This window comes from Perognathus longimembris, chromosome 3 (genome assembly GCF_023159225.1).
Source record: "Perognathus longimembris pacificus isolate PPM17 chromosome 3, ASM2315922v1, whole genome shotgun sequence".
Classification (NCBI taxonomy): Eukaryota; Metazoa; Chordata; class Mammalia; order Rodentia; family Heteromyidae; genus Perognathus; species Perognathus longimembris.
In genome coordinates, this window is record NC_063163.1 from 74786150 (window position 1) to 74910069 (window position 123920).

At 51.7% G+C, this 123920-nt stretch overlaps 6 protein-coding genes across 8 annotated transcripts; 2 read left to right on the top strand and 4 right to left on the bottom strand.

The window, feature by feature from the left end:
- Positions 1–2397: 2397 nt before the first annotated feature.
- On the top strand, positions 2398–8125 carry LOC125347707 (caspase-14-like). Its single transcript, XM_048340684.1, is given in 8 exon segments — positions 2398–2436; positions 3414–3476; positions 3478–3553; positions 3668–3904; positions 4555–4671; positions 4798–4901; positions 6044–6183; positions 8116–8125. Coding segments are annotated over 8 exon segments (786 nt in total).
- A 14604-nt stretch (positions 8126–22729) lies between these two features.
- Syde1 (synapse defective Rho GTPase homolog 1) lies at positions 22730–29515 on the top strand. 2 transcript variants are annotated; one of them, XM_048342458.1, is made up of 8 exons: positions 22730–22845; positions 24255–24599; positions 24707–25342; positions 25459–25673; positions 26355–26481; positions 26595–26755; positions 27527–27767; positions 28003–29515. In XM_048342458.1, exons 1-8 carry the CDS (start codon positions 22758–22760, stop codon positions 28410–28412), a joined length of 2223 nt encoding a protein of 740 aa, XP_048198415.1. In that variant the 5' UTR covers positions 22730–22757; the 3' UTR covers positions 28413–29515. The 2 variants fall into 2 exon arrangements, with proteins under 2 accessions (XP_048198415.1, XP_048198416.1); XM_048342459.1 differs by having other exon boundaries at positions 24255–24589; positions 24676–25342.
- A 3-nt stretch (positions 29516–29518) lies between these two features.
- Ilvbl (ilvB acetolactate synthase like) lies at positions 29519–39935 on the bottom strand. Its single transcript, XM_048342461.1, has 15 exons — positions 39685–39935; positions 37154–37355; positions 36928–37055; positions 36717–36855; positions 36519–36630; positions 33958–34057; positions 33648–33745; positions 33416–33552; positions 32551–32685; positions 30885–30999; positions 30616–30785; positions 30456–30526; positions 30308–30379; positions 30088–30193; positions 29519–29952 (listed from the first exon to the last, which is right to left on the bottom strand). Exons 1-15 carry the CDS (start codon positions 39817–39819, stop codon positions 29774–29776), a joined length of 1899 nt encoding a protein of 632 aa, XP_048198418.1. The 5' UTR covers positions 39820–39935; the 3' UTR covers positions 29519–29773.
- A 20393-nt stretch (positions 39936–60328) lies between these two features.
- LOC125347708 (olfactory receptor 10T2-like) lies at positions 60329–66305 on the bottom strand. The gene is made up of 2 exons (XM_048340685.1): positions 66288–66305; positions 60329–61285 (listed from the first exon to the last, which is right to left on the bottom strand). Exons 1-2 carry the CDS (start codon positions 66303–66305, stop codon positions 60329–60331), a joined length of 975 nt encoding a protein of 324 aa, XP_048196642.1.
- Positions 66306–71728: 5423 nt separating this feature from the next.
- Positions 71729–107595, bottom strand: Notch3 (notch receptor 3). Its single transcript, XM_048342462.1, has 33 exons — positions 107408–107595; positions 104644–104722; positions 99659–99801; positions 99224–99562; positions 99006–99128; positions 98637–98870; positions 96472–96627; positions 96201–96386; positions 94585–94698; positions 93969–94082; positions 93267–93500; positions 93032–93142; positions 92218–92410; positions 91985–92136; positions 91457–91570; positions 90221–90376; positions 88619–88844; positions 88055–88256; positions 87564–87711; positions 87017–87201; positions 86109–86241; positions 85763–86020; positions 85557–85675; positions 84582–85156; positions 83075–83407; positions 80425–80579; positions 79670–79892; positions 78605–78689; positions 78027–78189; positions 77313–77617; positions 75962–76109; positions 74823–74920; positions 71729–73234 (listed from the first exon to the last, which is right to left on the bottom strand). Exons 1-33 carry the CDS (start codon positions 107481–107483, stop codon positions 72185–72187), a joined length of 6930 nt encoding a protein of 2309 aa, XP_048198419.1. The 5' UTR covers positions 107484–107595; the 3' UTR covers positions 71729–72184.
- Positions 107596–118301: 10706 nt separating this feature from the next.
- Positions 118302–121579, bottom strand: Ephx3 (epoxide hydrolase 3). 2 transcript variants are annotated; one of them, XM_048342468.1, is made up of 7 exons: positions 121337–121579; positions 120519–120604; positions 120121–120278; positions 119863–119991; positions 119067–119170; positions 118840–118976; positions 118302–118724 (listed from the first exon to the last, which is right to left on the bottom strand). In XM_048342468.1, exons 1-7 carry the CDS (start codon positions 121577–121579, stop codon positions 118499–118501), a joined length of 1083 nt encoding a protein of 360 aa, XP_048198425.1. In that variant the 3' UTR covers positions 118302–118498. The 2 variants fall into 2 exon arrangements, with proteins under 2 accessions (XP_048198425.1, XP_048198424.1); XM_048342467.1 differs by having other exon boundaries at positions 120519–120623; positions 121320–121579.
- Between the last annotated feature and the right edge of the window lie 2341 nt (positions 121580–123920).

Sequence of the window (123920 nt, forward strand, 5' to 3'; positions counted from 1 at the left end):
TGCAGGCACAAACAGATGGGGCCGTGGGAATCCTAAAAACCTACTTTGATTCACCACTGCACTTAAACACAGAGTGCACCCCCCTCTCCTCCAGATCCTTTGTTTTCAGGAAGGAAAACCAAGATTCAGAGAGGGGACAGAGAGGCTGAAGGTCACACAGCTGGGAGGAGCCAGGGCAGGACATGATTCTGGTTTATCTGGTTCTAGAGCCTACTTCCACTTCTCCCCTCACAACACACAGCTCACCTTCACCTTCCCCATGTGTGTCTGTGCACATGTGTGTGTGCATGCATGTGTGTTCACATGTCTGTTTGTGTGTGTGAGAAATAGTTGTTCAGTTTTTGTCCCAGACTAGAGCTACCTAAGGACAAGAAGAATGTCTGATTTGTATAATATAGTCCCAGTACTTAACACATAATACTCAGAAAATGTATGCTGGGTGGATGGATGGGTGGGTAGATGAATGGATGCTAGATGGATAGATAAAAAGATGCATAGGGCTAGGCACTGGTGGCTCATGCCTGTAATCCTAACTACTTAAGAGGCTGAAATCTGAGGATTGTGGTTCAAAAGCCAGCCCCGGCAGGAAAGTCCATGAGACTCTTATCTCCAATTAACCACCAGGAAACCGGAAGTGACACTGTGGCTCAAGTAGTAGAATACTAGCTGAAGAGCTCAGGGACTGTGCCCAGGCCCAGAGTTCAAGCCCCACAACCGCAAAAAAAAAAAAAAGGATGTATAGGTGGGAGGGTTAGTGGATGAAAAATATATAGATGGATAAATGAGTAAGTAAGGTGAATGATGAGTGGATCGATGAATGGGATAGTTGAATAGTTGGATGGTGGATAGATGGATGAGTAGGTGAGTAGACAGATGCATGGATAGATGGATGGATGGATGGAAAAATGTATTGGATGGGTTGATGGTTGAGTACATGACAGGTGATTAGACAAGTGACTGATAAGGGTGGATGATGGGGGAAGATGAGGCAGGCATTATGCCACCAAAAGCATCAAGGAACTCTCCACTAGTAAAGAAGTACCCAGGCTAACAATAAATAATATAAAACATAACATAATATAATGCAAAGTGATAGGAAAACACCAAAAACATGCCTGAAGTCTCTCTGTCCAGCCATAGAGCACCACAGGACTGAGAGAATGACACGCTCTGATAGAACTTTGATAGAACTTTCTCAAGGCTGAAAGAGGAAAGGCAGACAAACTTCTTCACATTGCAGAACAGCTGCAGGGCAGCTTCAAAGGACTATTCCTAGCTGGGCACAGTGGCTCACGCCTATAATCCTAGTCACTCAGGAGACTGAGATCTGCAGATTGAGGTTTAGGCAGAAAAATCAATGGAACTCTTGTCTCCAATAAATCACACACACAAAAAAGCTAGCAGTAGCACTGTGGCTCAAGTAGTAGAACACCAGCCTTGAGAAAAAAATATCTCAGGGACAGCACCCAGGCCCTCAGTTTAAGACTCAGGAGTGCACCAAAAACAAAAATAGAGCTGGGAATATGGTTTAGTGGTAGAGTGCTTGCCTTGCATGCATGAAGCCCTGGGTTCAATTCCTCAGCACCACAAATATAGAAAAAGCCAGAAGTGGTGCTGTGGCTCAAGTGGCAAAATGCTGGCCTTGAGCAAAAAGCCAGGGGACAGTGCCCAGGCCCTGAGTTCAAGCCCCAGGACTGGCAAATGATCATCATCATCATCATCATCATCACCATCATCACCATCATCATCATCATCATCACCATCAATTCATGGAATCCTCATCTTAAACCCACGCCTTGAAGCCCCTGCTACGGACGCCTCTCCAGCTGGTCAGCTCTGGGTAGACAAGGAGAGGACCCTGGCCCTAGGCTGCAGTTGTCCACCCTGGAGAGGCCAGGCCCATGGCGGGCTGGCAAGGGTCTAGGCAGGGAGCCACGTCTCCACAGAGACACAAGACTTCCAAGGGGGGCTGGGAATATGGCCTAGTGGCAAGAGTGCTCGCCTCTTATACATGAAGTCCTGGGTTCAATTCCCCAGCACCACATATACAGAAAACGGCCAGAAGTGGCGCTGTGGCTCAAGTGACAGAGTGCTAGCCTTGAGCAAAGAGAAGCCAGGGACAGTGCTCAGGCCCTGAGTTCAAGGCCCAGGACTGGCAAAAAAAAAAAAAAGAAAGAAAAGACTTCCAAGGGCATGGGGGTGGAAGGCTTCACCAGAGCGTCACTCAGAGGGGACGTGTGCCGTGGATGGCCACCCTATGACCGGGTCTGACCACGGAACAAGTTCCCACCACTGGCATCCTAAAAGCCGGGACAGACACACCAATCCATGCCTCTGTCCTTCCAGCCATCCTACAGAGCCCTAGGCCAGCACCAGACGCCCAGGACCAGACTCAGGATGGAAGGAGAAATAAGCAACCCTCAGCCTCTACAGGAGGTGGGCTGGGCAGTGGGGGGAGGGGACACAGGGAGATGCGGGGAGGGTGGGTTCCATGCTTCATGAAATACAGAAGGGTAGGGGCAGCTCTGTGGTAGAGCTACCTGGCACTGGAGTCGCCAGGTTTCGCCCCCCCAGAGTGGAGGGGGGAGGAAAAGGAAGGAGGAAAGGAGAGTAAGGGAGAGGAGAGAGGAGGGGAAGGGGGAAGGAAGGAAGGAAGGAAGGAAGGAAGGAAGGAAGGAAGGAAGGAAGGAAGGAAGGAAGGAAGGAAGGAAGGAAGGAAGGAAGAAAGGGCTGGTGGCCTATCATCCTATAATCCTAGCTAATCAGCTACTCAGGAGGTAGAGATCTGAAAATCACAGTTCAAAACCAGCCCAGGCAGACAAATCTGAGAGTTATCTCCAAAAAACTAGAAAAAAAATAGAAATGGAACTGTGGTTCAGATGGTATTGTGTCAGCCTTGAACAGAAAAAGCTAAGCAAGAGTATTGAAGCCCCAGGACTACCACACACTTGCGTGCACACCTACACACACACATGCAGAAAATTCACAGTTGAATTTGAATTGTGCACAGATAAATAATTCTGTAGTCTAATATACTCCATGTTGTATATGAGATGTACTTATTGTTTTAACTTACTTTTTTTAATTGAAATTTGGGTGTCACTGGGCACCCTGTGTTGTTGTGGTGGTGGTTTGCCAGTCCTGGGGCTTGAACTCAGGGCCTGGGCACTGTCCCTGAGCTTCTTTTGCTCGAGGCTAGCATTTCACCACTTGAGCCACCGCACTACTTCCAGCTTTTTCTATGTATGTGGTGCTGAGGAATCGAACCCAGGGCTTCATGCATGCTCAGCAAGCACTCTACCACTAAGCCCCATTCCCAGCCCCTGCACCCGGTGTTTTAGCTGGCCACTCCCTGCAGTATCTTCTGCCTGTCCCTCACCCCCACTGATATCTCTGTCATATCTGGGTCCCAGGAGACATATGACATGTCTGGTGCCCGCCTGGCCCTCACACTGTGCGTCACTGAAGCTCGAGAAGGGTTCGGAAGCAGATTTGGATGCCCTGGAACGTATGTTCCACCAGCTGAGATTTGAAAACACCACAAAGACAAACCTACTGGCCAGGTATTGGATTGGCAGTTGTCTAAGTCCAGGCCATGAGGGAAGAGGCCCGGATGGGACAGGGAGGCCTCTGGAAGTCCAGCTCAGCCTCGTGTCTCTCTCCTCTTCGCCTTTCCAGCAATTTCTAGATGAGATGAAAACATTCCAGGAGACCCTAGACAGCTGGGAGGAGCCCGTCAGCTGCGCCTTTGTGGTGCTCATGGCACACGGGGACGAAGGGCTCCTCAAGGGGGTGGATGAGGAGATGGTCAAGCTGGATGACCTCTTTGAAGCCCTGAACAACAAGAACTGCGAGGCGCTGCGAGGCAAGCCCAAGGTGTTCATCATGCAGGCCTGCCGAGGAGGTGAGGATGAGCCAGAGCTGTGGTCCACCTTTCTTTTCTTTATTTTGCCAGTCCTGGGGCTTGAACTTGGGGCCTAGACGCTATTCCTGGGCTTCTTTGTGCTCAAGAGCAGCACCCTACCACTTGAGCCACAGCGCCACTTCTGGCTCTTTTGAGTGGTTTATTGGAGATCAGAGTCTCACGGACTTTCCTGCCCAGGCTGCCTTCGAACCTCAATTCTCAAATCTCAGCCTCCTGAGTATCTGGGATGACAGGTGTGAGCCACTGGCAACTGGCTTTCTTTTCCTTCATTTTTCTTGTTCTTGTTCCTTTTCTTTTCCTTTTTGGCAGCACTCAGAGTTAAACTCGGGGCCTGGAAGCTCCCTCTGCAAATATTCTTCCACTTGAGACACACACCCCAAACCTATTTTACTTTCAAATAGTATTTGGCTCACAAAATCATACCCAGGCTGAGCCTCAAACCACGATCCTCTGGATCTCTGCCTCCCCCAAAGGCTGGAATGACAGGCTTATATCCTTCCTCCATCCCGACTCCCCTCCCTGTCCCTCCCTAACCCAGAGACCCAGCTAAGATTAGAGCACCCCCATATGCCCTTCCCCCTGGGTCCATGTAGCTCTCCGACTTCACCCATACCTCTTTGGTGTTTCAGAGCACAGGGACCTTGGTGAAACCATAGGTGGGGATCAGGTGGTGATGATCAAGCAAGATCACCCCCAAACCATTCCGACGTACACGGACACACTCCATGTCTACGCCACAATGGAAGGTACACACTCCCAGCTGGCCTGGGGTGGGCGGGCTCTCTCCTCCAGCACTCATACCTTCCAGGGCCCCCCTGTATCCCCAGGACACCCCCCACAACACTCACCCCTCCAAAATCCCCTCCCGCCAGGGTACATCGCCTACAGGCATGACCAGAAAGGCTCCTGTTTCATTCAGACCTTGGTGGAGGTGTTCACGGAGAAGAAAGGGCCCATCCTGGAGCTGCTCACGGAGGTAACATAGGCAAAGGTGTCTGAAACACCAGAGCAGGCCCTGCTCCTCCTCCCAGTCTTTCTCCATTTCCCCACCCCAAGCCCCAGATTTCCACACAGACAAAAGATGTCTGCCTTCCAGCTCCAATCCTGGGCCTTCGAAAGTCAGCAGCAGGGAAGATGGTTTACGTGAAATACAGACCAACTTCTAGCAAGGCAGCCTTCTTTTTTGTTGGTTTTGTTTTTTTTGTCCCAGTCCTGGGGTCTTGAACTCAGGGCCTGGATAATTCCCCTGAGCTCTGTCTTGCTCAAGGTTGGTATTTGACCACTTGAGCCAGAGCTCTGTTTCTGGTTTTCTAGTGGTTTGTTGAAGTGAAGATAAGAGTCTCACAGAGGGGTCGGGGATTTAGCTCAGTGGAAGACCACTTGCCTGACAAGTGCAAGACCCTGAGTTCAGTCCTCAGCTCTGGGGAAAAAAGAGTCTCACGGAGACTTTCCTGAGTAGCTAGGATAACAGGTGTGAGCCACTGGCCCCAGCTCATATACTTTATATTTAACCAGCTTGGGTGACTTTTTTTCTTCTAATGGTGCTACTTTTCTATTACAGATTATATATGCTAGAATATGTATGTGTATGATGTATAATGTATGATAGATAGATAGATAGATAGATAGATAGATAGATAGATAGATAGATAGATAGATGGATAGATAGATGGATGGGACAGATGGTTGGATGGATAGATAAACAGACAGACAGACAGATGATCCCTGTGTCAAAAATGTCCAGCCAGTGCCAAGGTGATGGTGGCTCATGCCTGTCAAACTGGCTACTCAGGAAGCTGAGATCCAAAGATCACAGTTTGAAGCCAGCCGGGGCAGGAAAGCCCATGAGACTCTTATCTCCAATGAGCCACCAGCAAAAACAGCCCAGGAACAGAAAACCCAGGCCCTGAGTTCAAAAAAAAAAAAGAAAAACAAAACAAAAATGAAAAGTCCAGCCAATGACTCCTTCAAAACGATATGGAGAAAATTAAGGTCTCTCATTTCAAGCCATGGATGCCCACCATCCATCCCTAACCTCCTCCCGCCTCCCTCACGCCCATGGCACCCATGTTCCCCACCCAGGGGTCCAGTCCTCTAAATGGACACGTGTTATTGCAGGTGACCCGGCTCATGGCTGAAGCAGAGCTGATGCAGGAAGGAAGAGCGAGGAAAGTGAACCCTGAAATCCAGAGCACACTCCGGAAACGCTCTACCTCCAATAAAAGTCCAACAGCCCCTTGTCCTGGTCTCTTCCTGAGGTCCCCTCCCACCTCACCCTGCCCATCCATGTCACCCCAGGACACCAGGCATGGTCCCGAAACATCACCTCCCTCAGTCCACCCCCCCACTCTGCTAACCCAACCACAGAGTGGCAACCACTCAGTCTCCTGCTGTTCTTCCTCTCAGTAATCAAACCACACAGGGGAATCCACATCAAGCTGTGATTTTTATCCACTCTCAAGTCAATGCTTGCCCTCCTCCTCCTCCTCCTCCTCCTCTCCTCCTCCTCCTCCTCCTCCTCCCCTCCTCCTCCTTCTTTTCTTGTTCTCTTCTTCCTCTTTCTTTCTCCTCCTCTCCTTCTCTCCTCTTCCTCCTCCTCCTCTTCTTCCACCTTCTTCTTCTCCACTCTCTCCTCTGTCTCCTCTTCCTCTCTTCTCTCTCTCTCAGCTTTGGAATTGCCTCCTCTTCTTTTCAGTTTCTCTTCTTCCCAGTGCATCTTCCCATAAAGTGCCCTGCATTCTGACCCCTCTCCAAGAAAAATCCACCCACTGTCTCTTTCTATTCTGAAATCTTCGACTTTAAACAACTCTCCATCAGAGCATCACTGGGCTCCAGGGCATCCCCGGGTATCTCTCTGTTATTTTCCCATTTCACACAATAAGGACCCAGAGAGGTTCAATCATTGGTCAAATATCCGGTGTAGGTAGTAGACTCAAGGTCTAACTTTCTTCCCACTCTCATTTCCACAGTCTTCTATGTCCTCATTAATCATAAATATTTCTTTTTGTTTTCTCACTGTCTTTAAAAAAAATTTCTTTCATACAAAGGGGTGTCTATTTAGCATGTCAATTTATGAGTTCATTGCATCTTCATCAATGTCACCCTTTCCATCATTCTCCCTCCTCTCTCCCAGCCCTATTCATGCCCCCAACAGAACACTTTTCTACTTAGCACTGCCTGAGGAATGTTGTCCCTCTTGCCAGGCACTGGTGTCTCACACCTGTCATCGCAGCTATTCAGGAGGCTGAGTTCTGAGGAAGCCAGCCCAGAGCAGGAAAGCCTATGAATCTTATCTCCAATGAACCACCAAAAAGCCAGAAATGGAGCTGTGGATCAAGTAGTAGAATGCCAGCCTTGAGTGAAAAAGCTCAGGGACAGTGCCCAGGCCCTGAGTTCAAGCCCCAGGACAGGTACCACAGAAGGAAAGAAGAAAGAAAGAAAGAAAGAAGAAAGAAAGAAGAAAGAAGAAAGAAGAAAGAAAGAAAGAAAGAAAGAAGAAAGAAAGAAAGGAAAGAAAGGAAGGAAGGAAGGAAGGAAGGAAGGAAGGAAGGAAGGAAGGAAGGAAGGAAGGAAGGAAGGAAGGAAGGAAGAAGGAAGGAAAGGGGAAGAGGGGGAGGGGAGGAAGGGGAGGGAGCAAAAGGAGGGGGAGGGAGGGAAGGGATAGAAGGAGGATTTTGGACTTGGTGGTGGGGTCACTGGGAAGACTTCTAGAAACCCTACAGATCTTTGGTGCAGAGCTGGAAGTTGGATCAGCTCCAATGTTACACCATCACTGGACACTCCCAGCTAAAGATGAGTCTTGTTTTCCTTCTCCAAGCCTTCCTGGACACCCCCAGATGCCAGCCCTCCATATGCCAGTGGCTCCCATACCTGTTCTCCTTCCCTTCCTTGGCCCCCCAATGTCCCCTGAGGCCCCCAACACCTCCAAGGCCTCCAAGGCCCTCCCAAGACCCCGTCTACCCCTCTCCATCTCCATCTCCAAGCCCATATCCTTCCTTGCCTCTCCTCCTTCCTTTCCCCCCATCACCCACCCTCCTTACCATCTAAGAAAGGCCTCTTTCCCAAATGGAGGCCACCCATCTCTATAGTTTCCTCATACCTTGGTTTACTCCCATCCCCCCTGCCCCTCCATAAAACCATATTTTTCTGTGATACTCCCGTAACCTGCCTCTCTGCCTCTACACCACCAGTGCCCCTTGACTCCACCCTTTCTTCATTACCTGTCCCCCCCACACACACACCCTATTTATTCCACGAAGCCATCCTAACACTCTTTCAAGTTCATTCTATCCTCTGACCCAGGATGGAATGAATGCTGAGAATTAACACCTGCTGGAGGGAAGGAACATTGATGGACATAATGAATGTCCAATAAACAGCTGCCCAACTTAGCAAGAAGTGTATAGGAATCCTTGCTTTGTTTAAACCATGAGTCTGAGCTGAGCACCTGTGGCACATGCCTGTAATCCTAGCTACTTAGGAAGCTGAAATCAGAGGATGGCATTTAGATGCCAGCCCGGGTAGGAAAGTCTATAAGACTCTTAGCTCCAGTTAACAAGCAAAAAGCCAGAGGTAGAGATGTGGTTCAAATGGCAAAGCTCTAGCCTTGAGAGGCCAAAATTACTTCAGGGACAGCACCCCAGCCCTGAGTTCATGCCCCAAGACCAGTATAAATAAATAAATAAGCCATAAAACAGATATAAAGGGAGTTGTAGATTTGATTTTCTTTTTCTCCTTCCCAGTATGTCCATCGCAAGCAGATATGTTGGAAATTTGTAAAATGGCAGGTCATGCTTCTATATCAAATAATTATGTTGTACAGGGAAATGGATTGACAAAGAACAAATCCTGTTAACTGAGGTAAGCCAAGCTCAGAGACAAATGGCACATGCTTTCTCTCCTGTGGAAGCTAGATCTAAAATACACTGGGACATGATAAATTATATATGTATCTCTGCATTCACATACAGTATTCCTCTAAGGAGAGGAACAGAAAGGGGCAAAGCCTATGTGCATCTGATCATATAAAATAATACTTATAGAAATGAACTTCAGGAAATGGAAACAATAGGGGCTTTCATTTTTGTTGTTCTTGTTTCCTGTTTTGTTATGTTTGCTCATTTATCTGTCTTTGGGAGAGTACTGAAGGCACAGAAATGGAGGGACAAAGGGTGAATAAATGCAGCAGTGGCACTCACTAGACAGTATGTTGAAAATGATCTACTACAGCCAGGCGCCAGAGGCTCATGCCTATAATCCTAGAAAACTCTGGACAATCTTATCTCCAAAATATACTCAGAAAAAGTAGGAAGTGGGGCTGGGAACATGGCCTAGTGGCAAGAGTGCTTGCCTCATACATGAAACCCTGGGTTCAATTCCTCAGCACCACATATATAGAAAAGGCCAGAAGTGGCGCTGTGGCTCAAGTGGTAGAGTGCTAGCCTTGAGCAAAACGAAGCCAGGGACAGTGCTCAGGCCCTGAGTCCAAGCTCCAGGACTGGCAAAAAAAAAAAAAGAAAGAAAGAAAGAAAAGAAAAGAAATAGCAGGAAGTGGCACCGTGGCTCAAGTCGTAGAGCTCTAGCCTTGAACACAAGAGGCTCAGAGACAGCACCCAGGTCCTGAGTGCAAGCCCCAGGGCTGGAAAAAAAAAAAAGATAAATTTAAAAAATGATCTAGACAATTTGGGGGTGATGTCGGGAGGGAAAAACTGTGAGAGAGCAAGGGATGGGGTGACATTGTTCAAAAAGAAATGTACTTATTACCTGACTTATGTAACAGTAATCCCTTTCTACATCACCTTTATCATAGTAATTAAAGATTTTTAAAAATAATTATGTTGTACATGATTGTTCCATACCCAGGATATTCCCAAGGAAGTACCCAGACACAGAATGGTGCCTTGTCAGAGCCACAAGGGACACAAATACATAGCCAGCAAGACACTATTTCCAGCAAGGTGCCAGTGACAGATATGATTAATCAATCACATCAAGCAAAGATGCAGCCTTGGATTGAGTCAGCGACCCAAGATTATGTAACTAAAACCAAACAACTACTCAACATATAAAGGTCAAAAATTGACCTCTCAGTGAAATACAATAGCTCAAAAGCTATGTATGTACGTTCATATAAGACTATTGTCGACATATTGTCTAATGTCGACATTACATTTAAAGCCCTAGGCAAATTTTCTTTGGCGTAGGCCACGTGGCTACTGTACATTGTGTATTGTATATATGTCTACCTGACCCAGGGAAGGGAAAGAAAAATAGGGTGTAAGATATCACAAGAAATGTACACACTGCCCTACTATGTAACTGTACCCTTTTTGCACAACACTTTGTGGGGAAAAAAATTGTTTAATTAATAAATAAATTACAAAAAAAAAAGATGCAGCCTTGGAGTTGCTCTCCATTCTGCGTCAGGAAGGGGCACCTGCCTTATTGTCTTCCAATGGTGACATTTTTTTTTTTTTTTTGCCAGTTCTGGGGCTTGCAATCAGGTCCTGGGTGCTGTCCCTGAACTCTTTTCGTTCAAGGCTAGGGTAGCAGCCTACCACTTTGAGCCACAACACCACTTCCACCTTATTGGTGGTCCATTGGAAATAAGACCCTCATGGGCTTTCCTGCCCCAGCTGGCTTCAAACCGTGATCCTCAGATCTCAGACTCCTGAGTAGCTGGGATGACAGGTGTGAGCCGCCAGCACCTGGCAACATATTTTTGTTTTTGGGTTGTTGTTGGGTTTTTTTTGTTTGTTTTGTTTTTATTTTGCCAGTCCTGGGGCTAGAACTCAGGGCCTGAGCACTGTCCCTGGCTTCTTTTTGCTCAAGGCTAGCCCTCTACCACTTGAGCCACAGCGCCACTTCCGGCTTTTTTTTATATATATATGTGGTGCTGAGGAATCGAACCCAGGGCTTCATGTATCCAAGGTGAGCATTTTACCACTAGGCCATATTCCCAGCCCTTGGCAACATATTTTTTAAGGATCTTTTTTTGAAGTGTTGGGGATGAAGCTCAGGGTCTTATGCATGCTAACTAAGTACTCCAATACTAAGATGTGGCTTGTATGAGGTCTAATGAAGTGGAAGATTGGGGGATTCTTGTCTACATGAAGGAGGCTTGGTGGGTTCCTGTCCCTGGGATTTTACTGAAAACAGATTTCCTTCAAAACACACTCTGTGTGCGCGCACACACGCGCATGTGTGCATGTGCACGTGTGTTCTCCAGTACTGTGGTTTGAACTCAAGGCCTGAGCACTGTCCCTTAACTTTTTCACTCAAAGCTATTGCTCTACACCTGAACCACAGCTCCACTTCTGGCTTTTTCTAAGTAGATTATCAGATATAAGAGTCTCACAGACTTTTCCTGACTGGATTGGCTTTGAATTGCAATCCTCAGATCTCTATCTCCTGAGTAGATGGGATTAGTAAGCCACCAGCACCCAGCTTCACATGAGATTTTTTGCTTTGAGAATTGAGGACACAAACTGGTCCACCTTCATTCTGATTACCTGGGTTATCCGGGAGGAAAGTATTGCAAGTGTTGATGAAATTGCCCTCATAGATGATTGATTATGAGGAATGAGGTCACCCTCACCCTAATTCATTAAACTAATCCCCTAGTAACCATAAACCTCACTGAGGCCACACTGAGGACTTCCAGGCAGGGGTCCCAGTTCTCACGTGACTTCTCTTAGCTTCTGACAAGCATGAAAAACAGGAGGGACAGAGGATGGAGAAGGAAGAAGAGGAGGAGGAGGAAAGGGGGATCTCTGATCCAGTTGCCAGCAGCAACAGCATCATTTCCATTTCCAGTGTTTTCTGTCCCTTGCACAAAACCCATGTCCTGGCATCCCTCAAGCAAGCTGCCATCAGCTAATCAGCAAGGCTCATCCCTGAGATAGGGTACGGATGCATACGTACCCTTCTTTTCCATCAAAATTTCTAGACCCTGCTGAGCACTAGTGGCTCATGCCTTCCATCCTAGCTACTCAAGAGGCTGAGATCTGAGGATCACGGTTTGAAGCCAGCCCAGGCAGAAAAGTCCCCATGAGACTCTTATCTCCAATTAATCACCAGAAAACTGGAAGTGGTGCTATGGCTCAAGTTGTAGAGCTCACTTGCCTTTAGCACAAAGAAGCTCAGGGACAGTGCCTAAACCTTGAGTTCAAGCCTCACAACTGACAAAAAGAAAAAAATGTTCTAGGGCCTGAGCCAAGCACTGATGGCTCTTGCCTATAATCCTAGCCCTCAGTTCAAGCCCCAGGACTAGTACCAAAAAAATAATAAACAAAATCCCCTCTAGGGTCTAAGCTAGGCACTGGTGGCTCTTCCTAGCTGCTCAGCAATTAAGCACTGTAGAATCATGGTTCAATGCCCCCTCATGCAGAAAAGTTCACTTGCCTCCATGTATAAAATAACCAGCAAAAAAGTAGAGATGGAACTATGGCCCAAGCCACTCATTTTTCAGTCAAGTGAAAAGTTCAAGGAGAGAGCCCAGGCCAAGTTCAAGCCCCAGAACTGCCACAAAAATAAAAGAAACAAATCAGCAAGAGAAGAAATCATTTCTGGCTGTTAGTTGAGCCATATGTATAATTTTACTTTTTTGGTGCCAATAGGAGGGTATGAACTTCAGGCCTGTGCATCTCTCACTTGGCTTTTTGTCTTAAGACATGAGCCACAGTTCCACTTCTAGCTTTTTGATAGTTAATTGGAAATAAGATTCTCACAGACTTTCCTGCCCTGGCTTTGATCCTCAGATCTCAGCCTCCTGGGTAGCTGGGATTAGAGGTGTGAGCACTGGTGCCTGGCTTGTCATAGCTATATGACATTCTCTATCTGGGACTCCACCCCACAGAAATGTTTACTGAGGAGTTGTTTGTGGTGGCAACAAAGGATGAACTGGAAATTACCGTCTGGGTCCTCAGAGACAGAAGGGCTGCATAAACAGTGTTCACTCCTCCTGTGAGATATTACACAGCTATTAAAAATAATGAGTCGATGTGTATCTATCTCTTTACTTGGAGGAACTCCAGGAAATACATGCTGCCCATCGATACACAAATAAGCAAACTTCGAGGACACGTTGACAGTATGATCTCAGAGGCAAAGGGAGGGTTGTACACACACACACACACACACACACACACACACACACACACACAAAGCAAGGCATACTCTACTGTTAGCATTAATTATGTAGAGATGAATCGACAGACACGGCAGGTGGACAGATGGATGGATAGACAGGCAGATGGACAAACAGATACAGATGACAGATAGATGAGAAAGAGATGACTGGACAGATAGATGAATAGATTGATATAACAGTATATTATATAAACAATACCTAAAGAGAAGAGGCATTGGTTAAAGTGAGGTGAAGGAACAAGATGGTAAAAAGTAAGGTACATCAAGGTAGACAATATGCCAGGCTCCATGGTACAAAGCTTTAGTCCCAGCTACTTGGAAGGCTGAGGCAAAAGGAGCCCTTAAGCTCAAGTTCAAGCCAGCTTGGGCAACACAGTAAGACCCAATATCAAAGAAGAAGATGCTGGGTGCTGGCGGCTCACGCCTGTAATCCTAGCTACTCAGGAAGCTGAAATCTGAGGATCACAGTTAAAAACCAACCTCGACAGGAAAGTCCATGAGACTATTATCTCCAATTAACTACCAGAAAACTGGAAATGGAGCTGTGGCTCAAGTAGTAGAGCGCTATTCTTGAGCATGAGAGCTCAGGGACAGCGCCTAGGTCCCTGAGTTCAAACCCCGGGATTAGCACAATCAAAATAAAAATAAAAAGATTCAACTGAGAAGAGTTGATGAACAGAGCATAACCTGGCACATGCAAAAAGTCACAACTTCTGGCAGGGAAATGCAAGTTTGGCAAAGCAGATGCAAGGGCTGGGTGTCAGGAATGGCCAAGTCTGTGGTGTAGGAGTCAGCTGGAATTTCACTCTCGGTGTAGAACATGGAAAAGAGGGAATAAAGTGATAAACGTGCACGTGCGGGAGCTGTTATTCTATACTGGGTCCCAGCCCTCTGCCATGGAAGCTGTCCTCACAGGAACCCTGTGGAATCCATGAATATTAATGAGCAGAATGCAGATATGGGGCATGGCATCCCACGCATGTGAAATGGAGAAGTGAATGTCATTTACATGTTCATTAACAGATGGGTGAGATAGGCGTGTGAGGAAACACACAGACAAGGTCAGTATATCTTCAGAAGGGAAGGCTTGGGGGTGGATTTCTTAATGGCCAGGGCATGTTGTTGTGTTTTTTTTAATTAAAAAAAAAAAGAAAGAAAAATCACCTGATTACCAAAAATTGGATTCACTGTCACTAGTCCAAAACAAAATGCATGTACAATCCTTCCCAAGTACTTTATTTCCCAGTATAAATTAACGTGCATGTTCACACCTATAATCCCAGTTACTCAAGATAAAGGTTTGCCATCCTGGGCAGAAAAGTCCATGAGACTTTAATCTCCAATAAACCACCAGAAAACAGGAGGTGGCGCTGTGGCTCCAGTGGTAGAGCCTTGAGCAAAAGAGCTCAGGGACAGCGCCCAGGCCCTGAGTTCAAGCCCCATGATGGACTAAATAAATAAATAAATGAGCTAGAATAGATTGTTCTCAAAACAAAACAAAAAAAAATGATCAATGGCTAATTATGTGGAAACACTCACCACCCCTTGGACATGAATCAAATCAGCATTATGTGCCTGCCTGTAGCAAAGTAGCAACCTCTGGTTGTGCAATGTTTGCAGTTCTTAGGTGCCAATTCAAACTAAAGAGACACCATACTTCCACTTGTAGGTATAAAGATAAACTTCACTTAACACCTCAACAAGCAAACACAGTATCTAGGACAGCCACAGTGTGCACTCCTGGCAGCACACTTTTCATACTTTTTTTTTTTTTCACTTCTTAGTTTTTCATCTTACTTTGTTCCCAGATGTAGGTATGGTTAAGAAATAGGGGTGAACCTGGGCACTGGTGAAGTGTCTGTGAGATTCTAACCTCCAGTTAATTACCAAAAAGCCAGAAGTAGAGTTGTGGCTCAAGTGGTAGAGCACCAGCCTTGAATGAAAAAGCTCAGGGACAGCACCCTGATCCTGAGTTCAAACCCTAGGATTGGCACACACACAGAGACAGAGACAGAGACAGAGAGAGAGAGAGAGAGAAATTTATTCTTCAGACATCTTTGCGTTGATGGCTAATACCTTCCCATATGGAAACAAATTATACAAATCTTCCATCACAGTGGGATGAATGAATGAATGGATGGATGGGTAAATGAATGAATGAAAGCACATCTGAGATTCAGGGGCCCCAATGCCCTAATTGGCCCCCAAAACCATCCAGCCTGGACACATCCAGGAGGCTAGCAGAAGGGGATCAGCTCTCTGCTTCCTCTGCCCCTCCAATCCCAAAGCCCCTGCCTACCTCAAAGACCAGGCCCCATGGGATCAAAGGAGAAATCAAACACCTTGCTTCCTCTTCCTTAAGGAGGAGCCCTGGGATCCAAGTCCTCAGGCGCCCAGCCCTAAATCAGCTGCCATGTCCCTGCTCCCACCTGCCCCAGGCTGGGGAGGTGACACAGCTCTACCACCCTGCTCCTCCCATCAGTGAGTGGTAGGGGCCTCTCCTGTCCTTTCTGTCCTTTCTAGGGGCTCAGGGCAGACGTGGGCTTCCGACAACAGAGACAGAGATTTGCTGAGAGTGGTGAAAAATAGGGTGTGATGTGGGGCGCTAATGGCTCACGCCTGTCATCCTAGCTACTCAAGAGGCTGAAATCTGAGGATCAAAGTTCAAAGCCAGCCTGGGCAAGAAAGTCCATGAGACTCTTATCTCCAATTACCCACCAAAGAGTTGCAAGCAGAGCTATGGCTCAAGTAGCAGAGTGCTAGCCTTGGGCACAGGAAGTTCTGGAACAGCACCCAGTCCCCAAGTTCAAGCCCCACGACCAACCAAAACACACCGATGTTATTCTGGTGCACAGGAAGAGAGGAGTCCATGTCCTACTCTTTGGAGAAAGTGAGAGACAGAGAGACAAATATAGAAACAGAGACACAGACAAAGAGAGACAGAGACAGGCATAAACACAGAGACACACAGAGAGAGAGAGAGACTCACACACAAAGGGGAAAGGGGAGAAAGGAAAAACAAACTAGAAAGGCTGTGGGGTGGCAGGGCCCCCAGGACCTCTGAGAATGGCCCTGACAAGCACTGGGCCCCCAGCTGAGGGCATAGGTGGGGACCAGGATTCTCAGGGGATCACCTCCTATCCCCTGTAACCAGACCCAAGAGCCCCCAGGAAAGCCCTGCGCCACCTCTTCAGGCTTCTCCCAACCAGCCTTGCCCTCTGAGCATCTGCCATGTGCCCACGTCTCTGCCTGGCCCCTAGCCCTGGGCTTGCTGCCAGCTGTGCCACAGTTGGTCCACAGCAGACATCCTCTGGGCACAGCCACACACACCGGCATCACCACTCGCTTGTGTTATGCCAGATTTCTGGTCCCCAAAGACCACCAAGGAGCCGATACCGATGCAAATGCACGAGAGTCTTTATTGCAAGCTTGAGCCTGGACTCCCAACCATCACCGACACAGCGGATCTGGATTGAGAGCCCCAACCCTCAGATAGGCAGGGTTTTTATTGTGATTACAACAGGGGCAGGGTATTTCCAACTTGGCAGATACTTGATTGGATGGCATTTAGCAAGCAAGTCTTGTCCTATTTCTATTGGCTATCTACCCTTTTAGTTATCTATTTTGGCTTTGATATCGGGAACTGGCCTCGATATCAGGAATTGACAACAGGTGGTCATGTAGCACTGATGCAGGGGGTAGAGCAAGTCACAAATGGGTTAAGCAAGCCATTTACAGAAGCAGAATACTGCGGTCAGGCTGACCTAGTACCAACTTTATTTTAACAATTGGGACCATGTTTCCCCACTACCACTAAGCAAGCCTGAGCGGGCTAAAACAATCCAGTACTCAGTCATAAGTAAACCAACCCAACAGTTACCATGGCATTTCTACTACTATTATAGTCTATGACTATGATCATTTTTTACCCAGTATAGAGGTGAACAAGGGCTCCCTACATTTTTAAATGTCAAACTATAAGAAACTAGTCTCACAGGTGGTGGTGCAGCCCTCTATCATGGAGTCATCACCAGAGCTTAGAAGTTGTTACAATTTTAACACAAAACTTATATTTAGTTACTCCAGTTTTCAGGTCAGCCCTTACACTTGCCAAGGCCCAGGGTGTCCAGAGTGAGGTAGGAGAATCAAGTTTCTAGAAAGTTTTGAGGGAAGCCCGTACTGCTGGCCTGGGGATGTTTGTCAGCATCTCCCACATTGGTGCAGGTGACCCCTGAGACATCGAGACCAAAAAATTCACCTTTAGTCTCAGCTAAAGAGTCTAAATCATCCCAAGTTAGCCAAAGCAGCTTTACCTAGTGCTACTTCACCTTTGCAGAAGGAGGAAGACCAGCATAAAACCTCAGAGATGGGAAATTTAAGGCAAATTAAGGAGTTCCATGGGTATGCAGTAAATATGGTACACCCAGAACCAAGAATTGGACAAGGAGAGTATTTTGCTTGTCCCATTGCTGTTTGTAATCACTCACTGCCAGTTCTGCTTCTGCATGTCTGCTTTGCCTAACTTGCCAAACCACCCACGTGTGGCATGTGACCTGCTGTGTGAATTTTGCTTTTAGAAACTCAGCCCTACTGGAGCTCAGTGTTGTTCTTCACCGCCCCAGTGGTGAGGAACAGACACTGGGAACCTAAATACAGACTCCTAGCCCAATTGACTGAGTGTTGGCGACTTTACTGTCATGAGTTCCAGTCTCACTGGGGTCAGATTATGGGTTCCAGTATCACCCTGGTAGCCAGGATGCTACAACGCCCAACTGCAGGCCCTGAGCACATACCCTTCTGTGTCTATTTTTCTTCTTCTGGTACTGGGGTTTGAACTTCCGGCCTTGGGCTTGACAGGCAGGCCCTAAAGGGAGTTATGCCTCCGTCTCTTTTCACTTTAGGTCTGAGACCTGGGACCCAAACTTGGTTCTTGATGTCTCTGCTCATTGGCTAGTGCTCTACCAACTGAGCCATGCCTGCTCTTTTTTGATCTAGTTGTTTTGAAATAGGGTCTCACCTTTTGCCTTGGCCTGCACAGGATATTCTGGGGGGGGGGGGGGAGGTGGCCACACACTCTGTCCCTCTCCCTTCCTCCTTTCCTCCCTTCCTCCCTCCTCTCTCTCTCTCTCTCTCTCTCTCTCTCTCTCTCTCTCTCTCTCTCTCTCTCTCTCTCTCTCTCTCCCCCCTCTCTCAGGCAATGCTCAAACTCACATTTCCTGTCTCAGTCTCCTATTTTATGCTTCCCACCATAGCTGGGATAAAAGGCATTTGTCACCATAACCTGCTTCTTCCATGCCCAATTCCCCTCCATGTCTTCACAGGGAGAGAGTTTGCCCTTGGCCTCCCTTGTCTTCTCAGAGAGTGTACTTTATCATTCCCTCCTCTCCTCTCCCTCCTCCACTTCCCTTTCCTCCTTCTCCTCCACCCCCCCTCCTGCTCTTCCTCCTCCTCCTCCTCCTCTTACTGCTTTTGCTTCTTCTCTCATCTCTCCTTTCTCCCTGTCCCTCTGTCTCTCTGTCCCTCTATCTCTCTGTGTCTCTCCCTCATTTCCTCCATTCTCCCCCCATCCCCACCCTGGTCTGGGCTCAAACAATCCTCCTGCCTCCACCTTCCAAGTTCTAGAATTACAGGCACACACCACCATGCCCAGCATTTAAGGAATTTTCAAAGAAAAAAAATTCAAATTACGAGACTTCATTAAACATTCAATATGTTACTAAAGGTACAAAAATGTACAAAAATCCCTTCCTCCTCTCTCTCTCTCTCTCTCTCTCTCTCTCTCTCTCTCTCTCTCTCTCTCTCTTTCTCTCTCTCTCTCTCTCCACAGTCATGTGGGGCTTGGGACTTGGGGCCTGAGCACTGTCCCTGGCTTCTTTTTGCTCAATGCTAGCACTCTACCACTTGAGCCACAGCGCCACTTCTGTGTTTGTGGTACTGAGGAATTGAACCCAGGGCTTCATGCATGCTAGGCAAGGGATCTACCACTAAGCCACATTTCCAGCCTTGTCTCTTTTTTATTAGAATATATTATGTACAAAGTGGGTTTTGGTTCTTTATTGTTTTGTTTGCTTGTCAGTTGTAGGGCTTGAACTCAGGGCCTGAGTGTTGTCCTTGAGCTCTTTTTGCTCAAGGCTAGTGTTCTACCACTTTGAGCCACAGTGCCACTTCCAGTCTTCTGGTAGTTAATTGGAGATGGGATTCTCACAGACTTTCCTGTCCCAGCTGGCTTTGAACCTCAGTCCTCAGATCTCAGCCTCCTGAGTAGCTAGGATTATAGGCCTGAGCCACCAGCATGGCTTACAAAGTAGTTTTATTGTGTTATTTTCACACATGCATATGTGTGCTTTGGGCAAATCCACCTCTATTTCCTCTCTTTCTCTCCCTCCCTCCCTTCCTCCCCCCCACCTCTGTTTTTGAGCTGGACTGGGGCTTGAACTCAGGCCCTGGGCTTTTTTGCTCAAGGCTGGTGCTCTACCACTTGAGCCACAGCTCCATTTCCAGCTTTTTGGTGGCTAAATAGAGATGGGATTCTCACAGACTTTCCTGTCCCAGCTGGCTTTGCACCTCAGTCCTCAGATCTCAGCCTCCTGAGTAGCTAGGATTACAGGCTTGAGCCACCAGCACCTATCTAAAATGATTCTTTTTTCTTCCACATAGTGATCACAGTAGAGGGAAAGAATGGAAGTCACTGCAGATAAGCCTCCTCTGGAATATCACCTAAGAGAAGTATACTACTTGGATGAAAGACTGTGGTTATTTTTGCTTTTGTTTGTTTGGTTGTTTGTTTTAAAGCAGGTCTTTGTATGTGGGTGGCCAAGGCTCCAACTCCCGAGCTCCAGGGACCCTCCTCCCACAGCTCCCCAACAGCTGAGGCTCCCGACACACAGGGAGGAGGGTGGTCTAGGAGCTGCCACCAGGTGGCAATAGTGCCATTTTATAAAGTGTGTGTGTGTGTGTGTGTGTGCGTGTGTGTGTGTGTGTGTTCCAGAATGGGGAATCTTAGCTGTGAACTGTCAGCATTCCACCTGCCTCCCTGCCCCTGGGAGGGGACAGTGAGTGTAGATTTCCTGTAACCCAGAGAAATCACAGAGACTCAGGCGGCCCTGGAATGACAGGGGATGAAGCAGAGGTGGACCCTGAAAAGATTTCAGCAGCGCCATGAGGAGGGTTTGTGTTTCAAAACAAAGCAATCTTCCTTCTGCTCAGTGCCAGCCAGAGAGTTCTGTGGGTTTTACCAGACATATGCAGGATCCCACACACAATGTGTCCAGGAAACTCCAGGCCTGCACCAGCACCTCACCCCTGTCATCCCAGCTGCTTAGGAGGCTGAGACCTGAGATCCCAATTCAAAGCCAACCCAGGCAGGAAAGATTCTTACCTCCAATAGACCACCAGAAAAAGCCAGAAATGGTGCTGTGGCTCAAGGGTAGAGCACCAGCCTTGAGTGAAAAAAGCTCAGGGACAGCACCCAGGCCCTGAGTTCAAGCCTTGATACTGGCACAAAAACAAAAAGAAAGGAATATCAAATGCACCTGCTCTTGTTCTTTGAACAAATTTCTGAATGTGACAAGGGCTGATTAACTCACCAGGTACGAAAAGAGTAACATAACTGGTCTTCGGCCAATGGGAGTATTTGGGGAAAAGAAACACACACACACAACCTCCTTGGTGCAGCCTCCTGATCACTCCCTGCAATGCAGGCCTCCATCACCAGCCACCTGACCACTCAGCTGGTCACCCAGCAGTGACAGGGACAGCTAAGCCCCATCCAAACAAGGAGGTGATAAACAGGTCATGGAAGTGTTCCATTATCCCATTCAAGAATTGGAAGGAAAGAGAAGTCATGAAAACATGGCACAGCAGTGAGAAGACAGGAAGGGCCTTCTGGGACAATACCATTAGAAGAACCAGGGCTTGCCCAGCAGGAGGAACTGTGCAAAGGACCTGGGGCCGCTTGAAGTGAAGGAGGACCAAAACGGAAGGCCTGGTGACTGAATGAGGAGCAGAAGAGATGGAGCCCTAGGCTATCATGGGAATCCAGATTTTGTTGAGTGGGTAAGGTCAGCCATCGCAAGAAGCACCAGCAGGCTTTAACCATCTCGCCAGATTTGGGGTTTAAGTTGGCCCTGTGCAAGGATGGAGAGGGGCTAAAGCAGGTTGGACACTGTGACCACCACCTCACTGCCCATCCATGTGGACATACACAGGCTCACCTGGAGAGGCAGTACAAGGGAGCGGGTGGGGCCTAGGGTGGGGGGTGGCTGACAGGGAAGGCCTATGGAGAGGCAGCCCATGGGGGCGGAGCTTGTGAGAGATGGACTCTATTAAGGGGAGGGACTTGGGGGAGGGACTTTGGGAAGAGGCGGGGCCCAGGTCACTGGACATGAAGGAATTAAGGACTCAGAAGGAATTGAGGCAGTTCTCTTGGGCAAGTTAATCCTTCTTTTTCCTTTTTCCTTTTTTTTTTTCCTTTTTCTATTGTGCTGGTCCTGGGGCTTGAACTCCAAGCCTGGGCACTGTCTCTGAGCTTTCCTTTTTGCTCAAGGCTGGCACTCTACCACTTGAACCACAGTTTCACTCCTGGATTTTGGTGGTTAATTGGAGATAGGAGTCTCAACTGTATGCACCACTGAATTTCAGGACAGTGTATTAAACAGCCATAGTAGTCAGAATTCTGGGAAGAAACGGTTGAGCACGGAGAGGCGGGAAGGGCACTGGGGAGACCAAGGAAGGGGTGGAGGGAAAAAAGAGTGACGTTCTGCACAGTGGCGGCTCAGGCCTGTAATCCCAGCAACTTGGGGGTTTGTTTGTTTGTTTGTGTTGGTTTTTTTGGCCAGTCCTGGGGCTTGAACTCAGGGCCTGAGCACTCTCCCTGGCTTCTTTTTTTTTTTTTTGCTCAATGAGAGTAGCACTCTGCCACTTGAGCCACAGGGCCACTTCTGGCCTTTTCTATATATGTGGTGCTGGGGAATCGAACCCAGGGCTTCATGTATACGAGGCAAGCACTTTACCACTAGGCCACATTCCCAGCCCAATCCCAGCTACTTGGGAAGCTGAGATCTGAGGATCATGGTTCGAAGGCAGCCCAGGCAGGAAATCCCGTGAGACTCTTACCTCCAATTAACCACCAAAGAAAGCCAGAAGCGGAGCTCTGGCTCAAGTAGTAGAGCCCTAACCTTAAGGAAAAAAAACTTTCAGAGGGAGCGCCCAGGCCCAGAGTTCAAGGGCCAGGACAGGACGTGTCTGTCTGTCTCTGTCTTTCTCTGTCTGTCTCTGACACACACACACCCTCTGCTAAGGCTGGCCACAAGCTGATGGAAGAAAGCCAGGGACCGTGTTAACCACATGATGCCTTTTGGAGATGGACATAGGACACTTCACAACTTGCAGCTCATCATCACGGGGCGAGAGGGTAAGAGGGAGGCCTGGGGCCCGCCCTGGGCCCTGGTGTCCCCAGCTGGGGCGGAGAAGGGTCACTCCAGAGCCCCCATCCGGTCCCCTCCTGGCCCAGCCCGACTACATCTCCCAGCACCGCTTGCTCGGGGCCTGCGGGAAGGGGAAAGAAAAAAAAAGTTTGGGCCAAGCATTCCCGGAATGCGCTTCCTGCCGGCGCGGGGCAGGGGTGGGGGGGGAGGCGGGGCGGGGCCGGAGCTGGGCGCACTGGGCCCGGCCAGGGCCCAGCATGGCCGAGCCGCTGCTCCGCAAGACCTTCTCCCGCCTGCGGGGCCGGGAGAAGCTGCCCCGCAAGAAGTCGGACGTGAAGGAGCGCGGTGAGTCTGGAGGGGCGCGGGACGGGGGTGGGGGAACAGCAGGGAAAGTGAAGTGCAGAGCTCCGCCAGGGCTTGGGATGCCAAGACACCCCCCCCCCCAGGAGGGACGACCGGAGGAGCGGGGAGCCCCTACCCCCCTGCGGACCGATCCCGGGGTAGGACGGGGTCCGGGGCGGGTCGGGGTGCAGGGGAGTGTGGCGCGGACCGTTATGTGCGGCCGGCTGGGGATGCCAGCGCCGCGGGCTCCTTGGGAGGCCCGGGGACAGGAAATGGGGACGCGACGGGGTGGCCGGGAAGGAGGGCCGGAGGAGGGACGGCCAAGCCGGGACACTGGGGCCCAGCCAGGCTGGGCAGGGGCACGGGGCTCCGGAGGCTTACGGAGGTGGCCATCCCCTGCCCGGTCCCCCTTCGGCTCACCCAGTGACTGCAGCCGCGCCTGCCTTGGGCAGCCCTGGGACCTCTTTGCCCAGATGGGGAAACTGAGGCACGTGGCAATTGAGTCGTTTGCCTGGGTCTGGGGAGGTGACTTAAAAAAGATTATTTGTTGTGCTGCTACATCAGGGGTTGTGGAAGGCAGAAATGATCGGAAGATCAGCAGACCTTAGAGAACCAGCTTGATCAGTTGAAGGAGGGAGGCCCAAGCGCTCCCCCCTCCAGCCCTCCCCGCGGGCTCCCGACTTTCCCAGGCCCGCAGTAGGACAGGGGTGCCCACAAATAAACACACACAGGAAATGGCTGTGATGTCACATGGGGCGGGGGAACAGCCGTTGACTGTGGGGTCTGGGCCTGGCTGAGGGACCAGGTCCACCCTGGGACTGGGGCTGAGTCTGGAAGATGGGGCAGGGACCCCTCCACACACCCCCTCCACACACCCCCGTGCTCGCCGTCAGGTCCCCAGTCACGTCTTTGTCACACTGATTCCATCACTGGGGCAGCGCCTGCTGGAGGTCTTGGCCATGACAGGATGTCCAGAGGTGCTGGCCCACCCTGAGCTCCTGGAGGCCTTCCTGGAGGCAGCGTGACATTTTCTCATTCTATCAGTGAGCACTGAGGCCCTGAGAAGGGAAGTGACAGGCCCAAGGCCATCCAGGCAGGCACAAGATTCCACCCAGCTTAGAGACCAGAAGGAAGAGCCCCGGGGACCAAGGACACATGGCCTGGTCCCTGAGGCTGGCCGGATATGGGTCCCCTGCAATGCAAAGGACTGAGAGGCTGTGGGCGCTAAGCTGGAGATAAATCCCTAGCCTAGGGTTGTGTGTTGCAAGCTACCCAGGCCCTAGGACTGAATGGGACGCCCCCACCTCTCAACCAGCAGCCTGCAAGGTGGGCTGTGGTTAACCAGGCCCCACCTGGGTCCTGTGGGAGCAGAGCCCTGGGCTGGGCCTCATCTGCCCCTTTGCGCTCCCCAGGCCGCCCTGTCCAGCGCCCGGAGCCCAGCCCTCCAGAGCCAGAGCCCCAGCCCTTAGAGGAGTCTCGGGCTGGAGCAGAGGGTCCCCCCAGCCCGGAATCTGCAGCCCGCAGCCCTGCCCGGGGTGCCTACCTGCAAAGCCTGGAGCCCAGCAGCCGCCGATGGGTCCTGGGTGGGGCCAAGCCCCCAGAGGAAGCCGTTTTGGGGCCCGGCTCCCCGAGCAGTGGGGAGCCCGCCGGCGAGATCTGGTACAACCCCATCCCTGAGGAGGACCCCAGATTGCCGGCGCCCAAGCCCTCGGGGTCCCCGCTGGACTTCGCTGAGCCTGACGGCACAGTGCCCCAAGGTAGGAGCAAAGCATCCCACTCATTCCCGCGCCCCCCGTGGCCCCAGCCCCACGCCCCGGCCCGCCCTAGGCCCAGATTCTGGTCCCTGACACCTCCCCTCCCGCAGGCCCCGTGACCAAAGCCTCCCGCACCAAGTCCCCGGGCCCAGCGCGCCGCCTGTCCCTGAAGATGAAGAAGCTGCCGGAGCTGCGGCGCCGCCTAAGCCTGCGGGGCTCCCGGGTGGGCCGGGAGCGGGAGCGGGCCGGGGCCGCCCCAGCAGGGTCAGTCATCAGCCGCTACCACCTGGACAGCAGTGTGGGGGCCCTGGGACGGGCAGCCGGGGCTGGGGGTCCCCGGGGCCCGAGGACTGGGTACCTCAGCGACGGTGACTCCCCGGAGCGCCCCGCGGGGCCCCTGGCTCCCACCGCCTTCCGACCCTACCAGGTGAGTCCCGCAGCCCAGACGCCCCCCGCTGCTATCTGGGGGCGCCTCAGCCTGCACCTGTACGGGCTCGGGGGTCTGCGGCCGGCCCCGGGGGCCACTCCCAGAGACCTCTGCTGCCTACTGCAAGTGGACGGGGCCGCCCGGGCCCGCACGGGGCCTCTGCGAGGCGGCTCCGACTTCCTGCGCCTGGACCACACGTTCCACCTAGAGCTGGAGGCCGCGCGCCTACTGCGGGCCCTGGTGCTGGCCTGGGACCCTGGAGTGCGGCGACACCGGCCCTGTGCCCAGGGCACCGTGCTGCTGCCCGCACTCTTCCGAGGTAGGCATCCATAGGGATTTGGGGGAGAAGGGGCAGGGTCTCTCCCCGCACTGGGATGTCCCAGGGGGCGCTGGGTTCCCGTGAGAGCACCCGTGGCTCAGGTTCCACGTCCTCAGGGTGCCAAGCCCAGCAGCTGGCCATCCGCCTGGAACCCCAGGGGCTGCTGTATGCCAAGCTGACCCTGTCGGAGCAGCAAGATGCCCCAGCTGCCGTGGAGCCCCGCGTCTTCGGGCTGCCCTTGCCACTCCTGGTGGAGCGGGAGCAAGCCCCTGGCCAGGTGCCCCTCATAATCCAAAAGTGTGTGGAGCAGATTGAGCGCCGAGGACTTCGGGTGAGCCCCGCCCACCCCGTTTCTGCCAGCCCAGAGCTTAGGCCCAACTCACCAGGACTCCTCTCTACCACCTCCCTCCAGATCATAAGTACCCAGGCTAGAATTCATGGATGGGGGAAGGGGTTGAACTCAGAGCCTGGGTGCTGGTTCCTTAACTTTATTTTCCCCACTCAAGACTGAGACTCTACCACTTGAGCCACAGCCTCACTTGCAGCTTTTTGCTGATTAATTGGAGATAAAGAGCCTCACAGACTTTCCTTCCCAGGCAGCTTTGAACCACAATCCTTAGATCTCAGCCTCCTGAGTAGCTGGGATTACAGGCCTGAGTCACCAGCTCCATGGATCACTGAATCATTTAATGATAAGATTCTCACTCAGCCCTTGAGTTTGGTCCACAGGAAAGAATGCCACCACTAACAGCTCACAACCATCAAACTGAAGCTGGGAGAATTAAAGAAGGGAAGAGTGGGGTGTGATGCAAGCCTATAATTCCAGCAGTAGGAGTGTGCAGGTTGAAAGGCAGCCTGGGAAAAGTTAGGCTCAAGACTCTATCTGGGGAAAAAAGAGAGGGGAAAAAAAACCTCATCGCCAAAGGAATGGGGGCATAGGGGTCAGTGGTAAAGCATTTTACTTGCAAGTGCCAGGCCCTGAGTTCAAACGCTGGTCTGTCCCCACCCTCAGGTAGTGGGGCTGTACCGTCTGTGTGGCTCTGCAGCAGTGAAGAAAGAGCTTCGGGATGCCTTTGAGCGAGACAGTAAGGCTGTCTGCCTCTCCGAGGACCTGTACCCCGATATCAACGTCATCACAGGTCAGACTGCCCCCCTTCAACCCTAACCCCAAAGGTGGCTTGGTGACCTCTGGCCTCAGAAACCAGACAAGGCCCAGGGGCATCCCTGACTGCAGGGGGCTCTGTCTCTACAGGCATCCTCAAGGATTATCTTCGGGAGCTGCCCACTCCACTTATCACCCAGCCTCTCTATCGGGTGGTGCTGGAAGCCATGGCCCAGGGACCCCCAAACAGGGCTCCCCCGGGTGCTAAGGGCACCCGAGGGCTCCTCAACTGCCTGCCTGATGTGGAAAGGGTAAGTTGACCCTGGTGGGTCTGAGCCTGCAAGACCAACACTCCATTCCTACATAGCAGATACTACAAATGCCTCTGTTCATCAATTATTAAAACCAAGGCCCAGGGGCTGGGAATATGGCCTAGTGGCAAGAGTGCTTGCCTTGTATACATGAAGCCCTGGGTTAAATTCCTCAGCACCACATATATATAAAAAAAAAAAAAGGCCAGAAGTGGCACTGTGGCTCAAGTGGCAGAATGCTAGCTAGCCTTGAGCAAAAAGAAGCCAGGGACAGTGTTCAGGCCCTGAGTCCAAGCCCCAGGACTGGCAAAAAAAAACAAACAAACAAACAAACCCAAGGCCCAGAGTAGTGGAGTGACTTGCCCAAAGGAAAAAAAATATCAAAAACAGACACACTGATCACTCAGTGGCTCATACCTGTAATCCTAGCTACTCAAGATGCTGAGATCTGAGGATTACAGTTCAAAGCTAGCCAGCCAGAACAGGAAAGTCAGTGAGACTCAATTAACCAACCAGCAAAAAGCCAGAAGTGGACCTGTAGCTCAAGTGGTAGAGCACCAGCCTTGAGTGAAAAAGCCAAGTCAGAGTGAGAGACCCTAGGTTCAAACCCCAACCTGCCCCCCCACCCGCCCCAGTCATGGTTAGCAGATTTCTCATGGTCACCTTCTCGCCATAAGACATGGACCTCAGTTTCCCACTGTGGACCACCCATGTCTCCCCATAGGAGCTTGGCTCTGCCCACCTCATGCCCACTCTCAACCCTCCCCACAGGCAACACTGACGCTACTCCTGGACCACCTGCGCCTTGTCTCCTCCTTCCACACCCACAACCGCATGACCCCACAGAATCTGGCCGTGTGCTTCGGACCTGTGCTGCTACCAGCACGCCAGGCACCAGCACGCCAGACACCAGCCCGGCCCCGAGTCCGCAGTTCCGGCCCAGGCGTTGCCAGCGCTGTAGACTTCAAGCGCCACATCGAGGTGTTGCATTACCTGCTGCAGTCCTGGCCAGGTGAGCCCACTCATGGGTCCGTGCCTCCAATCCAGGCAGGCCTCTATGCTATGCCTTCTCCCGAGCAGCCAATCGGTGTCTGAGAGTTAAGGAAAGCCGCGCCTCAGTGTAAACTGTTCCGGTACACCCAGAGGCCCCGCCTCTTGGTCTGCCAATCAGAGGCCTACGCAATAGGGGGCTGATTGCCATTTTTGTGCATGACATCAACATTAAGCTCTGCCTGTGTTCCTTTCAGATCCCTGCCAGGCCCCAGAGGCTCCGGAAGTTGCAACATACTTGCGGCCCAAACGACAGTCACCACCGAGGCACTTGCCTCTAGCTGGGCCAGAAGTGGTGACTCGACCCCGCTACCGCAGAGGCCCGGAAAGCCCTCCAAGCAACCGCTACGCTGGTGACTGGAGTGTGTGCGGGCGGGACTTCCTCCCTTGTGGGCGGGACTTCCTGTCGGGGCCCGACTACGACCACGTGGCAGGCAGCGACAGCGAGGACGAAGACGACGATGAGAATGGCGAGTCACGGGGTACTGCCGACTTTGAGGATGAGTTCGATGCGCCCTTCAACCCACACCTGAATCTCAAAGACTTTGATGCTCTCATCCTGGACCTGGAGCGGGAGCTCTCCAAGCAGATTAATGTATGCCTCTGAGTCTGTCAAGCAGGGCAGGACCCTGGTTACCAAGGACAGGCATCCTGGTTACTAAGGACACTGGTTACCAAGGACCAGTGCTCTGGTTAGTGAGGACAGAGAATTTGGTTACTAAGGACCAGGAACCCAATTACCAAGAATGGGGACCCTGGCTATAGGCAGGGCCCAATTGTTCAAGAGGACTCCAGTTGCTCACCATGTGCTCCTTGTTCTTAGGGACCAGTCTCCCATGCTGAGAATCATTCCTCATTTCTAGCACCCAGTGTTTCGACACTAGTTGCAATAGCCAGGCACTGGGGGGATCTTAGGGTCTAGCTTTCATGACCATGTTTTCTGAGTGCCAGGGATTCTCCTTCTGCCAAAAGGCAGTTCTGCTTGCCAGGCTGGCCTCTCTTGCCTCTTCCCCTTTGCAGGGGAAACACCAGTTACTGTATCACCCTGGGGTGAGACACACACACACACACACACCCCAGTTCTCTTGCTGCCAACCAAATCAGTATTAGCTTTGAGCACTGAACTGTTTCTCCCTCCCCTTTCTGGATCGAAGGACCCCCATAAAGCACTGTGAGGGTAATAGCCCCTATCCTGGCTCCAGCCCAATAGGGGCTGCCCTCCCCCACTCTCTTTCCAGGGAAGACCCTGTGATGTGCTACCAATCAACACACAGAGATAAGAGTCCAACCCTTCCCTTCTCCAGATGTCCTGCTACCCCTGAGGAAAATTGAGCACTTAACTCCTCCCTTTTGGAGGGGCCCCACCTGAAATGTCAGGCTGGGCACTTTGGTACCGAATATATTTATTGCCTACGTGTGTGTGTGTGTGTGTGTGTGTGTGTGTGTGTGTGTGTAGACATGTGTGGACATGTCTGGAGCAGGTGCATGTCCAGGCACCTCATGTGTATGTGTGTGCATGCATGCGTGTGTGCACACACATGTGGACATGTTCAGAGCAGGTGTGTGGAACTTTCAGGGATGACAGAGTGGGGAAGAATTTACCATGTCCAGACACTCTGATGTCCCCAGTAGTCCAGTGGGAATCAGGTCCCCTTCTGGTCTCCTTCCCCTCACCTCCACCTTTGTGAACAATAAATCAATATGCACAAGGTCTGTAACTAAGTCCTTGGAAGCCCACATGAGCCAGGGATGATTTATTCAGACCACAAGAAGAACGGGAATGGTCAGATCTGTGGAGACAAGGGCTTGAAGCTCTCCAGGGCTACCAGGCGTTTCTCTAGGCTCTGATCCCACCAGCTCCCCTCTAGGGAGGGTAGAGTCCTTGGAGCTTACAGAATAGGCCCAGATCCCACAGAGATGAGCTCACTCCAGGAGTAAGGGAGCCAGGCACACCAGCTCCAGGAGTCCCTATACAGAAATGGAGCCATCACGGAAGTCTGTCCTCCCAATCATGATGTTGACCACGACTGGGTGGCCATCTCGGCACTGCCGCTGGCCCTCACGCAGCATGTCCACCACCTGGTCCTCATTCTCCCCGGACAGTAGCAAACCCCGGGCCCCTAGACCCATGGCTGCCTTGTGGTAATCTAGAAGAAGAGATCAAGTCAGATGGCAGGAGAGCCCCCAGCCCACCATGAAGTCAATCCAGCAGAGGATCTGACATCCAACTGGGCCTGAAACAGGATTCCCTCCACCCCCACAACAATACAAAGACTCCTCACCAGTGTAGGTCAGGCCACAGGCTACGTTGCTGCCCAGTCTGGGCACCTGCTCCCGAGAAATCTGGGTCCAGCCTGCATCATTCCCTACCAAGGCGATCACTGGGATCTACAAGAAGCCAAGGCCAGGCTGTGGGCAGCCAGAGGACAGGGACCCATCCCCCACCCGCAGCACCCCCACCCTACCACCACATATTCCAGAAGCAGGGGCAACCCAGTTTACCTTGTGTCTGACGAACGTGTCAAATTCGATGAGGCTGTAGCCAAAGGCTCCATCCCCAAACAGGCACCAGACCTGGTAAATGGGACCCGGGCGGTTAGGGTGGTTCCCGGCCCCAAGAGCTGCAAGTCTCCCACATCCAGTGCCTCACCTCGGTATCCGGCTGGCACAGCTTGGCCCCAAGTGCAAACCCTGCACCAACTCCCAGAGTCCCAAAGGCCCCTAGAGGGACAAAATAGGGAGTGGGGAGGATCCAGCCATGCAAGCTATCCCCCACCTCACCCCCTCCCCAGTGGGAGACCATTCCTAACCAGGGTCAAGCCAGCGCAGAGGGCCACGGGGCTGCACCAGGTAAGCGGCAGTGGCCACAAAGTCCCCGCCATCCACCACAAGCAAGGCGTTGTCAGGCAGAGTTTCCTCCACCGCCTGCAACACCCGCACAGGGTTCAGGTGCTGGCCTACAGACATGGCTGCCTTCTCCCTGTGACAGGATAGGAGAGGTGAGCAGGGCCAGAAACAAGCCTGTGGGGGACACACACGTGCACACACACACACAGGCATCCACACCAGCCAGGCCCACTTGAAGGTCTGCTCCTTCTGCCGATCAGCTTCCCGAAGTTCCTCCAACCAGTCTGGAGCCCACATCTGGCCCTGAAGGCCTTCCACCAGCTTCAGCATGAAGGAGCCCACATCGCCTGGGGAAGGGAAAGGGCACAGCTCAGCAGGAAGCCAACAGCCAAGTTCAAACAGAAGCACTCCCTCCAAAGGCAAAGGAGGCCAGCCACAGCCCAGAGTCTGCAAGGACTGGTGAGCACAGCCAGGCAAGACGGGCAAAACAAAGGGAGGTTCAGGGACATGGCACAGGCCCAAGCTGGCCCCTCACAGCCTAGATTCCCAAATCCTGTCAATTTGGCCTCTGCTATGTTGATAAAAACACTGTTCCATGGGGTGCTAGTGGCTGACACTCTGTCATCCCAGCTAATCAGGAGGCTGGGATCTGAGGATCAAGGTTCAAAGCTAGCCCAGGCAGGAAAGTTCATGAGACTCTCATCTCCAATTAACCAGAAAAAAATAAAGAAGTGGAGTGTGGTTCAGGTAGTAGAGTGCCAGCCTTGAGTGAAAAAGCCCAGGGACAGTGCCCAAGGACTGAGTTTAAACCTCAGGATTGGCACAAAAAAAAACCACCCACACCTCCACCCACCAGGCAGGTTCTCAAGGCAGACAAAGATCTCATAGGAACCATCTAATGCTAAAGCCCATGGATGGGTCTCATGCTATCCAGATTAGAGAAATGATCCAGTAGGGGTGAGGGAGATGTTGATTTCTCACCTCGTCTCTCCTCACAACAGCCTGTCCTCCTGGTCCTGACTTTTTTCCAGTTTATTGGAGACAGAACTCAGGGCCTTGCATATGCAAGGCAAATGCTCTGCCACTGAACCACCTCTCTGGTCCTTTCATATTTTAAGTTATTTTGTGACAAGATCAACTTGCAATCCTCCTACCTCAGCCTCCAGAAGAGCTGAGATTACAGGAGTATACCACCATGCTTGGTTGTCCTGGCCTTTTCTTTTTTTTTGGGGGGGGGGGTGGTGGGAGGGGAGGGTGCAAGTCCTGGAGCTTGAAACCAGGGCCTGGGCACTCTCTCTAAGCTTCTTTGCTCAAGGCTGGCGCTCTACCACTTGAGCCACAGCTCTACTTCTGGTGTTTTGGTGGTTCATTAGAGATAAAAGTCTCAGACTATCCTGCATGGGCTGGCTTCAAATGTCAATCCTCAGACCTCAGCCTCCTGAGTAGCTAGGACTACAGGTGTGAGTCACTGGCACCAGGCTTTTTTTTTTTTTTTTTTAAACAGCTCTTCCTTGTCTCTGCCTGCCCCACTTCTAGCCAACTGCTGGGATGGATCCTGCCAAACACAAATTCAACAGAGTCATAAGATGACCCTATCATCAATGCAGTACAGGACTGGCAATGCCCTTAGCCCCATGGGCAAAGTATGGCACAAGAAGGAAACTGAAACCAGGAGGGGTGGAATTGACTGAAAGGCTCAGGGGTGGAGAGTGTACCTGTGGACAGCAGGCAGCAAAGGCAGGGCTGCACCCAGGAGCCCCGCCCACCCCCCCCCCCCACACTGCACCCACCTCACCACACTCCCTTATAGGAGCACCCATGAATCTGAGCTGTGTGGATGAAACCCTGGGCAGGGTAAAGGCCTCGCCTGGCACCCAGCCAGCAGATGGGCCACTTACCCTGCACAGCCTCCCGAGGTTTCCAGAAGATGTCCGAGTTGAGCAGCATGTCAGCCCGGTTCCGGTTCACCACGATGATCTGGCTCTTGCGACTGAGGACCCGGCCGTAGGAGAGGCGGAAGTCACACACGGCTCCTGGGGTGAGCACAGGCCAAGGCATGGTGGGTGGAGGGCCTCCCTTCAGACCCATAGAGGACCGCTGAGTCAAGTTACCTGTTCCCCACCTGTCCCCCCACCTGAGCCACCTGCAATGGCTCTGCTTTTCTGATAGTTAACTGGAGACAGGACTCTCAAAGGGACTTTTCTGCCCCGCTGGCTTCGAACCTCGATCTTCATATCTCAGCCTCCCGAGTAGCTAGGATAACAGGCGTGAGCCACTGGCACTTGGCCATTTCATGACATTTTGGGAGAGGATGGAACACACAGATATTTGCCTGGTCCCTGGGGTGACATCAGCACATATAGTACATATGCTGTGACATCATTTCTCATGACAGCAAAATAGCCCAGCAAAGTGTTTACATTGATAAACACATTCCTTAGGAATATATGGTGCTCTATGCAATCAGGGTTCACTGGAGCAGGTCTGTACAGTCAGAGCTCACAGACACAGCTGCCAGACATGTGGCAGTTTTCAAGGTGCCTCTTGTCATGTATGTAACCACACAAGCATCTCCTAGATATGCAACCTCCATGGGCAGCTGGGCCACCCCCACAGCATGGGGTTCCACTTGTGTCCAGATTTGGGCTTGTTTAACCATGTGAGGGGGGGCACAGGGGAAGGAGGGTGAGCACCAGTGATGAGGAGGGGCAGGGTTATGGGAGGGAGGGCGCAGGGGGAGAGGAGGAGGAGACTCAGGCTCACCTGCCAGGACCACCACATCTGCTTTCTTCAGGGCGGCACCACGGTTCTGCCGGATGTGAAGGGGGTGGTTCTGGCCCAGCAGCCCCCGTGCCATCCCCCCCAGGAAGCAGGGGACACCTAGGGTCTCCACAGCAGCCCTATAGGTCCAGGCAGAGCAAAGATCAGAGTGGCCTGGGGTGCAAGAACCCGAAGGACAAGGAAGGGCATCCAATGGCAGAGCTGAAACTCTCACCGAAGCCTGGCAGCAGGGGTGGGGGGCAGCAAGGCCTGGCTGCCCAGGACCAGTAGGGGCTTCTTGGCCCGGCTCAGGATTTCTACACAGCGCTGAACCTGGAACAAGAGGTTCAAGATAGAGGGCCCCAGCCAAGCTCCATGGCCCAAGCCTGTAATCCTAGCTACAATCCCCAGGACGCACACACACACACACACACACACACACACACACACACACACACATTGAAGTCCCCAACCCTGGCTGAGGGAGAAGGTGGGCAAGACCCTGCCAGGTAGGAGCTTGGGCTGAGGAAGGGGGGGTCACTCACCTGTTGGGGAGACGCCAGGGGGATGTCCAGGGGCAGAGGCCCTTCGGGCTGAGGCTCCCATGCTCCCGCAAAGAGGTTGGCCAGGCAGTTTTCTAAGTACCTGGGCACGAGACAGGAAGGAAGCGCTTTGCCAGGGGTAGGAAGGGTATTCTGGGATCTAAGGATGGTGAAGGTCCCCTAAAAATGTGGGAAACAAGCAGGGTGGGTAAGCCACAAGCCTGGGACACCAAGAGGCTAGGACTCAGGTGCCCTGGAAGCACCTGAAGGTAAGCTTGACTTGACATGAGCCCCCAATGACAACACAACCAGACTGCAGGTCGGGTGGGAGCAGGCTCAGGCACTGGCTGGGTCCCATCCTAGCCATGGGGCAGTGGCAAGTAGCAGTGCCTATCTGAGCTTCCTTTGCTGTAAAATGCCTCCCAAAGGCCCACTTAAGGTGCATTGTGGGCCAGAGTGAGGCCTAGGGACAGAACATGGCTCCATCTCTAGCACTCACAGTTTTTAAAATGGCTCCTTGCCGGATGCTGGTGGCTAGTGTCTGTAATCCCAGGTACTCAGGAGGTTGAGATCTGATGATTCGGGTTTGAAGCCAGCCCAGGCAGCAAAGTCCATGAGACTCTTATTTCCAATTAACCACCAGAAAACCAGAAGTGGCTCTGTTGTTTCAAGGGGTAGAGTGCTAGCCTTGAGCAAAAAAGCTCAGGGACAGTGCCCAGGCCCCGAGTTCAAGCCCCATGAGTGACAAAAAATAAAAATAAATAAAAAGGCTCCTAGAGGCAGGGCTGGGGCATGGCTCTGCTGTGGGGGCGTGACTTCAGTGACAGGGGAGTGAATAAGGTGTGAGGGGTGGTTTAAATGTTGAGGGCGTGGCTCTGGTGGGCACGGCCCAGGGTTGGGGCCCTGGCTCAAGAGTAGAGGTACAGGGGGCTGGGGATATGGCCTAGTGGCAAGAGTGCCTGCCTCATATACATGAGGCCCTGGGTTCGATTCCCCAGCACCACATATACAGAAAATGGCCAGAAGTGGCACTGTGGCTCAAGTGGCAGTGTGCTAGCCTTGAGCAAAAAGAAGCCAGGGACAGTGCTCAGGCCCAGAGTCCAAGCCCCAGGACTGGCCAAAAAAAAAAAAAAAAAAGAGTAGCGGTACAGCTCATCTGTGGGGGCATGGCTGGGGCGTGGGGCGTGGCTCAGCCAAGGCAGGGCTGGAGTGTGGGGCATGGCTCAGCCAAGGCAGGGCTGGGTCGTGGGGCGTGGCTCAGCCAGGGCAGGGCTGGGCCAGCCTGCCCAGCAAGTCCAAGACCCTGAGTTCAAACTCGAGTCACTAAATCCAAGGTCCTAAGTTTATTTAAGGCCCTGTGTGTATGCCCTGGACACACACAGAAATCCAGCCCAGGCTTGCCCTCGAGGCACATTTAGTGCAGGACAGTAGGTACATGGGCATTGGCAGAAGAGTTGACTCAGGGCCAGTCTGCTGTCTTAGATTGCAGAGAGAAGGCCAAGGGCAGAATAGTAAAGCCAGTCTAAAGGGAAGTGCAGCCTTCCAAGGGCTAGGGAGGGGCAAGAGGGAAGGGGACAGGGTGACAGGAGGCTGAGCACATCAATAGCAAGCCACTCCTGCTAAAGTCAGCCTCAAGCTGGAACCAGGCTCACATACCAAAACACAGGGACCCAAATGTTTGCCCACCAATGTCACCCTATGCCTGCCCTGGAATCTGGGATATAGCTGGTGCTTACTAAATATATAGAAAGAGAAATAAGGATAGGCAAAGGGAAGAGGCACAGGGAGAGCATAAAAGATAAAGAAAGCCAGGAGCTGGTGGTTCATACCTGTAATCCTAGCTACTCAGAAGGCTGAGATCTGAGGATCCTAGTTCAAAGTCAGCATGGGCAGGAAAGTCCAGGAGATTCTTATCTCCAATTAACCACCGAAAGGGGCAGAAGTAGAGCTGTGGCTCAAGTAGTAGGATGCTAGCCTTGCACCAAAAAAGGTAAGGGATAACAACCTAGTCCCTGCTTTAATAAGGCACCCACCCCCTGCCAAAAAAAAAAAAAGAAGAAGAAGAAGAAGAAAGAAAAAAAGCCAAGCACTGATGGCTTATGCCTGTAATCCCAGCTACTCAGGAAGCTGAGATCTGAGAATCACAGTTCAGGCCAGCCTAGGCAGGAAAGCCCGTGAGATTCTTATCTCCAATTAACCACCAAAAAAATCAGAAGTGGCTCAAAGTGGTAGAGCACTAACCTGGAGCAAAAGAACAGCTCAAGGACAGTGCCCAGGCCCAGAATTCAAGGCTCAGGGGGCGGAGAGGGAGGGAGAAAAAATAGGAAGAGGAGGAAAGAAGAGGAAGGGAAGGAGTGTTGCTTTGAGCTCAGTCATTGATTCTTCTCATTTTCTGCCACAACCTGATTGCTCTTCCAACCCACCAAGTTCCCTCCAGCTTCAGAACCTTTGCACATGCTGTTCCTTCTACCTGGGACACTTTTCACCCCAGTTGGCTCTTTCTAGTCAGAGGAGAGGAGGGCTGCAGGGAGGGAGAAGAGTGTGATGGAAATGGTGCTTCTCACCAGAAGACCACGTGACCCATGAGGCCCTTGGGCACCTGTGCAGGAACCATCTCTTTCTGGACCATGTAGTAAGGGTACAGCACATCAAGGGGCAGCTCCACAAACACAGGACCTGCAGGGACAGGGAGAGGCCTGAGCCTGCATCACCTCCACCAGCTCTGTGCTCCATGACCTGACCACTGCCCACCCCCTTCTTACCTGGGGTTCCTGACTGGGCAGCGGCTATGGCGGCCCTCAGGGTGGGCACAATGTCCCGCACCCTCCGTACAGATGCACAGAACTTGCAGAGTGGCCGGAACAGGGACATCTGGTCAATGGCCTGGAGAGCACCCCGTTTCTGGCAGAGAGGGGGTCCACCATTACCACCTGAGTCTGGAGGGCCCTCCCCAAGCCCTAGAGGACTACACACCTGCAGCAGGGTGCTGGCTGCCCCTCCCAGGAGCAGGACTGGAGACTGCGCCACCTGAGCATTCTTCACCGCCGTCACCGTGTTGGTGAGGCCAGGACCTGCGGTCACTGCAGCCACACCCACCGTCCCTGGACCACAGACTTGGTCACCGCTATGCCCATCCAGGTGACCCCCCCTCCTGACCCCAAGACACCCCCAGCTCCCCATGCCACAGCACCACCCTCACCAGCCAGGCGGGCCACAGCATCTGCAGCAAAGACGGCAGTGACCTCATGTCGTGTGTCCACCACACGGATGCCCAGCTTCTCACAGGCCACCAGCAGTGGGGAGATGTGGCCACCCACCAGCGTGAAGACAAAGCGCACACCATGGGCCCGGAGCACAGCTGCCACGCTCTCTCCACCATGTCGGATGCTCGCCTTGTCCACCTGCGCCAGGGGCAGGAGGGGCAGAGCAGGGTCAGTGGTCAGGGGACCTGGGGGCATGGTTCAAGTGGTAGAGTATCCGCCTAGTAAGCAAAAGGCAGTGTTCAAACCCCAGTTCCATCAAAAACAATTTAATGGCCAAGCGGAGCTGGTAGCTCATACCTACAATCCCAGCTGTACAGGAAACTGAAATCTCAGTATTACAGTTAGAAGCCAGCCTGGGCAGGAAAGTCTATGAGACTCTTCTTTCCAGTGAATCAGTGAAAAGTCAAAAGTGGAACTGTGGCTTGAGCAGTAGAATGCCAGGTTTGAATACAGGCGCTGAGTTCATGCCCTAGTATGGGCACCAAAAAACACCTTCAAAGTGAAGCCTATCTGGACATGGTAGCTCACACTTGTAATTCTAGCTACTAAAGAGGCTGAGATGAAGTGGATCACTGTGCAAAGCCAGCTCAGGCAAAAATAAGTTCACTAGGCCTGATCTCAGTTGACAGCTGAGTGCCACACATTCTAAGTTATATCAGAGGCTAAAATTGGGAGGGACACAGTTTGAAGGCAGCCAGAGCAGGAAGTCAGACCTTATCTCAAAATATAACTAGAGCCAAAAGCATTAGAGGCATATGACTCAAGTAGAAGAGCACTCAAGAGGTCCTGGGCTCAAGCCCACACAGACAAAAAAAAAAAAAAATGAATGAAAAGAAAAATCCAAGCCAGGCATAGTAGCTCACACACCTGTAATCCCAGAGACTAGTTCACAGTTTAAGGTTAGCCTAGACTAAAAGTGAGCAACACTGCCTCTCAAATCAGTAAGGTGGGCATGGTGAGGAGCATCTTTAATCCCAACTATCATGGTAGATAGGAGGATCACAGTGCAAGGCTGTCCCTGGACACAATCATGAGACTCTACCTGAAAAATAACTATAGCCAAAAAGGGTAGGAGGAATGGCTCGAGTAGTAAAACACCTCCCTAGCAAGCTCAAGACCCTGAGTTCAATCCCCAGTATCCCCCTCCAATGAAAGGGGGTCTGAGGAATGTGGGTGTTGGCTAGAGACCTATCCCCACAGTACACACTACACAGAGCAGAGCACAAGATAATATCAGATCTTTATGCGTTTATAATCCCTCCCACAGCTAAGGACATGATTTGCCCAAGCAAGATTGGCATTCCAATAGCACCCACATTCTCAAGAGCCTCGTGCCTCCCTATTCTGAGATGGCAAGGAAATCAGGAAGAGAGGTGAGCCCACAGAGCCTAGAGGGTTTGGCCAGGCCCAAGAGGACAATGCCTGCAACTCCTGCCCACTGTCAGCTATCCCCGCAGGGCCTGGTGCCTGGACTGTGAAACTCTAGCCTTACCTGCTTTTCTCTCCCTCTGCTGGGCAGGTCCACAGCCACCTGACAGGCTGCCAGCCACATGCCTGGCACAAAGGCATCTGCTTGGCACAGATAGCCTTGAACAACCAGCCCCAGCATCACAACCATCCTCAACATGCACCAATTCTGAGGCCAATGATTTGACCCTGGCTGGAGAGCAAGCACTGGAAAGGGAAATGTCTTCTTTTCTTTTTCTTTTTTCTTTCTTTTTTTTTTTTTTTTTTGGTCGATTGTTGGGGCTTGAACTCAGGGCCTGGGTGCTGTCCCTGAGCTCTTTCCCTCAAGGTTAGTGCTCTACCTCTTGGAGTCATAGTGCCACTACTGGTTTTTGAGTGATTCACTGGAGATAAGAGTCTCGCAGAGACTTTTCTGCCCAGGTTGGCTTCAAACAGATATCCTCAGATCTCAGCCTCCTGAGTGGCTAGGATGACAGACGTGAACCACCTGTGCCTGACACGAGGTTAAATCTCTGATCTCTCCCCCAGCCAGATCAGCTGGGTCAAACTCATACATGACCTTCTCGCGCTTGTTTCCCCTTGTGGAAATAAGAACAGGAAATAGCAGGTACCTAGATGCCAGAGGTTCGATCAGACAATCCCTCTCAAACCCATCAACTCAGCAGAGGGTGGCTGTCCCCAGACCTGTCACAGACACTCCCTGGTGCCCATCTGCGGCAGATAATCCGCCCCATCCCCATGTTTATGCACCACAGGGTTAAAGTCCAGGGCTGTGTAGACACAGCCTGGCTGTGGGCACGGAAGCTCAGAGCGGATCTCCGGGACGAGTCGGGGCTCGCTTCTCCCCACTTGTCAACATGAGTGGCTGCCATGCACCCCCTCCTCCTAAGTTTATGTGTGAGCGAGGGTGTGATGTTTTGGTTTGGGGGGGGGGGGTTCTTTGGTTTTGGCTCCTCCCTCCCTCCCAGCCGGCCTCCTCCCCCCACCCGGGCCCTGGCACCTTGTGCATCAGCCGGTTGAAGAGCCCCAGGCTATGAGCGGCGCCCAGCAGGGCAGCCACCAACGTCCCGAACGACAAGAGTAGGAAGATGGGGAAGGAGCTCGCATCAGGGGCCGCGGCCGCGGGGTTCTCCATGAGGCCGCGCCTAAGGAAGAAGCGCACGGCCCGTGCCTGAGCCAGGACCCAAGAGCAATTATCTCACCCGGAAGAAGGCGCGGCCCACTCGGCCCCGCCCCGCTCACAGGGCCACGCCCCCTGCTACCGGTAGGCACAGGGCCACGCCCCCAGTCCTAGCAAGCCGGTCACGCCCTCCCGTTGTGCCACCGAGCTCTATGTAGTAAAGCCACGCAGACCCCGCCCCCTACGTCAACGCCGAGCTCCAAACTAGGCTACTGAAGGTGAAGCAATCCCAAAGGCATCCAGAGAGCCCGCCCTGTGTGACGTCCAGAGTTGCGACGCCACGCCTCTCCTCGGACTGGCACGCGTGGACGCTTGGCTCTAGCCACGCCTCTCCCCTTAAGTGAGCCCCGGCACCCGAGCCTGACTCTGCACCCCAGAGCATCAAGATGCTTTCTCAAGCTCGAGCCCCACAGCCCTCCAGTCATTACCTATAGAAAACGGCCCGGACGCCGCGGCGCTCTGCGCCCGCCCTCTGTGTCACGTGATCGGCACGCGCCTCTACTCTTGACCCAGTTGGTGCAAACGCGCCCCCGCAGTCGTTATACGCATGCGCAGAGAGGGAGCCACAGCATTTTGATTGGCTTCTTTGTCATGCAAACCCCGCCTCTCTCCTCACTTCCCATTGGTTGCTGCCGCAAGCCTTGCCCCCTCTTTTAATCAAAAGGCGTGGCCTCGCGGCGTCTTCCATTAGTCAAGGCTGCCCCCTTAGGCAGGCTTTCTCAGCTTTCCATTGGCCCGCCTCGCAGGGCGGTGGCTTCTGAGCCTTCCATGCTTCCAGCACTGTGCACACCGGCCAGGTTCCCCGCCGGACTCCACGTGATCCCGTGTCAGTTCTGTCACCGGGGATCGCATCCCCCAGACAAGTCATGCCCTCATCCAGCCGCCAGGCCCCGCCCGTTGGCGTGGCGTGCACCGGCACCGCCCCTCGGTGGCTCGGCGCTCTCGAGGCCCCTCAGGACCCTGAAGTTCGTTCCCTCTCATCGTGTCCCGGTCAGCCAGGGCCTCGCCTGCCCTGCGTGCCTGTCATCCCAACCCTGGGGAGGCTCAGGTCCCGAGCATCTCAGTTCGAAGCCAGCCCAGCAGGAAAGCCCTTGACACCAGCACAAAACCAGAAGTGGAGCTGTGGCTCAATTAGTTGAGGGTCAGCCTTAGGTGGAAAGGTCCAAATAAAGCACGAGACCGTGAGTTCCAGCCCCAGGACCAACAACAACAAATAACAATGGCCCGGGAGCCAGTGGCCCACGCCTGTCATCCTAGCCACTCATGAAGCTGAGATACGAGGATCGTGGTTCAAAGCCAGCCTGTACAGCAAAGTCAGTGAGACTCTTACCTCCATTTAATCACTCAAAAAAACAGAAGTGGACCTGTGGCTCAAAGTGGTAGAGTGCTCACCTTGAGCACAAAACCTCAGGGACAGCACCCAGGCCCTGAGTTCAAGCCCCATGACCAACAACAACAACAACTAATAATAATAATAAATGAAATAAAAGCATTTCCTTTGATGATCTGTCAAACATGTCCAACAAGCTACTTACTCAATTTTTTACAAGACTCAATCTGAGCCCAGAGCTTTCACAAAGGGCAGTTCATAAAGATCCATGAATGGAGAGGAAATTGCTCAACTCCCCCACCCACAAAAATGGCAACAAAGATCCCCCTGAGTGTGGCAAAAGAAGATGTGGGTGTAAAGCCTTTGCACCGCCCCCTAGAATGGGCTCCTACATGGGGGACTGGTGTGTTCCCAGCCAAAACTCTTTTTTTGCCAGTCCTGGGCCTTGGACTCAGGGCCTGAGCACTGTCCTTGGCTTCTTTTTGCTCAAGGCTAGCACTCTGTCACTTGAGTCACAGCGCCACTTCTGGCCATTTTCTGTATACTGTGGTGCTGGGGAATTGAACCCAGGGCTTCAAGTGAGGTGCCAGACTTTGAAGTCAGGCCCCACCACGTGAACCCCATTTTAGAATCGAACCCTGAGCCAATCAGATTTGTACCTGTGCTCTAATCTTGCTTGCACAGCTGATTGTTGTAACCTTGTTCTTTGCCTTTATAAGCCCTGTGTAATCACAGCTCGGGGCTTCCTCCTAACCTCCGCTGTGTCTGTGGGTAGGACGAGGCCCGAGTTGGCAGCTCGTTAAATAAAACCTTGCCTTGCTTTTACATTTCGGAGTGTCTGAATCTCGGTGGTCTTCTTGGGGGTGGCCTTGCGACTTGGCACAACACAAGTATACGAGGCAAGCGCCCTTGCCACTAGGCCATATCCCCAGACCCCAGCTGAAACTCTTTGATCCACTTCAAGGGAGATGACCTTTCCCAGCTTCAGATTTACATGAAAAGTCATTTCAAAACTCGCTTCCATGCCTCTACAGCCAGTTCACAAGCTGATCTTACAACATATGGTCCACCCTTGAAGGGTTTTTTCGTTTTGGGGGGATGTTGAAGATGAACCCCATGACCCTGAACGTGTTAGCCAAGTGCTGATGTCTAAAAGATCTAGACTTTTTCTTTGAATTGAGGTTGAAATTCAAAGCCACCTTAGTGCCCAGCTTTAGATAACTTTTCAGCTGAAGAATAAATCTATAAATAAATGTCCAACATTTTTAGTCACACAGGAAATGAAAATTAAAACATAACAGATTTCATGTCACTCCAGTCAGAAGGGCTGTTTACAAGAAAACACACACACACACACAAAGAAAACAAACAACAGATGTTGAAGAAAATGGGAACAAGAGTCCCTTACAGGGACTGGGAATGTGGCTTAGCAGTAGAGTGCTTGCCTAGCATGCGCAAAGCCCTGGGTTCAATTCCTCAGTACCACATAAACAGGGGAAAAAAAACTGAAAATGACGCTGTGGCCCCAGTAGTAGAGTGCTAGCCTTGAGCAAAAGAAACTCAGAGACAGTGCCCTAGGCCCTAAGTAACAAAAGCCTCTGGTTGATTCTCAAAGACCAAACACAGGCTGAAGGCTCACAGTGGATCATGCCTGTAATCCCATCTACCCAGTGGGCTGAGATCTGAGGATCAGAACAAGTCAGAACAAGGGGCAGTATGTAAGACTTTGATCTCCGGTTAATCTCCAAAACTCCAGAAGTAGAGCTGTGACTCAAATGGTAGAGCACCAGCCTTGAGTGACAAAGCTCAGGGACAGCCCTCAGGCCCAGGACTGGCAATGCAGGAAAGAACCACTCACGCAGACTTTTAGGAAATAAAGCTCCTAGAGCTTTTTCTTGGTTCACTGACCCTTCCAAACAGCATCACCTGAGCCTTGCTCCATCCCCAAGTGGACTGATCACCTGGGCCTGCCTGAACCAGTCTTTCCACTAGAGTAAGCAACAAAACCAAAAGAACCAAGCCTGGGGTGAAGTGCCAGACACGTGAACCCCATTTTAGAATTAAGCCCTGAGCCAATCAGATTTGTACCTGTGTCCTAATCTTGCTTGCACACCTGATTGTTGTAACCTTGTTCTTTGCCTTTATAAGCCCTGTGTAATCACAGCTCGGGGCTTCCTCCTAACCTCCGCTGTGTCGGTGGGTAGGACGAGGCCCGAGTTGCAGCTCACTTAAATAAAGCCTTGCCTTGCTTTTGCATTTCAGAATGTCTGAGTCTCGGTGGTCTTCTTGGTGGTGGTCTTGCAACTTGGCACAACATTTGGGGGCTTGTCCGGGATGGCCCCAGAGACCCCCCCGAGACCCCAGACTCCAAAGGTAAGAAAATAGGGCAGTTCATTTTGTGTGTCTGTGTCTGTGTGATTTGTAGTTTTGTTTTCTGTTTTGGCCAGCTGCTTGAATCTGAACCTGTAGGTAGTGAAGGATGAGCCGGAGTGGACATGCTCATATGGGCAGTCCTGGGGGACTTGGGGGACACCTCAAGCCCTCCACAGGGGGCTCAGGCTTCCCACTACCACCCTAAACCTGAAGGACTGGACCGAGAGGCCCTTCTAATGGGTGTCCGTCTAGTCCACTCTATATTTGGGGTTGTCTGGTCCGCTCCTACACAGGAACGGGAGAGAGAGAGCCTCAAGACTGTGTGGTCTGCCCCCTCACAGGGGCAGGAGAGACACAGTCAAACCTGTAAGCCGCGGCTCCCTAAGTCTGTCTGTAAGTGTTGTCTGGTCTTTGTGCCTGTGATTATTTTTGTGTTTCTTTCTTGCACTGTGCCTGACTGACAAACGGATGATGGGGAACGTTCCTTCCACTCCCCTGGACTTGACTTCAGCTCACTGGAAAGATGTACAGGTGACAGCCCACAATCAGTCAATCAGTGAGAATGTCCGCAAAAAAAGAACTCTAGGGGGACCCCCACCCAGCCTTCTTAAGCAGAAAATTGTTTGGTGCGCTAAAATGTTTTACTAAGACTAAAAATGTTTTACTAAAACTATCAAGCCCTGGAAAATGAGGTTGGAGAATGCTAAAATCATTTGTTAAAAGTTTTTGTCTTATTTACCAGCACAGCAACAGACAAAGGCCTGATATCGGTCATCTACAGAGAACTCAAAAAACTAAGCCCCTCCAAGCCCAATAAACCTATTAGGAAATGGGCAAAAGAGCTAAAGAGAGACTTCACAAGAGAAGATATAAAAATGGCAAAGAAACATATGAGGAAATGCTCAACATCCCTGCTAGTAAAGGAAATGCAAATAAAAACAACCCTGAGATACCACCTCACCCCAGTTAGAATGGCCTATACTCTGAACTCAGGAAACAACAAATGCTGGAGGGGCTGTGGGGAAAGAGGAACCCTTCTCCATTGTTGGTGGGAGTGCAAATTAGTACAACCACTTTGGAGAACAGTATGGAGGTTTCTCAAAAAGCTCAATATAGACCTACCCTATGACCCAGCCATACCACTCCTAGGCATCTGTCCTAAACAGCAAAATCCAAGATATCAAAAAGGCATTTGTACTACCATGTTTATCGCGGCACAATTCACAATAGCTAAAATATGGAAACAACCCAGATGCCCCTCCACAGACGAATGGATCCAAAAAATATGGTACTTATACACAATGGAATACTACATAGCGATTAGGAATGGTGAAATATTGTTATTTGCAGGGAAATGGTCAGAACTCGAACAAATAATGTTGAGTGAGACAAGCCTAGAACACAGAAAACAAAGGGGCATGATCTCCCTGATATATGACTGTTAACAAAGGGAGACGGAGAGACAGTAGAGACCAAGTCTGTGAATACTGTATATGTTCTTGATACATTGTATATTGCATATATGTCAACCTGACCTAGACAAGGGATAGAAAAACAGGTTGTAAGATATCATAAGAAATGTACACACTGCCCTACTATGTAACTGCACCCTCTTTGCACAACACCTTGTAAAAAAATTTATGTCCAATTAATAAAAAAAAAAGAATAAACTTGGCTGCAGTCTTGAGTTTCAATCTCGAGATGCAGACCTCCCATACCCCCCCAAAAAAAAAAAAAGTTTTTGTCTTAAAATGTACGGCCGATGCTTATTCAGCGTGCTTTAAGATCTTTTGAAAATGTATGTGTGTGTGCACGTGTGAGTGTGAACATGTTCAAGACTGCAGTATGATGCAAAACTAAGTTTAAATTCAAAGGTCTTCATGCCATGCAGTAACTGGGACTGAAGGAAAAAAAAAAAAAAGAGGCTCTTTTGAAACAAGCAGCCTGTAAGCAAAGGGCGGCACCTGGTTTCAGATTGCCTGTGAGCTTCAGTTTTTCCGATGCAGATAAAAGCTAAAGTGTTGTGTTAGTGTTAAAAAGGCTTTGGAAATCAAGAATACATTTCTAGATAAGAAATTTGGAAGTAAAATTGTCCTAAATAATTATTGCAAAGTGAGAAAAGGAGAATTATGGCTACCAAAATGTTTAATTGCCATTCCAGCTTCTTTGTAGGTTTTTTGTAACAGTTTCCAGCAGGCCCACAGAAAAGCACAGGTGATTCCTACAAGTTTGTCGAGATCTAATACTGACCCTTAATAAGTTCCAGGTAAGAGAGCATGCTTAAAAACTACTTCTGTGTGGACCACCTTGTTGCTTTTAATTGGAGTAAAGTGGCCTCTTATAAGACTCACTGATCTGAATCTGCGGTTCGAAGCCAGCCCGGGCAAAGAAAGGTCCCTGTGAGAGACTTGTCTCTAATCAGCCAGCAGAGTGCTGGGAACGGAGTGGTGTGGAGCTCAAAAGTGGTAGGGTGCTAGTCTTGAGCTGGAGAGCTGAGGGACAGCACTCAGGCCCTGAGTCCAAGTCGAAAGTCACTCCTCCTGGGACAAAAGTGATGGAGCATCCAGAGGCAGTAAGCCACTGCTTGGATGGCAGAGATGGTGTCAGATCCTAGAGTCACTACTGTTGGCCTTTCAAAAGTTAAAGCCGGGAAGTCCTAGAAGAATAGTTCATAAGCATGCCTTTCCAATGCCCATGTCTGTCTACTGGGCAGGAATTTGCCAGTCATCTGTGATAGTGGTTAGTAAGGGTAAGTTTGTCAAATGAGAGGATAGATTAAAATCTCACCCACCGCATTTACTCAAAGCCCTGACTGGCAGTGAGAATTTTAAGCTCATACATCTGTTTAGTAAAGAAAGCTTGTAGACCTGAGATTGTGTCCTTATTGAGATCTGTTAAAGGCCTGCAAAGGTATATTGTTAAAAATTGCAAGACCTGTCAGCTTGCCAATGCTCCCAATCAACAGATTACTAAAGGAGCTCGCCTCTGTGGGAATAGGCCAGGCGTATATTGGGAAGTAGATTTCACAGAAATTACAAATATTTGCTAGTTTTTGTAGACACCTTTTCAGGATGGGTTGAAGTCTATCCAACAAAGCATGAGACTGCGAATGTAGTGGCTAAGAAGATCCTGAAAGAAATCCTACCCAGGAGACTGAACTCCTTAGAACTACGGTGGAAGGGACCCTAGACGGCATTGCCACTTGGGCTCATTGCTTCCACGCCAGGCCAGCTGACCCCTTTGCACTGGATGACAACTACCGTGATGGAACATGGGAGGTCTCCAAGCACCCAACTCAGCCGCTTTGCCTTCGCCTCAAGAAAAGAAAGTTAGACTGAATATTGTTATAATTTTCTTTTTGCCTTCTTTTCTTACTACCCTGGCTAGTGTTAATGTTATTTTGGCAGCTCACTCCAAAGTGAGGTGACCCCCTTATTTTAGGTAGTTTTGGGCTTGCTCAGGAATACGGGTATAGCCACCCGACCCTTAGAGCACAGTTGAGAAGTTTATGTATTATTTTGTTGCTTACATTTGGATACTAAACACTATACAGCTAATGGTAAGTCTGTATAGCTGAAAGTTAATTTTCAGTTTGCAGTAATCCTGCAGTCCCTTGGTAAAGTAGACTAAGGTTATAGGTTCCTGGCTAGGTAAGGTCAACGCCCCTGAGTCAGCCTGGAGAAGTTACAGAAGATGGATGATCTTCACCCATAAGCCCCCCTTTAAAATCAAGGGACCAGAGTTGTTTTGGGGAAGATGAGGCAGGATAAACTAGAGACATGCAAAACAGAGGTACAGAGACTATTATTGTAAGAAATGGTGACAGGCCCTTTGGTTACTACATTGGGCCCTACTGGCCCATGCCTTACCTCTATATCATCCCCTAGACATGCAAGCCATTGAAATGGACAGAATGGAGCCATGATTGGCTCCCAAGGTACCAAAAAGAAAAAGGGGGAAATGAAGTGCCAGACACGTGAACCCCATTTTAGAATAAAACCCTGAGCCAATCAGATTTGTACCTGTGTCCTAATCTTGCTTGCACATCTGATTGTTGTAACCTTGTTCTTTGCCTTTATAAGCCCTGTGTAATCACAGCTCGGGGCTTCCTCCTAACCTCCGCTGTGTCGGTGGGTAGGACGAGGCCCGAGTTGCAGCTCGCTTAAATAAAGCCTTGCCTTGCTTTTGCATTTCGGAAATGTCTGAGTCTCGGTGGTCTTTTTGGTGGTGGTCTTGCAACTTGGCACAACAGGGGAAGTCCTTGGAAAACACAGAAACATGACTGTAGGACTTGCTTATAATTGATAGGAGCACAGATTCCAAATCAAATTTGAAAGAAAAAGAAAGGCTCCTAGTAAAACAAAAAAACAAAAAACAACTTCCATCTGCTCCATGTGAACCTAAAAAGTGAAATTGAGGGCTGGGAATGTGGCTTAGTGGAAGGGCACTTGCATGGCATGCATGAAGCCCTGGGTTCAATTCCTGAGTACCACATTTTTTAAAAAAAGCTGGAAGTGATGCTGTGGCTCAAGTGGTAGAGTGCTAGCCTTGAGCAAAGCTCAGGGACAGTGCCCAGGCCCTGAGTTCAAGCCCCAGAACTGGCAACAAAAAAAAAGTGAAATCGAGTCTGACATGGTGGTCCAAGCCTGTCCTTCTAACTGCTTGGATGGCAAAGATTGAGTCTAGTCTGGGAATAAAAGTTTGAGACAACCAGGGATCCATAAATCGCACCTGTAATCCAAGCTACTCAGAAAGCTGAGATCTGAGGATCACCATTTGAAGTCAGCCCAGGCAGGAAAGTCAACGAAACTCTTATCTGCAATTAACTACCAGATAATGTGAAGTGGAACTGTGGCTCGAGTGGTAGAGTGCTAGACTTGCTAGACTTGCATGAAAGAGCTCAGGGACAGCACCCAGGCCCTAGGAAAAAAAAATCAAAACCAAAAAAACTCAAGCTGGGTACAGTGGCTCATACCTATAATCCCAGCTACAAACCAAGGCTGGTACTGTTGTGCCAAGTTGCAAGACCACCCCCAAGAAGACCACCGAGATTCAGACACTCCGAAATGCAAAAGCAAGGCAAGGCTTTATTTAACGAGCTGCCAACTCGGGCCTCGTCCTACCCACAGACACAGCGGAGGTTAGGAGGAAGCCCCGAGCTGTGATTACACAGGGCTTATAAAGGCAAAGAACAAGGTTACAACAATCAGCTGTGCAAGCAAGATTAGAACACAGGTACAAATCTAATTGGCTCAGGGTTCGATTCTAAAATGGGGTTCACGTGGTGGGGCCTGACTTCAAAGTCTGGCACCTCATTTCCCCCTTTTTCTTTTTGGTACCTTGGGAGCCAATCATGGCTCCATTCTGTCCATTTCAATGGCTTGCATGTCTAGGGGATGATATAGAGGTAAGGCATGGGCCAGTAGGGCCCAATGTAGTAACCAAAGGGCCTGTCACCATTTCTTACAAGAATAGTCTCTGTACTTCTGTTTTGCATGCCTCTAGTTTATCCTGCCTCATCTTCCCCAAAACAACTCTGGTCCCTTGATTTTAAAAGGGGGGCTGATGGGTGAAGATCATCCATCTTCTGTAACTTCTTCAGGCTGACTCAGGGGCGTAGACCTTACCTAGCCAGGAACCTATAACCTTAGTCTCAGTCTTGAGACGAAGGCAAAGCGGCTGAGTTGGGTGCTTGGAGACCTCCCATGTTCCATCACGGTAGTTGTCATCCAGTGCAAAGGGGTCAGCTGGCCTGGCGTGGAAGCAATGAACCCAAGTGGCGATGCCGTCTAGGGTCCCTTCCACCGTGGTTCTTAGGATTTCAGTCCCCTGGTCTGAATAAATGGGGGGCGGGGTAGGGACAGAAGCAGAATTATATACATTATTTCAAAAGGAGTAAAGCCAAGCTGATAGGGAGAATTTCTTACTCTAAGCAGAGCAAAAGGAAGGAGTGACACCCAGTCTGCGCCAGTCTCTAAGGCCAGTTTAGTTAAGGTCTCTTTTAGAGTCCGATTCATTCTTTACCTGTCCTGAACTCTGGGGTCTATAAGCACAATGCAATTTCCAATCTGTCCCCAGTGCTATCCTCTCATTTGACAAACTTACCCTTACTAACCATTATCACAGATGACTGGCAAATTCCTGCCCAGTAGACAGACATGGGCATTGGAAAGGCATGCTTATGAACTATTCTTCTAGGACTTCCCGGCTTTAACGTTTGAAAGGCCAACAGTAGTGACTCTAGGATCTGACACCATCTCTGCCATCCAAGCAGCGGCTTACTGCCTCTGGATGCTCCATCACTTTTGTCCCAGGAGGAGTGACTTTCGACTTGGACTCAGGGCCTGAGTGCTGTCCCTCAGCTCTCCAGCTCAAGACTAGCACCGTACCACTTTTGAGCTCCACACCACTCCGTTCCCAGCACTCTGCTGGCTGATTAGAGACAAGTCTCTTACAGGGACCTTTCTTTGCCCGGGCTGGCTTCGAACCGCAGATTCAGATCAGTGAGTCTTATAAGGGGCCACTTTACTCCAATTATAAGCAACAAGGTGGTCCACACAGAAGTAGTTTTTAAGCATGCTCTTACCTGGAACTTATTAAGGGTCAGTATTAGATCTTGACAAACTTGTAGGAATCACCTGTGCTTCTCTGTGGGCCTGCTGGAAACTGTTACAAAAAAACCTACAAAGAAGCTGGAATGGCAATTAAACATTTTGGTAGCCATAATTCTCCTTTTCTCACTTTGCAATAATTATTTAGGACAATTTTACTTCCAAATTGCTTCCAAAAGGCTACAAAAACAAAACAATTAATACAAAAGGAGGAAAACACACAGGCCTAAGAAAAGCTACGAGTTGGAGATCTCCCAAGCTGGCCCACAACCTCCTACAAGGGTGCAGAAGGAATGGACCCGAGTTGGCCCACAACCTCCTGTAAGAAGGAGTGGACCCGAGTTGGCCCACAACCTCCTGCAAGGGTGCAGAAGGAGTGGACCCGAGTTACGAGTTGGAGATCTCCCAAGTTGGCCCACAACCTCCTGCCAGGGTACAGGAGGAGTGGACCCAAGTTGGCCCACAACCTCCTGCCAGATAAGCAGAAGGAGCAGACCCAAGTACAAGGTGGGCGGGTTGAGTCTCGTTTAGGAGGCCCTCCTGGTCAGTTCCGGCCAAAAACCAAACTGACTCGCGCCCTACAAGTATAAGCAAAAGCAAAACATACAAACAGACAAATTACAGGACAAGACAAATAAACAGTGCTGTTTTCTTACCTTCGGAGTCTGGGATCTCGGGGTCTCTGGGGCTATCCCGGACGAGCCCCCAAATGTTGTGCCAAGTTGCAAGACCACCCCCAAGAAGACCACCGAGATTCAGACACTCCGAAATGCAAAAGCAAGGCAAGGCTTTATTTAACGAGCTGCCAACTCGGGCCTCGTCCTACCCACAGACACAGCGGAGGTTAGGAGGAAGCCCCGAGCTGTGATTACACAGGGCTTATAAAGGCAAAGAACAAGGTTACAACAATCAGCTGTGCAAGCAAGATTAGAACACAGGTACAAATCTAATTGGCTCAGGGTTCGATTCTAAAATGGGGTTCACGTGGTGGGGCCTGACTTCAAAGTCTGGCACCTCAGTACCTCCAAAATCTTGAGCCAAAAACACACCTTTTAAATTGTTTACCTCAAGTGCTTTGTCTCCATAATGAATAGCTACTAACACTTTCCATGCCTAAAGACATTTTAGATTTTCCTCATACTTGTTTCTGTGTTGCCCAGGCTTCCATGAATATTGTCAATAAATAAATAAATAAAAACAAGCAAGACCTTCAATTGTAGGGGATGGCTATGCCTTCAAGACCTGGGGCATGGGCTGGGGATATAGCCTAGTGGCAAGAGTGCCTGCCTCGGATACACGAGGCCCTAGGTTCGATTCCCCAGCACCACATATACAGAAAACGGCCAGAAGCGGCGCTGTGGCTCAAGTGGCAGAGTGCTAGCCTTGAGCGGGAAGAAGCCAGGGACAGTGCTCAGGCCCTGAGTCCAAGGCCCAGGACTGGCCAAAAAAAAAGACCTGGGGCAGCTGGTTGCTGGCCCATCCCACCTCCTTCCGGGTTCTGCAGCGATCACGTGTGTAGTGATGGCGCCAGGCCGAGCCAAGAGACCGGGCCTCTGTGAGAAGTTCTGTGACATCATCGTGATGGACAGTTCATTAGCCAATCGTTGATACCCAGTTAGTCCCTCCTCTTCCTGCCGCCATTACTGTTATATAAACCTCTCCCCTGATTAAAAAACTTTGGAAGAAGCTCTTGAAGCATCCCCGAAGGAGCCCACGTGTCTCGTGCCTTTGTTCTTAGTGAGTCAAAGGGGAGGAAGGGCATCTTCGCGTTCATAGATGAGTTCGAGGCTTTCACATGACCCTCATTCTGGCCTTGCTACCTCCTGGTCAGGCAGCTCGTGTGTGAGAATGAAAGGGGTCACATGGGAGGCGGACAGACAGACCACCACATTCAATGAAGTTTTTCTTTGTTTGATATTTGGGTTGCTTTACTTGTTGTTTTTTGTTTGTTTGTTTTGGCTTGTTTTTCCTTTGGTTTTCAATTTGGGGGGAGAGGGAGATTCATATTGAAGTGCCAGACTTTGAAGTCAGGCCCCACTTTACCACGCGAACCCCACTTTACCACATGAACCTGAAAATAAGCAGGCCCTGTGAGCAAACCCAGGACAAGCTTATTAGGGCCCAGCCGGTCGAGAACTCTAACGACTGGGAATGCTTAACTCTAACTGCCCCTAGAATACCTTGAGCCCTGAGCCAATCAGATTTGTACCCGTAATCTTGCTTGCTTAAACACCTGATTGCTGTAACTTTGTCTTTTGCCTTTATAAGCTCTGTATAATCGCAGTTCGAGGCTGGCTCCTAACCTTCGCTGTGTCAGTGGGTAGGACAAGGCCCGGGCCATGGCCCTGCTTGAATAAAGTCTTGCCTTGCTATTGCATTTCAGAATGTCTGAGTCTCGGTGGTCTTCTTGGTGGTGGTCTTGCAACTTGGCACAACATTTGGGGGCTCGTCCCAGAGACCCTCAAGACCCTAGACTCCGAAGGTAAGAAAATAGCGCTTTTCATTCTGTGTGTCTGTGTCTGTGTGATTTGTAGTTTTGTTTTCTGTTTTGGCCAGCCGCCTGAATCTGAACCTGTAGGTAGTGAAGGACCAGCCGGAGTGGATACGCTCGTATGAGCAGTCCTGGAGGACTTGAGGGACACCTCAAGCCCTCCACAGGGGGCTCAGGCTTCCCACTACCACCCTGAACCTGAAGGACTGGACCGGGAGGCCCTTCTAACGGGCACCCGTCCAGTCCACTCTATATTCGGGGTTGCCTGGTCCGCTCTTACACAGGAACGGGAGAGAGAGAGCCTCATGACTGTGTGGTCTGCCCCCTCACAGGGGCAGGAGAAACACAGTGAGACTGTGTGGTCTGCCCCCTCACAGGGGCAGGAGAGACACAGTCGAACCTGTAAGCCACAGCTTCCTAAGTCTGTCTGTAAGTGTTGTCTGGTCTTTGTGCCTGTGATTATTTTTGTGTGTTTCTTTCTTGTGCTGTGCCTGACTGACAAACGGATGATGGGGAACGTTCCTTCCACTCCCCTGAACTTGACTTTAGTTCACTGGAAAGATGTACAGGTGACAGCCCATAATCAGTCAATCAGAGTGTGAGTGTCCACAAGAAGAACTCTGGGGGACCCCCACCCAGCCTTCTTAAGCAGAAAATTATTTGGTGTGCTAAAATGTTTACTAAGACTATCAAGCCCTGGAAAATGAGGCTGGAGAATGCTAAAATCATTTGTTAAAGGGTTTTGTCTTAAAATGTACGGCCGATGCTTATTCTGCGCACTTTAAGATCTTTTGAATATGTATGTGTGTGTGAATGTGTGAGTGTGAACATGTTCAAGACTGTTAGTATGATGTAAAAGTTTAAGTTTAAATTCAAATGGTCATCAAGTTTGGGCATTACCAAATGCTTTAAAGGATTAGTGCATTGTTTTAAAGAGGAATGTAGTTAAAAATTGTTTAAAAAATCAGAACTAAGTGTCAGAAATTTGAATTTAAAAAGATATATATTAAACTGATGGGGATAGAAGTAAACTCTCATTAACTCTATGTATGTAGGAAGAAATGGCAAAATGGCCCAATGTTTCTCACTAATATATTGGAAAGCTGAATGGATAAGTATTTCTAATTCTGTAATGGTAATTTTTGCATTAAGGAAAAATTCAAAGGTCTTCATGCCATGCAGTAACTGGGACTGAAAAAAAAAAGAGGCTCCTTTGAAACAAGCAGCCCGTAGGCAAAGGGTAGCACCTGGTTTCAGAATGCCTGTGAGCTTCAGTTTTTCCAATGCAGATAAAAGCTAAAGTGTTGGGTTAGTAAAAAGGCTTTGGAAATCAAGAATACATTTCTAGATAAGAAATTTGGAAGTAAAATTGTCCTAAATAATTATTGCAAAGTGAGAAAAGGAGAATTATGGCTACCAAAATGTTTAATTGCCATTCCAGCTTCTTTGTAGGTTTTTTGTTTGTAACAGTTTCCAGGAGGCCCACAGAGAAGCACAGGTGATTCCTACAAGTTTGTCAAGATCTAATACTGGCCCTTAATAAGTTCCAGGTAAGAGCATGCTTAAAACTACTTCTGTGTGGACCACCTTGTTGCTTTAATTGGAGTAAAGTGGCCTCTTGTAAGACTCACTGATCTGAAATCTGCGGTTCGAAGCCAGCCCGGGCAGAGAAAGGTCCCTGTGAGAGACTTGTCTCTAATCAGCCAGCAGAATGCTGGGAACGGAGTGGTGTGGAGCTCAAAGTGGTAGGGTGCTAGTCTTGAGCTGGAGAGCTGAGGGACAGCACTCAGGCCCTGAGTCCAAGTCCAGTGGAAAGTCACTCCTCCTGGGACAAAAGTGATGGAGCATCCAGAGGCAGTAAGCCACTGCTTGGATGGCAGAAATGGTGTCAGATCCTAGAGTCACTCCTGTTTGGCCTTTCAAAAGTTAATCAAAGGGCTGGGGATATGGCCTAGTGGCAAGAGTGCTTGCTTCGTATCCGTGAAGCCCTGGGTTCGATTCCCCAGCACCACATGTATAGAAAATGGCCAGAAGTGGCGCTGTGGCTCAAGAGGCAGAGTGCTAGTCTTAAGCAAAAAGAAGCCACGGACAGTGCTCAGGCTCTGAGTCCAAGCCCCAGCACTGGCAAAAAAGAAAAAAAGAAGTTAATCCAAGCCGGGAAGTCCTAGAAGAATAGTTCGTAACCATGCCTTTCTAATGCCCATGTCTGTCTACTGGGCAGGAACTTGCCAGTCGCCTGTGATAGTGGTTAGTAAGGGTAAGTTTGTCAAATGAGAGGATAGTTTAAAATTCCAACCCCTCACATCTACTCAAAGCTCTGACGGGCAGTGAGAATTTTAAGCTGATACATCTGTTTAGGAAAGAAAGCTTGTAGACCTGAGATTGTGTCCTTATTGAGATCTGTTAAAGGCCTGCAAAGGTCATCAGAGATCAGTTCCCCAGCCAGTCAGGAAAAAGCTTTTGCAAACTAGAATGTTAAAAGGCACAAATTTGTAAACCTGAAGTCACCTATCAGGGCTTTATATTAAAAGAGGGCAAGCGTTGGTCAGATGCATGTAAAGAGACTGTGCTGAAAATCCCTGTGCCTAAGTCAGCCAGACAACTCAGAGTTCCTGGGAACAGCAACAGCAGGCTTTTGCCAGCTGTAGATACCTGGGTTTGCTGAGATGGCCAAGCTTCTATATGAAGCCACCAAATAATCTAGCCGACTAGGCAGCGAAGGAAGCATCCCTTCAGCCCAGAGCAAAAGTATTGACTTTAGTAGACTCAGGGCCACGAGCTTTTCCTCCTGTGCCCAGTATTCCCAAGAAGACTTGGAGTGGATAAAGAAAAATCCCATGGCCCACAAAACCCCGAACAGAGAAGGAAACAATGACTGGTGGAAAACTTGTGAAGGGAAACTTATCTTGCCATAAGGGCTGGGTAAGGGGATCCTTAAGAGAATCCACTGAGCTTCTCACATGGGAACCCGAAAAATGCAGGACTTGCTCCAACACTCCAAAGTGAAAATTAGACAAGGAGATCAACTTATTGAAGATATTGTTAAAAATTGCAAGGCCTGTCAGCTTACCAATGCCCCCAATCAACAGATTACTAAAGGAGCTCGCCTCTGTGGGGATAGGCCAGGTGTGTATTGGGAAGTAGATTTAAACCTGGAAAATTTGGATACAAATATTTGCTAGTCTTTGTAGATACCTTTTCAGGATGGGTTGAAGCCTATCCAACAAAGCATGAGACTGCAAATGTGGCTAAGAAGATCCTGGAAGAAATCCTACCCAGGTATGGCTTCCCATCCACCACTGGGTCGGACAAGGGACCGGCTTTCGTCTCAAAAGTAAGTCAGGGAATAGCTGCTGCACTGGGGACGGATTGGAAATTGCATTGTGCTTATAGACCCCAGAGTTCAGGACAGGTAGAGAGAATGAATCGGACCCTAAAAGAGACCTTAACTAAATTGGCCTTAGAGAATGGCGCAGACTGGGTGTCACTCCTTCCTTTTGCTCTGTTTAGAGGAAGAAATTCTCCCTATCAGCTTGGCTTTACTCCTTTTGAAATAAGCCTTCAAACTGAATTGCTTGCTGATTTGGATGATGCTGAATTTTTGTGTAAACTCGATTATTTGCAGCTCGTGCACAAGAATATGTGACCCCAACTTAAGGCATTATATGATTCTGCTTCTGTCCCTACCCCCCATTTATTCAGACCAGGGGACTGGGTGTTCGTCCAAAGGCATAACCCCAAATCCTCAGAACCACAGTGGAAGGGACCCCAGACGGCATTGCCACTTGGGCTCATTGCTTCCACGCCAGGCCAGCTGACCCCTTTCCCCTGGACGATGACTACCATGGTGGAACATGGGAGGTCTCCAAGCACCCAACTCAGCCGCTTCACCTTCGCCTCAAGAAAAGAAAGTTAGACTGAATATTGTTATAATTTTCTTTTTGCCTTCTTTCCTTACTACCCTGGCTAGTGTTGATGTTATTTTGGCAGCTCACTCCAAAGTGAGGTGACCCCCTTATTTTAGGTAGTTTTGGGCTTGCTCAGGAATACGGGTATAGCCACCCAACCCTTAGAGCACAGTTGAGAAGTTTATGTATTATTTTGTTGCTTACGTTTGGATACTAAACACTATACAGCTAATGGTAAGTCTGTATAGCTGAAAGTTAATTTTCAGTTTGCAGTAATCCTGCAGTCCCTTGGTAAAGTAGACTAAGGTTATAGGTTCCTGGCTAGGTAAGGTCAACGCCCCTGAGTCAGCCTGAAGAAGTTACAGAAGATGGATGATCTTCACCCATAAGTCCCCATTTAAAACCTAGGGACCAGAGTTGTTTTTGAGAAGATGAGACAGGATAAACTAGAGGCATGCAAACCAGAGGTACAGAGATTGTACTTGTGAGAAATGGTGCCAGGCCCTTTGGTTACTACTTTGGGCCCTATTGGCCCATGCCTTATCTCTATATCATCCCCTAGACATGCAAGCCATTGAAATGGACAGAACGGAACCATGATTGGCTCCCAAGGTACCAAAAAGAAAGAGGGGGAAATGAAGTGCCAGACTTTGAAGTCAGGCCCCACTTTACCACGCGAACCCCACTTTACCACATGAACCTGAAAATAAGCAGGCCCTGTGAGCAAACCCAGGACAAGCTTATTAGGGCCCAGCCGGTCGAGAACTCTAACGACTGGGAATGCTTAACTCTAACCGCCCCTAGAATACTTTGAGCCCTGAGCCAATCAGATTTGTACCCGTAATCTTGCTTGCTTAAACACCTGATTGCTGTAACTTTGTCTTTTGCCTTTATAAGCTCTGTATAATCGCAGTTCGAGGCTGGCTCCTAACCTTCGCTGTGTCGGTGGGTAGGACAAGGCCCGGGCCATGGCCCTGCTTGAATAAAGTCTTGCCTTGCTATTGCATTTCAGAATGTCTGAGTCTCGGTGGTCTTCTTGGTGGTGGTCTTGCAATTTGGCACAACAATATCTGTTGTGCTCTGGTTTTTTTTTAAATTTATTTGTTAATTAAACAAAAAAATTTTGACAAGGTGTTGTGCAAAAAGGGTACAGTTACATAGTAGGGCAGTGTGTACATTTCTTGTGATATCTTACACCCTGTTTTTCTTTTCCTTCCCTAGGTCAGGTAGACATATATACAATACCCAATGTACCAAGAACATATACAGTAGCCACGTGGCCTACGCCCAAGAAAATTCTGTGCTCTGGTTTTACTGCTTATCAGATCCACCCAGTATCTTAACACTGCTTAGACTCCAGATTCCAAGTAGGCTAAGAGTTTTGTTGTGGTATGAGGGCTTTCAGGGACAGATCTTATATTTTTACCTTTTTCCACTCAAGGTTTTGCTCCACCCCTTGAGCCACACCTCCACTTCTGGCATTTTGCTGGTTAACTGGAGAGATCAGAATCTCTTTGATATGTCTGCCCAGGGATGGCTTGGAATTGCCATCTCAGCCTCAGATCACAGCCTCCTGAGTAGCTGGGATTACAGGCGTGTGCCACCCAGGGCTGGACAAATCTTACGTGTTACACAAGAGGCTGGGAAAGTAGTAGAATGCTAGCCTTGAGCTGAAGAGCTCATGGACAGTCACCAGGCCAAGAGTTCAAGCCCCATGACTGAAAAAAAAACCCCAAACTATTTAACAATTAGTAATATTTACGGATGGGAATGTGGCTTAGTGATAGAGAGCTTGAAGACCTGGGTTCGATTCCTCAGTACCACAATAAACAGAAAAAGCCAGAAGCCCAGGTCCTGAGTTCAAGCCCCAGGACTGGCACAAAAACAAACAACAATAACCAAAAAAAAAAAAAAACCCTAGAGACTGGGAATAGATAACAGGTTAGGCTATGGCACACAGAGAATTACAATAAAAAAGAGACAACAGACAACAGAACACTGTAGGACTCTTTGTGGATTCCAGTCTCTCTAGTTCTACCTATCTGGGGAAAAAGTCTAGGTTGGCTACAAGGCAGATTATGGAAAAGAGAAACACTTCTTTCTCTCAGATCCATTCAGGGTCTGGGTGCTGTCCTTGAGCCTTTTTTGCTCAAGATCGGTGCTCTACCAGCATTCTACCACTTGGGCCCACAGCTCTACTTCTGGCATTTTGGTGGTTAATTGGAAATCATAGTCTTTCAGACTTTCCTACCCAGGCTGGCTCCAACCTGAGATCCTCAGCTCTCAGCCTCCTGGGCAGCGAGGATTACAGGTGTGAGACACTAATGCCAGGCGTTCCCTTTCCTTTCCTTTTAAAAGCATAATGCACCTGGAATCCCAGGCTCGCTCTTATAATGCCAGCTACTTGGGAAACTGAAATTGATTGACAGGATCACAGGTCAAAGATCACTGAGGCAGAAAAGTTGAAGTGATCCCTTCCCAACAGAACTGGACTGGGTGGTACACCAGTTATCCTAGCTAATATGGAAGGCCAACATTCTCAGATCCAACCACAGGCACACACCCAGCAGGAAGTAAGACCCCAGGTTAAAACTAGCCAGCAAAGAGCAGGTCAGCAGCTATTCAGGAGGTTGAGATCTGAGGTTCATGGTTCAAAGCCAGCTGGAGCAGGAAAGTCTATGAGACTCTTGTTTCCAATAAACTACTCTAAAAGCCAGAAGTGGAGCTTTGACTCAAGTCGTAGAGCACTGGCCTTGAGCACAAAAGCTAAGGGACAACATCAAAATGAACTCTGGGAAAGCAAAGCAAGAGTTTTTTTTGTTTTCTTTTTGTTCTCTTTATTGGCTTATTGGTTTTGGGGAGGGCAAGGTGGGGTACAGAAATTGAGGAACAAAGGTTGAACAAATGCAGCAGCGGTACTCACTAGACACTATGTGGAAAATGAACTATCCAACTTGTGGATGGGGACCAAAGGGAAAAGCTAGGAGGGAATGAGGGAAGGAGTGACATTGTTCAAGAAAAAATGTACTCATTACCTGACCTATGTAACGATAACCCCTCTGTATATCATCTCTATAATAACATTTTTTTTGCCAGTCCTGGGGCTTATAAAATTTAACATATATGACATATAGTGAAGAGTTAAAGTAAACCCCATTTTCAGGCAGCCCCGTCCGGGCTAGCAGGATAAGCTTATTAGGGCCCAGCCAGTCAGGAAACTCCCTGCTTAACTCTTAACTGCCTGGGACTGCTTAACTCTAACCGCCCCGGAATGCCTCAAGCCCTGAGCCAATCAGATTTGTACCTGTAACCTAATCTTGCTTGAACACCTGATTGCTGTAACTTGGTTTTTTGCCTTTATAAGCTCTGTGAAATCTCAGCTCGGGGCCTTCCTCCTAACCTCCGCTGTGTCAGTGGGTAGGATGAGGCCCGATCTGCAGCTCGCCTGAATAAAGCCTTGCTTTTGCATTTCGGAACGTCTGAGTCTCAGTGGCCTTCTCGCGACTTGGGCATAACAATAGTATTTGTAGTATAACTATACATTATATGATATTACTGTTATGCCAAGTTGCGAAAAGACCACCAAGAAGGCGCAAGGAAAGGAAGACCAAGCAAGAAAACGACATTTCACTTTGTTTTATTGCGTTCAGGCTGAACCTCAGAAGCTCCGGGAGGACGCAAGCTGAATCTCCTTCCATATGGAAGTGCCCGCCACCCCAGTCTGCAGAGCACGGAGCCGGCGTCCTTCTCGTTAAGCCCCCGGCGCACAGCCCCCAGCCAGGGCGCGCCGCAGGGCCACGCGCACCTCCTGGTTCCGCAGCGTGTACACTACGGGGTTGAGCAGCGGGGTCACCACCGTGTAGAACACGGCCACCAGGCGGTCCTGCTCGGGGTGGGCCCCGTTGTCGGGCCGCAGGTAGATGATGGAGGCGCAGCCGAAGTGCACAACGACCACGGTGAGGTGCGCCGCGCAGGTGGAGAAGGCCTTGCGCCGGCCTGAGGCCGAGCGGATGCGCAGGATGGCGGCCACGATGAAGGCGTAGGAGAGCAGGATGAGCAGGAAGGACGCCAGCACCACCAGCACGCTCAGGAAGAAGATGCCCAGGGCCTTGAGCGGGCTCCGCGAGCAGCTCAGCTTCAGCACCGGGGCAATATCGCAGAAGAAGTGCTCCACCCGGTCCCCGTGGCAAAAGGGCGAGGAGAAGATGATGGAGGTCTCGATCAGGGCCACGGAAAAGCCGGAGCAGAAGACCACGGCCCCCAAGCCCAGGCAGACGCCGGGCCGCATGAGGACCGAGTACCGCAGTGGGTGGCAGATGGCCACGTAGCGGTCGTAGCCCATCAGGGTCAGGAGGAAGCAATGGCTGCAGCCCAAGCCCAGGAAGAAGAACATCTGCGCCCGGCAGGCGGCGATGGATATGGCCTGGCTCTCCACCAGCAGGTGAACCAGCATGTTAGGGATGGTGACCAGCGTGTAGCAGGTCTCCGACAGGGACAAGGTGGCCAGGAAGCGGTACATGGGGGTGTGGAGGGTGCGGTCGGCATGGATGATGGTGATGATGGTCACGTTGCCGCTGAGGGTCACCAGGTAGGTGAGGAAGAACAAGACGAAGAGTGTGGGCCTCAGTTCCCCGAGGTTGGAGAAGCCCACCAGCACAAACTCAGTAACCAGCCCCGTCCTGTTCTCCACATGCGCCGTCTCAAGAGCCTGAGATGACACAAGACACGAGGCCTCAGGGGCCGCGGTGGCTCAGGAGGCTGGGCTCCCAGGATGGAAGTCTGCAGCCAGTGCAAAAAGTCCCTGAGACTTTTGTCTCCAACTATCCAGCAAAAAGCTGCAAGTGGAGCTGTGGCTCAAGTGGTAGAGCACCAGCTTTGAGCAGAAAAGCCAAGAGAGAGCAGGAGGTCCTGAGTTCAAGTCTGAGTACCAGCACACATACACACACACACACATAATTAGTGAAAAGAAAAATGCTTTCATGATTTACACAGAGAATTCAAATCCTAAGTTGTGTGTGTGTGTGTGTGTGTGTGTGTGTGTGTGTGTGTGTGTACACTGGGCCTTGAACTCAAGAGCCTGGGAGCTGTCCCTTTGCTTCTTTAAGGCTGGTGCTCTACCACTTGAGCCACTTCTTGCTTTTTGGTGGTTCATTGGAGATAAGAGTCTCCAGGACTTTACTGCCCAGGCTGGCTTTGAACTGTGATCCTCAGATCTCAGTCTCCTGAGTAGCTGGGATTACAGGCTTGAGCCTGGGGATAGTTCCAACCCTTCTGACAGTCAAAATACCTGGTTCAAGTGAAACCAAATGATGGAAATAATGGTCCCATATTTGCACACTGAGAAAGTATACAAACAGGACACAGGGGAGGCCAGGCACAGCAGCTCACCCCAGAGGAGAAAGAGCCAGCAGAAAGTAAACTAAACCCCAGGTTCGACTGACCTCACCTTTATGGGGAGGAGAAGGACCCATAGTTCTACCAGGAAGGAACAAGAGGCATGGAGACATTGCTCAGTGGTAAAATGCCTGCCCAACAAGCATGAGGTCTGGAGTTCAAATCCCAATATGTTTTTTGTTGTGCTTTTTTTTTTTTTTAATAAACGAGGTATGTGTGCAGAATGGTGAGAAATAGGTGGTTTGCAATTTGGTTTCTTCCTTCCTGTGAAGGTCGGGCAGGAGCTGGCAGGTGAGTGATTGTCCAGGCCCCATCCTCTCAATGGAAGATATGCTGAAGGGGCCACCATTTGATGCTGTTTGGGGTACTAGATACTTGAGTTCAACAGAAAGGCTGAGGGGCTGGGAATGTGGCTTAGTGGTAAAGTGCTTGCCTAGTATGCATGAAGCCCTGGGTTCGATTTCTCAGTACCACATACACAGAAAAAGGCCAGAGGTGGTGCTGTGGCTCAAGTGGTAGAGCGCTAGCCTTGAGCACAGAGAGGCTCAGGGACAGTGCTCGCACCCTGAGTTCAAGTCCTAGGACTTGCAAAAAAAATACAGAAAGGCTGAGAAGTGACTAAGGCTGACAGAAACTGGAGGCCGGGGCCTAGGTCCTTGGGTCTCAGATCCAGATCCACCCCCCCATCTCTCTCTCTCTCTCTCTCTCTCTCTCTCTCTCTCTCTCTCTCTCTCTCTCTCTCTGTCTCTCTCCCTTCTATGTATCTCTTTCTTCTTCTATGTATGTGTGTGTGTGTGCGCGCCAGTTGGAGAGCTTGAACTTGGGACCTGGATACTGTCCCTGAGCTTCTTTTGCTAAAGACTAGTGCTCTAACACTTGCGCCTTGGCACCACTTCTGGCTTTGTGTGTGTGTGGTTAATTGGAGATGTGCCCAAGCTGGCTTCAATTCACGATCTTCCGATCTCAGTCTTCTGAGAAGCTGAGATTACAGGCATGAGCCACTAGGGCCTGGCTACCTCTTTCTTTCTCTTTTCCTGTCTCTCTTTCCTTCTCCTCTCCTGCTTCCTTTTCCAGCTCCAGTCCCCCTTCTCTCTCTCTCTCTCTCTCTCTCTCTCTCTCTCTCTCTCTCTCTCTCTCTCCCCTCTCCTCTCCTCTCCCCCACCCCCTCTCTCCATCCAAACCACCTCAATTGATTACCTTCACCCCACTACTCATTCTTGGCCATGACTTTCTGTCCAGAAAGAACAAAGCCAAATAACCACAGTCTGAAATTGTGAACAAAAATAAATCCTTCATCTCTTAAAAGACAGTTGAGTTCCATACCAGTGGCTCACATCTATAATCCCAGGTACTCAGGAGGCTGAGATCTGAGGATAATGACTTGAACAGTCGGCCATGCAGAGACACATCCAAGAAGCCCGCAGGATCAGAGCCAGGATCAGAGCTGGGTGGCTCACTCAGGAGTGCTCCCACCCTGAGTGAAAAAGTCTGGTGGGAGAAGCAAGCCCTGGGTTCAAACCCCAAGACTGTCACAAGATATAAAATAAAAACTTTAAACACACACACACACAGGATCCTAGTGCTGCCTATATGTTTTCAGGTGAACATTCAATCTGAAAGTTCTCTCTCCTGGGCAGTAGTAGTAGAAGTATTTGGGCAGGGCTGGGCATCAATCCTGGGGTCCCGTGCCTGTGCAGCCCCATACCTCAGATTTCAAGCCGCCAGCCTGGCCTCTCCACCCTGAGCCTCACTCACCATTGGCTGCAGCTGTGCCCGGCGTCTCTCCTGACATTGCTCTCTGCCTAGGAAGGGTAGCACGGAGGATGTGGGTCCTGATATTCTGGGGTTCTCTGGAGCCAATGCCCCTGGGGTCTCCAGCCTCTAACAAGCCCCTCAGGGCTCAGGATGCTGGCATGAGGGGGGTTCTCGCTCTTGGAAAATGGAGCCTATGGGGGGGGGGGGAATGGCTGCCATTCTCAACCTCAACCCCCAGGGCCTGAAGGCTGTGGGGTGAGGGGACTAATTGGGACTGTCCTTTGGGAGTAACAGTCACACATGCACCCCTCACTCCATCCCTGCTGCTGGTCCCCCAAGGACCCACCCTCCTCTGGCTGAGCCAGACTAATAAGCGCCCAGCAGGACCTTCCCTCAGGAGAGAGAAGTAGAGACTCCCAGTATTGTTGATACCCAGAATTCCCAGGTCTAATTCCTTGGTCTCCAAGTGTACCCCCCCCCACTCTGCCTCCAGTTGTCTCCTCAACTTCGTTACCACCCCAACTCACATTCGTTCTGCATTCTGACCTGTGGTAACTACACACACTGTGCTCACGGCTGTCCCCAGCACAGCTTGAACACAGTCTAAGCCGGAGACCAGGGGCTCATGCCTGTCATCCCAACCACTCTGGAGGCTGAGATCTGAGGATCAAGGTGCAAAGCCAGCCTGGGCAGGAAAATTCATGAGACTATCTCCCATGGAACCACAAAACGCTGGAAGTGGTGCTAAGGCTCAAGTGGTAGAGTGCTAGCATTGAGCACAAAAGCTCAGAGACAGCACGCAGACCCTTGGTTCAAGGCCCAGGATTGGCACGCACAGACAACACAAAGACACGCAGACACACAGACACACACATGGTCCTTCTGTGATCGAGATGCACACTGCCACCTCCTCCAGTCCTAAATCCAGCCCCAAGGTCCACTGAAACCTACGTTCCTTTCTTTCTTAATGAACGGTAAAGAAGGAAACTGAGGTATGGAACCAGCCAGTCCGAATTTGACCTGTGTTCTCCTGTGCTCTTCCCTCAGTTGAAAACTTCTTTCCATTCTTCTTCTTTTGTGTGCAAGGCTGGCACTCTTCCACTTGAGTCATAGCCCCTCTTCTGGCTTTGTGGTGGTCAATTGGAGATAAAGAGTCTCCCAGCCTTTCCTGCCCAGGCTGGCATTGAAACATCGCCTTCAGCTTCTTGAGTAGGTGAGATTACAGACATGAGCCACCAGTGCCCATCTCACTCCTTGTAGGAACACTGAACCCAGATGGCAAATTCCCTCCTTGCCACACTTGCCCCTGTGATTCTTTCCAACCTCCTTCATTAGGGCTAGTATGAGACCTCTCCCAAGCAGATATCTCACAAACCACCCATCATGGTTTGGGCTCCCAGAAGCTGAAAGAGATCCAGAGTCAAACAGGGAAGGAAGTGTATTCCCAAGGTGATCCCAGCAAACACCACTAGGGAAGTGGAGGAAAAGAAGAGAAGGAGCCAGGCATGGGGATGCATGCCTGTAATGTCAGCACTTGGGAGGCTGAGGTAGGAAGATCAAGAGTTCCAGGCAAACTGAGATACACAGAGGCTGGGAAAGTGCTCGCCTCATATACATGAAGCCCTGGGTTCGATTCCTCAGCACCACATATATAGAAAAAAGCCAGAAGTGGCGCTGTGGCTCAAAAGGTAGAGTGCTAGCCTTGAGCACAAAGAAGCCAAGGACAGTGCTCAGGCCCTGAGTCCACGCCCCAGGACTGGCAACAAAAACAAAACAAACAATCTGAGATACACAGAAAAAAAACCCTTGTCTCCAGGGGAAGAGAGGAAGGAAGGGAGAGAGGGAGGGAGAGAGGGAGGGAAGGAGGGAGGGAAGAAAGGAAGGAAAAGAAAGGAGGGAAAAAGTTGTGCACTGATGGCTCATGTCTATAATCCCAGCTACTCAGAAGGCTGAGATCTGAGGATCATGATTTGAAGCCAGCCTGGGCAGGAGGTTCCTTAAACTCTTAGCTCCTGGGCTGCGAATGTGGCTCAGCAGTAGAGTGCTTGCCTAGCTTGCATAAAGCTCTGGGTTCAATTCCTCAGTACCACATAAACAGAAAAGGCCAGAAGTGGCACTGTGGCTCAAGTGGTAGAGTGAACAAAAAGAAGCCAGGAACAGTGCTCAAGCCCTGAGTCCAAGGCCCAGGACTGGCAAAAAGAAAAAGAAAAAAAGTTTTGCTCACCTACTTACAAAGGCAAACCACCAAATTACATCAGATATCTCAGCATTAACCCTAAATATCAGGACGTATATAATATATAATAATTGTATATGTGATGAATGTGTGTGTGTGTGTGTGTGTGTGTGTGTGTGTGTGTGTGTGTGTGGTTCTGGGGCTTGAACTCACGGCCTGAGTGCTGTCCCTGGACTTCTTTTTGCTTTTATTGTCAAGATGATGTACAGAAGGGTTACAGTTACATACATAAGGTGGTGAGTACATTTCTTGTCTTACTTGTTACCCCCTTCCTCATTTTTCTCCAGCCTCTCCCCAACCCACCTCCATCTTTTTTTTTTTTTACCTCCCCAATGATGGACATTGTCGTTTTAGTCTACATTGCTTAAGAACTCTATGAACATTAACAATAAAACAGTTCCTTCTAGATTGGGTAATATGTACATTTCTTTCCTTTTACTTAGTATAATCTGTTCCTTCTTTTTCTCTCATTTCTTCCCTCCCCCCCCCCACAACCCTTGAGTTGCCTAGTTCGCTTTCATCAGTGTCCATTGCAGCTGTTGGGCCCCTCTACTTTATTTTTTTACCCACTTTTCACTCATTCTGTGTCCTCCTCCCAGCTTCCCTCAGATGTGCACGTGTATACACCATATATGAGGTAAAGAATATAGTGATCTAAAAACTGTAAGACAAATGTCCTTTGTTTCCTTATCTTTGGAGTTCTTTTTGTTGTAGGGAGCACGGCTGACTCCATTTTGATTAGGGAAACATGATAGGACATGTTGGGAGAGTAGATTAGGTCAACCTGACCCCCAAATTCTGCTTCTGTAAATGACTTGCTTAACTTGTTTGTTATTTGCTCCACTCCCTGTATCAACTTCCTACATCTGTGCCACGCTTGCTTTGTTGTGTGCTCTACCTCCTGCATCAACCTCCTACATCTTTGAACTTATGCGTGCTCTACTCCCTGCGTCAAGCCCCTACATCTGTGCTACACTTTTACCTTTATAGACCCCAATTTGAGGACTGCTCGGGGGCACGGTGGCAGCTCCCGAGTCTGCCATGTGTCCCTGGCCCGTCAGCCCACTTTTCAGGGGAGTAGTTTCAGCTCCCAAGTCTGTGCTACGTCCCTGGCCAGGCAGTTTGCTTTTTTGTTGTTGTTTATTTTGTTTTTTGCCAGTCTTTCTGCTCAAGGCTAGCACTCTACCACTCGAGCCACAGCGCCACTTCTGGTCATTTTCTATATATATGGTGCTGAGGAATCAAACCCAGGGCTTCATGTATATAAGGCGAGCACTTTACCACTAGGCCATATTCCCAGCCCCTACAGTTTGCTTTTTGCTTCCCCAATAAACCCATCTTTTTGCTTGAGACTGTCTCTGTGTGGTGGACTCTTGAGGGGATGTGGAACTACCACCCCTCCCCCTCGGCCCCGTAACACTTTTCAGTCAGGATATTCTTTTAGGTGCATATGAAGTAGAGCTTGGGTCTTACTTCTTGGTGCCTTTCTCCCAAGACTGTCCTTTTTTAGTCTTGCTGTGTATTGGTATCTTGGGTCCTATTTGCTTTGTCATATCTTCTTGAAATTTGATTCTAACACCCGCATATCAGGGAGACCATGTGCCATTTGTCTCTGCTCTTGGCTTGTCTCACTCAACATGATATGTTCTAGTCATATCCATTTTCCTGAGAATGCCATTATTTTATCCTTTCTAATGGCTGTGTAAAATTCCATTGTATTATAGGCACCACATTTTTTGGATCCATTCCTCTGTAGTGCATAGGCAGGAACTTCCTGAACAAAGTTCCAAGGACAGCACAGATTGGAGAGAGACTTGATAAATGGGACTACATTAAAATAAAAAGGTTCCGCATAGCTAAAGACACAGCTACTGAACTAGAAAGGCAGCCAACCAATTGGGAAAAGATCTTCACTGGCAAAGCAACAAAGGCCTGATGTCCACCTTACACAGGGAGCTCAAGAAACTAATCCCTCCCAAACCTAACAAAGCAATCACTAAATGGGCAAGGGGACTAAAGAGAAACTTCACAGAAGAAGAAATAAAAATGGCAAAGAAACATATATGAGGAAATGGTCAGCATCCCTGGCAGTAAAGGAAATGCCTTAAAAACAACCCTGGGATACCACCTCCCCCCAGTCAGAACGGCCTATACTCTGAACAACAAATGCTAGCGGTGATGCGGAGAACTCTACTACACTGCTGGGGGGAGTGTAAACTAGTACAACCACTCTGGAGAACCGTCTGGAGGCTCCTCAAAAAACAAAACATAGACACACCCTCCAACCCAGCCATACTGCTCCTAGGCATCTACCCTGAGCAACAGGATCCAGGATACAACAAGGACACCTGCACTTCCATGTTCATTGCTGCACTGTTCACAGTAGCCAAGATATGGAAACAACCCAGATGACCCACTACAGAGGAATGGATCCAAAAAATGTGGTACCTATATACAATGGAATTTTACACAGCCATTAGAAAGGATAAAAGAATGACATTCTCAGAGAAAAGGATGGAACTAGAACAAATCATGTTGAGTGAGGTAAGCCAAAATCAGAGAGACAAACAATGCATGGTCTCCCTGATATGGGAGTGTTAGAATCAAATTGCAAGGAGATATGACAAAGCAAACAGGACCCAAGATACCAATACACAGCAAGACCAAAAAAGGACAGTCTTGGGAGAAAGGCACCAAGAAGTAAGACCCAAGCTCTACTTCATATGCACCTAAAAGAATATCCAGATGGAAAGAACTCCAAAGATAAGGAAGCAAAGGACTTCTCCTTTATTAGTCTTATATATAGTATATAGAGGACTCCATATTTTCTACCTCACATATGGTGTATATACATGCACATCTGAGGGAAGATGGGAGGAAAATACAGAATGAGTGTAAAGTGAGTGAAAAAAATACAGTAAGAGGGGCCCAACAGCTGCACTGGACATTGATGAAAGCAAACTAAGCAACTCAAGGGCAGCGGAGGGAAGGAAGAAATGAGAGAAAAAGAAAGAACAGATCATACTAAGCAAAAGGAAAGAAATGTACATATCACCCGATCCGAAAGAAATGGTTTTATTATTAACATTCATAGCATTTATAAGCTTTGTAGAGTAGAATGACGATGTCCACCATTGGGAAGGTTAAAAAAAAAAATGAGGAAAGCAGGGAGGGAGGTGTTGGGAGGAGGGAAAGTGGGGAAAAAAATGAGGGAGTAACAAGTATGACAAGAAATGTACTCACTGCCTTAAATATGTCACTGTAACCCCTCGGTACATTATCTTTTTTCCCCTTTTATTGTCAAAGTGAAATACAGAGAGGTTACAGTTTCATATGTAAGGCAGTGAGTACATTTCTTGTTCAACTTGTTACCTTCTCACTCATTTTTCCCTCGCCGCCCCCCTCCCCTTCCCCCTCTCCCCCCCCCCCCCCATGAGTTGTACAGTTGGTTTACACCAAATGGTTTTGTAAGTATTGCTTTTGGAATTGTTTGTCTTCTTATCCTTTGTCTCTCAATTTTGATATTCCCTTTCCCTTCCCTAGCTCTAATACACATATATACAGTATCCAGGGTACTCAAATGAGATACAGTGATGGCAGGTGTACCACCACAGGAAGGGAATATGAGAGAAACAACCAAAAACAAAGATGGGGTTTTACATGGCATGTTGAAAATAATTACAACAATGATATAACACTTGTTTCCATAACATGGAGTTCATTTCACTTAGCATCATCTTATGTGTTCATAAGGACATAGCTATTGGGCTATTGTGATCTTCTGCTATGACTAGCCTAAACCTGTACTAATTATTCCCTATGAGGGAGACCATAGACTCCATCTGTACATTATCTTGACAACAACAAAAAAAGACACAAAGTGGCTAATTGAATTTAAAAACAAGAACCAGGTGAATGGAGAAAGGAAAGGTAAATATAGCCATTATACCCAATGTACATATGTGAAAATGGGACCAGATAACGTGAGGGGATGAGTGGAGTTGGGTGAGATGGGGAAGAATGAGAGTGGGTGATATTAATCAAGATGCATAATACTCATAAACTGACATGTTGAATTGAAACTCCTTTGTACAACTACTTAGATAACTTAAATTATCTCTATTTAAAATAAATATTGAGGGGCTGGGAATGTGGCTAGTGGTAGAGTGCTTGCCTAGCATGCATGAAGCCCTAGGTCTGATTCCTGAGCACCACATAAACAGAAAAAGCCAGAAATGGCCCTGTGGCTCACAGTGGTAGACTGCTAGCCTTGAGCAAAAGAACCTCAGGAGGGCTGGGAATATGGCCTAGTGGCAAGAGTGCTTGCCTCGTATGCATGAAGTCCAGGGTTCAATTCCCCAGCACCACATATATAGAAAATGGCCAGAAGTGGCGCTGTGTCTCAAGTGGCAGAGTGCTAGCCTTGAGCAAAAAGAAGCCAGGGACAGTGCTCAGGCCCAGGACTGGCCAAAAAAAAAAAAAAAAAAGAACCTCAGGGACAGGGCACAGGCCTGAGTGCAAGCCCCAGAACTGGCAAAAATATACTAATTAATTAATAGTCAATAAATAAATAAAATATTGAGCTGGATGCCAGTGGCTCATAATGCAATCCTAGCTGAGATTTGAGGATCCAGGCTGAAGACCAGTCCTGGGCAGAAACATCTATGAGGCTCTTATCTCCGATTAACTAGCAAAATGTGGATGTCGAAGTGGAGTTGTAACTCAAGCAGTAGAGAGCCAGTCTTGAGCAAAAGTTCAGGGACAGTGTTCACGCCCAGTTCAAACCCCAGGAAAAGTCTACTAGCACTCTACCACTTGAGCCCCACGCTTTTCCTGTTTATGTGGTGCTGAGGAATGGAACCCAGGGCTTCATGCATGCTAGGCAAGCACTCTACCACTAAGCCACATTCCCAGACTGATTGGCTCCTCTTATGTCAGGATCTTCTGACCCAATCATTGGAGTCACCTGCCAATCAGGTTTATTTCAGAATGGAAACCAATTGTCCCTGCAGGGCCCAAAGCCCTGCCACCACCCCAGCCCCCCAGGGCGCGACCAGTGACCCCCAGTGACCCGCAATGGTGAGTACAAACTATTCCTTTATTAGGTGATGCGGGCAGGGAGCTGTACAACACAGGCCTGGGAATCCAGCTATGCAGGGGTGGTGTCCAGAAGCCATGTTACAAAAATAGCCTACAAATGTCACTTCTATGCTGCCAGGGAAGGCGAGTACCTGGGGGAGAGGCTGCCACCCAGGAAGGAAGCCCCCCACTCTGTCCCCCCAAATTACCTGACCCCCACTTCTCACCAGCTCCCTCTCCCTGGTTCCCAAAAGTAGATGGCCCAGGAGGGGCGTGGGGGACTTAGGGAGGTCATCGCAGGGTAGGGCCCTCTCCTGGCAAGGCTACAGCACAAGTTGTATCTGGAATGCAGTGAGTGAAGGGGGTGGAGGGGAGGCTCCCAAGTCGCCCCTAACCCTAGCCCCAGACGGTGCACCCAAGGGTGGTTACTTAGCACATACCAGGGCCGTGTACTCGGTACACAGAATCCAGCTTGGCCGAATAGGTCCACAGACTCAGCCCCACGGGGGCACGGGGGAGGGGGGAGGGGAGGAAGCGTCTCCGTATATATATATAGTAAAAAATAATAATAATAAGTTTGTTTAAATGAATTTGTTTCTATACAAAAATATTTAAAAAAGAAGAGAAGGAGGAAGAGGAAGAAGACGAGGAAGAGGAGGAGGAGGAGGAGGAGGAGGAGGAGGAGGAGGAGGAGGAGGAGGAGGAGGAGGAGGAGGAGGAGGAGGAGGAGGAGGAGAAAAAGAAAAAAGAAGGGATAAGGGAGGAAAGATAAGGTCCCACACTCCTTACAAGATACAGAAGGTGGGGTGTCAGCCCCCACATTATAAATAAAGGAAGACTAAGAGTCTGGGCTGGTGCAAAAGGTTGGTGGAGAGAGACAAGGAGGGAGGGAGAGAGTCAGTCAGGATGGGGTGTCTCTTCAGATCCAAGGTCCAAGAATTGAACACTTCAAGGAGAGACAGAGAAAGAGAGAGAGACAGAGAGGCAGACAGACAGACAGACAGACAGACAGATGTCAAGATGGAATGTCTCTTCAGATCCAAGATCCAAGGATTGAAAAACACTTTAAAGAGAGAAAGAGAGAGAAAGAGACGCAGATTGGGGTCTCTTCAGATCCATGATCTAAAGCAAGGAGCACTTGTTTCAGGCCAACACCTGCCTCTTAGGGGTGACTTCCGGCTGGGTCCCCAGCTGAGTCTGAGCCTGAGTCAGAGGGGCAGGGACAGACAAAGGGTGCGGCTGGGCGGGCAGCGCTCCCGTGGCCGTGGCCGCCGTGGCCATGGCCGGGCTAGGCGTGGAGTCGGACCAGTCGGAGAGGGAGGGCGGCGATGGGCTGGCCCAGTGTTCGGGAGACTCGGGGGACGGAGTCAGATAAGGATGCTCATTGGGAACCCGGAGAAAGCGACCCTTCGCGGGGCTACTGTTGGTCCCCACGGCTGGGTATTCTTCCCCGTGCCCCGGTGGGGCCAGGTAGGGAGGAGGCCGCTCCTGGGGAGAGACCGGGGTCCCCGGGTTGAGCAGGGGCGGTCCTGGGGCCAGGGGCAACAGGAAGGAGGGCCCTGGGGGTGCAGGTGGGGGCAGTCGGGCCCAATCGAGGGGGACGGCCACAGGGTTCAGCAGGCCCAGGCTGAGCACACAGCTCCCAGGGGGCTGGCGCCCTAGAGGCCCTGCCCTGCCCGCACCGCCAAGCTGTGTCAGGGACACGGGGGCGGCTGTGGGCGCAGCATAGGGACCCTCCAGGGAGAAACCTCCAGGGGAGGCAGGGGTGCCGCCAAAGGGCCGAGGGGAGTCCAGAGAGTCCACGGGGGACAGAGTAACAGAGCTGTCAGCCAGGGGCCCGGGACAGGCCAGGGTCAGCTTCTTGCCCCGCCCACGAGCCCCCTGAGGACCCAGCCCGGCCTTCCCAGGGGGTCTCCTGCCCTTCTTGGCCCCAGATTGCGTGGCCTTGATGCCTGGGAGGAAGGCCCCAGGGGGGCAGAGCAGGGGTCCCAGGCTGTGGGGGCCTGGGGGACTGCGGGGCCCACTGGGCTGCTCCAGTAGGCGCACGATGTCTTGGTGCAGGCGCTCGTGAGCCACGTCCCTCGGCAGCCTGTCCATGTGGTCCGTGATCTCCCGGTTGGCAAAATTATCCAGCAACAGCTTGACTACCTCGTAGCTGCCCTCCCTGGCCGCCAGGAACAGCGGGGTCTCCTCCTGGGGATGGAACCCACAAGTGTCAAGGCCACCCCAACCAAGATCAACCAAGATTTCCAATCTCTGAAAGATCCTGAGGACCCAGAGCTGATGGACCAGGGTTCACATCCCAGCTCTGCCGGAGGACCTGATGAAAACGTGCTTCCTTTGAAAGGTCTAGCAGGCGAGTCACACAACACTCACCTTGGGCATAAATTTATATTTTTACTTTCCTGTGCCAGTCCTGGGGCTTTAACTCAGGGCCTGGGCACTGTCCCTGTGCCTTTTTTGATCATGGCTAGTGCTTGACCACTTGAGCCATAGCTCCACTTCTGGGTTTTTGTTGTTTTATTTTTTCTTTTGGTGGGGGGGAGTTAATTGGAGATAAAAGTCTCATAGACTTTTCTGCCTGGGCTGACTTTAAACGATGATCCTCAGCTCGTAGTTTCCTTAGTAACTAGGATGCCAGGCATGAGCCACCGGCACCTAGCTAGACACAAAATTTACAGTCAAATTGAAAATATATACATATATTTTTAAGCCAGGCGCCAATGGCTCACGCCTATCATCATCCTAGCTACTCAGGAGGCTAAGATTTGAGGATTATGGTTCAAAGACAGCTGGGGCAGGAAAGTCCTCATGAGATTCTTACCTCCAATAAACTACTTTTTAAAAGCCAGAAGTGGCACTGTGGCTCAAGTGGTAGAGCACTAGCCTTAAGAAAATAGTCCAGTCCCTGAGTTCAAGCCCTAAGACCACCACCAAGAATGTGTGTGTGAGTGCATGTGCATATTACATATAATGTATATATAATATATGCATGTATTATATATGGATATATATTGTATATGGACATATAAAATATAGGTACATATATAGGGCATTTTAAAAGTAAGATTAAAACAAAATCCATAGTAATAAAACATGGAAATTTGAAATAAGGACAGAATTCTAGCCTATACTCCTCTGAGTCTTTACTTTTCCTATTTATAAAATAAAATTAAAGAGGCAAGAATCGGTAGCTTATGTCTATGATTCCGTCTTCGCAGAAGGCTGAGATCTGGAGAATGGAGACTCAAAGCCAGCCTGGGAAGAAAATACCTAGAGACTCTATCTTCAACTAACCAGCAAAGCCCAGATTGGAGTCATAGCTCAGATGGTAGAGCACCAGTCAGGTGCAAATGTGCCCAGTTCAAAGCACTGAGTTCAAGCCCTAGACTGGTAAAAATAATAATAATAATAACAAAAGCACCCGGGGAGAGTTGTCTCTTTTCATTGAGGGCCTGTAAACACTTTACAAACCTCTTAACTTATGGAACCCTCCAGAAATTAAATGAAGGTGGGGAATATCCTTACTTCCCTACTTTTGAGATAAGAACTGAAGTTCAGAGAAGTTAAGCAATTTTCCCCAAGGTCACAGAGCAGCTGCTACACTTCTTCCTCAGACCCATTCTCAGAGCCTCTTGGCCCCAGTTGTCAGCCCTGACCACTGGCTGCAGGCAGGGTGAATGTTCCCACTAGCTTTCTCCCACCCTGTTGTCACCTATGCTTGGGGGGGGCGTGTTACGACCCCCATATCCATGTGGGAGGGGAAGGGCTGAAGGCTCACCTTGCTGTCCTGCATATCCTTATTAGCTCCATTTTTTAGCAGAGCCAAGGTAGCCTCTATGTTGTTCACAGCCGCAGCCCAGTGCAAGGCTGACTTCCCTGGAGGGAGGGAGAGAAAAGTCACAATCAAGGCCAGAGCCCGGCTCACAAGCCCCATGCCCCAGTATAGAGGGACAGGAAGTGTCTACAAAATGGTTTAGCCAGCGAGAGGAGGATGGCAGGCCGCTGTGATAGCTGAGTCCTTGTGTTTGGTGTGTGGATCAGTATTCCTGCATAGTAACTGCACCAAGCGCTGGTGGCTCACACCTGCCATGCCAGCTCCTCAGGAGGCTGAGCTCTAAGGATGGAGGCTAGAAAGTCCATGAGACTCATCTCCAATGAACCACCAGGAAATCGGAAGTGGCCCTGTAGCTCAAAATGGAGGAGCACGTGCGTGCACATATGCACGCACACGCACACACACACACAAAACAATAATAGTAATAACAATAATAGTACTAATAAATAATTACTTGTTAAATAAATTTAATTATAAAAATTGATGATAAATAACTGACTGCTTATTATTTTAATTAACTGATTGATTTTTTTTTAATGGCCAAGGAGTGTGGTGTGTGTGGTGAGAATCAGCAAAAATCCAGGACAAGACTTATATAGATCAGAGCTCTAATTGCAAATTTTTATTACAATAGCCCAGCAGGTGGCAGTAGAATGAAATTCTTCCAATAAAGCCTAAAGGACAGGAGTAGGTGTGTGGATCAGGAACCAGGCCTTGAATTTTGTCCCAACAAAACAGATAGAAATGGACTACCTGGGAGAAAGCCACCTTGATTGTTTGTTGGTTTGCTGTGTGTGCATGTGCATGCTGGTCCTGAGGCTCGAACTTGGGGCCCGGGCACTGTCCCTCAGCTTGTTCAATCAAGCTGATGCTCTACCACCTGAGCCACAGTTCCACTTCTAGCCTTTTGGTAGTCAACTAGAGATAAGAGTTTCACGACTTTCCTGTCTAGGCTCTCCTCAGATAAGGACCCTCAGGTCTCAGCCTCCTGAGTAGCTGGAATTGCAGGGATGAGCACCAGTACCCATTTCTCCACGGGTGACCCCTCCCAGCTGCCACCCACTGCTTCCTGCTCAGCCTACCCAGCTCATCCACCGCATTCACATCTGCATGGCACGCTATCAGCTCTTCTACCATGCCCTCCACTGCCAGGCGGGCCGCCAGGATCAGAGCAGTAGAGCCGTCTGCCATGCGGGCATCCAGGTCTGTAGAGCGATTCCGAATGAGAATCTAGAAAAAAAGGAAAAACTTAAAATTAAAAAAAAAAATACGGGGGGGCTGGGGATATGGCCTAGTGGCAAGAGAGCTTCCCTCGTATACATGAGGCCCTGGGTTCGATTCCCCAGCACCACATATACAGAAAACGGCCAGAAGTGGTGCTGTGGCTCAAGTGGCAGAGTGCTAGCCTTGAGCAAAAAGGAAGCCAGGGACAGTGCTCAGGCCCTGAGTCCAAGGCCCAGGACTGGCCAAAAAAAAAATACGGGGCTGGGAATATACATGAAGCCCTAGGTTTGATTCCCCAGCACCACATATATAGAAAAGGCCAGAAGTGGCGCTGTGGCTCAAATTGGCAGAGTGCTAGCTTTGAGCAAAAAGAAGCCAGGGACAGTGCTCAGGCCCTGAGTTCAAGCCCCAGGACTGGCAAAAACAAAAACAAAAACAAAAAAACAGGAAAGTCATACCAGGAGCAGAGGATTAGCAGAACCCAAACAGCACACACCTTGGAATCTCTGAGCTGCAGCTTCCCCGAGACTTATGATGGGGTAACGTCCTGCTAGTTCCATCACAAGCTAAACTTTTTTTGTAGGAATTTTGTAGTCAGGTGCTGGTGTCTCGTGCCTGTTATCCTAGCTCCTCAGGAGGCTAAGATCTGAGGGTCATGGCTCAAAGCAAGCCAGGGAAGGAAAGTCTGTGAAACTCTTATCTCCAGTGAACCACCAAAAAGCCAGAAATGGAGCTGTGGCTCAAAAGGTAGAACACCAGTCTTGAGAAAGAAAAAAAAAAAAGCTCAAGGAGAGTGACCAGGCCCTGAGTTCAAGCCCCAGGACCGGCACACACAACAAGAGAGCCTCACCAATGTTATCCTAGCTATTCAGGAGTCTGAGATCTGAGATTGAAGTTCAAAGCCAGCCAAAGCAAAAGAAGTCCTTGTGAGACTCTTATCTCCAATTAACCACACACACACACACACACACACACACACACACACACACACACAAACAGAAGTGGCATTGTAGCTCAAAGTGCTAGATAGAGCACACTAGCCTTGAGGAAAAGAGCTCAGAGACAGCCCTCAAGACCCACAACCGACTGAGAGAGAGAGAGAGAGAGAGAGAGAGAGAGAGAGAGAGAGAGAGAGAGCCTGGATTTGAATCCAAGGTGTCTGATGTCTGTCCACCCCAGCTCTGATATCTGGAGGTGAACCAGGCTCACCTGGAAGACGCCCTGGGCGTCAGCGGTCACAGCCGTGTGCAGAGGGGTGCGGCCTGAGTGGTCCTGGGCATTGGTGTCCGCCCCGGCATCGAGCAACCGCTTGGCGGCATCAGCCCGTGCATAGCGGGCAGCCAGGTGCAGGGCAGTCTCGCCCGTGCGGTCAGTCCGAGCCCCAAGCTGGGCCCCTTGGCAGATGAGGTCCGAAATGATGCTGGCAGACGTGTCATCAGCCTCCTCCTCCTCAGGGGGCATCTGCTCCAGGGCCCCCCCACAGAAGGAGGCCAGCATGAGGGGGGTGAAGCCATCTGCAGGGACAAGAGGGTGTCACAAAGCCACAGGGGCTTTTGCAAGGGACCGAGGTCAAGGGCATGGCATTAAAAGCAAACAGGCACTGATGGCTTGTGTCTGTAATCTACTCAGAAGGCTGAGATCTGATGAGGATCGTGATTCAAAGCCAGCCCAGGAAAGTCTGTGAGCTACTTAGCTCCAGGTAACCACCAAAAAAGCCACAAATGAGATGTGGCTCAAGTGGTAGAGTGCTAGCTTTTGAGAGAAAAAGCTCAGGGACAACACCACCTAGGCCCCGAGTTCAAGTCCCAGGACTAGCACATACAGAGAGAGAGAGAGAGAGAGAGAGAGAGAGAGAGAGAGAGAGAGAGAGAGAGAGAGAGAGAGAGAGAGAGAGAGAGACAGCACCCAGAACAGGGCACTGACCTGGGCCTCGCACATTCACATCCATGGCGTCAGCATCCGCATCTCCCTGTGGTGGTGTCAGTGCCATGGCTGGTGCCACACGGATGTCAGCGGCCACCAGGTGATGCTGGGTCCACTGGCGACAGTCCACAGGCTCCTCGGCCCCCACTCCAGGCTCCTCAACCTGGAGGAACAGGAAAGGACCCAGGTTCTCAGACCTCAGTCCTTTGAGGTGGGAAAGGACACTGGCAGGGCCTGGCAAGGGCATTCCCCATGTCCCCAGTGGCGTCCTAGGAAGCTCAATGACAGTGCCCAGGCCCTGAGTTCAAGCCCCAGGACAAACACCCCCACCCCCCAAAAATAGAATTGTCTGGGTTTGGGGAAGAGCAGGAGGGGGGTCCCCATTGCAATGACCTAGGAAGGACTGACAGAGGAACTTCCACCCAACCAATGAACCCTGTTGGACTCCCCCTACAGATCTCCTTGCCTCCTCTGCAGCCGCAGACCCACATGGAGAAAACATGGAGGCACTCTACTGTCCCCCAGAACATGGGAGGTGCGGGTACCCAGGACCCTGAAAGGGAAGAGGGGAGCAGCACCTTCAGTCGCTTGGCCTCCGGGCACTCTGTGTCCATCCAGTCTGTGACTACCTCCCCCATCAGACTCTCGCCCCTGGCCATGTTCCTGGGGGCACAGGAGGAAAAGGATGTGACAAAGAACACTGGGGGTATCCACCCTTGGAGAGGAGTTGGGGTGGAGATGGAGCAGAGGTCACAGATGTAGGTAGGGTCAGGGGGCTGCAGTGGGAATGGGGGAAGGGGGATTTTAGTAAATAGGTGGCCTACACCTGTCATCCTGGCTACTCAGGGAGTTGAGATTTGAGGATCAGGGTTCAAAGGCAGCCCAGGCAGAAAAGTCAGTGAGACTCTTCTCCAATTACCCACTCAAAAACTGGAAGTGGTGCTGTGGCTCAAAGTGGTAGAGTGCTAACCTTGAGCACAAAGATATCAGTGACAGTGCCCAGGCCCTGAGTTCAAGCCCCACCATGAAAAAAAGAAAAACAGGTGAATTTCAGCAGGGTGGGAAGGTTGACATTTCTCTCATTTCTGTTGAAAGACATGAAAAAGTTGACAGGCTCACACCTGTAATTCCAGCTACTCAGGAAGCTGAGATCTGAGGATTGTGGTTCAAAGCCAGCCTGCTGGGGTAGGAAAGACTTATCTACAATTAACCACTCAAAAAACAGAAGTGGAGCTGTGGCTCAAATGGTAGCCTTGGGGGCACTAGCCTTGAATGTAAAAGCTCAGGGCCCAGGCCCTGAGTTCAAGTTCCAGGATTGGCCTAAATAAATATAAATATAAATAAGTTGAATGGGAAGTTCCTCAGAGGTGAGAGTGGGTTAGAGGCAGAGGTGGTGGTAGGGGTCATGGAGGAGGGTCAGCAGTCATGTGACGATGAGGAGGGGGGGGTGAAGTGTGGAAATAGGGACCCAGGGAATAGTCAGAAATCGGGGTGTCCCTCAGGAATCACAGAGGCTGAACACTGGAGTCCAGGATGGAGTCTGAAGTGAAGGTTAACTTAAAGTCAAAGGCCAACACCAGTGAAGGCAAGGGTGGGTCAAAGATCAACCACAGAAGAGGCTGGGGGACAAGACTGGTCCTCACTTCATGCCCAGCGCATCTTGTCCCACAGGCTCCCGCCGGCCCTTGTGTCCAGCGGCCGCGTCCTTGTGCAGCGCGAATCCCTCTGGGAACCACAAGGTGCTGTGCTCGCGCTTGCGCCGGGCAACCATGACGCCCAGGACGAAGATGATGAGCAGGAAGACAGCGCTGGCGGCCAGCAGTGGCATGGTGGGCACGCCGGGCGCAGAGGGCTCCAGGGGCTCCCCTGCGGGAGAAGAGGTGGGCGTGGCTTCAGCCGAGGGGCGGACCCCACGGTGGGCGGGGCTTTCGAGGTGGGGCCGCGCCTCAGCCACACACGCTTTATGCTGTGGGTGGGGCTTCCACCATACCCGAGGCCATACCAATAGGTCAGAGCTTCTATGTGGGGCGGGGCACAGGGTGGGTTTCCACTGTGGGCGGGGCTCGGAGATGGGGCGGGGCTTCTGCTGTGGGGCGGGGCCTCAGCCATGGGTCAGGGTTTCAGCGGCCAAGGAGGCTTCCACCAGGGGGCAGGGCTTTAGCTGCAGGATGTGAATTAACGGGGCAGGGGGAGGAGCGTCAGATACTGGGCGTGGCCTTGGCTGCTGAGCGTGGTTTCAGGTTTGGGGCGTGGCATCCTCTGTGGGTGGGGCTCCGACAGTGGGGTGGGGCCTTAACCAAGGGGCCTGCCACAACCATACAGTGAGGCAGCAACAGCCGCCAGGGGCTTCCGCCTCACCCGCCCACCAGGCGCCCACTGCCCACACCCTTGGTCTCACCCCGCACATCCCGCAGTGGGTAGGGAAAATCCAGGCGCTCCACAGCCGACAAGGCTCCCAGGTAGTCTGCGGCACTCTGCGCATCGGGGAAGCAGTGATCGTTCTCGGGAGACTGCAGGCAGAGCCGGTTGTCAATCTCCAGCATCACCACGGAGCTGCGGGGAGAGAATGGAAGGACCCTGAGGCTCCACGGTGGCCTAGCCCAAGGCACTTCGGGTCACCGGGTCCCCTCGGCTCCCCTCCGGGCCGACGTCCCCGTCTCTGCTGCCCGCCTGCTCCCAGCTGGCACCCAACCCACTGTGCCACCAAAACAGGTCTCACTGTGGCCACCCTAGTGGAGATTGGGTACAGTCTTTTACCGGGCTGAAACATCCAATCCCAGCTGCTCTGTGGGAGGGCTTTTTGGTTTTTCATTAAGATTTTTTTATTAGCATACATTGGTGGGCCAAGGAGGAGGGAGGACTTCCATAAACCTCACCCCTCCATCCCTCTCCCTCCTCCTCACCCCTTCTAACAGAATTAACAGACTTCCTCCTTCTGTTTTCATACATGCATATGAAGTACTTTAATCATATTCATCCTCACTCACCCTCTGAGACCAGTCTCCCAACAGTCTGTTTTTATTCTTACATCATTCATTGTTACTTGTACCCATGTGGTTTTGTTTTCATGCTGGGGGCAGAACCCACCCACTGTGATTATCATTGTCCCTTGAAGCAAGAAACAGTAAGTGCACTGGCTACTCTCTCTAGCCCTTCCATTCCTGGATGCTTCCAACCAGAGCCAGTCCTCCAACCTACATCCAGCCTCCCTCCCCCCCCCCCCACCTTTCTGTGTTACAGCTCTGTCCTCCTCAGGCCTCGGCTCCATCTTCAACAAATACCATCCCCCACTGCCTTCCAATTCATCTACCAAGTCACCAGACAGGTAGTTCATTCATTCATTCATTCATTTAGTGCCCATACTAAGGCTTGAACCTACGGCCTTCTCTCTCTCTCTTTTTTTTTTTTTTTTTTGGCCAGTCCTGGGGCTTGGACTCAGGGCCTGAGCACTGTCCCTGGCTTCTTTTTGCTCAAGGCTAGCACTCTGCCACTTGAGCCACAGTGCCACCAGTGACCTTTTCTACATATGTGGTGTTGAGGAATGGAACCCAAGGCTTCATATATGTGAGGCAAGCACTCTTGCCACTAGGCCATATTCCCAGTCCCTATGGCCTTCTCTTTACAGAGCTCTTTTTACCCAAGGATAGCACACTACCACTGGAGCCACATCAGAGTTGTGGTGATAAGAGTCTTAAGACTTTCCTGCCAGGGTTGGCTTTGTACAACACTATTTTCAGCTCTCAGCCCCTGAGTAGCTAGGATCACAGGCACCCAGAGTCATTAAAAAATAAAAATTAAGAAACAACAACCACACATGCCCTTAACTACTCTGCTAAACTGCCCGCCTCTCCAAAAGCAGACAGGTTCAATTTGTGATGCCTCTCCACTCCCACCCACCCAACCGACCAAAGAGATACTTGTTTCTCTCTGGAAGTATTTTTCACAGACACCACTAAGGGGCAGCGCCACCATCTTATAACCGATAATGTTGTTAAGCTTCTCGGTGTTCAGGGAGGCAAATTTTGCCCCACAGCAATAAACGATCCCTGATGGGTTGAAAAGCATGTAGGAGACACACTGCCAAAGATGGCTCTCCAAGACATTAAGAAACAAACATGAAATCTAATGAGATCCAAACCAGGGCACCTATGGTCCATTCCTGTTATCCTAGCCACTCAGCAGTCTGAGATCGGAGGATCGAGATTGGAAACCAGCACAGGCAGCAAAATCCATAGACTCTTATCTCCAATAAAGTACTCAGAAAAAGCTGGAAGTGGCACTGTGGCTCAAGTGGTAGAGTGCAAGCCTTGAGCACAGAGAGGCTCAGAGACAGCCCTGAGCTCAAGCCCCTGGACTGGCAAAAAAGAAAGAAAAGAAAGTAACAGCAAAAAGGAGGGAAGGGAAGGAGGGAGGGAAGGAGAGAGTGAAGGAGGGAGGAAACATGAAATCAAATGAGATCCAAGCCAGGATGCATGCCTGTGATCCTAGCCGCTCAGGAGGCTAAGATCTGAAGATCACAGTTCAAAGCCAGAGGAGGCAGGAAAGTCTGTGTGTGAGACTCTAATAACTACAAGAGCTGGAAATGGAGCTGTGACTCAAAGTGGTTGAACACTAACCTTGAGGGAAAAAGCTAAAGGACAATGCCCAGGCTCCAAGTTCAAGCCCCAGGATTAGTGTACTTGTGTGCATATGTGCATGCACGCACACACACGCACACACGCACACACTCACTCACTACATCCATCCATCCTTCCTACAAAATCCAAATCAAAGATGCCAGGTCCCGGGCTGGAAATGTGGCTTAGTGGTACAGTGCTTGCCTAGAACACATGAAGCCCTGGCTTTGATTCCTCAGCACCACATTTATAGAAAAAGCCAGACATGGTGCTGTGGCTCAAGTGGTAGAGTGCTAGCCTTGAGCAAAAGAAGCTCGGGGACAGTGTTCAGGCCCTGAGTCCAAGCCACAGGCCTAGCAAAAAACAAAGATGCCTGGTCCTGACCTCCTCACCCAAGGTCTCCTTCAGGAAGGTCCACGTGGAGTCACTCACCCGATCACCTCAGGGGCCAGCTCCCGTCGGGCTCGGGGTTCAAAGCCAGTGCTGGGCCGGTGGTAAGGAAACACCATTGCTTGGCCACGCGCATCCAGGCGGAAGCGCAGTGAGGTGCGCAGGATGGCACTGAGCCGCTGCAGGAAATCCGCACCAGACCGCAGCAGCTCTTCAGGGGGCAGCAGGACCGTGAGAACCAGCACACCACGGGCAAGCAAAGCCGGGACCTCACTGGCACAGTCCAGCCCATCCCAGCCACACTCCTCCGTATTGCAGCCCTGGTCGCAGCGACCATCTGCAAAGTGGTCAGTGCAGTATTTTTCATACACAGGGCTGGGAGGTAGAGAGAGAGAGAGCAGTGTCAGGAGGGTTCTGATGCCCCTCAAATGCACACACAATGGCAAGCAACAAACCACACAGTGTCTGCACAAGGGACAGGGAAGGGGTGCCATTGACTCACACCTGTAATCCTAGCCACTCAGGAGACTAAGATCTGGGGACTATGGTTTGAAGCCAGATGAGGTAAGAAAGTCCGTGAGAATCTTATGTCCAATTAACCATCAAAAACTCGAAGTGGGGCTGTGACTCAAGTGGCAGAGTGCCAGCCTTGAGCAAACAAAGCTCCAAGAGAGCATCTAGGCTCTGAAGAGTTCAAGCCCTATGACCAGTACAAAATAAAAATTCAGCGCTGGTAACTCACACTCGTAATTCTTTTTTTTTTTTTTTTTTTTTGGCCAGTCCTGGGGCTTGGACTCAGGGCCTGAGCACTGTCCCTGGCTTCTTTTTGCTCAAGGCTAGCACTCTGCCACTTGAGCCACAGCGCCACTTCTGGCCGTTTTCTGTATATGTGGTACTGGGGAATTAAACCCAGGACTTCATGTATATGAGGCAAGCGATCTTGCCACTAGGCCATATTCCCAGCCCTCACGCTCGTAATTCTAGCTGTTCAGGAGGCTGAGATCTGAGGATCATGGTTCAAAGCCAACCCAGGTAGGAAAATCTGGGGGTAGACTCTTTTGTTGTTGTTGGTGGTGGTGGTGGAGTTTGAACTCAGGGCCTGGGTGCTGTCCCTGAGCTTATTTGCTAAAGGCCACAGCTCCACTTCCAGTTTTTAGGCGGTTAATTGGGGATAAGAGTCTCACGGACTTTCCTGACGCAGCTGGTTTTGAACCATGATCCTCAGATCTCAGCCTCCTGAGTAGCTAGGATGACAGGCGTGGGGCGTGAACCACCAGCTACCTGCATGAGATTCTTTAAACAACCACCATAAAAAAAAAAAGGCGGAAGTTGACCTGTGGCCTTCGCTGTGTGGCAGAATGCCAGCCTTGAGCACAAGAACGCAACAGCCCTGAGTTCAAGCCCCAGGACCAGCACAAATTTAAAAAAAAAAAAATGCCCTTGGATGTGCAGCAAATGAGTGAGGCTGGCAGGGGAGGGGGGCAATGCACCAGACGGACACGGAGGGAGAGTGGGCTCGGGGGGAGGGAAAGCGGGGGAGGGTCCTTACTTGCAGGTGCGCTCGCTAGCCGCGTGGCAGTCGAAGTTGTCGTAGAGGCAGGCGGGCGAGCTGCAGGCCGGGTCGCAGCGGCTGTTGTTGAAGAGGCGCCAGCACTGCAGCGCCTCGCACTGCCGCCAGGGGTCGCCCACGCTCAGCGAGCAGTCGCCGCCGTCCCAGCCACAGCCCCGGCTGTTGCACTCGCGGTCGCAGCGCCCGTCCCCGCGCTTGGCCTGGCAGGCGGCCCGCGGGCACCGTGGCTCCTCCGGCGGCACCTCCGGCGAGGCCGCCACCGCCGCCGGGGTCTCGCAACGCAGCCCCTCCCAGCCCGCAGAGCATGCACAGCGGAAGAAGGGAGCGATCTGCGTAGGGCGGCAGGAGCCCCCGTGCAGACAAGGGGCGGCGGAGCAGCTGGCGTTGGCGGCTCCCGGGAGGGACGCCCGGGAGCCCCGGCAGGAGGGACCCGACAGTCCCGGGGGGCAGGCGCAGCGCGGCCCGCGTGCGGTCAGCTGACACGGGACCCCCGCCGGACACTGCAGCTCCCGGCAGGAGCGCGCCACCCGCTCGCAACGCGGACCCCAGAACGGCTGAAGGCGACGAGGTGGGAGAAGGAAAGGAAAAATGGGGAGCGGAAGGGAAGGAAGAAGGCAGATGGGGGGAGAAGAGCAAGGTCAACAAGTGGAAGGGGGAAGACCCAACTGCTCCCTTTCCTCCCAAGGCTCCACTTTGCAACTAAGCCACGCCTCCCCGGAAGGCCACGCCCCCAACAGAGCGCGCTTCCGTCAAGCCACGCCCCTCGGCCACTCCTGCCCCCTGGCCACGACTCCTTCAGGCCGCACCCCAAACTCAACCCTACTCTGCAAACCTCTTAAGCTAATTTCAGTATTTCTCCCCTTCTCCACTCCTTCCTTCCCGCTTCCCCCTTGAAGCCATACCCTTCCCTGAGGCCACGCCCCCATCCATCCCCCAGAGGGTCTCCACACCTACCTGGACACAGTGGCAGGTGAAGGTCAGCCCACCGCCAGGGGCTGGGCTGAGACGACACTGGCCTCCATGCTGGCAGGGCTGGGACTCACAGGCAGAGAGGACAGTCTGACAGCGAGGACCTGGACCAGCAAGGACAGGAGGGTGGGTCAGCCACCACGGGAGAAAGACAGGCAGCGTCCCAGGCCAGTCGGGCCTCCCTCGCTTACCTGTGAAGCCCGGATGGCAAAGGCAGAGGAAGTGCCCTCCTGGGACTTGCAGGCAGTCCCGGGTATGTGCTGCATGGCAGACCCCAGGACGACACTCATTGATATCTGCCTCGCAGTGTAGACCGGTGTATCCCGGGGGGCAATTACAGCGGAAGCCCCCCACCAGGTCCACACAGGTGCCATTGTGCAGACAGCGGGTGCCAGAGTCTGGCGGTGGGCCTGGACCACAATCATCCTCATTAATCTCACAGAGCACACCTGGGGGGGAGGAGAGATGGGTCAGTGGAGGGAAGAGACTCAACCTCCCACATGTCCCCTCATCACCACCATGCTGGCCCTGACATACCCAGAGTCCCAGGGGGACAGGAACAAAGGTATCGCCCCACGAGGTCGATGCAGGAGCCCCCATGCTGGCAGGGCTTGGACGCACACTCATCCACATCGGTCTCACAGCTGTCACCTGTATAGCCAGCTGGACACTGGGTTGGGACAAGAGAGGGGGCACACTGAGCCCTTTGGAGCACAAGCATGCCTAGGCATACCCGTGGAGACACACACACACAGCACAAAAGGACACACACAGACATCAGCACACAGAGACAAACTCTCCACAGGACACACAGGTACAGACACATCCCGGAAACATACCCACAAGGCCCAGAAGGCCACCAACACACCCAGTGCCAAGGGGTACACATGTACAAACACACAGGGAAAACAGTCATATACCCCTAAGACATACTGAGACAGGCACACCCTGAGACTTTGCCACATGCATGCATTCATACCCTAGGAGACACTGGACACACAGGGATATGGGGGGGAGGGGGACCCAGACACAGATAACTGTGCTTTGGTAGCCCAAGCCTGTAATACTCGCTACTTAGGAGGCCAACATCTGAGAATCTCAGTTCAAAGCTAGCCTGCAGATTCTCATCTCCAAATAATCAGCAAAAAGCCAAAACTCGAGATGTGGCTCCAACTCATTTGCATTGAGCAAATAAGCTAAGTGAGAGCACAAGGTCCTGAGTTAAAGCCCCCTGTACAAACACTAAAAAAAAAAACCAGACACTTGAGCTATGGGCATGGCTCAGCAGGAGCTGTGATCTGCCATGGGGCGTGGCTTCCTGTGGGCGTGGCTTTGAGCTCTTGCAACTTGGCGGCTGGATACCATTTCTAATACCACAGAGAATGTGTCCACACATAGCAAGCCATGCTCAGCTCCCCTTTCCTCTCCCCAGGGCGCACCCTTACCTCACACACATAGCCCCCCATGTAGCCACGGCAGGTGCCCCCATTCTGGCAGGGCTGAGCCAAGCAGGGGTCCAGCTCCTGTTCACAGTGGCTGCCCGTGCGACCCTCTGGACACACGCAGTAGTGGGAGCTGTCCTGGTCCACGCATTGTCCTCCCGCATCACACAGCTGCTCCAGCCGCACCCCTAGAAAGAGCAAACCGACGTCACACACACGAAGTCATCCTTCCTCTTCCCACGACATTGAGCATATTACCCAACATCTCTGCGGCACTCAGTCCCCAGGGTGTCATCCACATTCCACAGGGCCAGCACACATCTTGTCAAGCTCTATCATCATCCTACACCTAACTTTTGACGTTTTTAGCAGCTCCTTCACACCCACCACCCCATCTATCTCACAGAGTCACACACCCACACAAATCTCAGCACACCCATATTCTAGGGTACTCGTCACTTAACTCAAGCCAGCTGAAGACACTGGGCAACAAGCACCCTCCCTGAGGCCCTCCCACACCCCCCCCCAGCCACTTGCCCCCCCTCCTCACCCATCTGAACTGCAGCCTCCCTGCAGGGCAGACTTCGCGTGTCACAGAGGCGGCCACTCCATCCGGAGGGACACAGGCAATAGGCCCCAGTCTGGACACAGCGGCCTCCATTCTGGCAGGGTGCCTGGCCACACCAGTCTACTGGAGTCTGCAAAGGAAGGCCTGAGGGTCAGTGCTAGAGGAAACCATAGAAACCAAGCCAGGCAGACCCTGACCCCAGGACCGGCCCCAGACGCCTCCCCCAGTATTTGTGATCACACCTACCCAACATTAACCCTTAATGAGGGACACAGGATCAGCCCAGACTCCTCCCTAGACTCCTCCCCCAGGACGCTGACCATGCCCACCTGACCTTGATGCCCCGCAAGGTAGGCCACACCTCCAGACCCCTCCCCCAGAACACAGGCCACGCCCATCTGACGCTAATGCTATTCTGCAGGTAGGACAGGTCCTGCCCCCAGACTTCTCCCCTAGCCAGTGACCACGCCCACCTGGCACTGGCTGCCGGTAAAGCCCTCCTGGCAGGTGCAATGAAAGCCTGGGTGGGTGGCTCTACAGATGCCCCCGTGCAGACAGGGCCGTGACAGGCAAGGGTCCTCCTCGTACTGGCAGTGGGTGCCCGTGTAGCCAGGGCGGCACAGGCAACTGAACGAGTTCACACCGTCCACACAAGTCCCTCCGTTGAAGCAGGAGCTGAGAGTGAGGACATTAGGGTGAAGCTCCACCCCTTTGCAAGCCACGCTCTCCATCCCAAATCCCAGTCTCTCACCTTGACCTACTACAAGGGGCTGCAGGTCCAGCAGAAGCCCCACCTCTATCATTTTACCTCAGTTTACCAAGTGCTTCAGCACTAATGTGGGAGCCACCCAAGTCTCCAGTGACCACAAAACAGATGCTCCACACCTACCGCAGGCCATCCCTTTCCTCTCCTATGGCCCATCAGTCCTCAGATCGATGCCAAACAAGGACTGCCTACCCCACCTCCTGTGCCACCTTAAGTCCTGTGCCCCGCCCACAGCCAGAGCCCCCAATGTTCCAGGCCAGGCTCTGCCCACCTGAGGCTGCAGTCTGGCAGGTCCTTCTCGCAGTGGAAGCCTCCATAGCCTGGTGGGCAGGTGCAGGTGAAGGAGGCCACGTGGTCGGTGCAGGTGCCCAGGCCGCAGGGGTTGCTGAGGCATTCATCCACGTCGCTGGCACAGTGTGAACCGGCGAAGCCAGGAAGGCAAGAGCAAGAGAAGGAGCCCACGCCATCCTGACAGGAGCCACCATTGAGGCATGGATCTGAGGCCAGAAGGGAGAAGGGTGGTCATTCACTTTGCCAGCCCCCCATGCCAGCCTGCCCTGTCCAGTCATAGGGGAATGGAGCCAAGGTCAATTAAGAGGGAATTTCATTTGATCCAGAGGGATTCATTTTCTTTTCTTTATTGTGCCAGTGCTTGGGCATGTGGCCTTTTCCCACAAGACTAGCTAGTGCTCTTCCTCTTGAACCACAGCTCCACTGTCCATAACCACAGTTCCACCTCCAGCTTTTTTGCTGGTTAACAGGAGATAAGAATCTCAAGGAGGGCTGGGGATATGGCCTAGTGGCAAGAGTGCTTGCCTCGTATACATGAAGCCCTGGGTTCAATTCCCCAGCACCACATATTCAGAAAACGGCCAGAAGTGGCGCTGTGACTCAAGTGGCAGAGTACTAGCCTTGAGCAAAAAGGAAGCCAGGGACAGTGCTCAGGCCCTGAGTCAAGCCCCAGGACTGGCCAGAAAAAGAAAAAAAAAGAATCTCAAGGATGTGTCTGCCCAGGCTGGCTCCCAAGCTCAATCCTCAGATCTCAGCCTGCTGAGTAGGTAGGATTACAGCCATCCATCCGTACACAGCAGGGATCAAACACTGTGGCTTTTTGGTGGTCCCATCCTCCCTAATCTGAAAACTTCACCTATGTGGAAGGGGAGGATTTGGGGGAAAACAAAAAGCCCCATTGAGCTGCCGAGTAAACATAGTCAGATCTCTGTATGTATCCTCAGGTTCGTATTAATGGCTGGAAAATATTTTAAGAAGGAATGGAAGGTTGGCACAGGTGGCACATGCCTATAATCCTAGCTACTTTGGAGGCATGGGCAGAAAAATCTGAGAGATATCTATCTCCTATTAACCAGCAAAAAGGCAGAAGTGGAGCTGTGGCTAAGGTGGTAGAGTGCCAGCCTTGAGTGAAAAAGCCAAGTGAGAGCTTAAGCCCCTGAGGTCTAGCTCTATTTGGAAGGAAAGAAAAAAGGAAGGGAGGTAGAGCGTGAGGGAGAGAAGGAGGGAGGGAGGGCGGTATGGAGGAAGGAAGGAAGGAAGGAAGGAAGGAAAGGTGGGAGGGAAAGGAAGGGAAGGAAAAGGATCTCAGTATTCAGGCCTTATACCTCATACTTCATACAGTCCTAATTCACTACCTAAACTGGCTTCACCCAGAGACCTGCTTCAAGTCCAGCTCAATTCCTTCATATATGACCTTGGGCTGGCCCCTTAACTGCCCTGGGCCTCAGTTTCCATAGGAGGAAAGGAGGGAAAGAAACAAGTTTCAAAGAGGAAGGAAAAGCTCAAAATGTGGGTACCCAGGATGGGCTTGGTGGGTGTGTTCCCTAAGGCAGCACCTCCACACCAAACTCCCCCAACTCACTGGGGTCACAGTCATCGATGTCCTGGTCACAGGAAGGACCCGTGTAGCCCCCAAGGCAAGTACAGCTGAAACTGCCTGCCAGGTTGGTACAGATGCCATGGGGGCCGCAGGGTGAGGGGCTGGCACACTCGTCCACATCTTGCTGGCACCGAGGACCTGGGGGCAGAAAGCAAGATAGCACAAGAATGAAGGAGACTTTGAGGAGACCCGTGGCTCAGGAAAAACCATTCCAGAATTTCCTTCCATTTGTTTTTGTTACTTTGTGATTTAGGGTTTTTATTTGTTGTTTGTGATAGGTTTTGTTTTTGCCAGTCCTGGGGCTTGAACTCAGCCTAAGCACTGTCCCTGGCTTCTTTTTGCTCAAGGCTAGCATTCTTCCACTTGAGCCATAGCACCACTTCTGGCTTTTTCGATGTTATATGATGCTGAGGAATCGAACCCAGGGCTTCATATATGCAAGGCAAGCACTTTACCACTAGGCCAAGTTCCCAGCCCTGTGATTTAGTTTTTGTGAGGATCCTGGGGCTTGAACTCAGGGCTTTGCATTTGGCTTTTTCATTCAAGGCTGGCATTTTGCCACCTAAGCCACAGATCACTTACAGTTTTTTTCCTTCCTTCCTTCCCTTTTTGCTAGTTAATTGGAGATAAAAGTCTCATGAAGCCACACACTAGTGGCTCACACCTGTAATCCTAGGCTGAGATCTGAGGATCCAGGCTCAAAGCCAGCCCAGGCAGCAAAGTCTGTGAGACTCTACCTCCAATAAACTTCCAAAATAAGTCATAAATGTAGCTGTGGGTGGGCTGGGAATAGGCCTAGTGGTAGAGTGCTTGCCTTGTGTACTTGAAGCCCTGGGTTCAATTCCTCAGCACCACATATATAAAAAAAGGCCAGAAGTGGTGCTATGGCTCAAGAGGTAGAGTGCTAGCCTTGAGCAAAAAGAAGCCAGGGACAGTGCTTAGGCCCTGAGTTCAAGCCCCAGGACTGGCAAAAAACATGTAGCTGTGGCTCTACTGTGTGCCCATAGTCCATAATCCCAGGACTTGGGAAGCTGAGGCAAGAAGGTCTCAAATTCATGGCCAGCCTGGGCTATAGAGGCACACCCAGTTGGGGGAGGTAGGGCAGTGACAAAGTAGGTGAAAGAGAGAAGGAGGAGGAAGAGAAAGAGGAGGAGAAGGAAGGAAAGAAGGAGGAGAAGGAGGAGGAAGGGAAGGAGGAGAAGAAGGAAGTTGATATACCTTGCCAGCCTGAGGGGCAGGAGCAGACAATGAGCTGCCCAGGGCCCATCTCACAGTGACCCCCATGCTCACAGGGGTTCGGGGTACATGGAGACAGCACCTCACACTGACGGCCTGTGGGAGAAGGCAGACTGAGGATTCCATATTCCTGTGTCCCCCCACTCCCTGGGGTTCTCACTCTGATATCTCCCTCCCTGAGAAACTCCTTTAGGCGGGAAAAGAGAAAAGGAGAGAGAGAAAGAAAGAAAGAAAGCTGGACGCCAGGGGCTCAAGCTACTCAGGAAACTGAGATCTGAAGATTAAAGTTCAAAGCCAGCCTGGACAGGAAATCTGCAAGACTCTATCTCCAGCAAACTACCAAAAAGCCAGAAGTAGAGATGTAGCTTAAGTAGTAGAGTGCCAGCCTTGAGTTTAAAAACAAAAAAGCTAACAAACAAGAGTGCAAGACCCTGAGTTTTAAGCCCAGTACCGGCATGTGCACACAAGAAAGAAAAGGCAAATGCATACGCATGGGCCCAGGACACGCACCCTGGACTCCAGGAGGGCAGGTGCACCGGAACCTCACTCCATCACTGGTGCAGGTACCGCCAGCACGGCAGGGCTGGGACTCACATGCGTCTCGAGCCAGACTATGACCGCACTGGGGGCCAGTCCAGCCAGGCTCACACATGCAGCGGAACCTAGCAAGGGGAGCAGTAATCAGAGACAGCTGGTGGCCAGGAAAGCAGCCATAGGACTGGGCGTTGGGGGCAGAGGCTCACCCATCAGGTGCATCATGGCAGACACCATGCTTGCAAGGCTCATGGGCACAGTGGTGGCTGGGAGGGAGGCAGAGTGGGGGCAAGGATCCGGGGGGACAGAGGCAGTGGAAGCCATTTTCTCCATCCACACAGGAACCACCCTCGCCGCAAGGGTTAGATGTGCATTCGTTGATCTCCACGTTGCAGAGGGGCCCTGGCAAACACATGGTAGGCAACCTCATCCCCAGACAAGGAGGGTCGAGCCAACCAGGAATAGGGGACAAATCTACACATCCATGTAATTCCAGCTACTCAGAAAGCTGAGATCTGAGGATGGAAGTTTGAAGCCAGTCAAGGGCAAGAAAGTCTGCAAGGCTTTTTATTTTTATATTTTCTGTTGTTTAATAGTGGGGTTTGAACTCAGGAACTGTCCCTGACCACTTTGACCCACAGCTCCACTTCCAGTTTTCTGGTGGTTCATGGAGTTAAGAGTCTAGGGACTTTCCTGCCCAGGCTGGCTTCGAATTGGGATCCTCAGATCTCAGCCTTCTGAACAGCTAGAATCACCACGGGCAAAAGCCATCAGCATCAGGCCTGTGAGATTCTTTTCTCCAATTACCCAACAAAAAGCAGTAAGTGGAGGTGTGGCTCAAGTGGTAGTGAACCCACCAGCTTTAAGTGAAATCACTAAGGGATAACACTCAGGCCCTGAGTTCAAGCCCCAATACTGGCACCAAAATATTAAAAAAAAAAAAAAAAATGGGGGAAACGCCTGAGAGGAAATCTGGGAAGATCACACTCATCCCTTCATCCTACGAGGCCTATGCCCGCTCACCTGTGAAACCTGGCCTGCAGACACAGTCGTAGTGGTTGATCCCATCCCGGCAGATTCCGAAAGTGCAAGGGTTACTGGCACAATCGTCAATGTTAACCTCGCAGTTCACTCCTGCCGAAGGGGACCAAGGCGGGGCGTGGCCACCACTGTCGTACAGCCAGCATTTCCAAGCCACCCCCCTCCCTTTCCCTCCCAGGTGTAGCTGCACCCGCCCTGGCCCCGGCCCTGGCCTCACCTGTGGTGCCAGGAGGACAGCGGCAGAGGTATTTGTCCACCAGGTCCAGGCATTTACCCCCGTGGCGGCAGGGCTGGCTGCGGCACTCGTCCACCTGGCTCTCACAGCGCGTGCCCGTGTAGCCGGGGTCACAGGCACACGAGAAGCTGGCGATGCCATCCACACAGCGCCCGTGGTGGCACGGGTCAGGGGAGCAGTCATCCACATTGCGCTCACACAGGGTCCCCTCAAAGCCTGTGGGGCAGAGAGGGGCTCAGGCTCCGCCCCCTTGCCAAGGGCCCTGCCCACAACTGTGGCCTCCTTCAATCCTGGCCTACGCCCAGGGGCCCTCAGAAGGCAGGCTCCGTTCAGGACCCGCCCACGGACCCGGACCCGCCCATTTATGACCTTGCCCACACTACTCAAGCTACTGGCCCCGCCCACTCCTGGATATGGAGGCTGATGGGAATGTAGGCACTCCCCATGTGGTCCTGTTCACACACCCCGTTCCTGCCAGACCTTTTGACCCTGCCTGTAATCTTAACCTCAGCCTATTTCCATCTTGAGCTCCACCCCCTCCACTTTTGTCATTGGTTCCGCCTTTGGTCTCCCCTGGCAGAAATCCGCCCCCACCCCCAGTCTCTGCCCACGTCTGTCATTGGCTCTCTCCGGTATTAGGCCCGCCTCCAGATTCTTGCTGGGCTGTCATTGGCCTGTCCTCACCCTCCGCACAGTGACATTCGTAGCCATCCGGTTGGTCAACACACTTGGCACCATTCCAGCAGGGCGTGCTTGCACACTCATCGACATCCAGCTGGCACATGGACCCACTGAAACCTGGGGTGTGGAGTGGGAGGGCCACAGAGCAGTCACCCCTCACACAGCCCTGCCTGGTCGTGTGTTAAACCTTTAATGTTCATATTTTCATAACAGGTGGTTTCTATTATAAAGTACTATCATGATCTTACAGGTTTGGGTCCTGGAGCTTTTGACTGCACAGACCTGTCTTTGTGTGGTGTGTGTGTGTGTGTGTGTGTGTGTGTGTGTGCACGTATGCGCGCATGCTCGCGCTCCTCTAAGAACTTGAACTCAGAGTCTGGGCACTATCCCTGAGCATTTTTGCTCAAGGCTGGTTTGCTACCACCTGAGCTGTATCCCCACTTCTGGCTGTTTCAGTGGTTCATTGGAGATAAGAGTTCGCTGACTGCCCTACCCAGGCCGACTTTGGACCACTATGATCCTCGGATCTCAGGCTCCTTGAGTAGCTAGGATGACAGGTGTGAGGCAAGGACAATCAGCTCAAACCTCTTGATTCAGCTCTCTGTCCTAGGCTCCTCACCTGAGGGGCAGGTGCAGCTGAAGCCGTTGACACGATCTTTGCAGACACCCCCGTTGACACACGGGCTACTCTGACACTCATCGATGTCCACTTCGCAATAGGTTCCTGTGAAGCCTGGGGGAGTAGAGGGTAGGGAATTAGGGCTACCTAGGAGTACTCTGGTTTGGAGGGATGCAAAGAACATAATCCACCCTCTCTGCACATAGACAAATCCCCAGAGCTTTTGGGGCCCTTTCCCAGATCGATCTTAGATTGAGATTTTGTTTTGTTTCATTTTTGTTGTTGTTGTCGATGATGATGATGGTGAGGCCTGGGCGCTATCTCTGAGCTTTTTCACTCAAGGCTAGCTCTCTACCACTTGGAGCCACAGCATTACTTCCAGTTTTCTAGTGGTTAATTGGAAATAAGAGTCTCACGGACTTTCCTGCCTGGGCTGACTTTGAATCACTATCCTCAGATCTATGGCAGACTGGCTCGTTGCACGGCAATACCCTGACTGGACAAAGCACCATATGGGCTTTGCTTCCACAAACATCACTTCTTTCCAGTACTCAAGCTATGCCCTACCCAACCTCAGGGCCCACTAAAGCTCAGAACACACCCTCACATCTCATCCCAACTTAAGTGCAGCATTGTCTACAGACTCCCATTTGTAGCCCCGGCCCTCTGTCTTCCTAGAGTCCATCCCCTTTTCCCTGCCCCAAAACGAGACCTCAAGTCACTCCCAGATAATCAATCTGAGCTTTTACAGATTCATTTCATTTGACTATGCATGCTCTCTTGCAACAGACTTTGCTCTCTCTCTCTCTCTTTTTCTTTTCTTTTTTTGTATATGTGCCAGTACTGGGGCTTGAACTCAGGGCCCAGATGCTGTCCATTCGTTTTGCACTCAAGGCTAGTGCTCTATCACTTGAACCACAGCTCTACTTCCAACTTTTTGGTGGTTAATTGGAGATGAGTCTCTCAGACTTTCATGCCCGAGCTGGCTTTGAATTTCCATCCTCAAATCTCAGCATCTTGAGTAGCTGGGATTACAAGTGTGAGTCACTGGTGACTACCTCGAAAAACTGTGCTTTGACCCTGTCTCCACTTCACCAAAGGTTCCAGTGTCTTATATTTTAGGGAGGGGGATGGGGGTAATGGTACTGAGTATCAAATCCAGGCCTTCGCCCAAGCTATGTGCACATGCTCTATCACTAAGCTCCATCCCATCCCCAATCCAGGGTCTCTACACTAGACCTCACAACTCTTGGCTATCTAGGCCAGGACCCCAATCTCTGATCACGCCCACAACACACCCCAGCCATGTAAGGACAGGTGAACTGGCCAATAGTATCCAAACACAAGGCCTGGATTACCCTACGGCTGTCTAGGCCCGGCCCCAGCCTCTGACCCCACCCCTGACCTCTGGCTCCTCCCAACTCTGGCTCCACCCCAGCCATGCCCACAAGGCATCAGCTGTGCTGATGGAGGTGAACTGGTGAATTGGCCAAAGCAATCCAGACACGTGGTTTAGTTTACAGGCTGTCTAGGTCCTGCCCCAGCCTCTGGCTCCGCCCCTGGCCTCTGTCCACGCCCCATCCACTGACTCCGCCCTAGCCACGCCCACGACGCACCTGCCATGCAGATGCAAGTGAACTGGCCGATGCGATCCAGGCATGTGGCCTGGTTTCGACATGGCCCGGACAGACATTCGTTGACGTCGGTCTCGCAGCGAGGTCCCGTGTAGCCCCGGCCACACTGGCACAGGAACGACCCCTGCGTGTTCACGCACCGCCCCAGATGTTCACACGGGTTGGCACCTGCAGAAGAGGGTACAAGCTGGCATGGGCGCGGCCGGCGGGGCCCCGCCTCTTCCCGGCCCCTCCGTCAGCGTGCCACCCTCACCAATGGAGCACTCGTCCACGTCCTGGTCACACGCCCCGCCCGTGAAGCCCGGCGGACAGGTGCAGATGGCCCGGCCGTTCACTGGGTTGGTGTCACAGATGGCGTCATCGTGACAGGGGTTGCTGACACAGGCGTCATCCAGGTGACAGAGAAGGCCTGAGAAAGGAGGGGGGAGAGGTCAAAGGATGCCAGGACAAAGGCCAGGCCAGGCAGGAGCTGCACCATTAAGCTGCACTTCCAGCAGGGCACTGGTAGCACATACCTGTAATACTAACCTCTTAGGAGGCTGAGATTTGAAGACTGAGGTTTGAAGCCCAGCCCAGGCAAAAAAGTCTGTGAGTGAAATTCTTATCTCCAATTAACTGTCAAGAGGGTGGAAGTGGAGTGGTGGCTCAAGGAATAGAGCACTAGCCTTGAGTGCAAAACCAGTGGACAGCATCTGGGCCCTGAGTTCAAGTCCTAGTACCAGCACAAAAATACTCCTTTGTTTTTTGTTGTTGTTGTTTTTCAGTGTATTTAGTAGGTGGGGCTTTCTTTCTATTTATTTTGTATATATAAAACTTCAAACCTATAGGAAAAGTGATTCTTGCTGTACCCACCACTGAGGTTCAACTATTATTAATCTGCTAATCTTCTTTCATTTTCCTAAGCCATTTGAAAATAAGTAGGAAACATACACCATTTTGAAATCTACTGACTGTTCCAATTACATAAGGGCCTTTGCTTCTGCTCTACCCTCTGCCAGGCATGCTTTGCTCCCCTAAGGACCTCCTCTGACCTTGGCTGTTTCCAAAAACTTTGTCTTTTGTCACACCAACACTTAGTTCCTCAATCCAACTGCCTTTGCCTTGGACAATGTGCCAGCCTCCTCCCAGGCTCAACTCACCCCAAATCCATTGTGTGTGTGTGTGTGAGTGTGTAAACATTATTGGGATTTGAACTGAGGACCTTGTACTTGTTAGGTAAGTACTCTACCACTTGAACCACATCCCCCCAGGCCTCTTTTGCCTTATAGTAATTTTTGTTTGGACAGAGTCTCATGGATTTTTTTTTTGGTAGATTGTGGGCCTTGAACTCAGGGCACTGTCCCTGGGCCTCTTTGTGCTCAAAGCTAGTGGTCTACCACTTTGAGCCACAGCACCACTTATGGCTTTTTCTGTTTATGTGGTACTGAGGAATCAAACCCAGGGCTTCATGTATGCTAGGCAAGCACTTTACCACTAAACCACCTTCGTAGCCCCTACTTCTGGTTTCTGAGTGGCTAATTGGAGGTAAGAGTCTCAGAGGGGGGCTGGGGATATGGCCTAGTGGCAAGAGTGCTTGCCTCGTATACATGAGGCCCTGGGTTCAATTCCCCAGCACCACATATACAGAAGTGGCGCTGTGGCTCAAGTGGCAAAGTGCTAACCTTGAGCAAAAAGAAGCCAGGGACAGTGCTCAGGCCCTGAGTCCAAGCCCCAGGACTGGCCAAAAAAAAAAAAAAAATGGGCTGGGAATATGGCCTAGTGGCAAGAGCGCTTGCCTCATATACATGAAGCCCTGGGTTCGATTCCCCAGCACCACATATATAGAAAATGGCCAGAAGTGGCGCTGTGGCTCAAGTGGCAGAGTGCTAGCCTTGAGCAAAAAGAAGCCAGGGAGAATGCTCAGGCCCTGAGTCCAAGCCCCAGGACTGGCCAAAAAAAAAAAAAAAAAAAGAGTCTCAAAGGGACTTTTCTGCCCCTCCTGGCTTCGAACTGTGATCCTCAGATCTCAGCCTCCTGAGTAGCAAGGATTACAAGTCTGAGCCACCAGTGCCAGGCTCTCAGGTTTTGTGTGTGTTTGTTGTTGTTTTTTGTTTTTTTTTTTGTGCCACAGCTAGCCTCAGATCACAAGTCATACATCTAGTTTATTTGTTGAGATGAGGGCCTTGCTTATTTTATTGCCTAAGCTGGCCTCAAACTGAACTGTTATCCTCCTGATCCCTGCCTCCCACAGTAGCTGGCATTACAGGCATCAGCTACCACACTTAGCCCTTCTTTCTTTTCAGTGCTCTGGAGATTGAACCCCTAGGCATATATTGCACCACTAAGCGGCACTCCGCCCCCATCCCGCTCACAGCAGCATAATCTTTCTAACACAAAGCAGGGTCATGTTCCTTCATCTACTCAAATACAGTCACTCACCAGTCTTGCCCATGGGGCAGGCGCAGTAGAAGGAGGCCACACGGTCATGGCAAGTGGCCCCATGGAAGCATACGGCCGTGGCACAGTCATCGATGTTCTGACTGCAGCTCTCTCCCGTCCAGCCATTGACACACACGCAGCTGTGCCCCCCCAGCGTGTTGAAGCACGTGCCCCCATTGTGGCATGCGTTGGGCTGGAGCTGGCACTCGTCCACGTCCTCAGTGCAAAACTGACCTGGAATATCCCCATGGATGGTTGCCTTTAGTGTGTGTGTGTGTGTGTGTGTGTGTGTGTGTGTGTGTGTGTACATGCATGTGTGTGGGACTCAGGTCTGCCCCACTCCCAGCTCCCTTCAGCTCTGGTGCCCACCTGTCCACTCGGGAGGACACTGGCAGTTGTAGGTGTTGACCCCATCCACACACGTCCCCCCATTGAGGCACCGGTGTCCCGGACAGTCATCCACATTCACCTCACAGTGCGGGCCCTTGAAGCCTGGCATGGAGGCATGGACAGGGAAGAGGGCGGTCACTGAGAGGCCAGGCTGCCCTCCCCGCCCAGCTACCTCCCCGGGCACACGGCTCCCTCACCAGGAAGGCAGGCACAGTCATAGGTGAGGTCGCCGCTCTGCCGGCAGGTGCCCCCGTTCCGGCAGGGCGACGGAGCACAGGGCACCACGGGACTCTCGCACAGTGGCCCCGTGTAGCCACCTGGACACTGGCAGTGGAAGGAACCAGGTGTATTGAGGCAGGTGCCCCCCTGGCGGCAGGGCCCACCCATCCGGCACTCATCCACGTCGCTTCTGCAGCTACGACCCTGGTAGCCCGGTGGACAGGAGCAGATGAAGCGGCCATCGGACCCCGCCGAGCAGCGCGCGCCATGGGCGCACGGACTGCTGAGACAGGGGTCAGGCAGGGAGCAATCTGGGCCTGGAGGGACCAGCAGAGTGTGTGCTGAGCAACGCTCACACCCTGGCCAGCCTTGGGCTCCCCCCACCCCAGGCCCTCCACCCTCCTGCCCCTCACCTCGGAAGCCGCGGGGGCAGCGGCAGGAGAACCGGGAAGCGCCAGCCACCACGGAGCTCTGGCAGACGCCACGGCCAGCACAGGGGCCCGAGTGACAAGGATCTTCCAGGTCACATCGCTCACCCACCCAGCCTGGAGAACACCTGTGGGCAGAGGTGGCAGGGTGGGGGCAGCACAGGGCAAGGTGGCCCCTGACACAGAGCTAGCTCACAAGACACATGCGGCCTGGACACTGGTGGTCACACCTGTAATCTTAGCTACTCAAGGAGGCTGAGATTTAAGGATTATGGCTCCAAGTCAGCCTGCACAGAAAGTGCAGTGCCCTGCACTGTGTCCTGAGTTCACAGTGCCCTGAGTTCAGCCCCAAGACTAGTAAAAAAAAAAAAAAAGACATACCCTGCCAATGGGCCAGCACACACTCATGCATTCATTTTCACCACAAATATTGACTGTTCATCTACTATAAGGTAACACAATAAAAGTGGTTCTTACCAACTCGATCCTCACAGCTAGGCCAGGCAAAGAGAATATAGACAAGTCACATATTAATATACAACATGCCAACAATGGGTGCCATAAGCCTAGGGTGGCATCCCCCAAAAGATATTACTTTATCTGAAAACCTATAGCTATAACAATATTTAGAAAAGAAAGAAAATAAAATGCCAGGCACCAGTGGCTCACACTTGTAATCTCAACTAATCAGGAGGCTGAGATCTGAGGCTGAAGGTTCAAAGCCAGCCCTAGCAGTATATGAGACTCTCATCTCCAATTTTTGCTCGCTCTCTCTCTCTCTCTCTCTCTCTCTCTCTCTCACACACACACACACACACACACACAAAGCTCAGGGACAGTGCCCAGGCCCTGGGTTCCAAGGCCCACAACTGACCAAAAAAAACCCCAACAACATGGTTATTTGGGGCTGGAAATGTGGCTTAGCGGTAGAGTGCTTGCCTAGCATGCACAAAGCCCTGGGTTCAATTCCCCAGCACCACATTAAGAAAAAAAGCTGGGGCTGGGGATATAGCCTAGTGGCAAGAGTGCCTGCCTCGGATACACGAGGCCCTAGGTTCGATTCCCCAGCACCACATATACAGAAAACGGCCAGAAGCGGCGCTGTGGCTCAAGTGGCAGAGTGCTAGCCTTGAGCGGGAAGAAGCCAGGGACAGTGCTCAGGCCCTGAGTCCAAGGCCCAGGACTGGCCAAAAAAAAAAAAAAAAAAAAAAGAAAAGAAAAAAAGCTAGGGGGACGGGGGAGGGGGGAATGAGGTAGGAGGTAACAAACAGTAGAAGAAATGTATCCAATGCCTAACATATGAAACTGTAATCTCTCTGTACATCAGTTTGACAATAAAAATTTAAAAAAAAAAAAAAAGAAAAGAAAAAAAGGGCTGGGGATATGGCCTAGTGGCAAGAGTGCTCGCCTCATATACATGAAGCCCTGGGTTCGATTCCCCAGCACCACATATACAGAAAATGGCCAGAAGTGGCGCTGTGGCTCAAGTGGCAGAGTGCTAGCCTTGAGCAAAAAGAAGCCAGGGACAGTGCTCAGCCCCTGAGTCCAAGGCCCAGGACTGGCCAAAAAAAAACAGAAAACAAAAAAAGAAAAAAAGCCAGAAGTGGCACTGTGACTCAAGTGGTGGAGTGCTAACCTTGAGCAATAAGAAGCCAGGGACAGGGGCTGAGGATATGGCCTAGTGGCAAGAGAGCTTGCCTCCTATACATGAGGCCCTGGGTTCAATTCCCCAGCACCACATATACAGAAAACGGCCAGAAGTGGCGCTGTGGCTCAAGTGGCAGAGTGCTAGCCTTGAGCAAAAAGAAGCCAGGGACAGTGCTCAGGCCCTGAGTCCAAGGCCCAGGACTGGCCAAAACAACAAAAAAAAGAAGCCAGGGACAGCTGAGGCCCTGAGTTCAAGCCCCAGGACTGGCAAAATAAACAAAACAAAAAAAAAACCTCATGGATTTTCCTGCCCAGGCTGGCTTTGAACCCCGACCCTCAGATCTCAGACTCCTGAGTAGCGAGGATTACAGTTGTGAGCCACTGATGCCCAGATCCCTGAGACTCTTATCTCCAATTAACCAGCAAAAAAAGAAAAGTGGGGCTGTGGTTCAAATGGCAGAGCAACAGCCTTGAATGAAAAACTCAGGGAAAGCAGCACCAGGCCCTGAGTTCAAGCCACAAGACCAGAACAACAAAAAATAAAAAAATTTGGGGGGGGGAGGGCTGGGAATATGGCCTAGTGGTAAAATGCTTGCCTCATATACATGAAGCCCTGGGTTTGATTCCTCAGCACCACATACACAGAAAAAGGTGGAAGTGGAGCTGTAACTCAAGTAGTAGAGTGCTAGCCTTGAGCAAAAGAAGCTCAGGGACAGTGCCCCGACTAGCAAAAAAAAAAAAAAAAAAAAAAAAAAAATGTTTTTTGTATAAGAGTTGAGATCATAACCTTGAGTGTGGTGATGGGAGATAGGAGAGAGAAGATCCAGCTCGCGCTCTCTCTCTCTCTCTCTCTCTCTCACACACACACACACACACACACACACTTCCACACGACCCTCACAACGCCCCCACCAGCCCTCTCCACTGCTCCCTTCTTCTCCCTCTCCCTCTCCCTCTCCCTCTCCTAAGCGACCCAGGTCCCCTCCCTCCGGCTGTCCCAGAAACTCCAGCAGGTGACTCAGTTCTTCGCAGCACCCACAACCGCCCCCCCCCCACACACACACACACTCCAGGGGACAAGTCGAGGCCGGGCCCGGCAGGCGGGGGATGCAGGAAGAGTCCGGCCCGGGTCCCCTCAAGGGGACCGGTGGAGCCCCAAGGCGGTGATCGCAGGGGCGGGCGGTGATCGCGGGGGCCAGTGGGGGGTCGGGTCAGGGACCACCCCCCTCCTCCGGGCATGGAGGGGAGCGCGCGGGTGCGGCCCCTCCCGGTGCCCCAGGCAGGTTCCCACGCTGGGCGCCCGCCCCGAGCCCCCGCCGACCGGTCTGGCCGGTTCCAGCCCTAGCCCGCGCCCCGCCCCGCCCCGCGCGGCCGGGGCTTTGGGGGAGCGGGGCATGCGGAGGGGGAGCAGGGTGCGAAGGGAGGCGAGGATGGGCCCGGAGAGCACTTGGGGAGACCCGCGTGCGGCAGGACAATTTGGGGAGGGCAGTTTCTCTGTAAAAGAGCAGAAGCTGTGAAAGTTTAAGAGACATTTTTTTTTGGGGGGGAGGGGAACTCGGGGAGCTCTGGAGCCCGAGTCCGCTCCAACGCGGGACTGATCCGGGGCCCGGTCATCCGCCAGCGCCGGTGATTCACCTGTCGGGGGGCGGGGCCGCCCGGGGCGCATTCACCTGTCGGCCTCGGTCCAGGAGCCGACAGGCGCCCGCACGCCCCCCTCGAGGGGTGCGGCCTGAGCTCAGCCTCCCAACAGGTGAACCCCAAGTGGGTCCCAGGCTAAGTGGGTTTTGTAAGAAGTCCACAGGCCCTCCCCCCCTCCCCCCGCTTCTGGGTCTAAAGTCACTCCCAAAATCCACCCAGCCCAGAGTCTCCCCACCCCACCCCCATGTCTTGTGTCTGGTAACATAGTGTTGAGAGAGGAATACATTAATTAATCAGTTATGTGACTACCGGGGTCAGTGGCTATGACTAATTGTAGCATTAAAAAAATAAAAAACGCCATGCATATCCCCCTTCGAGAAAAATAAGCTTTCAAAAAGGTTCCCCTTACCTCTATCACTCTCATTATTTTTTATGAGTACTAAACGTGATGTATGGCTAGCCCCAAGCCTGGCACCTGTCGCTGACCCCTGTAATCCCTGCTACACAGGAGGCTGAGATCTGAGGATCCTGATTGGAAGCCAGTCCAGGCAGGAATGTCCATAAGATTCTTTTCACCAATTAACCACCAAAAACTGGAAGTGGAACTGTGGCTCAAGTGGTAGAACACCAACCTTGAGTTCAGAAGCTCAGGGACAGTGCCTAGACCTTGAGTTCAAGCCCCAGTAAAAGTACACACACACACACACACACACACACACACACACACACACACACACACCAGAAAGCTCCATGCACTTGCCCCAAGGTGGCCCAAAGCCTGGAATGAAAACTCAGCCCCATTGCCTCTTCTTGACTTTTTTCTGGAACCTGCTCTGCAACCCCAACCTTCTCCCTTTCCTTGTATTATAGAACAACGACATTCTTGAGAATGCTGCATGGAGAAACCCTCCACTTCCCAGATGCAGTAAAGCTCAAGTGCAAGTAGCCCAGGATCACACAGCCAGAGTGGCAGAGCTGAACTGTATTAAAGGCCTCCTGATATCTGAGAGGGCATGGCTGATGTCCTGGCTGCCACACTCCTATCACTGCCCCCTCCCCCTCCAATGCTTTACTGAGTCAGTTACAATTGTCTGGGACCCAGGGCTAGTTGCACGTGCCTGTAATCCTAGCACCTCAAGAGGCTGAGATTCCAGGATCTCAGTTCCAAGTTAGCAGGAGCAGCAAAAGTCTGTGAGACCCTCATCTCTGATTAACCAGCAAAAAAGCAGAAATGGTGCTGTGGCTCAAGTGGTAGAGTACTGGCCTTGAGCACAAAGAGGCTCAGGGACAGTGCCCACGCCCTGAGTTCAAGCCACAGGACTGGCAGAAAAAAAAGAAAAACAAAGTTGTTGCCATCAGGGGACTTCTACATCATTCATCTTAGGAAGCCAAGGATTTGGCACAGTCACAGGGACCCATTTTCTAGAGGAGTAAACTAAGACAGAGAGGGTTTAATTCCCAGCCGATTAGTAACCATGTGGGATTTGAACCCAGGCCAGACCAACTTCAGAATAAACACGCCCCCATTCTTGACCCTGCTTCGTTCCCATTGGGGAAACATGAGACGTTCCCCAAACCACACACATGGAAGAAGCTGCAACATCCCTCCTCAGTGGGTGAAGACACAGGAAGATACACCCCCGCCCCACGCAGAGCCCACAGATGGCACTGGGCCAGGCACTCACAGGCAGGCAGCTTCCCCGGAGGGCAGCTGGGTGCAGCGGCCTCCATTTGCACATGGGCTTCCATCCAGGCAAGGGGGAGCTGTGGGGAGGGGGGGTGAGGAAAGGTAAGAGGAGTCAGCCAAAGCACAGAACCCCAAACCAAAGTGATAGGCTGCCTGCCCTTCCTCCTCCTTCTGTCTCTCCCTCTGCCAGGCAACAGCTGCAGGGACCTGGGAGGAAGCGAGGGCTCTGTGGGTGCACGGAGGCCCCCCTAGCTCCAGTTCCCACGGCCCCCAGCCCAGCTCCAGCTGCTGGGCTGCAGCTGTCCCTGCCAGCCTGAGCCTTGGGAACCACAAGGCAAGGGTGTGAAGGAGGGGCCAGCTTGTCCCAGATGTGGGGGCTCCAGTAACTCGGATGTGCGATAAGGAATGAGGAACTAGGGTGATGAGTGTCAAAGGGAGATCACAGTGGGCCACTCCACTTGCTGGTGGCTCACACCTGTCATCCCAGTGATTCAAGAGGCTGAGGATCGCAGTTCAAAGCCAGGCGGGCCAGAGCAGGAAATTTCATCAAGCTCTTATCTCCAGTTAACCAGCAAAAGGCTGGAAGTAAAGCTTTGGCTCAAGTGGTAGAGCACTAGCCTTGAATAAAAAAGCTGAGAGACAGCACCCCAGACCCTCAATTCAAGCTTCAGTACTGATGGACACAAAAATGAATGAATGAATGAATGCATAAATAAATAAATAGAGGTTCTCTTGGGACAACAGAGGGGACAGGGAATGCTGGGGTGCAGGGCTGGACCCCCATCCAGGCCAGCTTGGTGCTGACTTTTGGGAGAGAGGCCAAGGCTCGCCCCCAGAGAGGGATGGCAGTGTGGCAAGCCATCTTAGGGTGCAGCCAGCCCAGAGCGAGAGATTCCCTGTCCAGTATGCCCATTCCCAAGTGCTGTGGCACAGGCGGGGGGTGGGGTGGGTGGGTGGAAAGGCCTGAGCTAGTGCAGAGTTGGGGCAGGGGGCAAGTGTGAAGCCACTGGGTGTTCTGTATGACTGTCAGAGACAGGCAGACAAGACAGGCAGAGAGAAGAAAAGAGGCAGAATGACATAACCGTCCCATATTATAGATAAACAGAGAGGGAGAGAGAGAGACAGACAAACAGACACAGAGAGACAGAGATCTAATTAGGAGGCTAAGATCTGAGGGTCGCAGGTCTGAAGCCAGAGGCAGCAGACAAATCCAGAAGATTCTTATTTCCAATGAACCAGCAAAAAGCCCAAAGTGGAGTTGTGGTTCAAGTGGTACAGCGCCAGCCTTGAGCAAATGAAGCTCAGGGACCGTGCCCAGGCCCTGATTCAGAGAAAGAGAGGAGGGAGGGGGAAGGAGAGAGGGGAAGTGGAGGAGAGGGAGAGAGAGAGAGGGAGAGGGAGAGAGGGAGACCCAGCCTGGCATGTGTCCCTTCCTCATGACACAAGCTCAGACACTATGGCCTGTGTTTGTGAACACACATTGAGGAGTGAGTCCTATGAGTCGTGGGCCATGAAACCCACACGTGTGTGCATCCATATATGTCTGTCACGTCCTGTCACTGTGCGCCACCGTGGGTGCACGCGTGTGGCAGGCATGTCCTGGAGTCTAGCTCTGCATGTGAATGTTCAGGACGTGTGTGCACCGGGCTCAGGCGTGATCGCACATTGTGCGCGCGCACGTGCGTGATGTGCACATGCCGGCGTGGCTGTGCACGCCCCGGCGGCGGAGGAGGGGACACTCTCACGGGTCCCAGCAGCCGCGCCCCCCCCATCCCGGGGCCGTCGCCCTGCCCCCATCCGCCGGGTCTCCCGGGGTCGGGGGTCGCGGCGTCCCTGCAGCCCCCACTCAGGCTCGGCTGGCCGCGCGGGTCCCCGCTTTGTCTGGCGAAGAAAAGCATGAGGCCGGCGGGGGGAGGGGGTGTCTAGACGGCGGCCATTGTCCCGAGCGGGGGAGGGGAGGGGGGCCTGGACCGCGGGGAGGGGCTCGGCTGGGGGGAGGAGGGGGCGCTAAGGCTAGGAGGGGAGGGCACGCGGTCCTCTCCCCTTCCCCTCCCCGCACAGAGGTGGCGGGGGTCCTGGGCTGCGGGGTAGGGGGGTGGGCGGAGGAGGGAGCGGGAGGAGGGAGGGAGGGAAGTGGAGGAAGGGGACGGCGGGCAGGGGAGGAGGAGGAGAGGACCGACAGGGAGGGGCTGGCGCTGCGCGCCGCGGCTCCGCTCCGGCTCCGGCCCGGGTCTTGCGGCTCCCCAGCCTGGGAAGTTTTCCGCGAGTCGGGCGCTGGGGAGAACTGCGCGCCCCGCGCCCCGCGCCCCCCGCCCCCCGCCCCCCGCCCCCCGCCCTCTCGCGGCGCCGGGGAAGGAGGGCTTTTGTGCAAGGGCCAGCGGCGGGGGCATCTGGGCCTCGGTTACAGCCACCCCAGGACTTCAGACAGTGGCGCGGTGAAGCCGGGCTCCGCGCCCTGGGAACACAACCGCTCCCCACCCCACCCCACCCCAAAAAAGAAAGAAAAGAAACTTTGCGCCCCCGATTTCTGCGCATCGGTTGCTTCCAAGTCTCGGGCTCCCGGGGCCCCTGCAGCCCCGCTTCCATTCCTCAGGGATCCCCGGGACGCTGCCCTCCTTGCGCACCTCAGGACCTATGCGCGGCCCCTCCGGCTCCCGCACCCCGGCCCTGATCGGTGGTCTCTACCCCCACCCCAGCCCCAGACTTGGGGGTCCCTGCGCGCCACCATCCCCGTCCCGCCCTCGGGGACCCTGGCCCCTCACCTGCAACCCCCGGCCCCGCCAGCAGCAGCAGCAGGGGCAGCGCCCGCACGGGCGGCGGCAGTGGCGGCCGGGACATCGGACGATGGTGGCGGTGGCGGCGGCCCCGGGCCCCGGCCCCTCAGCGGCCGCCCGCGACCCTCCCTCCTCCCGCCTCCCTCCTGCCCCGGGCTCCGGGCGAGTCCCGGGCCAGCCTCCGTGCCGCCAACTTCGCCCAAGTGAGCCGGCAGGGCCGCCCCGCCCCCGGCCTCTAGCCCAGCCCCGCCCCGGGGCCGGCTCCGCGCGTCCCCGCCCCCCACCCGGCCTCCTGGGGTCCAGGCCCACCCTCCGCCCGCCAGGCCCGGGACCCTGCGGGGCCCTGGGAAACTCAGGCCGCCTGCCCGCCCGCCCGAGAGCAGTGGGCCCGGCCGGCGCACCCGACTGTGCGCACCCCGCCCTCCAGGACTCAGAGCCCCAGAACCGGGACACAAACCCCTCCCCCTGACAGACAAACACAAAACAACAACAACAAAACAACTGGAGATCGGCCACTAAGTCACCCATGAAAACCCTTTCAGCAGCTTAGGAAAATCTAAAGCACTCATAAAACTCAGGTCCAGCCTCGCAAGAAGCCCCTGCGTGCAAGGTCCTTCTCCCAAAGCAGTGCCCCTTCCCCCCCACCCCTGTGAATGGCAAAGATCTCAGTCATGCTCCATCCCCGCCCCAGAGCTTTCCCAAGCTCTCTCTCACTAGACACAGCTCCATCACCAGAAGCTGTGTAGCTGAGAAGCCATCAGACACTCCAGAGACTCACTCAGGTCTCATGCAAAACTAGGTAGGAAACTAGATGCCAATGGCTCACCCCTGTAATCCTAGCTACTCAGGAAGCTGAGATCTGAGGATTGTGGTTCAAAGCCAACAGGGGCCAGGAAATCTGTGAAATTAATTATTTATTTTATCTATTTATTTATTTTTATTTGTTTTGTTTTTGTTGCCAGTCCTGGCACTTAAACTCAGGGCCTGAGTACTGTCCCTGGCTTCTTTTTGCTCGAGGCTAGCACTCTACCTCTTGAGCCACAGTGCCACTTCCAGATTTTTTCTATATTTGTGGTGCTGAGGAATCGAACCCCGGGGTTTCATGTATACGAGGGGAGCCTTTCCCTCTGAGCCACGCCTCCTGCCACTGAGATGGGGCCACACCACTGAGCAACTAACCCCTACTGTTAGGCCACGCCCCATCACTGAGCCAAGACCCCAGTGCTGAGCAACAACCTCTACTGCCCAGCCACACCCCCACCGATAAGCCACACCCCATCCCAGAACTGAGGTTTGAACCTGGATTTGAGTGACTCCAACCAACCTCAAGGAGTGCAGAGAAGGTAGGAAGGAGTGTAACGTTCAAGCAGAGACAACAAAGTTGCATCAGAAGCTGCACACACACTATGAGTGTGCTGAGACAATGGGCCATGAGGAAGGCAAGGGGCCAGGCACTGCCCATGCCATCATGCTAGAAGTAAATCCAGTCCTCTGGCTTCCAGGCCCCTGGAGCAGGGCCTAAACCCCTCTGGCCTCCTTATCACCCTTACCATCACCCTCTGTCAAATTCCTTTGATCCCAAAGCCTTGGCTCAAGCTCTTCTCTCTGCCTGGAACAAAGGGACCCTTTGGGCATCCTCCTAGAGCAGGAGCTGCAAAGAAAGGTTATCTTCAAAATACATTGTCAGAACCAGATGCCTGTGGCTGACACCTGGCATTTGAGGTACTCGGGAGCCTGAGATCTGAGGATCATGGTATGAAGAGAGTCCAGGCAGCAAAGTCTGTGAGACTCTCATCTCCAATTAACCACCGGCAAAAGCCAGAAATGGAACTGTAATTCAGGTAGTAGAGCACTAGCTTTGAGCTGAAAAGCTGAGAGAGAGAAGGTGCCCAGGAATCTGCATCCTTCTGTACTCTTCCCAAGGGGTTCCTTGAGAAACACATGTAGCACGAGGGCCCCAGCATCCCCAGAATACAATGGGGTTTGCTAACTCAGGAAGTAATTGGAATGTGAGGGGAGGCTCAGAAGAAATGCTATAAGAGGTGGGAACCAAACCGTGGGGTGTGTGTGTGTGTGTGTGTCCTGGGCTTGAACTCTGGGCCTGGGCACTGCCTCTGAACTTCTGTGCTCAAGGCTAGCACTGTACTGTGAGAACCCATAAACGCAGAGCCATGAGGTCTGCCAAAGAGAAATGGAATGCCATTCTCGCCATTCTCGGACTTTCAAAAGGCTGAGTGGCCCTGGTAAGATCTATTGCTCTTAGCATTACTATGGCCACAGTTTCTTCCCTAGTGTAATCTACTCAGCTCCTAACCTTCCCCAGACCTTGGAGCTAAGCAGGGGCCTATTCAAATTGGCTGTATACTGCTCAGCTTCACCTCCAGTTTACAGGAAGTCAGTAATTCTAGGATTGTTCCCCCCACTCTGGTACTCTTATCTCTAAAATATGGCTACTGTAAGGTCTGCCCTGGGAGGGCTCCAAGCAGATGCCCTCCACCTGGTTAGGTCTCCACCCAGTTACCTGGGTAACCAGCAGAACTGCAGGCAATTATCTCCCCCTTCCCTGAGGTCACATCTTAATCTACCTGGCCACACCCTCGTGCCCCTGCCCTAGATAAAGCAGGGCCAGGTGGGGGTCGCCCCTTCTCCCTGGCCATGCATCACCTTGGCCACAGGCCAGCAGTGCGGTAATAAATGTTCTCTCCTGCCTGAATACCTAGTGGTGTTCTCCTTTATTGGCTACCTACTTTAAAAACCTAACAGCTACCTAACAGTCCATTGTCTCAGCACACTCACAGTAAGTGTGTATTCAGCTTCTGATGCAACTTTATTGTCTCTGCTTGAACTTTACACTCCTTCCTACCTTCCCTGCACTCCTTAAGGTTGGTTGGAGTCACTCAAATCCAGGTTCAAACCTCAGTCCTGGGATGGGGGCGTGGCTGATCAGCTAATAGCAAGTACTCGCCTGATTGATAATGAATGAAAGCCCTATCCACGGGACCCTCTGGATCTGTTGCTGACAGCATGCAGCAGGTCCCCTGGTACCCTGAATCCAGTTCCAGGGTCCGGTCTCCATCATTGCTTTGCTCCTGGCTCACAGTGTTTACAACAGCTGGTGGCCAATGTGGGGCTCGAAGGGCAGTGTCGAGAATGGAGGAGCAGCAAAGACAATGACCGAAGAATCAGGGAAGTCAGTCGTGGAATGCTGAAGAGTTCATGATCCCGGGCCCGCGCCAGGACACGCTTCAGGACCGCCAGGGTGACCAATGAGGTTAGCTCAAAGCAAAAAGGCCAAGTATCTTTTTTTTTTTTGGCCAGTCCTGGGCCTTGGACTCAGTGCCTGAGCACTGTCCCTGGCTTCTTCCAGCTCAAGGCTAGCACTCTGCCACCTGAGCCACAGCGCCCCTTCTGGCCGTTTTCCACATATGTGGTGCTGGGAATCGAACCGAGAGCTTCTCTTGCCACTAGTCCATATTCCCAGCCCCAAGGCCAGGTATCTTGAGCAGATGGACATGCTGCAGACAAAGTCAGGGGTAAAAGTAATTGGCCTGGTATGTAGAAAAGTAGAGTTGTCTGCTAGCTCCATAGAAAGGAGATGCTGCAAACCAAGCAATGGAGGGAGATTGTGCAGTCATTATATATGGCTAAAAGCCTGGGGAAGAAAATCCTGTCCAAACTTCAGCCTTTATGCAATGTGATTATAATGGTGTTGGAATATCGTCAGGCTCCTCTGCCTGTAGGATATAGGCCTGTGCGAGAAGCTTCCGTACAGCAAGAGAATGTGGCTAAAAGCTCTGGGTCTTATGACAAAGAGCAGAAAGATAAAACTAAAAGCTCTGAGTCTTGTGGCAGAGAGCTAGAGGATGTGACTGAAAGCCTTGAGTCTTTGGGCAAAAGTCAGGAAAATGAGACAGAAGACTGTAGGTCTGGACATGAGGAAGGGACATGAGGAAAGTAAAGCCTGGGAAGGTGATGAAGAGGAGTCTTCTTCTGGCTCCTCCTGGGGTGGTCTCATTTCACCAGTCTCAGTCCCCTTGGTGTCCTCCTGTGTGGCCATCTGCCACTGTTTGTTGTTAACAAAAACTTTATGTTTTGTGTTTTCTCTCCTAGTTTGTTTTATGTTGTCTGCCTGTCTTACACAGACCACGTGGTTCTATCATATTGGGCAAAAATCACATATGCCATTGGGATTCCAAAACAATTTATGTCCAATTTTCATTTTTAAAACCTAAGCACATGGGGCTGGGGATATGGCCTAGTGGCAAGAGCGCTTGCCTCGTATACATGAGGCCCTTGGTTCGATTCCCCAGCACCACACATACAGAAAAATGGCCAGAAGTGGCGCTGCGGCTCAAGTGGCAGAGTGCTAGCCTTGAGCAAAAAGAAGCCAGGGACAGTGCTCAGGCCCTGAGTCCAAGCCCCAGGACTGGCCAAAAAAAAAAAAAATGTGCACAAAGGTGTATATGTGTGTGTGTAAACATGTTCAAAATTATCTGATATTTTGATGCTTAAAATCTGTTATCATAAATAGGGGTAGTATTCTCCATCAAACTAAATTGCCTCTATTTTAAAAGATAACGTTCTTGGTACTGATATTTCCTAAAATTATTTACGTTTTGATTGCAGTTGTACCCATTATCTGTGCCACTTGAGACCAGCAGCCAAGTGATGAATGTAAACCTTGTGTCGAAGGTGCTAATGAGCGAGAATGCTACTTGACAGAAAGAGAACTCTTTATCAATAAAAGTAGTCAGCCACTCTATACTCAGCCCCACTCCTAGCCAGCTGTGATGTAAGCCTATTCCTTTCATAATGAGGAAAAACAGTTTAAATTAAAATAATAATCTAGTAAACTTCTGTGCCCCCAACAGCCTGTGTGTAAGTGGACACAGTTAATCACAGTTAATCTCCTTTGAGGCAGTTAAGATCACCTAACTCCACAAGCCAAAGGAAAAAAGCGGGAAGTTTTAAACTCAAGCTACAAACAGGGCTTATCACATTTGGGTACAGACAAGTATGTCTAAGAGTACAAACACAAATTAAGGGAAAACCTGTTTAAGTTTATAGAAAGTAGCAAAAGCTTTGGGAAATGATTTAAAGAAACAAAAGAATGATTTCCTCTAAATAAATAAGGATTTGTAAAGTAAAAATTGTCTTGAAATGTTTGTTCCAACATGGAAAGAAGCAACGAAGACAAACCCCAGAATATTCAAGCATGTAGCAGATAGTAGGAGTATGTCTGTAAGTAAAGTTGGCATGTAATTAAGTTAACTGTGATTTAAATAAGGTCGAGCTGTAGTGTGGAAACTGAGTCACAGCCATCCCAGCACCTGGCCAGGCATTGAGGGCTGTTTTCACAGACATCCTGGAGCCTACCAGGAGATGGGGGGCTGTCCACCCAGCTCCAAGGCCTAGAAGTGAGACAAGCCATTCTTTAATGGCAGAGGCCTGGCTCGATGGATAGAGCCAGGAGGTCCCTGCTTTGGGAAGTATGTAGGTACATTTTGTCATTGTATTTAAAAGCTTGGTACAAGGCCCTGTTCTGGGATGCAGGTTTTTGTAATTGGCCCACTTGCAGACCTCTAACATCCCAATAAAGACTCCAAAATTCAGACTTTCAAGATGTGGCTTCTCCATTTTCTCATGACTGGCTGTATATCTGATTTAAGGTATACTTTACTATACAACAGAGATTCATACATTAATGTAAAATCAGCATCTCATTCTTTATGTCCACCTGTGAAAGTAATTTTTATACATTATTAAGTTTGTCAAGGTTTTCTGAGCCTGGCATCGCATTACTTCCTGAGTTACCAAACCCCATTGCATTCTGGGGGTGCTGGGCCCACGACCCACCCAAAAACAAAGAAAAAGCAGACTATGGGTGGCATGAGTGGTGGCAACAACAGTAAGATGGGAGCTACAGGACACATCTACAAAGCATGGTGCTCAGCAGAAAGCCGAGCCCCTCCCTGCTCCAGGCCTCTACTCTCCTCCCCAGCCTCCAAGGAAGGACTGGCCCAAAGGGCGCTGGTCCTCCTGCGCCTACCACTCCCCTCCCGAAGCCCCGTGGCTGGACCATCGGAGCAGCGGTTCCCACGGCTCCGCATCTCGGACGTGATGGGCTTGGACGTGTGCCCCTTTCCTGCTCCTGGCTCCAGACTTGGCTAAGGCCTACATTTCTCTTCCATGAGCTCAGTCCCCCCAGGGACAGGGGACCTGGGGCCAGGCCAAGACGCAGCTGCCTGGGCGCTGACAGAGAACCTGAGCCCCTGCCTTCTGCCTCCCTTCCGGGGACCGCAGCCCTGCGGAGGCAGCGGGGAGAGCGGAAGTTGGGACCAGGAGCCCAGTGAGATCCAGTCAGGCACAGCTGGGGAGGGTGGGCCTCAGGACCCCACCAGGCCTGCAGCACTATCTGATGCTTGAACACTGCCGTGGCTCCTTGCTGCCCAGCTGAGCAGCTTCTCCGTGATTGTCAGTGTCCAGCCTCTACTCCTGGAAGGGTGTGTGTGTGTGTGTGTGTGTGTGTGTGTGTGTACACATACCTATACTGGGGCTCAAACTCAGCGCCTAAGTGCTGTCCCTTAGCTTTTTGCTCAAGGCTAGTTCTCCCCCACTTGGAACCATAGCTCCATTTCCAGCTTCTGGGTGGCTAAATAGAGGTAAGAGTCTCATGGAGCCAGGCATTGGTAGGTGAGGCCTGTCATCCTAACTCCTCAGGAGACTGAGATCTGAGGATCACAGTACAAAGCCAGCTGGGGCAGGAAAATTGGCAAGACTCTAATCTCCAATAAACAATTCAGAAAACATTGGAAGTGGAGCTGTGGTATGGCTCAGGTGGTAGAGCACTAGCTTTATGCAAAAGAAGCTCAGGGACAGCACCCAAGCCCTGAGTTTAAGCCTCAGGACCAGCACACACACACACACACACACACACACACACACACACACACACACACAAAGGTCTCATAAATTTTCTTGTCCTGTCCTGGCTGGCTTCTAACTGCAATCTTTAGATCTCAGCCTCCTGAGTGGCTAGAATCACAGGTGTTAGCCATGGGTGTCCATCTAGAAGGGCTATTTTTGCTTGGTGGCTCATTCAAAGGCCCCTGTTTGTCCCACCCTCATCCAATCATTTGGTGAATGTGTTTTGAATATCTGTGATAGCTAAGGAATGGGTTATAGCTCAACTGGTAGAGCAGATGTCTGCAAGTACCAGATCTGGAGACAGCCTCAGTATCACCACCAGAATAAAACAACAACAACAAAATAAAGAAACAAAGCAGGCCATGTGTGCCAGTGGCTCACACCTGTAATCCTAGGTACTCAGAAGGCTGAGATCTGAGGATCCCAGTTCGAAGCCAGCCGGGGCAGAAAAGTCCCTGTGAGACTCTAATATCCAACTAACCAACAAAAAGGATGGAAGTGGATCTGTGGCTCAAGTGGTAGGGCACCAGCCTTGAGGAAAAAAAAATGCCGTGAGTTCAAGCCCCAGGACTGGCACACACATACAAAAAAGCAGTGCTTTCCTAATGTAATTGAGCCCTGGCTCAGTCCCCAGCACTGAGTGAAATGACAGGACAGGACAGGACAGGAGGAAGGGAGGGAGGGACTTCAGTGTGCAGCGTTAGGAATCTTATAGCCGAGACATAAGAACAGGAGGGGAAGCAGGAAGACAAGGAGGCAGAGGAAGGGAGGTCCAGGCAGAGAACAGCAATGGTGGAGAACCAGAGGGAAAGATGGGTAAAAGGAATACCAAGGGGGTGGAAGGGGAAGAGGTCAGGCTGAGTCCCATGGGGCCAAAGGGTCTGAGATTCTACCCCAAGGGCAGTGGAAGTCCCAGGAGGATTCTAGCAGGGGAAATTGATTTGATTAGTTCTGCAATCTTCCCTCAGAAAAATGTCCTGCCTTCTTGTCTCCTGGGAGCCACAACCCCATGGCCCCCTTGAGGCTCCCACGGCCTCCTTCAGGGGAGCTTGGGGACCTTTTGTATTTGTGTATGTATTTATTTATTTTCGGTATTGAGGCTTGACTTCAGGGCCTTGTGCTCTGGCTTGGCTTTTTCCCATCAAAACTGGCACTCTACCACTTGAGGCACAGCTCCACTTACAGGTTTGTTTCTGTTAATTGGAGATGTCTCAAGGAGACTTTTTATGCTTGGGTTGGTTTCGAACCACAATCCTCCGATGTCAGCCTCCTGGGTACCTAGGATTACAGATGTGAGCCACGGAGTCCGGCTGAAGCATTTTTATTTAGTTATTTAGTTTTCCTGCCAGGTACTTTCAGAATTAGGAAATGATCAATCAAGGGGGGGCGGAAGGTTGGAGCACTTTTTTTTTTCTTTTTGTCAAGGTGCAGCAGCAAGACACCCTCCTCCAGGCCGCCCCCTTCCAGGGCAAAGTTCCTCACTCCAGGGAGGCGCCGAGCACCCTGCGGGCAGGGCCCGTCCCAGTCCCCGGGTCTCCTCACCTCTTCCTGGACCGCGAGGCCGGCTAGGGGCAGGACCAGAGGACTGACCCATGGGCGAATAAATGAATGAATGTGTGAAGGATGGAGGGAGGGAATGAATGAATGAACTGAACCTGAGACCAAACCCCGATTCTGGTGGGAGCGGAAGAAAGACGCAGCCTGATTGGTTCAATTTGGAGCGAGGGGGGTGGGGCTATCCTTAGTGCCGAATTCCTATTGGTTAAATTACCAAGACTCTGCCCAATCGACGCGGTGGCTCGCTTCAGAAGACAACCCCCCCCCCCACACACACACCCCGCCTCCCTTCCCTCCCCTCCCCCTGAAGGCGACCTCTGGTTACCCTGACAACCGTCAGCGGCTCGGAGTCGCCACGGCAACGGCAGGAGGACTCCCGTCAGCCTCCGCCGGGGCCCCCGCGGTCACCCTGACAACCGCTCCCCAGTTCCGGTGAACCATCAACCCTTCCCCGTCACCCTGGCAACCATGGTCCGAGCCACTGCCCCCTGCACAGCGTCCTCACCCCCAACCGGCAATCCCCGGGCCCGGGGGTTCCCCTGAGGCCCCCTTTCCCTCCAGGCCCCAAGGGAGATCGCAGGGGTGGGGGGGTGGCTGGGGGACTCCCTCGACGTAGGCTGGGCCCTGGAAGGCCCGGCCTGGAGGGGTCGGGGCGGCCGGGCGTTGGCATTCCCGCCGCTAGCCGTCCCGCCACGGGGAGCTCGTCAGCATGCGAGCCGCGTCTGCCCCTGCGGACAGCCGGGGCCCGGCCGGCCACCCTGGCTCCAGCGTTCCCGCCATCGCTCCGCGCCCTTCCAGCGGGGCTCCCCACCCCATCCCGGGGTCCCGCCGGGCCTCAGCCCCGCCACCCACGGCCGGGCCCTCCCTCCTCTCCCCTGCAAACCCCGGAAACCTCAAATCGCTCCTGCCTGGCACCCTATGGCACCTGGGCGGGGGGGAAAGTATGCTTTTGGGGGTGTGGGGCGAGGAAAGGCCAGGGGATGGTCAGCAGTGCAGGCTCCGGCCCAGAAGATCCATCCTGGTCTGGCGCCGGCAACTCACATCTATGGTCTCAGCTACTCCGGAGGCTGAGATATGAAGATCACGGTGGTTCGAAATCAGCCCAGGCAGGAAGGACCAGGAGACTTATCTCCAATTAACCAGCAAAAAGCCAGAAGTGGAGATGTGGCTCAAGTGGTAAAGGGTTAGCCCTGAATGGAAAAGCTAAGAGACAGCATCCAGGCCCCAACACACACCCACTGCTGGATTACAGACATGCACCACCACGCAGGGCTGATACTCTGTACCCATAGGCACTTGGTTTAGAGGCTGGATCCAGAGGCTTCCAGAGTCAGTAGGAACTGGAGATAAGGTGGAGAAGATTCTAAGTGCTGGATGGGAAAAGGCTTTAGAGCTCAGAAGGCCATGCAGAAATTCCCACCGGGTCCTTCACACAGCCCAGAGCTGGTTCCTAAGGGATCTGAGGCAGGCTTACCCAAGCTTGGACAAGAGAAATTAACCTGCCTTGAACTTGGTCATGATGGGAGTAGGGGGTCGTGGGAGCTGTCTGGAGCCTTCTGGAGAGGTCTGCATGTGCTTTCCCTTCCCCTGAAGGTCTTGTCTGCCTTGGTGAGATGGTCAGGAGCCATGCAAGCAGACCCCTACTCTTTTTGTCTTGGAGGTGGGGGGAGCAGTGCTGGTCCTCACTGTCCCTGAGCTTCCCCTCCCCCCCCCACCACAGGAGACCAGCAATCTACCAACTTGAGCCACAGCTCTACTTCTGACTTTTTTGGTGCTTAACTGGAAATCAAAGTCTCACAGACTTTCCTCCCAGGCTGGCTTTAAACTTCAATCCTCAGACCTCAGCCTCCTAAATAGCTGTATTACAGGCATGAGCCACTGGTACCTGGCTTTAATTAATTAACTAAAAAGTTTTTTTAAACTAGAAATACCCTCACTGACACAAGTCTCAAAGAACTTTCTACACTGATATGAGAATCAAATACTTAAAACCAGAGGTACTTTAATTTGACTTTTAATTGTATTTCATTTCTAATTAATCTACACTTCCATGGAAATGGTCACATGTGGCTCGTGCTACATATTGGATGAAATATTAGGGAAGAGGAAGGTAGAAAACAATTAACAGGAAGGTCACAGTTAATGGTTCGTGTGAATATGGGAGAAGCAACCAAGGCAGGTGAGGCTGTCCTAGTACCTAGCTCCTCATACTCCATGGAGAACCACATTTGTTCCAACCTCCAAGGGCTTCCTCCTACCTGCACACACCATGCTTGAGTGTGAACACAAAGATTAGTGTGTCAGTCAGGGCCCATGGCTCACGCCTGTCATCCTATCTACTCAGGAGGCTGAGATCTCAGGATCCCCATTCCAAGCCTGCCCAGGCAGGAAAGTCTGTGAGATTCTTTCTATCCAGCGAAGCACCAAAAAGCTGGCAGTGGACCTGTGGTTTAAGTGATGGAGAGCCAGCTAGCATGCAATCTAGGAGTTGATGGCCTTGGGAAAGGGAGGAGTTCACCTGTGCATTCCAGGCCCGCCCGTGGGTGGGTGTTGCTGAGAATCAGACCCTGAGGGGGGCCTGGCCTGTGAAGGCCGCTAGCCCAGCAGGTCTTGCAAGAAGGCCCACATGTACTTGTGCATCTGTTGGTAGTGGGTCTGTGGGATCCAGTGTCCTGCCCCTGGCAGGATGTGGGACTCTAGCCGGCCTGGCATGAAGTGAGTGCCGATGGCTTTCACCAGTCCCGTCTGGAAGTAGGGGTCTTTCTCCCCCCATAGTAGCAGTGTGGGAGTGGACAGCTCCTGGGGCTCCACAGGGAAGTCTCTGTGGCAAGAGAGACAGAAAGATAGACAGCGGACAGATGGAAGATGCCCACTCCCCTCCCCCCATTTCCTAGCCCTGGACTCTTCTGAGCCTCTCCCGGAAAGTGTGGCCTCACCTGAAGAGGTTCCGGTAGTAGTTGATGGGGCCCGTGAGGCCGCCTGGCTGGGAGAAGTCATACAGGATGGCTTCCAGATCGCTGGGGGTCAGGTGGGGAATGCCCTTCTTGCGGTCAGTGAAAATGGACTTCAGGATCTGGCAGCACAGCAAGGCCTCTGGCCTCAGTGTCCGGCCAAGGTGGCCCCCATGCTTCCCTCCACCCCTCTACCCTTCACCCCAAAGTACCTGGAAGTCAGACATGGACAGCAGCTTTTCTGGCAGCCAGGGAAGCTGGAACAGGAACATGTACTTGGATCTGAACAACTGGCCGACATGATGAAGGGCATATTCTTGAAAATGGGGTGACAGGAAGTGGATGTGAGGCCTGGGCTTGGTGGGTCCCTCTACCCCTACATTCCTATACACATGCCACCACCACCACCTTCTATTCCTCTTCCTCCTCCTGGGCTGGAAGCCAGCATCCCTCAATGTCAGGGAGTCTTTCTATCCACAAAACAGGCTATGGGGTTCCTGGGAGCCCCTACAGCCACTGGTGTGGTCTCCCAGACCTAAGACCTAAGACAGGATATATTTCTCCTGCTTCAAGCAATGTACATTTATGGATCAACTACTATGTGCCAGGCTTTGTTCTAGACTCAAGGCACAGCAGTGAATGGGACGGCCAAACTCCTTCAGGAAGCTGGCATTTATAGAGGGGGAGGCAGACAGGACATCATGAGAGAGAATGAGAAGGAATACGAGTATGATTACAGTGCTGGGGATGAAAATCAGGTATTAGGTGAGAGCGGGAGATGTATTAAGTAGAACACATATTTATGACACTTGAGATCCTAGGTCCCATTGGTACTCAGGACCAACAGATTAACCTAAAAACAAATCAAGTGACATAACAGATATTGAACAGCCGGAGATGCCATCTGATTCGACTGCCCAAAGCACACCATTTGATTTCCCTCTCCTCAGTTCCCCCTCCCTTCAGTCAGAACATGAAGTCCATCCCAGCCTCCCAGACAGCACCTACCTTGAAACACAAACTTGGGAGGACTACTGACTATAACCATCCTGTCAACCAGGGATGGGAAGTAGACGGAAAAATTCCAGGCAAGGGTGGCACCGAAGTCGTGCCCCACAAGGACACATTTAGAGTAGCCTGAGAGAGACAGAAGGCACCAAGTTCATGCCAGGGCGGAGGGGTGGGGGGTGGGGGTGGCTGGGGAAGGGTGAAGCAAGTGGGGGAACAGGAAGTGACAGGGGTGGACAGGACAGGAATGACTGGTACCCAAGCCCAGGATGATATCTTGGATGTCAGCCATGATCTGCTCTGTAGTGTAACAGTCCACATCCTTGGGCGCGTCTGAGGGGCCGTAGCCACGCAGGTTCACAGCCACCGTATGGAAATGGCTCTGGAACTCCCTGAGCTGGTATTGCCAGAAGAACCTGCCCAGTGGGAGAGGGGAGGCTGAGTCAGAGTCCCAGCTCCATCATCAGATTGGCAGCAGAGCCCGTCATTGGGGAACTTTCTGGAAGGGGTGGATGGGGGAACTCCAGACCCTGGGTCTGGTACCCACCCCAATCACTGCAGGTGTCTGGGACTCGCCCTCACCCCAGTCAGCACATCCAGGCCCAGTCCTGTCCCTGTGGGACGCGCAAGCCCCAGGAAGCCCCAACCATACGTACCAGTTCTCAGGGAAGCCATGCAAAAACAGCATAAGGGGGCCGTTGCCTTGACCCGCGGAGACATAGTGCAGCCGCAGGCCAGAACTCTGCAGGAAAGGCAAGGACCTAAGCAAGGCCTGCAAGCCCTTCCTTCCGACCCCAGCTGGATTTTGTTTACTTATTTTTAAGGTCCGCCTGTGCTGTCTCTTAGCTTTTTTTTTTTTTTCCTCCAGCCTGGTGCTCTACCACTTGAGCCACAGTTCCACTTATGGCTTTTTTTTTTTGGAGGGGGGTGTGGGCACTCGATCGGAGAGAAGAGTCTCATAGATTTTCCTGCCCTGGCACTGGCTTTGAACAGTGATCCTCAGATCTCAGCCTCCTGAATTGAGAAGATCACAGATGGGAACGGTGCCTGGCAGGCGTGTGTGTGTGTGTGTGCGTGTGCGTGCGTGTGTGTGTGTGTTGTCCTGGGCCTTGAAATCAGGTTCTAGATGTCTGAGTTTCTCTGCTAAAAGTTGGCGCTCTACCCATACGCAGCTTCACATCTCGAGTTTGTTGGTGGGTGACAGGAGCCTCATGGACTTTTCTGCTCATGCTGGCTTCGAACTCGATTCTTAGGTCTAAACCTTTCTGAGTGGCTGGGATTAAGGCATGAGCCACCAGAGGCGAGCCCAGCTCCTCACTGGGCTTGAAGCCTGTCCTCTGCTTCCTCGGCCGGCATTCCATCCAATCAGCCCCCCGCCCCACTCCGCAGCCGCCCCCCACCAGCATGCCCCCCTCACCCCGCAGCCCCCCTCCCCACCCCGCAGTCCCCCTCCCCACCCCAGCTTGGAGCTCACCCTGAGGCTCAGGAAGCCGTGCTGGCCCAGCGCGGGGTCCCTGAGGCTGGCGGGGATGGCGACCCGGGGTCGCCCCAGGCAGCCGCGGCGGGGCCGGCAGAGCACGTGCGTGAACGCAATGCAGCCGTAGAAGGCGGCGGCCAGCAGCGCGGCGACACCCACCAAGACCCACACCAGGGCGCGGAGCAGCCGCAGCGAGCAGCGCGAGGGCGCCAGCAGCGCCGTCACCACCAGCTCGGGCATGGCTCCCGGACCCGGATCAGGGACGGCGGCGGCGGGGACGGGTTGCTGGGCCTCCGGGGCCGCCGGCAGCAGCGGCGACTCGGTGCCCGGGGCCCCTCCGCGGGCCGCGACCTGGTGCTCCTCCGCGTCGTCGGGGCTCGCGGGCCGCTCGGAGGACGCCGGCGGGCGGCCACCGCACATGACGCACCTGGCGAAGTGGCGGGGCGCACACACCTGGGCGCAGTGCTGGCCCAGAGGAAGGCGGGGCTTGGGCGGGACCCGGTGAAGCGGGATGGGGACCGCAGTCCCGACAGGCGGTGTCTGTCTAGCAGGTGTCTAAAGAGGAAGTCATTCGCGGGGCGCCGGTGGCTCACGCCAGTAACCCCAGCTACTCAGGAAGGCTGAGATCTGAGGACTGCGGTTCAAAGCCAGCCCAGGCAGGAAAAGCCCGTGAGAACCTGGTCTCCAATTAATGACCGAAAGCCAGAAGTGGAGCTGTGGCTCCAAGTGGTAGATAGAGCACCTTGAGCGAAAAAGTTCAGGACAACGTCTGGGTCCTGAGTTCAAGCCCCACGACCGAACAAAAAAAGAGAGACAGAGACAGAGACAGAGAATTAAGGCACAATTAAGGCGGGGAGCAGAGGGAGGCATGGGCGGAGCCTAGAGCGAGGGGCGTGGCACGTGCAGGGTGGGTGTGGCCTGCGAGCAGGTAAAGTTAGGCTCCCTTAGCCTAGAAGCTTTGTGCGGGCTAGGGGCGTCGCTTACTCAGGTACAAAGAAGACTGGGGGCTTCGTCTGGCAGAACTGGGCGGGGCTTTACCAGGGGCGGGGCAAGTTCAGGGTGGGTGTGGCTTGCGATCAGATGTCCACTTAGTGGCCCCGGGTGGACAAGACAGTGGGCGGAGCCTAGGAGGTGGGGCCTTGCATTGGGGCGTTGGCCTGGAGCTCGACCAATGAGATGAGAGGGGCGGTGCCACATCCTAATATGGCGTTCCCGGAAGCTAAGGCCGGGAGCTTGGACGAAGGCAAGCTCAGTCCGGACTTGGTTTGGGAGTGCCAGTCCACCCTCCACCCTCTTGGAGAGCACAATGCACCCCTCGGGCTGGTTCCCTGAGACCTAGCAGCGCTTTTACCCCACCCCCACGCAGCCCTCTCATTGGCTTACTGGACCCACCAGCCCGCCCCTTCTGGGGTGTGATTGGTCAGCGGCGGATATTGATGTCTGGGGGAGTTGGGTCAAGACGGGACTGAGTCATGGGGGCTGTGGCCCGGAAGAAGCAGCAGGGCAGAGACGGGCATGATGGGGCATCGAGTCAAGGGCCCCGTCCCTGCCAGGAGCGCTCCTCTTCCTATTTCGCAATTCTGCCTCCAGATCACTTTAGAGAACACCTGTCATTAGGCGATCCTGTGAAGGCAGCCGCGTTGCATTCTCGCGACGCGCAACACGACCCTGAAGATGAGGTCATTTGTCTGGAGTCACGCACGCATCATCCAACCCGACAGCAATCCAGGAGCCTTAACCAGCACAGCAGCCTTACCGGCAGCGTTCTGATTTAGGGGTTAACCAAGCTATCTCTAAGTGGTCCTGGGGCTTGAACCCAGGGCTTTGTGCTTTCACTCTCCACCCCCCGCCCCCGCCCCCCCAAAAAAAACCTTCAAGGCTAGCACTCTACCACTTGAACCACAGTGCCATTTCCAAGCTTTTGGGTAGTTAAATGGAGCTAAGAATTTAAGATTTTCCTGAACCGCAGTCCTCAGATCTCAGCCTCCTGAGTAGCTAGAGCTTACAGGCATGATCCACTGGAGCCCGAGTTGTTCTTTTTTTTTTCCCCAACTGTTGCTTGAATTTAGGGACTCGATCATTCAACTTTTTATTGTACCATTCTATGAACCATACCCTTGGTTCCAGATTTTTGCTGGATATGGAGATTAAGAGTCTCTTAAGATTTGTCTGCCTGGGTTGACTTCAAGCTTTTCTTCTCTAATCTCAGCTTCCAGAGTAGTTAGGATTATAGGCATGAGATTGGGCTTCAATGTCCTCCTCCTCCTCTTCTAAATTTACCAATTTGGGGCATTATGTATTGAATCATTTACACCACTGCTACAAGACTGGCTCTTTCCAGGCTGGTTCTCTATATTAAAATAGTCATCTGTTGTCACCTCCCAGCCTTCTTACACAAGTCGTACCCAACAGGCATTATAGTGTTGCAGAGACTGTAATTAAGCCATGGTTCTGTTCTGCCTCTGGTAAACAATGTATCTGAGTCAGATTACAGTGCTATTTTGTACTTTTGTTCTCTCTTCCTGGATTCAACCACCTTTTATTTTATTTTTTGGCATAGTTCCTTGAACTGGGACTTGAA

Coding starts and splice junctions, on each gene's coding strand:
- Syde1 (XM_048342459.1), top strand. CDS start 22,758: ATGGCCGAGCCGCTGCTCCGCAAGACCTTCTCCCGCCTGCGGGGCCGG. Junction 26,756..27,526: donor GCCTGCCTGATGTGGAAAGG/GTAAGTTGACCC, acceptor CCCTCCCCACAG/GCAACACTGACGCTACTCCT. Junction 27,768..28,002: donor CCTGCTGCAGTCCTGGCCAG/GTGAGCCCACTC, acceptor TGTTCCTTTCAG/ATCCCTGCCAGGCCCCAGAG.
- Ilvbl (XM_048342461.1), bottom strand. CDS start 39,819: ATGGAGAACCCCGCGGCCGCGGCCCCTGATGCGAGCTCCTTCCCCATC. Junction 32,686..33,415: donor AGATGTGGTGGTCCTGGCAG/GTGAGCCTGAGT, acceptor TGCTCACCCCAG/GAGCCGTGTGTGACTTCCGC. Junction 29,953..30,087: donor CTGTGGCCTGACCTACACTG/GTGAGGAGTCTT, acceptor CTCTTCTTCTAG/ATTACCACAAGGCAGCCATG.
- Notch3 (XM_048342462.1), bottom strand. CDS start 107,483: ATGTCCCGGCCGCCACTGCCGCCGCCCGTGCGGGCGCTGCCCCTGCTG. Junction 92,137..92,217: donor TGCCATGATGCACCTGATGG/GTGAGCCTCTGC, acceptor TCCCCTTGCTAG/GTTCCGCTGCATGTGTGAGC. Junction 78,690..79,669: donor CAAGATGCGCTGGGCATGAA/GTGAGGACCAGT, acceptor CTGTGCCCCCAG/GAACATGGCCAGGGGCGAGA.
- Ephx3 (XM_048342467.1), bottom strand. CDS start 121,579: ATGCCCGAGCTGGTGGTGACGGCGCTGCTGGCGCCCTCGCGCTGCTCG. Junction 120,624..121,319: donor AGGGTGAGCTCCAAGCTGGG/GTGGGGAGGGGG, acceptor GGCCTTGCTTAG/GTCCTTGCCTTTCCTGCAGA. Junction 118,725..118,839: donor TACTACCGGAACCTCTTCAG/GTGAGGCCACAC, acceptor CTCTTGCCACAG/AGACTTCCCTGTGGAGCCCC.